This window comes from Myxine glutinosa, chromosome 1 (assembly GCF_964187855.1).
Source record: "Myxine glutinosa chromosome 1, kmMyxGlut1.1, whole genome shotgun sequence".
NCBI lineage: Eukaryota > Metazoa > Chordata > Myxini > Myxiniformes > Myxinidae > Myxine > Myxine glutinosa.
Genome location: NC_136261.1, coordinates 237,874,325 through 238,018,503, shown reverse-complemented (window position 1 = coordinate 238,018,503; position 144,179 = coordinate 237,874,325). Strand labels below are relative to the sequence as shown.

The window sequence follows — 144,179 nt, the reverse complement described above, 5'->3', positions numbered from 1 at the left end:
CCGACATCCTCACAGTGGCGGAGTGCCCATTTAACTACACACACTAACAGGCCACATGCCCAGCCATTTCCACGTCACTAATGCACCCATCCAAACACCATTCTTCCACCACGCACCACAGATGCCAATATCCAACCACAATTTACCTACTCCCTCTCCCTAACTCTTAAACTACCCTCCCCGGGTATTCGTGATGGGGCCCATCCTCCCCATACACACCTTTGCACCATCCACTCCACTCCACAGTTTCCACCATATTCATTCCACACCATCCATTCCATACTCCATATATTCCATACTCCATGTATTCCACACAACCATTCTCCATACACCTGTATTTGCACACCTGTGCCATCACACCTGGTGCTTCCTGCACCCTCCTTCCTCCCAGGCTTCTTCAATCACTCAATACAATGCACAACCACAATTGTTCCTCATGCACTGCTCCATACACTTCCACGCTCAATACAACTCACAATCACCATTACTCACTCATACATTGCTCCATACACTTTCAACACAAACACACGGCACCATTCCCGAGCATTGCCTCATTTGCTCAATACTAAGACTCACACACACATGGCATCATCTGATCTAACTACTCCCCTCTGAAACTTGCGCTTCCCAGTCGCCCCTTATACAATTGCGCTCCCTCGTCGTTATAATCCAATCTAACCTCTCTATGTCCCCGACTACCTGTCCAATGTCGCTACTTACCTCTACCATTACCTATGGTCATCTCTAGGTCCCTATACATTATCCAAACCCTCCCTCGGCGAGCTTACACTGCCATAAACCCCATAGCTAGCGCTCATGTGCCCCGTTTGTGAGGGATGGTGGATTTGCCATCCCACCACATCGGGCATCTCCTACTATTAATTTTGCCCATCAAATTCCAGCCAATCAAAAATTTGCCAATCATCTGCCAATCATTCTACCAATCATCAATTTGCCAATCATTACTGCCAATCCTATTCACTATTTTCAATTTCGCATCCAAACACTATTATCATCACAGTCCACTATATCTGAGCCTCGGTGCGTCGTTACATCATTAAAACTCGGCCTCGCAAAGCCGAGCAATGAATTCGGGTGGTTTGGTCGCCTGCAGGTTGAATCCGTCCGGCATTCGGTTCAGGGGAGGCGGTTTGGTCGGGCCGAGATTTCACGCACCATCTCGGCGCGGATTCTTGCGGTCTCCGGCCCGATGGCTCAATCTCGCCCAGTCGGAACCCCGTCCCCGCCAGGGGGCGAAGGTCCGACCTGGCCCCCCTCCCCCGGAATCGCGCCGATCGCCGCTCTGACGCAGCACCGACCATTCAGTGCGGGACCTGGCCCGAATCGCGCACGACGCTCCGAAGAGCGACGCGCTTACGGTCCCGGCCGGTCCTCGCTGCAAACAAAGCGCACCGCGCATGCTATCCGTCGCCCTAAACGCTGCCCGGTCAACGTCGATACCTTACTCGCAAGCTCACACGCATACGCTACCCTTTTCACACTCACCAAACCCGGCGTTCCAACGCTGCCCGTACAATCCACACACTCCGTCCATTCCATCACCGCACTCCCTGTTACACACCACACCGCTCGCGCAACCTCTTGCGCACACTCGTCATTCACACACTTCTCCTCCGTTACGTCCTCCGTAACACTCACCATGGGCGTGCACTCTCGCATCCACCCACCAACGCGCTTCAATGGGCTCTCCCACACCCGTGCCACAACCAACTCAGGTGTGCTTTCTCGCACACTCTCGGTTCCACACTCACGCTCCGATGGCGATGTGCCCTCTCGCACTCGCGCCACCACCAACTCACTCTCCGTGTCACACTCCGTACACTCCGACGTGCATTCTCGCTCGCACTCAGTTTCACACTCGTGCTTCGTAACACGCTCATTCCCCGATGCACACTTTTTTTTTCACAAGCGTGCCATTTCCACTCACACCACTCACAGGGGACCCTTCACCAATGCCCGGATGCTTTCTCGATCCCAAGCGCACGAAAATTCTTTCTGCGCCAAACATCCTCCTGCAAAATCTCCCCGCACAATATGCAGCACGACTCACGTGGGGGATTCTTCTCTCCACACGCACCTGCAAATCTTTATAAGGATTAGCAATTACGGCATCAGGATGTGTATTCAGACTTTGTACATTATCCATTCCCTCCTCCAACTGTTGCTCTTCTAAGTCTGTCGTCTCTACAATTTCAATTCCCACCACTACTTTTTCTTTATTCACCTCAACGACCGCTGGCTTTAATAAAATTCCCTCTACCTCAGCGGTCGCCGGCTTTTCCAAACCCCGGGTCGCGATCTCTATACCCGTCATTTTACCCGCGCTTTGCTCAGCCTCGTTCAACCAGCGCTTCTCGACCCGCTTTACCTCATCGTGCACCCCTGGGACCTGCTCGCTCAACCCATACGCCGATTTTATGGTTACCAGTACTTGCGCCAAAAAGCTCTGCAGGTCCACAACCCCTAATTGCGCAGCGGGCGCGGCCGCCGCAGCCATGTGCGAGCCGCCATTTTGTGCGCATCCCACCTCGTGTGCGAGGGCGCCATCTTGTGCACCTGAAACCTCTGCAACCACATCCTCATTGCTCTCCTCCTCCCTCTCCCCCATATACATTTCCCTGGGGTCCTGGGTCGACTCTACCACCTCTAACTCTACCACCGGCACCCGATCGCCTTGATCATCCATGGCACGATTTTAAAATTTAGAATGTTAAATAAAATTTCGACCACTCGTAATTTTGAGTGCGTTAAGCGCACTTCAGGTCCGAATCTCGCTCCTGACACCAATTGTTGCGGCCAATAGTACAATTGGTGTCCAAAATTTGGGCTAAATAAATTTAGTCCCAGGTTCGAATCCCACTCCTGACACCAATTGTTGCGGATCTCACCGTCGGCCCCTTTTCCCCTTACCAAGGGGGGATTAGTCCCCTTGTCTGCGACTGACCGACGTGAGTCCTGAAGCTGCCCAGCTCCCTCCAGAGAGGCAGGTGAGCAACCTCGTTCGAGACCGCGGACAAGATGTTATTTGCCGAGCGGATTAGCAGCCGCGGCTCGAACCATTAACAATACTACACCCGATCCTGAAACGTTGGCTAAATCGTGCCACATGTATTCAATGATGGAAAAGACAAGGATGAACGGATGTGAAGGAAAGAAGGCAGAGTAAGGAAGAACAGGATTTATTAATTATTTACACACAACCAAAGCAGAAAAGAAATGAAATGCAATTTACAGGGAAATGGAAGGATCAGAAGGACACAGAGCCATTTCTAGCTTACCTATACAGTCTTACTTATTCCCAGGGACAACACAGACAAACAGACGACAATCAGACTTACACGAGTGCGGAATGAAGGCAGGAACGAATGGCTGGAAGGGGAGGAAGGTTCAGGTGGTCCACAGAGCTGGAAGGATGCGGATCCGGTTCGTGTGATGGCGCGGCTCGAGGTGAGCAGCCGCCGTCCCTCCTCGATCGTGTTCGCACGGCGGCGTTGCTTCGCGGCCACGGTCGAAACTGCCGTCAAGGCTCAAAGCTGCGGTAGTCAAAGCTGCGGTGGTCTCTCGCTTATCTGTGGTTCATCTCCCGCATCTCCCGCATCTGACGTATCTTCCGCATCTCCCGCATCTGACGCATCTGACTCCGCAGTCCTTCCCCACCCCCTTTTATGAGGCGCGTCGCGATCAAGCCGCCGGCCTGTTGGAAACGCCCATCGGTGAGCTCGCCTCGGCCTTGATTGGTCGCGAGGGCTCACCGATCCCGCCCCTTGAGGAGGCGTTGGCACAGCCACGCCTTGTTCCTGGCGCTTTGCTGACTCGTCCCACCTTCTGCTCCAAGATGACCTCGTGTTCAATGGAGTCTTGGGGTGAAGGTGATGCCAATAACCCCACCCAAAGTTACTGGCACTTTGAAGAGGCCATGGGGGTGTTGGAGGGATCTATCTTATGTCATTTGGTGCAATGCAGAGTCAACTAGTGGGAAACAGAGCCTTAAACTACATAGAATACGAAATAACTATTTAGAAGGGTATATGGTGGCCTACGTTCTTGTACATGGACTCGCTAAGGGGACGACCTTTGACCTTTACAATTAACGGAGGTATTTACAAGGATCACTAGAGGGGCATATTTACAAACAGGATTCTCAAATCCGCAACACTGCACCCTCATCCTCCAGGCACTTCCCGGGCCTATAAAACTTTAACTTCGTGTGACACATAGGTGTAGTTCCCTCTACAATTAACCTGACCCTGAGTGCGACAGCTTTAAAACACAAATAAGTATGTCCCTCTGCTGCATTGCACCCTACCTAACAGAAGCACGACCACAGGATAACCGAATTGCGGAATTGTTCTCAAACTAAACGGGTACGGTGGGGAGCATTATTGACAAGTGACGCTGATTGTATTTACACTGCAACCCAGGACCTGTGATTTTCATTTTTGGGGAGGGGGGGGGGGGGGAAGACAGCATGCACTGCATCGACGCACCAGCACCCATAAAGAGCATAAAAACACCAAAGCACCACAAAGCACCATCACCTCAGTTCAAATAAAACAAACACCCTGTTGGTGGTCTTGCTCTTTGGCTCCCTCTGCTGGCCGATGTTATTCCAGATGTTGTCATTCTTCATGTTCTTCTTGGTTGCGGCCTATTTGGTGGATAATAAAAAAAGCCCAACCGTGTCCACTGTTTTTATTTATGGCCCACAGGGGCCGACTATGGGTGGTTCACCTTTGGGCTTGGTGCCACCTCACCGGGTCCGCAAGCAAGATCTTGGGCCATCGTGGCCGGTCCCAGCAGAGGGGCCATGCCCCAACCCATGGGGTTCATGAGTGGTGCTCAGCCACAGACATGTGGTCCATAAGTGGTGCGTGGATGCAGGCAGCTGGTTGCAAGGGTTTGGGCACACCGACGCGGCCCCCCCCGCACGCTCCCCTCAGTGCCCGGAGAGCACGATCCATGGGTCGGGGAAGGAAGACAGAGAGGACAGGTTAGCGAGGGGTAAGGGCACAAGGGTACACATCAAACAAGGCAATGCAGAATGAGGGGCGCATGGGAGCGAGCTGAGAAAGGTTCTTCCCTACGTACGCACCCCACATGTGACCTACACTGCCCCCCTTGCCCCTCCCCGTATTTACAAAAGCCTACACATTTACAAATCCGTCACTATGTCTCGTCCTCCCTATATTTCCCCTATACCAAATTCGTCACAATCCCATTGTCTAAATTTGCCATCACCAATTCATCATCAATCCTCATAAGGAGGGAGAGATGGAACATCAGCACAATGTCACACCCACGTCATGATGCGTCTCACATTCCAAACATTTGCACAAAAATAATAATAACAACAAACCATGGCACGGTGTGGAGTTTCATCACCCCAGGTGAGTGGATGTAGATGGTGCGAGGAGATTCTTTATCCTAACTATCCTCTAAATGACTTTAATACACTTTACACTACCCGGGGTCTTTCCCTGCCAATCCATTGGCCATCTTACACTCTATGCGGTTTTAAGAACCAAATTCCCATTGACCAAGCTGTGGTGCTTCATCAATTTGGGGTCTCACTCCCCCGGTTCAACTCCCTGTGCCTTCGCACAATTTCAGGACTGGGTCGTGTGGCTCTCCCAGCAGGTCTACCCACCTGCACACCTCCACCACTGCAGTTGTCTCCGAGCTTACCTGCTCCTTACCCTAACCTATCTACCTGGGGAAGGCCCTCTGGTGCTCTCCCCACTCGGAGCCCTCTCTGGCACTGGGCTACCCGGGTCCGTCCTCCGGATCCTCGGGCCCCATCCACAACAACACTGCCGGCTCCCAGAGCCCACCTGCGGCCTCACCTGGCCGACATCCTCACAGTGGCGGAGTGCCCATTTAACTACACACACTAACAGGCCACATGCCCAGCCATTTCCACGTCACTAATGCACCCATCCAAACACCATTCTTCCACCACGCACCACAGATGCCAATATCCAACCACAATTTACCTACTCCCTCTCCCTAACTCTTAAACTACCCTCCCCGGGTATTCGTGATGGGGCCCATCCTCCCCATACACACCTTTGCACCATCCACTCCACTCCACAGTTTCCACCATATTCATTCCACACCATCCATTCCATACTCCATATATTCCATACTCCATGTATTCCACACAACCATTCTCCATACACCTGTATTTGCACACCTGTGCCATCACACCTGGTGCTTCCTGCACCCTCCTTCCTCCCAGGCTTCTTCAATCACTCAATACAATGCACAACCACAATTGTTCCTCATGCACTGCTCCATACACTTCCACGCTCAATACAACTCACAATCACCATTACTCACTCATACATTGCTCCATACACTTTCAACACAAACACACGGCACCATTCCCGAGCATTGCCTCATTTGCTCAATACTAAGACTCACACACACATGGCATCATCTGATCTAACTACTCCCCTCTGAAACTTGCGCTTCCCAGTCGCCCCTTATACAATTGCGCTCCCTCGTCGTTATAATCCAATCTAACCTCTCTATGTCCCCGACTACCTGTCCAATGTCGCTACTTACCTCTACCATTACCTATGGTCATCTCTAGGTCCCTATACATTATCCAAACCCTCCCTCGGCGAGCTTACACTGCCATAAACCCCATAGCTAGCGCTCATGTGCCCCGTTTGTGAGGGATGGTGGATTTGCCATCCCACCACATCGGGCATCTCCTACTATTAATTTTGCCCATCAAATTCCAGCCAATCAAAAATTTGCCAATCATCTGCCAATCATTCTACCAATCATCAATTTGCCAATCATTACTGCCAATCCTATTCACTATTTTCAATTTCGCATCCAAACACTATTATCATCACAGTCCACTATATCTGAGCCTCGGTGCGTCGTTACATCATTAAAACTCGGCCTCGCAAAGCCGAGCAATGAATTCGGGTGGTTTGGTCGCCTGCAGGTTGAATCCGTCCGGCATTCGGTTCAGGGGAGGCGGTTTGGTCGGGCCGAGATTTCACGCACCATCTCGGCGCGGATTCTTGCGGTCTCCGGCCCGATGGCTCAATCTCGCCCAGTCGGAACCCCGTCCCCGCCAGGGGGCGAAGGTCCGACCTGGCCCCCCTCCCCCGGAATCGCGCCGATCGCCGCTCTGACGCAGCACCGACCATTCAGTGCGGGACCTGGCCCGAATCGCGCACGACGCTCCGAAGAGCGACGCGCTTACGGTCCCGGCCGGTCCTCGCTGCAAACAAAGCGCACCGCGCATGCTATCCGTCGCCCTAAACGCTGCCCGGTCAACGTCGATACCTTACTCGCAAGCTCACACGCATACGCTACCCTTTTCACACTCACCAAACCCGGCGTTCCAACGCTGCCCGTACAATCCACACACTCCGTCCATTCCATCACCGCACTCCCTGTTACACACCACACCGCTCGCGCAACCTCTTGCGCACACTCGTCATTCACACACTTCTCCTCCGTTACGTCCTCCGTAACACTCACCATGGGCGTGCACTCTCGCATCCACCCACCAACGCGCTTCAATGGGCTCTCCCACACCCGTGCCACAACCAACTCAGGTGTGCTTTCTCGCACACTCTCGGTTCCACACTCACGCTCCGATGGCGATGTGCCCTCTCGCACTCGCGCCACCACCAACTCACTCTCCGTGTCACACTCCGTACACTCCGACGTGCATTCTCGCTCGCACTCAGTTTCACACTCGTGCTTCGTAACACGCTCATTCCCCGATGCACACTTTTTTTTTCACAAGCGTGCCATTTCCACTCACACCACTCACAGGGGACCCTTCACCAATGCCCGGATGCTTTCTCGATCCCAAGCGCACGAAAATTCTTTCTGCGCCAAACATCCTCCTGCAAAATCTCCCCGCACAATATGCAGCACGACTCACGTGGGGGATTCTTCTCTCCACACGCACCTGCAAATCTTTATAAGGATTAGCAATTACGGCATCAGGATGTGTATTCAGACTTTGTACATTATCCATTCCCTCCTCCAACTGTTGCTCTTCTAAGTCTGTCGTCTCTACAATTTCAATTCCCACCACTACTTTTTCTTTATTCACCTCAACGACCGCTGGCTTTAATAAAATTCCCTCTACCTCAGCGGTCGCCGGCTTTTCCAAACCCCGGGTCGCGATCTCTATACCCGTCATTTTACCCGCGCTTTGCTCAGCCTCGTTCAACCAGCGCTTCTCGACCCGCTTTACCTCATCGTGCACCCCTGGGACCTGCTCGCTCAACCCATACGCCGATTTTATGGTTACCAGTACTTGCGCCAAAAAGCTCTGCAGGTCCACAACCCCTAATTGCGCAGCGGGCGCGGCCGCCGCAGCCATGTGCGAGCCGCCATTTTGTGCGCATCCCACCTCGTGTGCGAGGGCGCCATCTTGTGCACCTGAAACCTCTGCAACCACATCCTCATTGCTCTCCTCCTCCCTCTCCCCCATATACATTTCCCTGGGGTCCTGGGTCGACTCTACCACCTCTAACTCTACCACCGGCACCCGATCGCCTTGATCATCCATGGCACGATTTTAAAATTTAGAATGTTAAATAAAATTTCGACCACTCGTAATTTTGAGTGCGTTAAGCGCACTTCAGGTCCGAATCTCGCTCCTGACACCAATTGTTGCGGCCAATAGTACAATTGGTGTCCAAAATTTGGGCTAAATAAATTTAGTCCCAGGTTCGAATCCCACTCCTGACACCAATTGTTGCGGATCTCACCGTCGGCCCCTTTTCCCCTTACCAAGGGGGGATTAGTCCCCTTGTCTGCGACTGACCGACGTGAGTCCTGAAGCTGCCCAGCTCCCTCCAGAGAGGCAGGTGAGCAACCTCGTTCGAGACCGCGGACAAGATGTTATTTGCCGAGCGGATTAGCAGCCGCGGCTCGAACCATTAACAATACTACACCCGATCCTGAAACGTTGGCTAAATCATGCCACATGTATTCAATGATGGAAAAGACAAGGATGAACGGATGTGAAGGAAAGAAGGCAGAGTAAGGAAGAACAGGATTTATTAATTATTTACACACAACCAAAGCAGAAAAGAAATGAAATGCAATTTACAGGGAAATGGAAGGATCAGAAGGACACAGAGCAATTTCTAGCTTACCTATACAGTCTTACTTATTCCCAGGGACAACACAGACAAACAGACGACAATCAGACTTACACGAGTGCGGAATGAAGGCAGGAACGAATGGCTGGAAGGGGAGGAAGGTTCAGGTGGTCCACAGAGCTGGAAGAATGTGGGTCCGGTTCGTGTGACGGCGCGGCTCGAGGTGAGCAGCCGACAAACCCTCCTATATCGTGTTCGCACGGCGGCGTTGCTTCACGGCCACGGTCGAAACTGCCGTCAAGGCTCAAAGCTGCGGTGGTCAAAGCTGCGGTGGTCTCTCGCTTATCTGTGGTTCATCTCCCGCATCTCCCGCATCTGATGCATCTCCCGCCTCTCCCGCATCTGACGCATCTCCCGCATCTCCCGCATCTGACTCCGCAGTCCTTCCCCACCCCCTTTTATGAGGCGCGTCACGATCAAGCCGCCGGCCTGTTGGAAACGCCCATCGGTGAGCTCGCCTCGGCCTTGATTGGTCGCGAGGGCTCACCGATCCCGCCCCTTGAGGAGGTGTTGGCACAGCCACGCCTTGTTCCTGGTGCTTTGCTGACTCCTCCCACCTTCTGCTCCGAGATGACCTCGTGTTCAATGGAGTCTTGGGGTGAAGGTGATGCCAATAACCCCACCCAAAGTTACTGGCACTTTGAAGAGGCCATGGGGGTGTTGGAGGGATCTATCTTATGTCATTTGGTGCAATGCAGAGTCAACTAGTGGGAAACAGAGCCTTAAACTACATAGAATATGAAATAACTATTTAGAAGGGTATATGGTGGCCTACGTGCTTGTACATGGACTAGCTAAGGGGACGACCTTTGACCTTTACAATTAACGGAGGTATTTACAAGGATCACTAGAGGGGCATATTTACAAACAGGATTCTCAAATCCGCAACAATATATATATTGTTACGGAAACGGGGACGGTGCTCCCCTTTAGCGGGGGGGGGGGGGGGGTTAATCCCCCTTTTATTTTCACTGGCCGTCTCCGCTCCTGAAGCTACCCCGCTCCCTCCACGAGGCAGGTGGGCAACTTCGCTCGAGGCCATGGACAAGGTGTTATTTTGCCGAGCGGTTTTTAGCAGCCCGTGGCTCGAGCCATTAACAAAAACTAAACCCGGTCCTATGCGTTGACCAAATCGTGCCACAGGTATTCAATGATGGAAAAGACAAGGACGATCGGATGAGGAAGAAGAAGAAAGCAAAAGTAGGAAATAAAACGATTTATTAACCAATTATGTACAAGTCAAAGAAACCAAGGAAGAAGGAAAGAAAACGAAAGCAATTTACAGAAGAAGGAGACACAGTGCAATTCTACTTATCTATACAGGCTTACTTAAAATCCCAGACAAGACAGACAAACAGACGACAGTCAGACTTACACAAATGTGAATGAAGCAGAAATGGCAGGGGTGGATGGCTGGACGGATGAGAAGGTGGGATCACAGGGCTGGAAGGATGCGGGTCCGGTTCGTGTAAACGGCAAGGCTCGAGGTGAGCGGCTGCCGACCCTCCTCAATCTGGTTCGCACGGCGGCGTTGCTTCGTAGCAGCGGGTCAAAACTGCCGTCAAAGCTCAACTCTTCCTCAAACTCGACTCAGCTGCGGTGGACTCAGCTGCGGTGGACTCCTCATTCATCTGTCCAAGCAGTCCCTCCCAACCTCCTCTTTATGAGGCGTGTGGCGATCAAGCCGCCGGCCTTTTGGAAACGCCCATCGGTGACCTTGCCTCGGCCCTGATTGGTCGCGAGGGCTCACCGATCCCGCCCCTTGATGAGGCGTTGGCAAAGCCACGCCTTGTTCCTGGCGCTTGGCTGACTCCTCCCACCTTCTGCTCCGAGATGACCTCATGTTCAATGGAGTCTGAGGCGCTGACAATAAGCCAAAGCAGTAGTGGCGAACGCCGCCGTACTGGCGCTTTTTAGGAGGCCATGGGGGTGTCGGAGGGATCCTATCTTATTCGATTCGGTGCAATGCAGTGTCAACTAATGGGAAACAGAGCCTTATACTGACATATATATATATATATATATACAGTCATCCCTCGCTATATCGCGGTTCACTTTTCGCGGCTTCGGTACATCGCGGGTTTTTCTCGCTAGTATATGTAAAATTATATCGCGGATTTTTCGCTATATCGCGGGATTTTGCGGTATAAATGGATTTTTATATACTATTATTTTAAATATTTTTGTGGTAAAATAAGCATTTTCTAGCCTAAAAAATTAAAAAACGTAAAAAAATAAGAAAAATACAGTTATTAAAACATATTACAAGAAATAAAATACTGTACATAGTGTACAGTAGAAGGAGAAACAAAGAGTCGTGCGTATGGAAAACGCAGATGCGGCAGCTTCCACTTGCGCAAGTTACCCACATAATGGGTAACTGTAATGCTCTTTCTGGCTGTGCAGTACATTCATCATCGTCATCACCTTCATCGTCATCAGTACTGCACAGCTAATTCATCATCATCTTCATCACGCAAGTTGTAGTATTGAAGAGCCGGGGCTCTTGCTTGATACGGACGAAATGACGGGCAAGACACAAACTCTTCCGAGAAGATATTTATTCTCAAAACCAACTCGGGAACACTGAAAAGCCCATTTATCGGGCTGCATTATAAAGCACAACCAGGAACCGAAACCGAAAGCCACGCCTCTCAAGCGTGGCGTGCTTCGGTGGTCACGTGATCAACAGGTGTAGCTGATTATACCCACACGCGCGACACGCTTTGGTGGTCACGTGACCAGCCACTTGCGCCGCGGATCCCCGCCGGTGACGTCACCGGCTGGAGCAAGGAGATTCTGATGCTGGTCTTGCTTGGGGAACCCATGGGTTGCTACAGTATCTTCAATGGTGAGTACCCATTAGAATTTTATATGTTGTTAAAATTACGTATGTTTAAGAGTGTAAAAAGTGTTTAAGAGTATAAGAAGTGTTTATAAGAGTATGGGAAAGGTTAATAAGAGTGTGGGAAAGGTTAATAGGAGTGTGGGGAGGGTCATAAAGCTTAAAAATATATATAAATAATAAAATAAAAATATGGTCGCTACTTCGCGGATTTTCATCTATCGCGGGGGGTTCTGGAACGTAACCCCCGCGATAAACGAGGGATCACTGTATATATATATATATATATATATATATATATATATATATATATATATATATATATATATATATATATATATATATATATATATAGCCTTATACAATAGAATGAGTAATAACTATAGAGAGGTCTATGGTTTTCTACGTGCATGCGATGGACTAACTAAAAGGACGACCTTTGACCTTTACACACAAAACGGAGGTATTTACAAGAATTACTACTAGAGGGTCAGATTTACAAACACAGGATTCTCAATTCCGCAACAATATATATATATATATATATATATATATATATATATATATATATCTGAGGGAAATATTTGTTTGTTTGTGACACTACTTAGCTGAGTTCCCAATGTTAATTGCGACAAAATGTTGATAAAAACAAATTATTTACGACGATGTGGCTAAAAAGGGGTTTTAAACAGTCATTTTCTCACAATCATTATTTATTAACACGCAAACCACGACAAGTCGCCATCTATGATTGGTATCAAAATGCGGGAAAAAGCCCCAAAAAGTCCAATTGTTTTGGATTTCAAACCGAATACCTGTATAATTGGTGAGATGGCAAGCTCTGATCATCAAATGTGGTATCAGATGTGAAAATAACTGTTAATTAAGATGTTACCATGATCGGTAATATCAGTGAAGGAGGAGTCATGTTACCTCTCAAATAAACTAATCGCTAAATTATTCAAGAAATTAAAATCACAGAAACAAGCTATACTCTGATTTAACCCTAACTGCACTGTGTGGGGGAGGGGTGAGGCTCACTAGACTGGGGGTGAGGCAGGGGTGCCCTCGATATTTTTCGCAATTTTTTTTTGCAAACGCTGGGGATTTTGAATTCTCCTCTCATGACTTCATTTTATAGGGTTTTGCGCACATTTTGATGCCACAGCGTCCAAATCGGACTTACCGTTCAGGTGTCACGTGACAATTAGTAGTCACATACTGTATCCTTAAAAATGCAATTTTTGCATACAGTCACGTGAAAAAGTAAGTACACCCCATGTAAAGTTTTGACTTTTTCAACATATTTCAACATACAGCCATCTGATCTTCATTTCAACAATATTGATAGATAAAGGTGATATAATATAACAAATATCATTAAAACATTTACATTTTGTAGTCCATTGTATAATTTAAATAAACATAAATGCAAATTTCGCATGTGGAAAAAGTAAGTACACCCTTGGCTCTAATAGGTGGTATTGCCCCCTTTGGCAGAAACAACTTCAAGTAGGCGTTTCTTATAACTGTCTACCAGTCTCTGACATCGTTTGGGAGAAATTTTTGCCCACTCCTCCATGCAGAATTCTTTCAGCTGTGCGATGTTTGAGAGGTTTCTTGCATGCACAGCTCGTTTCAAATCCCTCCACAACATCTCGATGGGATTTAGATCCGGGCTTTGACTTGGCCATTCCAGAACCCTCCATTTCTTTCTTTTCAGCCATTCCTTGGTGGATTTACTGGTATGTTTAGAGTCATTGTCATGTTGCAAGGTCCACCGTTGGTTGAGCTTCAACTTTCCGACAGATGGCCTCACATTATCCTCAACATCCTCTGGTACAATGAGGCATTCATAGTGGATTCTATGATGGTGAGCTGCCCAGGCCCTGATGCAGCAAAGCTGCCCCAAACCATAATATTTCCACCACCATGCTTTGCAGTTGGTATCAGGTTCTTGTGGTCAAATGCTGTCTTTGGTTTACGCCAAACATGTCTTCTGGTACTGTGGCCAAATAGCTCTACCTTTGACTCATCTGTCCAGAGCACATTGTTCCAGAAGTGCTAGTTTTTGCCTAGGTGTTCATTGGCAAACTTTAGTCTTGCCCTGATGTTCTTTCTGGACAGCAAAGGTTTCCTCCTGGCACACCTCCCATGTAGATCAAATTTGTGCAGCCTCTTTCTAATGGTAGACTCGTGCACTTTGACATCAACAGTGGCAAGAGCTACCTGTCGGTCCCGTGATAACATTCTGGGGTTCTTAGAGACTTCTTTCAGCATCCTGCGGTCTGCTCTCGGGTTGAACTTGCCGGGACGGCCTGGCCTGAACAAGTTGGCAGTTGTTTGGGATCTTCTCCACTTGGAGATGATCTTCCGGACAGTCGAATGATTGATTTCATATTGTTTGGAGAGCTTTTTAAATCCCTTCCAAGACTCGTAGGCACCCATAACCTTCTTTCTGAAGGCCTCAGAGAGCTCTTTTGATCCAGGCATGGTCACACTGCACACTTCAACAACAAAGAGCAAACCAAACTCAATGTCTGAGGTTTAAATAAGACAGTTTCCTCCAAGATCCTCTCTAACGATGTTCTAATCATTTGCACCTGAGCTGGTGCACCTGATTATAATTTTAGGTATTTGAAGTAGTGATAAATGTAGGGGTGTACTTACTTTTTCCACATGCGAAATTTGCATTTATGTTTATTTAAATTATATAATGGACTACAAAATGAAAATGTTTCATGATATTTGTTATATTATATCACCTTTATCTATCAATATTGTTGAAATGAAGATCAAATAGCTGTATGTTGAAATATGTTGAAAAAGTCAAAACTTTACATGGGGTGTACTTACTTTTTCACGCGACTGTGTATGTTTTAGTTTTTAAAATGTTCTTCTCTGCATCCACTTGTCCGATCAATGCAAAACTTTAAACGTAGGAGGGACTCCTCATGGAGAATATTTTATTGCTAACTCTGACATTATAGACTATTTTGGATTAAAGGGGAAAAATTGGACAGTATTTTCTCCAAAACTGCTCAACGAAGACAATTGAAACTTGGCATATAACATCAACTCCCCATGGGATGTATATATGGTGATAATGACGACGTCATTGGTGAATTGGTATTCTAGCCATAATTGATTGAAAGGAAATCTTTATCTGAAACTTCATATATCTGATCTATGGTGAGTAAAGGATTAAATTTATGACATCATCCTCACATGGTATGACAGTCATATTGGATTAAAGGAAAACAATTGGACATAATTTTCTCCGAAACGACTCAACGAAAAAAATTGAAGCTTGGCAGATGTCATTAACTGCCAATGTAATATATATGGTGATAATGATGACATCATCAGTGAAGTGGTATTCCAGCCATAATTGGATGAATTTAATTCTTTATCCGAAAAATCTGAAACTTTATGTATCTGATCTATGACACGATGAATACATTTATGACGTTCATAATCCATGCTAAGAAATGATGTGACATAATAGGGTGCATGGATGTTACAGTTACATAGGCCATAATAGCAGTGGGCCATAATAGTAGCGTGTTCTGTTAACGATGGCATTTTTGTTCAGAATGAATGCGTGAGGCGAAACTATACGCTCTCTACAGGTGCCGTTCTAGTTATTACCTGTAAACACTGCATTATATTAGGGAAATACATAACAGGGATATGCGTCTGAACTCTCTTAATCGCTTGCTCTGCTTGCTAAGCATCTGGGTGAGAGGCTTGCAAAGCGGGTGATACGGACGGCTGGCATAGCAAGCGACAGTAAGCTGCTTGTTAACGGAACACACCCCAGATGTGCATTCATATTTGAGAATCATAACAATATGAACTAGAACGGCACTCAGTAGAGAGCAAACCTCCATCTGGTTGGAGATATCACTCAATGGTGAAGAATCACTTAAATAATTCTACTAGCTGGATCCGGATCCGGATCTTCACCAAAATGGAATCGAATCGTCCTTCTCACACACACAACATGCCCAACAGGTTTCGTCCAAATCCGTCTATAACTTTTTGAGATATCCTGATATGCATCGTGTTTGGCCCTATCTCCCAATGGTGAAGAATCACTTAAAATTTTCTACTATCCGGATCCGAATCCGGATCTTCACCAAAATCGAACCATTTCGTCCTTGTCACATAAGTTACATTTCTGCCAAATTTCGTCCGAATCCGCCCACAACTTTTCGAGATATTTTGTTCACAAACGGACAGACAGACACACAGACAGACAGACAGACAGACAGACAGGGGTGAAAACATAACCTACATCCAGCTTTGGTGGCGGATGTAATAAGTCAATTCAAGATAATAAATGCTATAATCCAGGCAAACCTACATGATGGAAAGTGATGTCACACAGAACTTGTGAAAAGTTTTGTTTTTAGAGTGCTCTTCAACTAATGTAGTTGCTTTCGTTTGTTGTTAATTTCAGTGTAGGTAAATGTATAAAATAAGTGCATTCTTTGAAAACACAATAAAAGATTATTCAGCACAAAAAGTGTTTAAAATGACACGTACATAATAAAGCAGTTTGTGACATGTAGAAAAATGCCAAAAAAACATCCGTTCAGCGAACTGACCTTCGTTTTTCCCCTGCCATTCCCTCTGATGTACAGCTTCCTGGCAATGGAAATCTGCTTATGGATGCAGCTCAAACACTTCTACGATAAGGGGTTTTGGAGATGACTTACTTACCAGCTGGCATCGTCTGTGGAAATATTAACAGCGAGAACAACCTGAAAATAACCCGACCTACCTTTCTCCAAACTGTTTATTAATAAACCAAAGGACGATTTGAACCAGGAGGCAAGGCCTTATTGATGACAGTCCAGAACCGCACCTAAAAAACAATGACTATAATTATAATGTATATTGTAGAAAGGTAAAAGGTATATAAATAAATATATGTTGTAGAAAGGTAAAGAGTATAAAAACTAGAACAGCATTCGGTAGAGCGCATACCTCCGCCAGGCTGAACGGTTTATGCTTTGTATCCACTGATAGGCCGGATCTAGATTCGGACCTGAACCAAAATCTAATCGGCTTGTTCTTGTCACCAAACCAACTCGTCCACCAAGTTTAATCATAACTCGCCCATAACTTTTTTTAATATAATGTTATATAATCACTTTTCGCCCTATTTCTCAATGGTGAAGACTCACTTAAAAATTAAATAATTCTCGTATCCGAATCCATATTCAGATCTTCACCAAAATCGAATTGATTCGTTTTGTCACACACACCCAACATGTCCAACAAGTTTCGTTCAAATCCGTCCACAACTTTTTGAGATATCGTGTTCACAGACAAACAAACAAAGAAACAGACAGGGGTGAAAACATAAACTCCATCCACCTTTGGTGGCGGAGGTATTTAAAAGTTGTGTGTTGGTAGTTGAGATGGCAAAGTGGACATCGATAAATAATGGATCCTGAAATCATATACAATGCTGTACTATTCACTCCCATAAACTTGTTTTTCAAATTGCCAAAATTAGGAAATATAATCGTGTGTCGCATGACTTTTGGCTCAGGTCCCAAAATAATTTGACATGCCACATGTCCAGATGGTATTGCAAACATGTGTAGAATATGGAAGGAATGCGTCCAGTCATGTTCGACTACATGCTCTGGACAGACGGACAGACTGATAGTCCCCAAAATATAAGCTCCCAAACAGGCTGAAGCTATGGTTGGGGGCTAAAAAGCAGATTAATTAAATAAATAAAAACCCTACAAAACTGACCATAAATGTCCGTGAACGAAAGTTAAGGGGATTTTGATCTTCATATATCTGATCCAGATATTCAGGGGGTTGAATACCTATGTAAATTAGTTATTTCTGTATTTCATTTTTAATTATTTTGAAAGAATTTATAAACAAAACTTTGACATTATGAGGTAGTTGTGTAGATTAGTGACAAAAAATATCAATTTAATAAATTTTAAATTCAAAACAACAAAATGTGAAACAAAATGTGAAACTGGCTGTAACACAACAAAATGTGAAACAAGTACAGATACATTCAAAGTACACCTCCCCCATGCCAAATAAATAAATAACATATTCACCAGCACGCGGAATTGTCTGCGCGTCTCTGGCACCCGGCGATGCCTCAGTGCAGCACATAAAGATAGTATTGGGAGGGAGAGGTGTACAATATAATTGATTAATTGCATAATTAAAATAAATAAATAATAATCGTAAAGAAATAAATTTCTCCATCAATTGGCCAATAGCATACCTAAACCACCAGTCTTTCATCCGAATCTGTAAGTTTTTGAAAATGAATTCAATAGTGAATGAATCGAAAAAAAATTACATAATTAATTGATTAATCAAAAAATAATTAATCGAATAATTGATTAATCAATAAGTCTAAAATACCCTTTACAGCTGAATCTCACTGTCGTGTCAAATATCAGCTTCTTAACTCAAAAGGTGCCTGAGATATTGCCCAGATGAGAAAGACAATAAATAAGTACTTAATAAATCGATAATAATGAAATAATTAATCAATTAATTGATGAATCAAAATATAAGAAATACCTTTTTGCCAAAGTACTTGCTCACTATTTTGCCAAAATTTCAGCTTCCTAGCTCAAAGGATGGCTGAGATATTGCCCAGACAAACAAACAAACAAGAAAACAAACAAGTACAGATACATTCAAAGTACACTGCCCCCATGCCAAATAATTAAATATCCTCCGGCGCCCGGCAATGCCGCCATGCAGCTCATAGAAACTGTATTGGGAGGGGGAGGTGCGCAACAATTGATTGATTACTTGCATAATTCAAATCAACAAATAATGATCACACAATATTTTCTTAATCAATTGGCTAATAGTGTACCTAAACCACCAGTGATAAATCCAAAGCTGCAATTTTTTGAATATTAATTAAATGTCATTAATTGAAAAAAAAATTTTTTATTGATTAATCAATAAAAAAATCCACCGATTAATTGATTAATTATTAAATCAAAAATATCCTTTATAGCCACATCACTTGGTCAATGTCGTATCCAAATATCAGCTTCCGAGCTCAAAACGTGCCTGATATTGCCCAGATGAGAAAGGAAATAAATAAGTTCTTAATTAATCGACAATAATTAAGTAATTGATCAATTGATCAAAAAACAAAAAAATAATGTTTTTGCCAAAGCACTTTTTTTTTTTTTTTTTTTGGTATACAACATCGAGGCTCGTGAAAGAGCTAATTTCAGCACATTGTGCAGAAATTTCAGCTTCCTAGCTCAAAGGATGGCTGAGATATCGCCCGGACAAACAAGAAAACAAACAAACAAGAAAAACAAGTACAGATACATTCAAAGTACACTGCCCCCATGCCAAATAAATAAATAAATATCCTTCAGTGGGGCATTGCCGGGGCGCCTTGGCGATACCACCATGCAGCTCATCGAGACTGCATTGGGAGGGAGAGGTATACAATAATTGATTGATTAATTGCAGAATTAAAATCAACAAGTAGTTATCATAAAATATTTTCTTAATCAATTGCCTAATAGCATACCGAAACCACCATCATTTCATCCCAATCTGTAACTTTTTGAAAAATTATTAAATGAGTCATTAAACGAAAAAAATTTTTATTATTGATTAACCAACAAATAATTAATCGATTAATTGATTAATAAAAAATTCAAAAATATCCTTTATATCCACATCACTTGGTCACTGTCATGTCCAGATATTAGCTTCCTTGCTCAAAAGGTGCCTGAGATATTGCCCAGATGAGAAAGAAAATAAATAAATGATTAATAATGAAAATAAATAAATAATAATTATAAAATAATTAATCAATTGGCTAATATAATAACTAAACCACCACCGTTTCATCCAAATCTGTAACTTAAAAAAAAATCAATTAAGTCTCTCCTAAATTAAATAAATCAATTAAGGAATCTCCTGCGATGAAGCTAACTCCGAGGGCCTTTCACTCACTCACCGCAGGCAGGTAGGTGGTCTTTCTGTCTTCTACCGACTCCTATCTTGCATAGCTCCCTCAGCTCTATCTGTGCTCTGTCCCCCAAATATTCCTGCAGGTCGCACAACATCTGCCAGTAACCCTCTTCTGGTGAAATTTCCAAAATGAAGACTCTCTGCTCACCTTCACTCCTTCATTCCTCTTTACTCCCGTCTCTGGAACAAACTCCCTCACTCTCTTCAATCCCACTCATCCCTCCAGGTCTTTAAAACAGCTGTTCATCAGCATCTCTTGTCTTCACCCATCCAAAACCTTGATCTCTTCTGTCCCCGTTAATTCACCCCAGATCCACTTTTTTTTTGGAAATCCCGACCTCTTTCTTTCCTTGAAATTCCAGCAGTGTCCATGTGTTTTATACCTTTCCCACCCCTCCCCTGCCTTCCCATGCCTCCTCCCCCCAAGCCCTCTCCCTTCCACGGATCTTCCGTGTCCCTGTTCTCTGCTGTTGTACTTGTGTGCTTCCCTATCTCTCCCCATCTTGTCTCCCGCTCCCTTTATTGTATGTTTTGTGTATCCGTTTGTCCTTTTTTGTGATTGATGTTCGCTCTTTAACGAGTCTCGATGTTATATACAAAAAAGTCATTAATCAATTAAGTAGATAATCAATCGATTAATTGATTAATCAATAAATCAAAATATTCTTTATAGCCAACTCACTTGGTCATTGTCATGTCCAAATATCAGCTTCCTAACTCAAAAGGTGCCTGAGATAATGCAAAGATGAGAAAGGAAATAAATACTGTAAAACCTCGACTATGACGCGCTGCTGTGCATAACGCGCACCCCCAACCTGGACTTTTGTTGCAGTGTAAAAATCTGTAGACCTATATATAATACGCAACCCCATTTCAGCACTCAAATGAAAAAACTATCGACGTAAAACATGTTATTACAATCTGTCAAAAACGGCGAAGTCCATCTCAACCACGACTGGCGCCAACAATTTCGTAATAGTTGAACAGAGCAGCGCTAATGAAAGAATATCACGGCAGGTCAAGGAACTAAATTTACGACAGTCGTAAATCGTATCAATCACGATATTCAGTTGTGATTGCACAAAGTTTAAACACAGCAGCACATCTTTATAATATTCTCCGTAGGTGATTGTCTGTGAGTCTGTGAATCTGTCTCTGTCCGGGGATGTGGCCTCCCTTGTTGAGGGAGTAGCTCCACCCATTCTGGAAGAGGCTACTAAAACAAATCACCACCATTTTGTTTCTTCGCATAACTTTGAGGCCTCTTTTGTTCGGCCCATGGTGTCTTGCTCTCTCTCTCTCTCTCTCTCTCTCTCTCTCTCTCTCTCTCACAGTTTTATTTCAACTCTAATTCGATATCTCATTTCATTTTTCACAGCAGCTAACATGGTTTTAGACTTGGTTGCAAAAAACGGGAAGAAAATTCAATGAAAGTTACCGTTTATAGAACAAAATGCATTTTCAAAGGCCTGTTACATGAAGTCCTTTGAGACTCTCTCACGGCTTTATCTCGACTCAAATTCACCATCTGATTTCATTTTTATCGATGGTTTTAGACTCGGTTTCAGCAATAATTGAAAAAATTCGCACACAGATGGGAAATTGCTGAGACATTTTATAAATTTGCGGCACGATATATCATACACCGCCAAAATAACACAGACGGGAAATTGTCGAGAGATATTTCTTTGTACTTATTTTATAAGTTATCATCATTCATCATTATTCTACGGAACTAAAAGTAACCCTGCTTCAACTTCAATTCATTCCATCGATGGGGATTGTATAGTATATGTCCCACTACTTGACATAAATTGAACATAATTTTTTGTGAGGTGTGCATGTTTGTTGGGAAATCAGGGTAACATTAGATGAGAAAAGGACCAATGTTTGTCCAACCTGCTCTTAAATCATTGAGGTGCATGTACACTTTAAATACGTTTATTTGAAATCTTTGATTCAAAAGATGTCATTTTGTATGCTGTAACGAAAAGAGTAATTTTGTTTTTCGCTGGACTATACACCACCCATAACTTTTTTCCCAGGGACTTTTCCAATTGAGCTGTCTTCTTTATATAGTCGGATTGTTTCATTCTTTAGACGTAGTCACAATGAAAAGTTGCAATTATTAGCTAGGCTGCGCATGGGGAGAAGGGCAGACCTTCGTTCTCCAAAGGCCGGTGCCGAACCTACCTGCAGATGAGGTTGAGGTGTTCATGTTGGAAAAGAGTGAATCTGGTTCGCTGCTGTACCTAGTGATCCCATGTTGTCACCTGTTGCGCACATTGTTTTGTCAGGTTCTTGTGCGAGTTGCTCTCGACATCAGAATATGCTCCATATGCGTCGCATGTATCCGAGCTGTCCTTATCTCAAAGTTGCGTAATGTGGGGCACGTGGGTGGTCATTCCTGTTTCTTTATGTCAGTGCTGTCTCAATGAGTTGCATGAGGGTCATTTGTAACTGCCATTTTCAAAATGAATAAAAGAATGAGGAAACAGAACGAGACCACCAATGAACGTCGTGATCCTCTCCCCCATGTGTGACCAACTCCCCCGAGTGTGACCCACTCCCCAGTGTGCGTCCCACTCCCCAGTGTGTGACCCACTCCCCAGTGTGTGACCCATTCCCCCGTGTACGACCCACTCCCCTGTGTGTGATCCACTCCCCTGTGTGGTGTGCGTGATGTGGGAGGGAGAATATTTGAGCTCTTGAATTCACATTTTACATGAGATGTAATCACACATTTCAAACTGTATTTCCCATGTGCACGCACATGCATTCACATGTTATCAGAAGTAAATATAGTGTAGATTACATCATTTGTGGATCTGATAAATTGCCAGTAACCATTTTGCAAAACTGAATGTGCAGCATCCAAATGAAGATGTCTAAATGTCACGCACGACGCACGTCCATGCACGTGGGATTCCCATGGGTGAACCCAATTAATATATTGTTACGGTTCGCGGTTAAGGATGTTATATTTGCCGAGCGGAGGCTCCGCGACCGAACAGTTGTTCCCCGACTAAACCCGATTCACCCAGACGTTGGCCGTATCGCGCCACAGCTACTCAATCGGGAAAAGACTAAGACGACGAATGCAAAGAGGAAGAAGAAGAAGAAGACGTACAGAAGAGTAACGGGGTTTATTATTATTTACACACATAAGCAAAAAGAGCAGTCACGTTTATTTACAGGGGACATGAGACACAGGTGACACAGTGAAAATTACTAGCTTATACAGACTTAGTTACTACCCAGGACAGCACGAACAAAACAAACTCACGTAGGCAAAATGGGGAACTTGCAGGCAGGAATGGCTGGAAAGGATGAGCAGGTGGGATTACAGGGCAGAGCAAGCAGGTCCACTCCGGGCGGGAAGCGGGGAGCCGGCAGCTCCTTGTATGCCGCTTTACAGCGCACACCGTCAGGGCTTCACGCGGCTGGTTGAAACGGGGCTGCACTCCTCTGCTGTATCTCTCATGTAGCTTGTTTCCTAAAAGCTCCTCGGCTTTCTCTTGGACCCTTGCTTTTGTCGTGTCCCTCTCCACGCAGCTCAGCTCGTATTTTTCTTCCTCTCACTTCCCTTCCAGTGCGGGTCTCTCCACCCAGCTCAGCTCAGCCTTTCTCTCACTTCTCTTTAGCAGCTGCGATCCCACCACGCAGCTCAGCTCAGCCTTTCTCTCACTTCTCTCCAGCTCATCTGCAATCTCAGCTCCCTTCTCGCATACCGTTAGCACGGGTCTGACACGCCCTCTTCGGTTTCGGTACCGCCCTCTCCCCCCCCCCCCCCCCCCCGTGCTCTGTTTCGTGACCTTGTATGGTAATCCCACGGGCTTGTCTCCTTATTTGGGCATCGCGCCGACGGCACGCCCCTCGTGGCGAGCCACGGGCTTGTTTCCTTATTTGGGCATGGGGCTGCACAACCCCGCCCTTCTTGGCGCGCCCTGGGCTTGCCTCTCCCTGGCGACCCCGCCCCTCCTGTTCAAACAGAGCACGGAGCACATTTTCACTATAGCAGCGAATTGAGAGGGCGTGCACCCCATGCTTGTGAACTGCTTTACCCACAGATGGAGAGTTTGGCTGGGAAATGGAATTATTGAAGGGGAGCTATTCTCTTTTACTCGGTGCAATGGAGTGTCATGTTAATGGACGACAAGGCCTTACCCTAAAACACATGATAAGGATATAAACTGTTGAACAAGGGTTTTTATCGGGTCCTGCAATGTGGTGTTTCATGGAATAACTACCGGGACGCCCTTTTTACTTTTACACAACACTGGAGGCAGGAGGCTCAGAATAAAGCAATAATAATAATACACACAATAAAAAAAAAAACACAATCCTCATATCCGCAACACTGCACCCTCCTCCTCTTAGGCACGGCCCGGGCCTACAACTTTTATTTAGTGTGACACGTAGGTGTAGTTCCCTCTACTTTTAACATGACCCTGAGTGCGACAGTTTTAAAACATAGATAAATATGTCCCGCTGCTCCATTGCACCCTGCCTAACAGACACGCCCACAGCTAACCGAATTGCGGAATGGTCTTCAAACTACACACTGACGGTGGGGAGCATTATTTACAATGACGCTACTTTTATTTACAAAACTAACCCAGGACCTGTGATTGTTCTTTCTGGGGGGGAGACAGTCTGCTCTGCATCGACGCACCATTAAAGCACCCAAAACGCACCAATACACCCTCAAGCACCAATCGGTGCAGTCACCACAGTTCATCAATAAAAATAAACCAACAACCCCTAACCCTGCAGGTGGTCTCTTGCTCTTCGGCTCCCTCTGCTGGTTATTATTATTTCTTCCAGTTGTTGTCTTTTTCTTTTGCTGGCGGCCTATTTGCAATAAAATGCACCTAACGTGTCCGTTTTTATTTTCTTTATTTATGGCCCACAGGGCCGACTACATGTGGTTCACCTGTGGGGCATCGGTGCCCTGTGGCCAAGGTCCGCCAGCAAGATTTCGGGCCCTCATGGCCGGTTCCAGCAGAGGGGCCATGCCCCAACCCATGGGGTCCATAAGTGGTGCTCGGCCACTGACATGTGGTCCATAATGTGGTGCATCGATGCAGACAGCTGGTTCTGGGAATTCCGGGCGCACAATGGCCGACTCACGCACGCTCCCCTCGGCGCCCAATGGTGCACAGGTCATGTGGGAGACAAAAGGGGGAAGACAAATGAGCGAGGGGTAAGGTCACAAGGGTACACATCAAACAAGGCAATGCAGGGCGAAATGCGTACGGAGAGCGAAGTGAGAAAGCTCGTCCCTACCGTACATCACCCCCCCCCCCCCCCTGTCACCTACACTACCCTTGCCCTTACCCCATATTTACAAAATCTACACATTTACACATTTGTCACTACTGTCACGTCTTCCCCATATTTCCCCTACACCAAATTCGTCTTCACAATCCCTCTATCCAAAATTTGCCATCACCCAATTCGTCATCAATCCTCATAAGGAGGAAGAGATGGAACACAAAGCACAATGTCACACCCACGTCATGATGCGTCTCACAATCCAAAACATTTGCACCAAAAATAATTACAGTGGTGGAGTGCCCAAACTCCCAGCTCTCCCAGCAGGTCTACCCACCTGCACACCTCCACCACTGCAGTTGCCACCCGAGCTTACCTAGCTCCTCACCCTAACCTAACTAACTGGGGAAGGCCCCTCCTGGCTCTGTCACCCCTTGGTGCCCTCTGGCACTGGGCTACCCGGGTCCGTCCTCCGGATCCTCGGGCCCCATCCACAACCACACTACCGGCTCCCAGAGCCCACCTGCGGCCTCACCTGGCCGACATCCTTACAGTGGTGGAGTGCCCAAACCAACTACACACACTAACAGGCTACACGCCCAGCCATTTCCACAACACTAATGCACCCATCCAATCACCATTCTTCCACCCGCACCACAGATGCCAATATCCAACCACAATTTACCTATACCCTCTACCTAACACTTACACTACCCGCCCCGGGTATTCGTGATGGGGGTCCACTCTTCCCCCATTCACACCTTCGCACCATCCACTCCACTCCACAATTTTCACCATACTCACTCCACGACCATCCATTCCAATCCTCCATATATTCCACACTCCATGTATTCCACACACCTGTTGGTGCACACCTTTGCACTCACACCTGGTGCCACCTGCACCCTCCTTCCTTCCTGGACCATTTGGTCAACACAATGCACAATCACCTTCTCTCACTCAAACACTGCTCCATACACCTGTTCAGTTGCACACCTGTGCAATCACACCTGTTCCTCACACACTTTTCACAATACACTTCCAATCCTCAAACACACGGCATCATCTCATCTAACTACTCCCCTCTGAAACTTGCGCTTCCCAGTCGTCCCTTTAAACTATTGCGCTCCCTCATCATTATCATCCACACTAATCTACCTGCGTCCCCACTACAGGTATCCTTGTCACTAACTAGCCTTAACGTCACCTAAGGTCATCTCTCTAGATCCCTACACACGATATATCCTAACCCTCCCGGGCTAGTTTTCACTGCCATCAACCCCATAAAACTAGTGCTCCTTTGCCCCCCGCTGTGAGGGATGGTGGATTGGCCATCCCATCACATGGGGCACGTTCCACTATAAATTTTGCTCGTCCAAATTCAACAAATCAAAAATTTGCCAATCACTCTACCAATCCTCTGCCAATCATCACTCTGCCAATCCTTTGCCAATCATCAAATTTTGTTTTTCTAATTTCGGGTCCAGACCACTATCCTCATCATCAGTCTTCTCACTAGTGCCTCTCGGTGCGCCAATTCACTTCTACAGCCCGGCTTCGTAAAGCCGAGCAATGAATGCGGGTTGTTTGGTGCCGGCGGCTGGATGCGTCCGACACTCGGTGCAGGGAAGGACGCTTACCCGGGCCGAGATCCCACGCACCCCCTCGGCACGGAGCCATCCAATTGCCCGATCTCGACCTGCCGGAGCGCCTCAACAAAAAGGGGTCGCCATGACGACCCTTCCTATCGGGCTGCCCGCTCTGCCTAGTGGAGCACGGACGCGGCCGTTCCAAACGCGGCCCAGCGTGGATCACGTACGGCGGTCCTTTCGGACCCGCCGTGGTTCGGATCCCCGCTGGTCCTCGCGGCACGCGAAACCCGGCACGCACCGAGGGCCCGATTCGGCTATAAGTCGCTCTAACCGCTAACCCGGTTACCGTCAATGCCTCACCTGCATGCTTACACCCCGCAGCCCGTTCCTTGCTCATACACCCAGCTGTTCCCATGCTCCTCGTCATTGCACCTTCTCTTACACACCCAGGTACACTCATTCCGCTCACAGACTTGGTCACACACCTGACCACAGAACACCTTTGCACACATTCGTCGTTCGCACACCTCACCAACACACCTCTTCGCGCCCCCTCCTCGGTCACCTCCTCTGTGACAATTACAGGTGTGCTCTCACTCGCATACCCAACCACGTGTCTCACTACCAATTCCAGCGTGCATTCCCAAACACACTCTACCATTCCAGGTGTGCTTCCTTCCATTCCAGGTGTACATCCTCTCTCACCTGTCACAACCAACTCACGCTCCGTGTCACTCTCACTACTTTCACCTCCACCCTTGACAGCACACTCACCCTTACTCTCGACAGCGCACTCTTTCCTCATGCACCTGTCCGTTACACACCTTTCTCGCGCACACTCTTGTGCACACTCTCCCATTACATCCTCTGTAACACTCACCACAGGTGTGCATTCTTTCTTACTTTTGACAGCGCACTCTTTCCTCATGCACCCGTCCGTTACACACCTTTCTCGCGCATCCTCTTGCGCACACTCTCCCGTTACTTCCTCTGTAACACTCACCACAGGTGTGCATTCTTTCTTACTTTTGACAGCGCACTCTTTCCTCATGCACCCGTCCGTTACACACCTTTCTCGCGCATCCTCTTGCGCACACTCTCCCGTTACTTCCTCTGTAACACTCACCACAGGTGTACACTCTTTCGTTACATCCTCTGTAACACTCCTCACTACGCGCTTCCATGTGCTCCCTCGCACATGCGCCACGACCGACTCACTCTCGACAGCACACTCACTCCTCGGCGCGCACTTTTTCCTCACACACCCCAGAGTCGGACATTCTCGCACACCTCCTCTTTCGCACACCGTACCTGTCGCCCACTTCACCAACGGCCTCTCACGAACACCCGGATCCAAATCAACCCCCAAGCCGACTGAAGCTCCCCTCACATCATGTACATTTCCTCGTATATCGCCACTCACCTTGGCACCTCGTCTCCGCACCTCCTTCGCCACCTGCAAACTCTTTATTTGGTTAGCGAGCACATCATTATGAGTTGAGCACCGACCTTGTACATATTCCATCACCTCCTCCTGTATTTCTCTCTTAGTTTCTGTCCGTCTCTTCTTAATTTCACTCACCTCTTCTCCCACTTCCTCTAATTTTTGCTTCACCTCTTTTATTTCCCGGTGCGTCTCCTCAAGTTCGTCCTCTAAGGCTACCTTGACGGTTTCTATGTGCGTCCTCACCTGCCGGTCCTTCGTCTCCATTACCTCTGTCACCTCGTCCAACCTCGTTGTCAGTCCCTCACGTACCATCTGACATTGCCTCTGTGTCGCTATTAAGTCATTTTTAATGTCATTTTGTGTCGCTTTTAACCCTCCTAGTACCGCAGTGTTCCTTTGTACCTGCTCCGTTGGTTCTTTTTGTCCCTCCGTCAGCTGTTCCACCTCCTCCGTCAGGTCCTCTATTCCCCCCTGTAACCTTGCCGTCCCATTTCTCACCTCTTTCTCTATACGCTTTTCACCTCGCTTTACCTTCTCGCGTACCCCCGAGACCTCCTCACTTACACCTCGTCGTATCTCCTCTTTCATCTCCTCCATCTCTTTTGTCGATGCCACCCTCATCTGTCCCAATTCATCCCTCTGAGCATCCAATTTATTTTCTACCCCGATTTTCACCTCCTCTATCTGCTCTCCCATTTGTTTAATTTCTCGGGTGGATTGCTCCCCTATCTCCCGCAATTTGTCTTCCATCCTATTTTCTAACCCCATTAACCCATTTTTCACCCCCTCTATCTGATTCTCCTGGGCAGCCATTCTATTTTCCACCCCCGTTAACCCAGTCTTTACCTCTTTTATCCCGTTGTCTAACCCCTCAAATTTCTTGTCTAATCCCTCACCGGTACCCCTCGCTTCGTCCCTCATTACCCCAATTGCTTACTCTGAGCCCTCGCTTCGTCCCTCATTACCCCCAATTGCTCACTCTGAGCATCCATCCGGTTCCCCATTTGTCCCATAAGGGCCTCCATCATTCTGTTTTCCATTTTTTCACTATCAGCCCTCCTTCTGTCTTCCATTTGTTCCATACTGTCGTTTTCTTTCTGCATTTCCACCATGAATTGGACCATGAAGGCTTGCATTTGGGCCACCGTTGGTAGTACAAAGGGTGCAGCCGCAGCCGCCCCAACCTCGTGCGCGAGAGCGCCATTTTGTGCGCCTGATACCCCCTCAACCACACCTTCTTTACTCTCCTCCACCATTTTCTCCACATACATTTCCCAGAGGTCCTGGGTCGATTCTACCCCGTCTATCTCTCCCACCGACATCCCGTCGCCTTGACCAGCCATGGCGCGATTTCAAAATTCGGGTTTTGCTTTACAACACAAATTTCCAGCAGCTTGTAATTTTGAGCGCGTTAAGCGCGCTTCGGGTCCGTATCTCACTCCCCGACACCGTTTTGTTACGGTTCGCGGTTAAGGATGTTATATTTGCCGAGCGGAGGCTCCGCGACCGAACAGTTGTTCCCCGACTAAACCCGATTCACCCAGACGTTGGCCGTATCGCGCCACAGCTACTCAATCGGGAAAAAGACTAAGACGACGAATGCAAAGAGGAAGAAGAAGAAGAAGACGTACAGAAGAGTAACGGGGTTTATTGTTATTTACACACATAAGCAAAAAGAGCAGTCACGTTTATTTACAGGGGACATGAGACGCAGGTGACACAGTGAAAATTACTAGCTTATACAGACTTAGTTACTACCCAGGACAGCACGAACAAAACAAACTCACGTAGGCAAAATGGGGAACTTGCAGGCAGGAATGGCTGGAAAGGATGAGCAGGTGGGATTACAGGGCACAGCAAGCAGGTCCACTCCGGGCAGGAAGCGGGGAGCCGGCAGCTCCTTGTATGCCGCTTTACAGCGCACACCATCAGGGCTTCACGCGGCTGGTTGAAACGGGGCTGCACTCCTCTGTTGTATCTCTCGTGTAGCTTGTTTCGTAAAAGCTCCTCGGCTTTCTCTTGGACCCTTTCTTTTGTCGTGTCCCTCTCCACGCAGCTCAGCTCGTATTTTTCTTCCTCTCACTTCCCTTCCAGCACGGGTCTCTCCACCCAGCTCAGCCTTTCTCTCACTTCTCTTTAGCAGCTGCGATCCCACCACGCAGCTCAGCTCAGCCTTTCTCTCACTTCTCTCCAGCTCATCTGCGATCTCAGCTCCCTTCTCGCATACCGTTAGCGCGGGTCTGACACGCCCTCTTCGGTTTCGGTACCGCCCTCTCCCCCCCGTGCTCTGTTTCGTGACCTTGTATGGTAATCCCACGGGCTTGTCTCCTTATTTGGGCATCGCGCCGACGGCACGCCCCTCGTGGCGAGCCACGGGCTTGTTTCCTTATTTGGGCATGGGGCTGCACAGCCCCGCCCTTCTTGGCACGCCCTGGGCTTGCCTCTCCCTGGCGACCCCGCCCCTCCTGTTCAAACAGAGCACGGAGCACATTTTCACTATAGCAGCGAATTGAGAGGGCGTGCACCCCACGCTTGTGAACTGCTTTACCCACAGATGGAGAGTTTGGCTGGGAAATGGAATTATTGAAGGGGAGCTATTCTCTTTTACTCGGTGCAATGGAGTGTCATGTTAATGGACGACAAGGCCTTACCCTAAAACACATAATAAGGATATAAACTGTTGAACAAGGGTTTTATCGGGTCCTGCAATGTGGTGTTTCATGGAATAACTACCGGGACGCCCTTTTTACTTTTACACAACACTGGAGGCAGGAGGCTCAGAATAAAGCTCGCGAGATTGAGAGATCTCGCGAGATCTCGGAGACGGTGGGAGGGATTTTCGAAGCTCCACACGGTCTCCACGTTTTTCGAAGTTAAGTCTGTTCACAATTGTATTTTGTCGAAACTGTATTTATCTTTCGGTGTGTGAAGTTATTGTGTGCAACTTTGGTTGTTTCTCGGTGTTTATCTTTCATAAATTGATCGTCTGTTTGCCGTGTCGTGTCTTGAGGCCTTGTACAGTGTGCACTGTACAACCTTGAGGCTTTGTTTTTCTCTCAGCGGTCCGTCGTTTGTGATCCAATAACTTTCGTTCTCTGTATTCCCAGGCTTTTCACCCATAGCCTACTTCCTTGTGTAAATCTCAACTCAAAAAAAAAAAAAAAAAAAAAAAAAAAAAAACATTTCCTTCTCTGTTCTCATTCGTTTATTCATTCTTATTCGTTCGTTCGTTCTTCGACCACGTGTTTCTCCCCCATTTCCCCAGATAGTTTTCACTCATTAACCTTCAATGTTTACACTTTCCCCTCAAGTTATGTATTCCGTCATATTTTATAACACCTTTTTCTTCTTCTTCTTTAAAAGGCTGCTTTCGACCTGCTCACCAAATCAATTCATCCCAAAAAAAATATCCATCTCCTATAGTGCCTTTTTTCTACATTCCCTAAACTCTCCTGCACTCCATCCTCCATCCAGCGTCCTTAAACGTATTTTTAACTCGAAGGTCACAAGAAACTCATTTTGCAATAAATGTTCGTTTCCCATAAATCGTACACTTTCAAAAATCCAATCTCACCCCTCCCCTCCAAATCTTCCCCATAACCCCTCCCCTCCAAATCTTCCCCATCACCCCTCCCCTCCAAATCTTCCCCATCACCCATCCCTTTCAAATCTCCCCCCTTGCCCCCTCCCTCCTAAACTACCCCCTCACCCCTCCCCGCCAAGACGCCCCCTCGCCCCTCCCCTCCTAGACTCCTGCCTCACCCCTCCCCTCCAATTCTCCCCCATATCCCATCCCTTTCAAATCCCTCCCCTTGTCCCTTCCCTCCCAAACTCCCCCCTCACCCCTCCCCTTCAAATCTCCCCACCCTCATTGCTTCTCAATTTCCCCCCTCTCACTCCCCCTCCTCAAAGCGTCCTCCCCGCTTCTTCCCCCTTCAAACTCTCACCTCCATCTCCCCCAACCTTCTGCCTCGCTCTTCCCCCTCCTCAAATAACACCTCATTGTGGCTCACCCAATCACCATCAAAGCTTTTGTCCGCCCCATCCTTCCCTTTCTCCGAGCTATTCTGAAATCTCTGACACACCTTCAACAGCTCTCCCTATCTCTTCCACCTCTTCCACATCTTACCCTACCCCTCCTCCCCCCTGTTCTGTATCTGATGCTCCCCCTTCCTCTTCATTAACGGTATGGACCTCAAACATCCGGGGCCTTCGTTCAAACTTAACTGATCTCTCCATACAGGTTGCTTCTGTCAAACCAGACGTGATCTGCTTAACAGAAACTTTCCTCCTTTATGATGTCTCTGATTCCATAGTATCTCTCCCGGGCTACTCCCTCCTCCGGTATGATAGACCTGAGCCTCGTCCTGGAGGCGGGGTTGCTATCTTTATCAAAAACTCTCTTCCTCACTCGCCCTGCACTGCACTCTCTCCACCTCACCCCCAGGAATACCTCTGGCTACGGCTTCCCCTTCGCTCCCACCTCTTGTTCATATGTGTGTTGTACCGTCCACCAAACAGTGATGACTCCATCTACATCTCGCTGTCTGATGATATGGACCAACTTCTATCTACTCATCCCAACTCTCTCTTCCTCATATGTGGTGATTTCAATTGTCACCATGCCAGTTGGCTGGGTGTGGGTACCTCTCTCACCAGCCATGGCTCTTCAGCAAAGGACTTCTGCGACTCACTGGGACTGACACAATCTGTCAATTTCCCGACCCGGATCTCAGTCAACGGAACATCTTCTCTTCTGGACTTGGTTATGACTAACTTCCCTGAAAATGTCTGCTGCTCTTCTTCTGCTCCGATCGGATCATCTGATCATGTCCTTGTTAAAGTGGACATCTCTCTGACCATCCTCAGGGAGCCTGCTCAGCGTCGACGAGTCTGGCATTTCACTCAGGCCAACTGGCACGGTCTTCAAGCAGCCATCAATCATCTGGACTGGTCTCCCATCTCTACCACCTCTGACATCAACTCATCCTGGGAATTCTTCCAAAGTAAATTGCTCTCTCTCATGCACAGATTTATCCCATCTCGTCTTCAGTTGTCATACCCTTCCTCCCGTCCATGGTACACGGAATCTTGTGGTGAGGCTGTTGCCCAGAAACAACTTGCCTTCGTCTCCTGGAAAGCAAATCCAACGGAAGGAAATCTCATTTCCTTTCACAAAGCCCGAAACAAGTGTGTGTCCACCCTCAGGAGAGCCAGGAAACAATATCTCTCCGTTCTCAAGACCGAACTCTCTTATCTGTCTCCCTCTTCCAAAGCCTGGTGGCGTCTGGTCAAATCCGTTTCTGGTGTTTGTTCCCCCTCCATCCCCTCCCTTACCTCAAACGGCTACACAGCTGACTCCGCACGTGAAAAAGCTGAATGCCTCAACTCTGTGTTTGCCTCTAAATCTTGTGTCCCAAACCCATCCCTCTCTGTACCCACCATACCCAGTCGTACCCTGCTGCTCCTGGACTCCGTGTCCTTTCCTCCTGACAAGGTGGAAAAGTTTCTGTCAACCCTCGACTCTGATTCTGCAACTGGACCCGACGGCATCAGCCCACGGGTCCTAAAATCCTGCTCTGCTGCTCTATCTCACCCTCTCTCTGTTCTCTTCACCCTCTCTTTTGCTCCAGGTCAACTGCCATCTGCTTGGAAATCAGCCAACATCACCGCTTTGCACAAAAAAGGTGCAAAAACAGATCCTAGCAACTACAGACCAATCAGCCTTCTCCCAATTATCAGCAAAGTCATGGAATCCGTCATTGCTTCGGATATGAAATCTTTCCTCTTCTCCAATGGCTTGATCTCTGATCATCAATTTGGTTTCAGACCAGGTCACTCTACTCTGGACATGCTGCTTCTGCTGTCTCAACAATGGATGGAGGTCCTCAATGCCAAACAGGAAATTAGAGCTGTCTCCCTCGACATATCACGTGCCTTCGACACGGTCTGGCACCCCGCTCTGCTCACCAAACTCTCCTCCTTTGGTATCCATGGAAATCTCCACGCATGGCTGGCGGACTTCCTCTCTAGTCGTCGTCAACGTGTGGCCCTGAATGGGTTTCTCTCATCTCCTCTTCCTGTTCAGGCTGGAGTTCCCCAAGGCAGTGTTCTGGGCCCCGTGCTTTTTCTGGTCTTCATCAATGATCTCTCTGACTCTCTCGAAAATCCTCTCTATCTCTTTGCTGATGACTCCACTCTCTGCCGCTCCATTCCTCTTCCCTCAGATCGGCAGTCTGCTGCCTCCTCACTCTCTGAAGACCTGGACAAAATCACAGACTGGTCAAACAAGTGGAACATGTCTTTCAATCCTGACAAATCTCACACTCTTACTATGTCTCTCCGAAAAGATCGACTGGACAACCCTCCCATCTACTTTCTCAACAATCCTCTCCAAGAAGTTCTGTCGCTCAAGATTTCGGGTCTCACTATCTGCCATGATCTTTCTTGGGAAAACCACATTTCCAAGCTGGCCTCCAAAGCCAGTCGCCGACTGGGCATCCTCTGTCATGCGAAGTCCTTCCTCGGCACACCTGAGCTCCTCACCACATACAAGGCTTTCATCCGCAGCTCAATGGAATACTGTTCTCCCCTATGGGCCGGTGCTCCTGCCTCACACCGAGCTCGGCTTCACGCTGTTGAAACCAAAGCTTTCAGAATTATTGGAATCTCCCGCGATGAAGCTATCTCTGAGGGCCTTTCACTCACTCACCGCAGGCAGGTAGGTGGTCTTTCTGTCTTCTACCGACTCCTCTCCGGCCTTGCACCCCCAGCTCTCTCTGTGCTCTGTCCCCCAAATATTCCTACAGGTCGCACAAGATCTGCCAGCAACCCTCTGATGGTTAAACTGCCGAAATCTCGGCTCGCTGCTCACCTTCACTCTTTCATTCCTCTTTTCTCCCGCCTCTGGAACAAACTCCCTCACTCCCTTCAATCCCACTCCTCCCTCCAGGTCTTTAAAACAGCTGTTCACCACCATCTCTTATCTTCCCCCATCCAAAACCTTGATCTTTTCTACCCCCGCTAATTCACCCCAGATCCACCTTGTTTGAAATTCCAACTTCTTTCCTGGAAGTCCTGGCAGTGTCCATATGTTTTATACCTCTCCCACCGCCCCCTTCCCATGCCCCCCCCCCCAAAGCCCTCGCCCTCTCTCAGATCTCTCGATGTCTCCATGTCTCTCGGTCCCTGCTCTCAAATGTTGTGTTTGTGTCGTTCCCCCTCTCTCCCCATCTTGTCTACCGCTCCCGATGTTATATGTTGTATGTGTCGGTTTGTCTTTCTGTGTGATTAATGTTCGCTCTTTCACGAGCCTCGATCTTGTATACAAAAAAAAAAAAAAAAAAAAAAAAAAAAGCAATAATAATAATACACACAATAAAAAAAAACACAATCCTCATATCCGCAACAATATATAATAAATGGCGGAAGTAGGATAGCAATCCAACGAAGCAACCCGTTGCCTATTGTCGGATGACAATCACGTGCTACTCAAGTTGCTGATAATTGTCTATATTTTATTATAAAACCCAAGTGTTCTTTAACAGCTTCATTCAGTTGTTCATAAGTTTTACCAGCGACTTATATTTGCACTAGTTTTCTTACCGTAATTAACCATGAGTTCTCGACGACGATCATACACCGCGGTTCAAAAACTAAACATTGTTCGATAAGCTGAAGATCAGGGAAACAAAGGTGCTGGGTGGGAATTCGACGGAATATCTGAGGTGAACATCAGACTATGGAGACGACAGAACGAGCTTCTGCAGTCCCTCCCATGCAGCAAAATGGCCGAACGGGGTCATGCGGCCACCCATTCCGAGCTCGAGGCCAAACTGCTTGATTGGGTCACAGATCGTCGGCAACAACGAGGTGACGTCAGCATTTCGGAGGTGCGTGTGAAAGCCGCCATTCTCGTGAAGACGCTGCCAAACAAACATGGTCACCAAACATGGTCACATTCAAGGCGTCACATGGATGGTGAGATTGTTCTATGAAGTGGCACTTATTAAACTTTTTAGCCATTCTTCTGTTCTTCTTTGAGTATTGCCACTTCCGTTTTCGAAGACGTCCTCGATGATCGTTTCAATCTGAACCTATGTATAGTACAAACCTCTAACTTTAAAAAAGTTTTTTGAGTAAAAAAAAGTGCACGTTATAGTCGAAGTTTTACGGTAAATACTTAATAAATTGATAATAATTAAATAACTACTCAATTAATTGATTAATCAAAAAACAAAAAATAACGTTTTTGCCAAAGGAAGAGGTACTTGCTCACTATTGTGCCGAAATTTCAACTTCCTACCTCAAAGGATGGCTGAGATATCCTCCAGACAGACAAACAACCAGTGAAAACTGAGTACTGTACTCCCTTTCAGAACGCATCATCACCGGGCCCCCTTCGATGCCCGGCGATGACGTCATGCAGCGCCTGGAGATGGAATTGGAAAGGAGCGGTGCACAAGAAGTCAGGGGTATGAATAATGTGAATACTTTCTGAACGAACTATACATGCGCTGCACATCTAACGATAACCGCACCCGGTAGGGAGCATACCGACACCAGGCTGAACAGTTTACGTTTTGTATCCCAGTGTTGTCATATCTGGATCCAGACTTTAACCAAAATCTAATCGACTTGTTCTTGTCACCTACCCAACTCATCCACCTAGATTTGTCATAATTTTTCCACAACCTTTTGAAATACCATGCTACATATCATTTTGGCCCCACCACTACCACTTAATGGTGAAGAATCACTTAAAATTAAAAAAAATTTGTCTGATCTGGATCCGTATTCAGATTTTCACCAAAATCTAATCAATTAATCCTTGTCACATACCAAACCTGTCTACCAAGTTTTGTCCAAATCCGTCCACAATCTCCACATATATCGTGCTATATATCGTTTTTGTCCCTTTCAATGGTGAAGAATCACTTAAAAAATTATCGGATTCAGACCCAGTGGTTCATCTGCAGCCTGTGGCTGCTTGGTTGCTTATTTTCTGGGAGTGTGGTTGTGCCGCTGACGCATTGCCACCATTACCTGTAAGCTAGTACTCATTTTGCCGACCTCGGAAGGATGACAAGCCGAGTCAACCCACTTGGTGTTATTCATTGGAATGACAGGGGCTTGAAGTCAAGACCCTAAGATCTTAAGGCAGCCACTTTAACTGTTAAGCTGAAACAATATTCAACCCTAGTATAATTCAACCCTCAATTTTTCATCCTGTGCCTTCACCCAATCTCATGGCTATGTAGTGTGCTCCCCTTCGCAGGATCTCTGCCAGCTGTCTGGTGGGGCATCCCAGAACCAATGGGGCCACCTTACGAACTGCCTTGTTGCTCTACCGGTTCATCCCACTGCCAAATTGAGAAAGGTGAATTTTTTTTTGTTAACTCCGACCTGATATGACCTTGAAAAGATATTGTTATGAATTTGGGGTAGGAGGGAATATCTAGATCCAGGTAGATCTGCATAGGTAGGTGCTCCGATGATCGTGATAGAAGAACCATCTCGATGTACAGTAAGTCAGGGACCTGCAGCCCGGATGTCGGATAAGTTGGATATTTGTCCCTGTTACGAGGGGGCAGGGCAAGCTAATTAGTTCAGGGATTATAGGTAAAATTCCCTTGTATGTCATTCCCCTGTCGCTAGCCCGTTGTCCCTTTTGTCACCGCACCATAGACGCTTAGCTAGGCCCTTAGCTGCACACATTAATTAATTTCCCTCCACCACAATATGACTGACCGGAAGAACAAACCCCAAGCGGCCGCGCAGTACGCCACCATCGCGATGCAACAACGAGCAGGCAGGCTGAGGCCACGCCCACCTCACGATTGATGGACAGCAAGGGTTTGATGGGCAGGTGATATCACTGGAAGGAAGCAGCAGAACTGATTGGCAAGCGACCGATGGCATGAGACAGAAGTGACGCGGCCATTGGTGGAGAGAGTGCTGATGTCACACCGCGAGTGACAAAACGACTCGCTCGCCAGCATTTTCTTCTTCTCGTTTTGGCCTCCTTCCTGTCCGGACCCCTTTTCCCTTTGCTGCCTCGTGATTCCGCTCCCTCAACTGCTTACCATTTTTCGCCACCTTCGCCTAGACTCTCTCTCTCTTCCCTGTTAAAAACGTTGGGTGCATCGCGGTTCCGGGCCGAGTCCAGGAAGACGTGGATGGATCCAGGCACGGCCGGAGTAGCGAGCTGACATGACCCGTTCGAGTCGCGTGGAAGGCCTGTGGTGCGCTGGCCGACGGGACCGGGGCGAACAGGAGGCTCATTGGGACCTGGCAGGGCACGAACGAGGCGGACTGATGCCTCCTTCCCGCCAAGCACGGAGCCGCATCCGGACAATGAGTTTGGGGCCTGGACGACTGCAGACAGAGATAAGACGCGCATTCACAAACACAACAATTCCTTTAATTTATTCTCTTCCCTCGTCCGTGTGCAAATCGGTGTGTAGGAGCACTAATTAAGGGATTTAGTTATCGTCGCATCCTTTGTTATCGGGTTCCGCTAATAAATATTCCTTTTGTACATTCTAAATTCCGTGTTCGTGTGAGTTTAATTGTTTGCAGGGGTGAAGACGCCTGCGGCCGTGAAGGTAAGTCGGCATTCTTCATTCCGTCTCACGTATGATCCGCCATCAATTGGAAACGCCTCCAAGTAAGCTCAAATCCATCCGTGGACGCTCTTTCTTAACTGAGAGCCGTCCACACGACAAGTGGTGTCAGGAGTGGGATACAGACCTGACGGACAAATTTTATTTGGCCGCGGCTGCGATCGACACAGCCGAACGTGCATTGCGCTCGTCATTCGGACTGAAATTTTTCGTAGTCGGAGGCACTATACATTTTTCTTTAGTCGATTGGGGTGCACGAAACGCGAAACCGCGGTTCGAAAATTTAAAAATCTCTATTTTCTCTGAGGTAAAATACGCGAGCAGGAAGTGCCTCAGCCAGCGGCATAATGGTGGACGCTGATTTGGACGCGGAGGAGGGAAATGCCAACAGGATTGGAAGTGGGCCGAATACTGGGGAAGAGCATAATGATGGAACCTCCCTCGCTACCGCGATGGTCCCGATAGCTTTCATGGTGGCAATTGATCAAATAATGATGGGAATGAAGGTAATGAAGGATGACATGAATAATAAACTAGAGGGAATGAATGACAGCATGAAAGCTCAGAGTGAGCAAATGGAAAACGAAATGGATGCTCAGAGTGAGTAGATGGGGGAAATGAAAAATGATATGGGGGGATTGAATGAAACAATGGATACCCAAAGGAATGAATGGAGGGGAGAAAGGCAGAGATTTAATGACAAATGGGATATCAGTGGTGAACAGAGGAGAGCCCAGATGAAAGAAACGGGAACCCCATGTGAACAAACGAATGAAATAAAGAAAGAACAAAATAATGATTCACATGGGGCACAGGAGAAGACAAGGGTGGCAGAATTGGAAGCAAATCCGGGGGAGTTCAAAGTGGGAATGGAAGAGAGTGCGGCCCTTGCTGATGTGCATGGGGCACAGGAGCCGGGAATGGCAATTAAATTAAAATTGGAAGTAAATGGGGAATGTAAAAATTTAGATGGTGAGTGCCTACAGGTAGATGGGGAGTGCCTACAGGTAGATGGGGACTGTCAACAGGTAGATGGGGAGTGTCAAAATTTAATGGGGGAATGTTTGATACATAAAGGCCTGGGAAGTTGTCGGGGCTGGGTGGATGTCACAACACAGCAACCGGGGGATGGATTGGAATCCTTGCTGCACAAGTGCAGTTGTGCAGAGCAAGAGGGGGTATAGGTACTGTGGGTCCGTGTGGCAGAACCGGACCGGGTGTGTGTTGATGGAGGCCTGTGGGGGCCAGAACCGATTGGGAATGTGAGTGATGATGATGTGACAGCGGTTGGGGACCTGGGACAGTCCCATGGAAGACAAGGTTGACCAGGCCCAAAGGAGTTTGGGTGTTGAGGTGAGTTAGTCCAAGGAGGTGATCGAGGTGACCCTCACCACAAACCATGATTGCGTACAAGAGGCTCCGAAATTACATACCCAGCAGGGGGAATGTGTTGGCTCCGAGCTGGATTTGGATATGGGAGAGTCGGGAGATAGAGCCTCAGAAAATTTGGTCCCCGTAGGGAATTTGGAACAGCTGCAGGGAGGGGCAGAACAACCTGTGGTAGGGGTTGTTACCTGCAGCTGTGGTTTGGCACAGGTGGTGAAAATTTTTGAAAGAAAATTACATTTCAATGGAAATGTGATTTAGAGCAGCCTTGGTGGGAGTTTTGTCCCCAGGCTGCGGGATTCAGACCAGGAGAGGTCATTGGGGATGGCCTTGGGGAAAAGTTGCCCCCTTGGAAATTTGGGTATGCCAGCCAGCTGGGGGGCTGGGCTGGAAAGATTTGGATGTGGGATCCAGCCATGGGTGTCATGGTGCGACCTGGGCCCCATGGGGGTCTGGTGGAGTGTGGCATCCCTTGTCCATCGGGGCGCTGCCTGAGCGGTTGGCTTGGGCCAGCAAGGTCACCAGATCCTGGTGGGGGTTAAGACCTCCAGGGGGTCCGAGTTGGTTTCTCAGGCCTAGAATGGCGTATATTGAGGACCACTAGGGGGAGGTGTTGTAGGTCACGCCTTGGTGGTGGCATCGCGGATGGCTACTATGGGCCTGATGTGGCGACCGCCCGGGCATACGGCCTGACGCCCTCTCCCTGCGACTCTGGGACAGCCAGCCTGTGATGACCTGCCATGCTGTGCTGGTCTATGGACGCGGGTCGAACAGCATGGACAGGGATGGATTATTGCCCACCTGACAACCATGAGAGCATCTGTGGAACATGATGGTGTAAGAATGACGTTCCACAGGTGTTCTGTTATGATTTGTCGACTCTCAGCTTGGGAAGAGAGCCATGGGATTGTTGAATTGGGAGTGTGTGTCATGCCGAGCAGATGGACCATGCTCGGCTGGCATGTGTATGGAGAAGCATCCTTCTTTGGTGAGTTTAGTAAAATGTGAAAAATGTTTGGCACAGGTAATCTGAGGGTTAGATGCAAATTTAAGGGTTGAATTTTGTGAAGAAGAATGGGGGATACTGACAGCAGTGACACCATCATTGATCCAAGTGTGTTAGACCAAAGTGTTGGAGGCTGGGATAAAAATTGATAGGGTAGCAGGACACAGCCTTCAACTGGTTGCGGGGGCGATTGTGCCAATATTTGGGACGCAGGGTTATGGAGATGTGGTTGGGTGGTCTGTGGGTCAACGTGGTGCTGTGCGTGTCCGAGGTGTGTGGACCATGTCTTCTGGAGGAGTCTCCTGGTGGAGCATGGCTGTCGACTGGACCCTGGCATGGTCAAGTGTGGGTGGGCACTGGGGGCAGCAGTTGTGTGGACTGGGGGATGAGGGTGGCATAGGTGACGTGAGGGTGGATGCCACGCACTGCGACCGTCTCCCCCAGGGCAGAGGTTGTGAGTGTGGTAGTGTTGTTGGCAGCAGGTGCTCACCACATTGGCCAGCTGGGGCTAGAGCAGCTGTGTTCCTCACGGGGGGGGGGCAGGGGGGGGGCGAAGGATGGATGGTGGGTCACACCCTTATGGACACTCATGGGCCATGCTGGCGATTCGACTGCTCAGCTTGTCCTGATGACCCTTGCACGGTAGAGGTGCAGAGCTGTCGCAGCAACATGTAGTTGTTTAGAACAGTTCACCATTGGATGCAGATCCACATACCTGCCAGTACAGTGGGGACAAAAGTGAAATTTGGTGGAATTTGCTAGGCCCAATGAGAAATTTTGGGATTTTGTGGGGTGGATGGCACTTTGGACCTGACCAACCGTAAATACCTGCACATCAAGGTCGAGGTAAGGCATTGATGGTTACTGTCCCAGGCTTCAGGACTAACTTACGGAAATTGGGGAAATGTAATTTGGAGTTGGGGGCGGGTGAGAGTGATGGCATGGCCGGTGAGGGGGATGGATGGAATGAGTCTTGTGGGTGGCGTGTGTTTATGTGTAGAGGAGATGTGTTTTTGTGTAGTCGAGTGGATGGAAAATGAAGTACGAGTTATGAGTGGTGATTACTGTGATTGAGTAATTACTTTGAAATGTAATGGTGAACTGTGAACTGGGGATTTCACATAATCGCAGGCCATGGCAAACCCTTTTGTACCATCTTTTACACCAAAAATGTGTGTTTGAAAATTGAATGGCAGCGGGGGAGGAAATGTGTTTTGGAGTTCTGTGGGTGGGAAAGGTGTGCATGTCCGCAGGTACGGATCAAGCTCTGAGGAGCGATGACTGCAACCCCCCTCCGCGGCAATTACCCCTGACAGCCAGTGGTGACTGAAAATTGGAGCCCGTCGGTGGTGGGTCTGTTGGGTGCCTTGGGGTGAAAGACTCCCGGCGACCCGTGTAGCTGCACAGAAGCAGGAGGCAATAGAGCCTGGAGTGTGGAGACCCCCACCGGTGGGGTAATGGCAGAAAGGGCTGTTTGACTGTCACTGGGCCAAGAGGTAAAGGGGGGGGGGGGGCAATGAACTTGTAAATCAAGCGACTTGTTTTTGGGACAGCGGGCACCACAGCCTGAAGTGCCCCACCATCTTACTTGTGCGGTACCTCCCCGCTGCCCAGTGGAGACATCCACACACGGAAATGACATCTATGCCATGGTCCGGCCGGGGGGTGGGGGGGGGGGGTGGAATAAGCGCTTGGTAATGATTTAGTGTTGTAATGATTTTTGGAATGTGTATGAATGGTTCTGGGTTTTGTGTTGAATGAATGAGGGCAAAATCCACCGAGCCATGTCACTCACCTGTAACACCAGGACAGGGCCCGCGGAAATTTAGGGGTGCATTACGATGGCCCCACAGGTAAGGTTGCGTCTTGTGGCATCCACCGGGGGATGCTTTCTGCAGACTGGGGTTTGTTTTTTTTTGTTTTTTTTGTATACAAGATCGAGGCTCGTGAAAGAGCGAACATTAATCACACAGAAAGACAAACAGCCACACAAAACAAATAACACCGGGAGCGGTAGACAAGATGGGGAGAGAGGGGGAAGGACACAAACACAACATTTGAGAGCAGGGACCGAGAGACATGGAGACATCGAGAGATCTGTGGGAGGGAGAGGGCTTTGGGGGGGAGGCATGTGAAGGGGGGGAGGCAGGGCCCTTAGCTGCACACATTAATTAATTTCCCTCCGCAACAACATGACTGACCGGAAGAACAAACCCCAAGCAGCCGTGCAGTACGCCACCATGGCGATGGAACATCGAGCAGGCAGGCTGAGGCCACGCCCACCTCACGATTGATTGACACCAAGGGTTTGATGGGCAGATGACATCACTGGAAGGGAGCGACCGATGGCATGAGACAGAAGTGACATGCCCATTGGTGGAGAGAGTGCTGACGTCACACCGCGAGTGACAAAACGACTCGCTCGCCGGCATTTCCTTCTCGTTTTGGCCTGCTTCCTGCCTGGACCCCTTTTCCCTTTGCTGCCTCGTGATTCCACTCCCTCGACCGCTTACCATTTTTCGCCACCTTCACCCTCGACTCTCTCTCTCTCTTCCCTGTTGAAAACGTTGGGTGCATCGCGGTTCCGGGGTGAGTCCGGGAAGACGTGGACGGATCCAGGCATGGCCGGAGGAGCGAGCTGACACGACCCGTTCAAGTCACGCGGAAGTCCTGTGGCATGCCGGTGGATGGGACCAGGGTGAATGGGTGGCTCATTGGGGCCTGGCAGTGCACGAACGAGGCGGACTGAGGCCTCCTTCCCGCCAAGCACGGAGCCGCGTCCGGACGGCGAATTTGGGACCTGGACGACTGCAGACAGAGATAAGACGCGCATTCACAAACACAACAGTTCCTTTAATTTATTCTCTTCCCTCGTCCGTGTGCAAATCTGTGTGTAGGAGCGCTCATTAGGGGATTTAGTTATGGTTGCGTCCTTTGTTATCGGGTTCTGTTAATAAATATTCCTTTTGAACATTCTAAATTCCGTGTTCGTGTGAGTTTAATTGTTTGCAGGGGTGAAGACGCCTGCGGCCGTGAAGGTAAGTCGGCATTCTTCATTCCGTCTCATGTATGATCCTCCATCAATTGGAAACGCCTCCAAGTAAGCTCAAATCCATCCGTGGACGCTCTGTCTTAACTGAGAGCTGTCCACACGACAGTATTCTAACCAATATGCAATAAAGATCTAAAAAATGCTTTGTTGAAGACATTGTGAAAGAAGATGCAAAATGTAATTGGTAACATCCCAAAGCAAGCAGAAAGAATAAGACTAATTAACTGTCAGAAGAGGCAATAAATATTGCAAAATGTGGAAGCAGTCAGTCTACATACCATTCCAAAGAAAGGGGATGCAACAGAATATTCAAATAATTGAACTATTGTCTTGATTTCACATTCTGACAGGATCTACACTATAAAAGGAGCCGTCTGTCCGTCCATATGTGAGCGAGTGCGTGCATGCGAGTTCTAGACCCCTCTATACCCCTTGGCATCCCAAATACCCCTTAATAGTTGATATACCTTAATAGTTAAGACCATTTAGAACCTTAAGACCCTCAAGGCTCTGCTATCCATAAGACCCCCTAAGACACACTCCAAAAAATTGCTTATTTGAGGTGAGGGATCTACGAATCCGTCAGAGATGGGTACCCTGCTAGTATTACTGAAGAACGGTCAACACAGAATAGAAGACTTCATAAAGCGAGAAATTACTGTTGGACAAACAGGTTTCAGAAGAGGACGGGGTACATGTACACGGAAAATGAAATCGCAAATCTGAGATGGATCATGAAAAAGGCAAAGGAATATCAAAGGAAGGTGTATCTCTGTTTTATCGGTTCGAGTGTGTAAACAGCTTGCCGTTTTGGTAGGAGCACCCCTAGAGGAGGTAAACTTATGGTAAACCACAAACACGTTTGATAACCTTTTTAAACAGTTGCTAATCCTGTTTGACACTAAACTGAAAGGGAGGAAACCCGGGGTGTGTTTAGTTACCAGCTTGCCAAGCCAGCCGTTCCTTATCAACGGTTTTTAATGGAGTGCTTACTCGAATGCTTAAGCCACTCGGCGAGCGCTCTTCAAGAAACTTGGTAAATGAACACACTCCTGATGTTCTTGAGGCCTGACCTTAGATCTACAGCAATCTATATACCCCAGAGAGAAATAGCCCTTCATTCTGCTCCCTTGGAGATGGATGTCATAGTGAACGAGGCCTTTTGCGCATGTGCTGTGTGTTTTACTGTTATGTGTTCCTCCCCGACCTCCTGGTCTCGGTATACCTCCGACCCCCGAGAGGAGCCACGGCAGAAAAATATGTTATTCCATGTCAAAATCAATATTGAAACCACACCAATGGTTATCCACAAACAAATAATGTATTAAAAATCACACAGGAATAACGATACAACAATGGTAGCAATCAACAATACAATCAACACATCTTAAGATGGTACCATCCGCTAAGGTAATCTAACTCACTGTGCTCCCAGTGCATGAAAAAGAACACTCCTCAATGTCTCTATAACTCAAAGGTGATCCCGGCGAAGAGGCGATGAGGCAAGTAATGGGGTGTAGGCAAAGCGTGGACCGTCCAGTAGTCCAAAACCACAGCAAACTGGCGGTGAAAAAGGAAATCCCAAAGGCGCGATCCAGACGTGCACGTTCACAGTTCAATCGGCGAACCGCAACGTAATCTTTTGCACACACACACACATCCCCGGCAAACCACCAGAGGGTGAGAAAAGCTGACGCGGCAAAACCTTTTCAGTGAACGGCGCGCGAGGTTCAAAATGGCCGACGGCTCTTACGTGAGTCGAAGCGACCTGGCGGGGGATTCTTCGAAACCTCAACGCCTATACCTGACAACGCAGGTTTCTCAATCCTACAGCGATAACACCGATCGCAGGAAATTCCTTTCAAGGACTCAAAGTTCACTCGCGACGTTCGCTCGACCACGCTCGCTACGGAGCTTCAAGACGCGCGTCTCGTTCCACCTTTCTCGTCACGCCCTCTTCTTCCTCCCCTCTCTCGTCATCTTCCAGTTCTCGATCCGGTTTCCCGTTTCATTTAAAATATTAACCCTTTCGCCTTTTAACAACAATAACCTTACCTTTTAACAACAATAATCGCCGTTTCCTTCAAACCCCAATAATAATAATACATAACCAGAAATGTTTCAAGTGGATGAAAACCACAACCACGGAAGTGCTGAATCCGTAACATTACCCTGACTTGGTTTTGCTGACCGAGAACTTTTAACCTGCCATCGTTAGTGCAAAATCTAAAATAAAAATAGTCTTTCAAACATAATCGCACATTCCAGGTACTTTTAGAAGTATTTTGAGCTTCTTTAAATAGCTTTGAGAGGCATTTAAGGTTAAAAAAAAAAATCCTTATCTCCCACACAAGATATACTTTACGATTCCTTGAATGTCGCCGTTTCCTGGGGCTTCCACGCAATGCGCGCCAATCATTCTGGGGAGGAATACGTCATTTTGAAAGACGCATATTAGGAAAAGGTTGTGTTACCCTATATTTTTGAAAATCTCTTCCAACCATTTAGGTTGAGGAGGATGGGGGTAAACTTAAGGCATAATCTAACTAGAACGGCACGCATCAGAGAGCATACCTCCACCTGGTTGGCCATATCACTCAATGGTGAAGAATCACTTAAAAAATTATAGTCGCCGGATCCGGATCCGGTCTTCAACAAAATTGAATCGATTCTTCCTTCTCACACAACCAACCTATCCACCAAGTTTCGTCCAAATCCGTGCATACCTTTTTGCGATATCCTGCTATGTATCGTTTTTGGCCACATCTCCCAATAGTAAAGAATCACTTAAAAAATAAATAATTATCATATCCGAATCCATATTCAGATCTTCACCAAATCGAATCGAATCGTCCTTGTCAGACACCCAACCGGTCCACCAAGTTTCGTCCAAATCCGTGCATAACTTTTTGAGATATCCTGCTATGCATCGTTTTTGGCCCCATCTCCCAATAGTAAAGAATCACTTAAAAAATAAATAATTATCATATCCGAATCCATATTCAGATCTTCACCAACATCGAATCGAATCGTCCTTGTCAGATACCCAACTGGTCCACCAAGTTTCGTCAAAATCCGTGCATAACTTTTTGAGATATCCTGCTATGCATCGTTTTTGGCCCCATCTCCCAATAGTAAAGAATCACTTAAAAAATTTAATAGTCCTCATATCCGAATCCACAATCAGATCTTCGCCAAAATCGAATCGAATCGTCCTTGTCAGACACCCAACAGGTCCACCAAGTTTCATCCAAATCCGTCCACAACTTTTTGAGATATCCTGCTATGTATCCTTTTTGGCCCTATCTCCCAATGGTGAAGAATCACTTCAAAAAATTCTACTATCCGGATCCGACTCCGGATCTTCACCAAAGTCTAATAATTTCGTCCTTGTGACATACGCTACATCTCTGCCCAATTTCGTCCGAATCCGTCCGCAACTTTTTGAGATATTTTGTTCACAAACGGACAGACAGCGGTGAAAACATAACCTCCATCCAATCCAATCAGCCTTCGTCACAGAAGAATATATAAACTCTGATTTAAGGCAGAGAACTAAAAGCAGCTGTTGAAGAATTTTTGCTTTCTTCGAACATTCAGTTTCAAAGCTCCATCAAAATCACACGTCACAAATTGAAAAACCACGAAGGAAGAAACTCACACTGAAATCTGAAGATTTAAACAAATATTTACTGTCAATTTTGACGAGGTATAAACTGAAACGTGTATAAATGTACAAAGTAGCAAACCAAACATGCATGTGACCAAACTCGAACCCATCTGTATATTCTGTACCCAGCAAAACCTATTGTTTACAACTTTCAACATCACAGCTTGCTGTAAACTCACTCACAATAAACATCAAACATTACAATGCTTTAATCGAAAAGCTTCAATGTAAAAACTTGCGGCATGCAAATAATTCATGTTAAAAAAAGGAAAATTCACCAAAAACAACAACCACAGCTGAAGTGCGTCTTACATTTGACATGCAAATCTAAAAACGAACCCTCTCATGCTCAGAATTCCACCATGGAACTGGGAGAATCCAAACTTGTACCGATTTACTCATTTGTAAAAGTTGCATTTTTCTTCTTTGGAACCTGCAGATATCATTTTTGGATATGTTCAGTCGGCTTTCTTGCTAGTTGGTCGCAAGTATTAAATGGGAGAAATTGCAAAATAAAGAGGGTTACAAGGTTATTAAAATTTTGTTATGGAATGTTACTTGGTATTTTGACTGAGCAAGCAAATAATTTTCCAGAGTGATATAATAATGTCATGAGCGTTCTGAATATTGTATGCGGACGACATGGTTGCTGTGGTGGAGAGTGGGTGGGAGATGCAGGAAGTACTGGGGGAGTGGAAGGAGGCATTTGAGAAACATGGGCTGAAAATGAATGTGGAGAAGACGGAGGTGATGTGGGTCGGGCAGCAGAGAAAATAAATGAATATCAGGTTAAAGGAGAAGGAAATCAGACAAGGAAGTAGGTTTGAGTATCTGGGTGGAACAGTGATTGGGGATGGTAAGTCAGAGGCATAGGTGTGGACGAGGATTCAGGTGGGTACAAATGCATGGGGGAGGGTGGAGGGAGTAATGGCAGACAGGAAGATATCAAGAAAATTGAAAGGAAAGGTTCTGATGTCTTGTAAAACGCCGGTCTACTTCTACGGTCTGGAGACAGTGGCACTGACAGAGAGACAACAACAGAGGCTGCAGGTTTGCGAGAACAACTGGGTCAGGATTGTGGGATTGAAGAGGGTGGATAGGAGGAGAATGGATGAACCGAGAGAGGAGATTGATGTGCAGATGAGCTTGACGGGGAGATTGGTGAATTGCCGACTGAGATGGGTTGGACATTTGATGCAGATGGGGGAAGAGAGAATTGCAAAGAAAGCTGATAGGTTGAGGGAACAAGGTAGGGGGAGAAGAGGTAGACCATGGTTGAGATGGGGGGATTGTGTGAGCAGGGATATCAGTAAGGTGGGGGTGGTTGGAGAGTGGAGAGAGTTGGCTGAGGACAGAGGGAAAGTGGCAGAGTATTGTGGCGGAGTATCGTGGCGGAGTATCGTGGCGGAGTATCGTGGCGGAGAATCGTGGCGGAGAATCGTGGCGGAGAATCGTAGCAGAGAATCGTGGCGGAGTATCGTGGCGGAGTATCGTGGCGGAGTATCGTGGCGGAGTATCGTGGAGGAGTGTCGTGGAGGAGTGTCGTGGTGGAGTGTCGTGGCGGAGTGTCGTGGCGGAGTGTCGTGGCGGAGTGTCGTGGCGGAGTGTCGTGGCGGAGTATCGTGGCGGAGTATCGTGGCGGAGTATCGTGGCGGAGTGTCGTGGCGGAGTGTCGTGGCGGAGTGTCGTGGAGGAGTGTCGGGGAGGAGTGTCGTGGCGGAGTGTCGTGGTGGAGTGTCGTGGCGGAGTGTCGTGGCGGAGTGTCGTGGCGGAGTGTCGTGGCGGAGTGTCGTGGCGGAGTATCGTGGCGGAGTATCGTGGAGGAGTATCGTGGAGGAGTATCGTGGCGGAGTATCGTGGCGGAGTATCGTGGCGGAGTATCGTGGCGGAGAATCGTGGCGGAGAATCGTGGCGGAGAATCGTAGCAGAGAATCGTGGCGGAGTATCGTGGCGGAGTATCGTGGCGGAGTATCGTGGCGGAGTATCGTGGAGGAGTGTCGTGGAGGAGTGTCGTGGTGGAGTGTCGTGGCGGAGTGTCGTGGCGGAGTGTCGTGGCGGAGTGTCGTGGCGGAGTGTCGTGGCGGAGTATCGTGGCGGAGTATCGTGGCGGAGTGTCGTGGCGGAGTGTCGTGGCGGAGTGTCGTGGCGGAGTGTCGTGGAGGAGTGTCGGGGAGGAGTGTCGTGGCGGAGTGTCGTGGTGGAGTGTCGTGGCGGAGTGTCGTGGCGGAGTGTCGTGGCGGAGTGTCGTGGCGGAGTGTCGTGGCGGAGTATCGTGGCGGAGTATCGTGGAGGAGTATCGTGGAGGAGTATCGTGGCGGAGTATCGTGGAGGAGTATTGCGGCAGAGTATTGTGGCGGAGTATTGTGGCGGAGTATTGTGGCGGAGTATTGTGGCGGAGTATTGTGGAGGAGTATTGTGGAGGAGTATTGTGGAGGAGTATTGTGGAGGAGTATTGTGGAGGAGCATTGTGGTCGACGCAGAGCACAAGCATGGTACCGTTTACCTCACCCCTTATAAAGGGAAGAGGAGGAGAACAACATATACTGCATATTATTCTGAAACTTTGAGGAGAGAATGATCGGTGAATTAAACTGCTCGTGTCAAATTAATTTATGTGACAGAACACAACCATGTAAATCCAAACGCCATGAATATTGGAAAGAAAGTTTAGCAATATCTCTTTAGCAATCATTTTATTCCACTTCCTCTTATATACTCACATGAAAAGCCTCACATGAATAAGGCTGAATAAAGAATCAGCTCATTAGCATTGCACAGCACAAGCAGCTTTGTTGAAAAGAAATAACAATATATATATATATTGAATCGAAAGAAAATCAAATCGAGTTAGGCCGAAGGGGAAAAACATACAAACAAAGATGAACGTTTGTAGATCCACTACCACTACTACTTTTTCAGGTGGCTTTCACAAATAAATATTGTTGTATCAGTTTGTCCAATAGAAAATGCTGCACTTCAGAATCCCAATGGCTCATTCCCTTGTCTATGGCAGTAACTACATGTGCTATGTGAGAGAGCAGGCACAGTATAACAGTGAGATCAGGCACAGTTGCAACACCAGGGTGTTATTATTGTTATAAGCAAAAGCCCATGGTAAAAATACCACAATATAGAAAGGAAAAAAGCAAGCCTTTCATCATTGGGCTGGTTCAAAGAGTTCAACAATGGGAGGTGAGATCTTTCTTAACAGCAAAGAAAAAAATAGTTTTGTGAGTCATCGAGGTAGCGGTTTGTTACCAGATAAACCACCAAGATCAATTTTTGTGAAATTGAAATATTTAATTTTGAATTAATTTGAAGTTTTGTATTAATCTGAAGCAACTTTTGCTTCATAATATTTTCCTCTCTGAGGGGCATTTATATGTTTCATGGGGGACAGACAGAGGCAAACAACATTATATATATATACATAAACTATAAGAGCCGTTTGGCTGCGTGTGTATGTGTGCGTGTGTGTGCGCGTGTGTGTGTGTGTGTGCGTGTGTGTGTTCGTGTTCGTGTGTGTGTGTGTGTGTGTGTGTGTGTGTGTGTGTGTGTGCGTTCGTGTGTGTGTGTGTGTGTGTGTGTGTGTGCGTGTGTGTGTGTGTCTGTGTGTGTGTGTGTGTGTGTGTGTGTGTCTGCCATTTGGTTTGATGTGGTGTTTTGCAAATCAGATTAAAATGCCTACAACGTGAACATCAATAGAATCATCATCGACTTTTGCAGACATTCAAGGCCTCTCAAATAATTTGGTGGTTATTAACAAATCAATGTCAATAAAAATTTTTTATTATACATAATCTTTAAACTCACCTGTTTAATAAAGAAAACCCATTAGATGCCAAAAATAAATCCTCACTTTGAAGGGTCAGATTGTCTAAAGTCAATGTAACATTCCGCAAAACTTTAGCAAGTGTCATCATTCATAAATAGAAACTACGGATGACATTTTCATCTCAGATTGTGAGATGGCAGATTACGCAGCTTATACCTCGTACCTGAAGAAAAGGTGCCGAAGAGCATTACCAAATGTGCATTATAAAAACTAAACCTCCAAAGAGCTTCTGCATGATCGACAAAAAGTAGTAGCTCAATATCTCATGGCTAAGAATGGCTTTGCGATAATCACGTTTTCAAACCCGACGATTTTCACATTAGAAAACACACGTGTTTTGGTGAGAGGCAGCACAGGTTATGGCAGAGTGGACAGGTGTCCCTCTGATGTAAAAGTTCCTCGTCAACGAATTTGATGAAGCAGTTGGTGCAAATTACAAATCGTGGCCTGCCGAGCAATTTCAAATCCTGATTTCATTGCAATTTCAAGCACGTGTTGAGAAAGGGAAGAGTTTTGACTCTAACAAGGCCTAATGGTTTCAATTGCGTTACTTTATACAAGACAGTACAATGAGTCAAACTTCGTTCGAGCCTGTCACTTCGCAGGTGCACGAGGAGGTTAACGGAACTTTTCACATCAGGAAGCATTTGTAACAGACCTCACCAACACCTGGTTGCAGGTGTGGCAATTTCTATTATGCAGCACTTATTTGCCTAGGCTGGCCTCAAATTGTAAACAACTCATTAGTAGCAATACGGACAATGGGAGAGACTCGACCCCAACTTGTGTTGCGTGTGTCCTTTGCTCGAACATTGGTGATCAAACATTCCAACCTGACTGCATGAACTGGTGTGTCCTGCTGAACATAACCCAGCAGCACATGAATGTGGCTTCCATCTCTCAGCAACTGTAAGGGAGGGGGACCTCTACAATGATTATTATTTAATGCTCCCAACAAATGTTTTCTTTCCAGAACACTAAAAATAAATATATCTTTGAAAAAGCAATGAGGAGCAATAAAGATATTGAAATACCAGATACCAGAATACCAGATACTCCACATACCAGAGTTGAAATCATCTAATATAGATTGCTATCAAAAATGAGTCGCAACAAAGTCATCTATCCAAGCCTGCATGGAAAAAATGAAAACCTGCTGGGACTAACAAATAAATAATAAGGAACTTTTCGATTTTGCAGAATATGGGGGAAACAGAACAAAAATATGTTCAATCACAAGCAAAAGTCATATTGCCAAGACCTACTGGGAAATAACATGATAAAACAAGTATTCTGAGTATTGCGCTGCAATACATGTCCCCTACCGGCAGTTTGTCGTCCGGAAAACTGTTGGGGAAATTACCAAAGTTCAAAGTGACATAACTTTGTCAAAAATGATCGAAACGTCGTGAAGTTCGAACTTGATCTGTAACTTATCATGAGGAAACCATGTACCAAGTTTGAAATCATTAGCATTAAGAGTTTAGAAAAAAAAGTCAGGAAAACTGTTCTTTGCGTGACGGACTGACAGACTGACTGACAGACGGACAGACGGAGGGATGGAGTGCAAACCGATAGTCCCCTCCGGTGTACACCAGTAGGGGACTAATAACACATCATCAATTCTTCAGAGCAATGGAAAACCCAACCTCTGGTAAAATCAAACTATAGGAAATGTTCACTGGTTCAGCCTCGAAGTGCCCTTTGCAATAATCATGCAAAACACAAACTAGCGGTACCCATTTTACCTTTACCTGAAAACCAAAAGCCGGCAGGAAAATTAGCATTTCCGAAGAAGGGGCAATTTTTCCTTTAAAAAATTTTTTTTTTTTCCTGCTGCCAAAAGTTTCTGAAATACAAGAAAGGAATAAAATATTGTTTTAGGTGTAAACAGTAATGAGCAGCTTTGCCATGTAAGTGGAGGCATGTGGAGCAAGATCAGCCCTGATGCGGTGCGTGATATTTGCTTCGAGCGTCAACTAGTTAATTATCCGAATGGTGAACCCACTCCACTCGAGCCTCACTACACCATAGCACAAGATCATGTAAACAACAAAATGTTTCAAAAATCCAATTATACCGAGCTGGTTACTGCATGGAAACGTGCCGAGGTGGCACATAACGAAGCAACAGAAATGCAAAAAATATGAAAACACAGGTGATGGGATAAAGTACCAAGGGAAACACAGGTGTCGTGCAATGATTGTTACAGCATTCATATTCACATAAACTGCACCTTGCAAGACACAACCTGCTAGAAAAACAAGGTAAAACATTAATTACATAAGATCAAATGGCCAAAAATATATATAAATGAAACACACCAGAACAGGTCCTGCAACAGGTTAAAGGAAAGTCATGCAACACTCTTCCTAGACATGCTTATACTTTTAAGGAAAAGTTACCAAGATGGAGGATATCAGGGAGTTGGGGCTCGATTTCAGATGGAATCACAGTACGAAAGCTAGTTGCGCGAGGACATCCAGCACACGGCATGCAGTAACAGCATAACGCATGCACATGCAAACGCCGAGAACGCACATCACCAGGTGCCAATTCTGTTCAAACGGTTATGAGGAAGTTGCGCATCGCATACAGAAGTGGAAAAAGGCCACGGCGAAGGCATGGGAGAAGAGAGAGGTGTGTGTGTGTGGGAAGGAGGATAACTATTTGTCTGGCTTGGCGATTTGGGAACAGAAGTAGAGGAAAATCGGCCAGCAAGACGATACGTTATGCTCCGCTCGCTTGGCGAGGGCTGTCCTGGTCGATTGAAAGTCAAGTCTTGGAGCGGGCAGTGAGAAGCCCAGGCTCACTCAGTGAGCAGCTGGCAGAACTGGACAGAGCGCTGTTGCAGCCCTTCTTCTCGAGTACACGGGGCTCAGACGTCCACGACCATCTTCTTGTGGAAATCCAACCCTCCAACGACCTGCATAGTGACAGATGGAAAAAGTAAAGTATGAATGAATGAATGAATGATCGTTTTAAGGCCATTATTCCCCACTAGAGTGGGGGTTAGCCTTGCGGGCCCCATGACAATCATGGTTCCCTGTTTGAGGCAATGTTTTTATGTCCGGATGCCCTTCCTGACGCCAACCCTTAGTCGCCTCTTATGATGCGCAGGGATACGGTGAACCTATTCTAAATCGGGGTACACACCGGGATCATTCATCCCAGCAAGCTGGTACTGAATTTGCCGACCTCGGAAGGATGACAGGCTGAGTCAACCCTCCTGGCGTTAATTGAGCGATCGACCGGGATTCGAACTCAGCATCCTAGGATCCCAAGCCGGCACCCGAACCGCTAAGCCAACACCAGGCTGGAAAAAGTAAAGTATGTAATCTTATATTCAGCAAACTTGTTCTTGGTAAGCAACCACTACATTACACAACTGACTGTGTAACTTATGAAAGACTAAAAGATTGTTACATCATTTTCATGAACTAACAAGAATGGCCTCATTCAGTTGAAATAAAACACCCTGCCATGCCCAATGTAACTAAGAACTAACACCAGAAACTAACACTTGATAAATTGAACATAGATCTTCACTACTACTCGTTTTATTACACAGGTAATGGCACAAATTAACGCAGTGATGAAATGGTGAGGGCATATCTTGGAGGTCAGATATCGTCAGCAAAAGTAAAAAATATTGTGGGCAGATTATAGGGGTGAACACCACTTGAAGGTGAGGAACAACACTGTTGAGCAAAGAACATTGGAGAGATACAGTGAAACAATCCCATAAACCTCTTTACTCCCACACCATTCTGCCTTCAACTGTCGTTCACCCACTGTCTGCAACAAGGGATTCAATGGAGGAAAATTTTACACATGCACGCGGCCCCTAAATTACGATCAGCACGGGCGGTATCCTGAATCTATTGCTGTGGTCAAACTTTGAAGTACAGCCTTTGGTGCTCCTTGGCCTACGATCAACCTCACCCCATCCCGGATTAACAAACAGCTAAGCTGGCCCAAAAGCCAGATTCTCCCTTGGAATTTGCCAGACCCAATTTTTTTTTCAGGTTCTCATGACAAAGTACATTTCGTCTTCATAAGTAGCGTTATCAAATATTGCTTCGTATTCTGGGCTGGTAGCCTGGTGTTGGCTTAGCGGTTAGGGTGCCGGCTTGGGATCCTGGGTTCAAATCCCGGTTGATCGCTGAATTAACGCCAGGGGGGTTGACTCAGCCTGTCATCCTTCTGAGGTCGGCAAATTGAGTACCAGTTCTCTGGTAATTTATTGTGCATCGCAAGAGGCGACGAACAGGGTTGGCGGCAGGAAGGGCATCCGGCCATAAAACATTGCTTCAAAAAAGGGACCAAGGTGCCCAAAAAGGCCAACTCCTGCTCTGTGGGGAAAATGACCTCTAAAGTTGGCTCTCATTCTGGGCTGGCATGCAGATACCTGCCACACTACCCCTCTGTAGGCAGTGTAATTTAAAGCTCTCCAAGTCAATGGCATCTGTTGGCAGGAATCTGAGACTTGGCTTGATTCTTGCTCAACGCAGTAAGGATGGAAGCATTTCTGATCTTTACACCCTCTCTTCTAGACTCATCCTTTTTCTCTCTGTCCATCCCCCGACCTTTCAAGTCAAGGCATTATTAAAGAAATCATTGTCAAAACCTTGTTATCCTCGCCAAGTTTACATTCTTTAATTCCCATATTTGACCTTCTACAGAACCTTCTTCCCGAATCTGTCTCACACTTTTTTGTCCAGTCTTTCAAGACGGTTATCACCACCTCATGGTCTCTTCTCCACATATCCCTGAGCTTTTCTACATATATTGTAGTAGATATATGTAGAAATTGTATTGTAGATATATGTCCCCACTCCACCCCCTTTTTCTGCCTGCTATTCCCCTTCACTTACGATGGTTCATCTGCATGTTCCCCTTTACCCTGTGTCAACCTGCTTATCCAAGTACCTCAGTTCCTGCATATAATTAAATAAAAACCCACTGAGACATTCCTAATTGTCTCAAACAATTACAATCCACATTTCCTCAAATTAGCAGCTTCACTTTTTCCACATTGACCTTTTCAGATAAAAATAAAAATAAATACGATGAATAATAAAAGTAATGAAAGTGGTAATAAAAAATTTCTGATCACCGATCCACCATTTGGGCATAAAGTTGGTTACGATACCACATGCCAGTGAATTCTCACCGCACAAAACTCTTCAAATGATATTCGTCCATCACCATCCTTGTCTGCATTGAGGATAGTCTTGTCCACAATCTGCTGTAGTTGTGTGTCCTTCAGGTTGTTGCCAACCATCATCTTGAGGACCTGGAAGAGCTCTCCATTGGAGATGTACCCATCTCGATCCATGTCATAAATCCGGAAAGCAACTAGAAGGGAACATGAAATAGAAAACAAAATGACTTATCATAATATTATGCCTTTGACAGAGTTTGGCATCGGGGTCTGATATCCAAGCTTCCCTCTTTCGACTTTCCTCCTTCACTCTGCTCTCTCATATCGAGCTTTCTCTCTGACCGCTCTATCTCTGTAATTGTCCATGGCTCAACATCTCCCTCCTTCCCTATCAACAGCGGTGTTCCTCAGGGTTCTGTTCTGTCTCCAACACTCTTCCTTCTTTTTATCAATGACCTTCTTTCTTCTACAAATAACCAAATGCACTCATATGCTGATGACTCAACGTTGCATTCCTCCATGTTTTTCCCACCTGCCCCATCTTCCCTCAATCGATCTGCATCTCGTTTAATTACCACCACCTCTTTAAATTCGGATTTGGACAAGATTTCCCAGTGGGGCAAATGTAACCAGGTTAAGTTTAATGCTTCTAAAACTCAATTTCTTCCCATATCTCTCTCCAAAACTCCTCTCAACTCTCCAATCTCCTTTGAAAGTTCCACAATTACACCATGTGATACAATAAACCTACTAGGTATTACCCCAACTTCAAATCTATCCTGGAATCCACATATTACACAAATAGCTAAATTTGCCTCGAAGAAACTGGGAGTCCTGTTCAGATGTCGAAGATTCTTCTCTTCTCAACAGTTGCCTCAACTATATAAAGGATTGATTCATCCTTGTATAGAGTACTGCTCTCACATCTGGGGAGGTTCTAGTTCCACATACTTACTGGACAGAATGAATGAATGAATGAATGATCGTTTTAAGGCCATTTTCCCCCACTAGAATGGGGGTTAGCCTTGCGGGCCCCATGACAATCATGGTTCCCTGTTTGAGGCAATGTTTTTTTATGGCCGGATGCCCTTCCTGAGGCCAACCCTTGGTCACCTCTTACGATGCGCAGGGATACGGTGTACCTATTCTAAATCGGGGTACACACCGTGATCATTCATCCCAGCAAAGCTGGTACTCAATTTGCCGACCTCGGAAGGATGACAGGCTGAGTCAACCCCCCTGGCGTTAATTCAGCGATCGACCGGGATTCGAACCCAGGATCCTAGGATCCCAAGCCGGCACCCTAACCGGTAAGCCAACACCAGGACAGAATTGAATTAAAAGTAATTTGACTTATCAACTCCCCCAATCTGACCTCAAAAGTCAACCCACTCAAATTACGTCGCAAAGTTGGCTCTCTTTCTCTTTTCTACAGATATTACTTCAGTTTTTGCTCCCAAGAAGTTGCTGCTTGTGTATCTCCACCATTAGCGAGACCACGGATTACTCGACAAGCCACTACATCTCATGATTATTGTGTGGCCATTGGAAACTCAAGGGTGGGCTGTTATGATGCTTGTTTCTTCCCCTCCACTGCCAAACTCTGGAACTCTTTACCTTCACATGTCTTTCCAAACACTTATGATCTTCCCCTTTTCAAAAAGCAGATTCTCTGCTTTCTCAAAAACTCTTAGACTAGTCTCTCTTTCTTTACTTTTCTATCAATGCAGCCGTTTTACTTGGCCTGGCCTCGATGAGGACGACATAGTCTGTGCCTGGAGCCTTCTACATTAAAAAAAAAATCATCAATTCCTTTACCATATATAGCTTTGTGCAATGATATTTGCCTTAGTTTACCATCCTTTCAGATCCAACATGGTATTCTATAAACAAAGCTATGCAGTGAAGGCAACTCTCCTACCTACAACCTTGTAACTACTATATGTTCAGAAGTCCCATTATTGGCATCCATAGTAACATTTCACTGTTCAGTAGGTTGGTCAAAGTTTGCATTTCATCTCTGACTTGAAAACAAAACAAGTACAGATACATTCAAAGTACACCGCCCCCATGCCAAATAATTAAATATCCTACAGCGTGGCATTGCCGGGGCGACTCCGGCGCCAGCAATACCGCCGTGCAGCTCATAAAGATTGCATTGAGAGGGAAAGGTGTACAAATAATTGATCGATTAATTGCATAATTAAAATCAATAAAAGATTATCATAAAATATTTTCTTAATCAATTGGTTAATAGCATAACTAAACCACCAGTGCTTCATCCGAAGATGTATCTTTTAGAAATTTAATTAAATAAGTCATTAATAAAAAATTAAATAATTAATTGATTAATCAATAAATAATGAATCGATTAAATGACTAATCAATGAATCAAAAATATCTATCATAGTCACATTACTCGGTCGCTGTCATGCCCAAATATTAGCTTCCTAGCTCAAAAGGTGCCTGAGATATTGCCCAGATGAGAAAGAAAATAAATAAATGATTAATAATGAAAATAAATAAATAATAATCATTAAAAAATTAAATAGTTAATAAATTGGCTAATAGAATACACAAACCACCACTATTTCATCCGAATCTGTAACTTCAAAAAAATAATTAATTAAGTCATTCATCGAAAAATTAAATAATTAATCGATTAATTAATTAATCAATGAATCAAAAATACCCTTTACAGCCAAAATATTGGTCATTGACATGTCCAAATATCAGCTCCCTAACTCAAAAGGTGCCTGAGATATTGCCCAGATGAGAAATAAAATAAAGAAATAATTAATAATGAAAATAAATAAATATTAATCATTAAAAAATGATATAATTAATCAATTCACTAATAGAACACGTAACCACCACCATTTCATCAGAATCTGTAACTAACAAAAAAAAAAAAAATTTAGTCATTAATCGAATAATTAAATAATTAATCTATTAATTGATTAATTGATTAATCAATAAATCAAAAATATCTTTTACAGCCAAATCACTGTCATTGGCATGTCCAAATATCATCTTCCTAACTCAAAAGGTGCCTGATATCATGGCCAGAAGAGAAAGGAAATGTATAAGTACTTAATTAATCGCTAATAATTAAATAACCCCTCAATTAATTGATTAATCAAAAAAACAAAAAATACGGTTTTTGACAAAGGACTTGGTCACTATTGTGCCGAAATTTCAGCTTCCTAGCTCAAAGGATGGCTGGGATATCGTCCGGACAAACAAGCAAGAAAGAAAACAAGTACAGATACATTCAAAGTACACCGCCCCATGCCAAATAATTAAATATGCTGCAGCGCGGCATTGCCGGGGCGCCTCCGGCGCCCGGCAATACCGCAGTGCAGCTCATTGAGGCTGCATTGGGAGGGAGAGGTGTCCACTAATTGATTGATTAATTGTATAATTAAAATCAATAAAAGATTATCACAAAATATTTTCATAATCAATTGGCTAATCGCATAACTAAACCACTAGTGCTTCATCCGAAGATGTATCTTTTAGAAATTTAATTAAATAAGTCATTTATAAAAAATCAAATAATTAATTGGTTACTCAATAAATAATTAATCAATAAATAATTAATAGATGAAATGATTAATCAATAAATCAAAAATATCCTTGATAGCCACATCACTTGGTCACTCATGTCCAAATATTAGCTTCCCAGCTCAAAAGGTGCCTGAGATATTGGCCAAATGAAAAAGAAAATAAATAAATGATTAATAATGAAAATAAATAAATAATAATCATAAAAAAATTAAATTATTAATCAATTTGGTCAGAGAACACATAAACTACCACTATTTCATCAGAATCTGTAACTTAAAAAAAAAAAAATTTTTTTTGTCATTAATCGAATAATTAAATAATTAATCGATTAATTGATTAATTAATAAATCAAAAATAGCTTTTGCAGCCAAATCACCTGGTCATTGGCATGTCCAAATAACAGCTTCCTAACTCAAAAGGTGCCTGAGTTAATGGTCAGAAGAGAAAGGAAATTTGATTAATTAAATAAGTACTTAATTAATCGCTAATAATTAAATAACTCCTCAATTTATTGATTATTCAAAAAACAAAAAAGATCGTTTTTGAGAAAGGACTTGCTCACTACTGTGCCGAAATTTCAGCTTCCTAGCTCAAAGGATGGCTGAGATATCATCCGGACAAACAAACAAGAAAGCAAGAAAACAACCAACAAAACAAACAACCAGAGTGAAAACTGAGTACTCTCTTTCAGCGTGCGTCACTGCCGAGCCCCCTTCGGTGCCCGGCAATGACGATTTGCAATGCCTGGAGGTGGCATAGGAAAGGAGCGGTGTACAACAAGTACACATACATTCAAAGTACACCGCCCCCATGCCAAATAATTAAATATACTACAGCGCGGCATTGCCGGGGCGCCTACGGCGCCCAGCAATACCGCAGTGCAGCTCATAGAGGCTGCATTGGGAGGGAGAGGTGTACACTAATTGATTGATTCATTGTATAATTAAAATCAATAAAAGATTAATCCAAAATATTTTCTCAATCAATTGGCTAATACCATAACAAAACCACTCGTGCTTCATCCGAAGATGTATCTTTTAGAAATTTAATCAAATAAGTCATTAATAAAAAATTAAAAAATTAATTGATTAATCAATAAGTAATTCATCGATTAATCAATAAATAATGAATCGATTAAATGATTAATCAATAAATCAAAAATATCCTTGATAGCCACATCACTTGGTCACTGTCATGTCCAAATATTAGCTTCCCAGCTCAAAAGGTGCCTGAGATATTGGCCAAATGAGAAAGAAAATAAATAAATGATTAATAATGAAAATAAATAAATAATAATCATAAAAAAATTAAATTATTAATCAATTCGGTCAGAGAACACATAAACCACCACCATTTCATCAGAATCTGTAACTGGGGGAAAAAAATAAAAAATTGTCATCAATCAAATAATTAAATAATTAATCGATTAATTGATTAATTAATAATTGATAAATCAATAAATCAAAAATATCCTTGATAGCCACATCACTTGGTCACTCATGTCCAAATATTAGCTTCTGAGCTCAAAAGGTGCCTGAGATATTGGCCAAATGAGAAAGAAGATAAATAAATGATTAATAATGAAAAGAAATAAATAATAATCATAAAAAAATTAAATTATTAATCAATTCGGTCAGAGAACAAATAAACCACCACCATTTCATCAGAATCTGTAAGTTAAAAAAAAAAAATTTTTTTGTCATTAATCAAATAATTAAATAATAAATAAATAAATAAATAATAATCATTAAAAAATTAAATTCTTAATCAATTCGGTCAGAGAACGCATAAAGCACCACCATTTCATCAGAATCTATAACTTAAAAAAAAAAATTTAGTCATTAATCAAATAATTAAATAATTAATCGATTAATTGATTGATTAATTAATAAATCAAAAATAGGCTTTGCAGCCAAATCACCTGGTCATTGGCATGTCCAAATATCAGCTTCCTAACTCAAAAGGTGCCTGAGTTAATGGTCAGAAGCGAAAGGAAATTTAATTAATTAAATAACCACTTAATTAATCGCTAATAATTAAATAACTCCTCAATTAATTGATTAATCAAAAAACAAAAAATAACTTTTTTGACAAAGGCCTTGCTCACTACTGTGCCGAAATTTCAGCTTCCTAGCTCAAAGGATGGCTGAGATATCATCCGGACAAACAAACAAACAAGAAAGAAAACAAGTACACATACATTCAAAGTACACCGCCCCCATGCCAAATAATTAAATATCCTACAGAGCGGCATTGCCGGGGCGTCTCTGGCGCCCGGCAATACCGCAGTGCAGCTCATTGAGGCTGCATTGGGAGGGAGAGGTGTACACTAATTGATTGATTAATTGTATAATTAAAATCAATAAAAGATTATCACAAAATATTTTCATAATCAATTGGCTAATAGCATAACTAAACCACTAGTGCTTCATCCGAAGATGTATCTTTCAGAAATTTAATTAAATAAGTCATTAATAAAAAATCAAATAATTAATTGATTACTCAATAAATAATTAATCGATTAATCAATAAATAATTAATCGATTAAATGATTAATCAATAAATCAAAAATATCCTTGATAGCCACATCACTTGGTCACTCATGTCCAAATATTAGCTTCCCAGCTCAAAAGGTGCCTGAGATATTGGCCAAATGAGAAAGAAAATAAATAAATGATTAATAATGAAAATAAATAAATAATAATCATAAAAAAATTAAATTATTAATCAATTTGGTCAGAGAACACATAAACTACCACTATTTCATCAGAATCTGTAACTTTAAAAAAAAAAAAAAAATTCTCATTAATCAAATAATTAAATAATTAATCGATTAATTGATTAATTAAAAAATCAAAAATATCCTTTGCAGCCAAATCACCTGGTCATTGGCATGTCCAAATGTCAGCTTCCTAACTCAAAAGGTGCCTGAGTTAATGGTCAGAAGAGAAAGGAAATTTGATTAATTAAATAAGTACTTAATTAATCGCTAATAATTAAATAACTCCTCAATTTATTGATTAATCAAAAAAAAAAAATACCGTTTTTTAAAAATAGACTTGCTCACTATTGTGCCGAAATTTCAGCTTCCGAGCTCAAAGGATGGCTGAGATATCGCCCGGACAACAAGAAAGAAAGAAAACAAGAAAGAAAACAAACAAGAAAGAAAGAAACCAGAGTGAAAACCGAGTACTCTCTTTCAGCGTGCGTCACTGCCGAGCCCCCTTTGGTGCCCGGCAATGACGATTTGCAATGCCTGGAGATGGCATAGGAAAGGAGCGGTGTACAACAAGAAAGAAAACAAGAAAACAACCAGAGTGAAAACTGGGTACTCTCTTTCAGCGTGCGTCACTGCCGAGCCCCCTTCGGTGCCCAGCAATGACGATTTGCAATGCCTGGAGATGGCATAGGAAAGGAGCGGTGTACAACAAACAACCAGAGTGAAAACTGAGTACTCTCTTTCAGCGTGCGTCACTGCCGAGCCCCCTTCGGTGCCCAGCAATGACGATTTGCAATGCCTGGAGATGGCACAGGAGAGGAGCGGTGTACAACAAGAAAACAAGAAAACAACCAGACTGAAAACGGAGTACTCCCTTTCAGCGTGCGTCACTGCCGAGCCCCCTTCGGTGCCCAGCAATGACGATTTGCAATGCCTGGAGATGGCATAGGAAAGGGGCGGTGTACAACAAGAAAACAAACAACCAGAGTGAAAACTGAGTTCGCCCTTTCAGCGTGCGTCACTGCCGAGCCCCCTTCGGTGCCCAGCAATGACGATTTGCAATGCCTGGAGATGGCATAGGAAAGGTGCGGTGTACAACAAGAAAACAAACAACCAGAGTGAAAACTGAGTACTCCATTTCAGCGTGCGTCACTGCCGTGCCCCCTTCAGTGCCCGGCAATGACGATTTGCAATGCCTGGAGATGCATAGGAAAGGTGCGGTGTACAACAAGAAAACAAACAACCAGAGTGAAAACTGAGTACTCCGTTTCAGCGTGCGTCACTGCCGAGCCCCCTTCGGTGCCCAGCAATGACGATTTGCAATGCCTGGAAATGGCAGAGGAAAGGTGCGGTGTACAACAAGAAAACAAACAACCAGAGTGAAAACTGAGTACTCTCTTTCAGCGTGCGTCACTGCCGAGCCCCCTTCGGTGCCCAGCAATGACGATTTGCAATGCCTGGAGCTGGCACAGGAGAGGAGCGGTGTACAACAAGAAAACAAGAAAACAACCAGAGTGAAAACGGAGTACTCCCTTTCAGCGTGCGTCACTGCCGAGCCCCCTTCGGTGCCCAGCAATGACGATTTGCAATGCCTGGAGATGGCAGAGGAAAGGTGCAGTGTACAACAAACAACCAGAGTGAAAACTGAGTACTCCCTTTCAGCGTGCGTCACTGCCGAACCCCCTTTGGTGCCCAGCAATGACGATTTGCAATGCCTGGAGATGGCATAGGAGAGGAGCGGTGTACAACAAGAAAACAAGAAAACAACCAGAGTGAAAACTGAGTACTCCCTTTCAGCGTGCGTCACTGCCGAGCCCCCTTCGGTGCCCAGCAATGACGATTTGCAATGCCTGGAGATGGCATAGGAAAGGTGCGGTGTACAACAAGAAAACAAACAACCAGAGTGAAAACTGAGTACTCCCTTTCAGCGTGCGTCACTGCCGAGCCCCCTTCGGTGCCCAGCAATGACGATTTGCAATGCCTGGAGATGGCATAGGAAATGTGCGGTGTACAACAAGAAAACAAAACCAGAGTGAAAACTGAGTACTCCCTTTCAGCGTGCGTCACTGCCGAGCCCCCTTCGGTGCCCAGCAATGACGATTTGCAATGCCTGGTGATGGCATAGGAAAGGTGCGGCGTACAACAAGAAAACAAACAACCAGAGTGAAAACTGAGTACTCCATTTCAGCGTGCGTCACTGCCGTGCCCCCTTCAGTGCCCGGCAATGACGATTTGCAATGCCTGGAGATGGCATAGGAAAGGTGCGGTGTACAACAAGAAAACAAACAACCAGAGTGAAAACTGAGTACTCCCTTTCAGCGTGCGTCACTGCCGTGCCCCCTTCAGTGCCCGGCAATGACGATTTGCAATGCCTGGAGATGGCATAGGAAAGGTGCGGTGTACAACAAGAAAACAAACAACCAGAGTGAAAACTGAGTACTCCCTTTCAGCGTGCGTCACTGATGAACCCCCTTCGGTGCCCAGCAATGACGATTTGCAATGCCTGGAGATGGCAGAGGAAAATTGCAGTGTACAACAAACAACCAGAGTGAAAACTGAGTACTCCCTTTCAGCGTGCGTCACTGCCGAACCCCCTTCGGTGCCCAGTATTGACGTTTTGCAGCGCCTGGAGAGGGCATAGGAAAGGTGCGGTGTACAACAAACCCTGATCCTAAGAATCTGCCTGCACAGGTACAACAGTGGGCTAAGCAGAAAGGCATCAATGTCAGAAAGGCATCAATGTCAATGCCATCCCTCGAATGGACATTAAGCTGGGCGCCCCATTTGGTGGTATTGGTGGATGTCTTTCATGATCCGGCCCACAATGTCCTTTCATGAAGAGTAGGCAAGCTATCGCCGGCACCATGGCCAAATTGCAAATTCCTACTGTAACCTGCAGGGGGCCATCAAGTCACTTGCACATCCGTGCCACGAAGCCAATGATGCTACCCGCAGCCATGTGCATATGAGAGAAGTAGTGGGCCAAGCAGTGATAAATCACCCTGAAATGGAAATTCTGCAGTCACCATTACCTGTATAATTGTTGGTTTACATCAACCATACTTGAAATCTGGGTGAAAATGGTGCAAGAATCAAATGGCCTTTTCCTGTGTTCAAAACTCCATGCACACAAGTTGTTATCAAATATGTTTTCAACCAAGGTGTTACTGTATAAATACTTACATCTTAGTTTCTGGTCCTTGTCTCCTTTCACACTGAACTGTGAAACACCTTCTATGAACTCTAAAGAAAACAGACAAGGAAAGGTTTAACACATGAGGGTTTCACTGAAAGTAATGCCTAATGTGGTGTTTCTCATTAACTTTTAATTATTTCTAAACAAATCAAATAATTTGTATACAGATGCAATTAGGGTGGTCCACAGATATATGTGATATTTAATACTATAAAAAATCCATGCTCCACAAGACTGCCCTTATTCCTATGTTTATGAAGATCATATGAATCAAATATGAGGTCAATTGGAACTTATTTAGAGGTTGCTCAAAAAATAAGATTTTTAATTTATCCTGTTTTTTTCAGATGGCAGAAACTCGCAGCTCTTCCACAGTTTGGTTGCTGGGCAAGTCTGAAAAGGAAATAATATGTGGGGCACTACCAACCAAAGGACACACATTGCAGAAAATGGTGTACCATCACATACAAGAACACCATACAGTTCGTGAAAGTGCCAAACTTAGTGTACAAGTTGTGTGTGCATACTGGGAGAAAGCACGAATTCCAGTGCAGAGAGTAGATTCCTGTGAGCGCCAACTTTTGAAGTTGTATGATCCCTACAAACTGGTAAAGAAAAATAGAACCAGCAGCTGCACTCGAAGAACAACACCCACATGATGACTATGAAGAACTTCTGAGACTATGCCATACATTTCTGGGTGGATGTGAGGCCAGAGAGGTGAAATTCCGTGCCCCAGGAGCTATGCACATTGCCTGCTGGATGATGAAAACCATATATGCTCTCAAGATGGTTCTCTTCAAAGCCCAAATAAAGCTAACATCACGTGAATTGAAGGGAATCACACAGATTGCTCTTTTTGTTGCACTTGTGTATGCGAGATTCTGGCATGAGGCGCCGCTACCCACAAAGGCACCTCTCAATGATTTGCTTCTTCTTTCAACCCTTGATTCTTACCCAGATATGGTTGTCCGTGAAACTGCTGTCAAAGCATTCACTAGACACCTCTGGTATTTGTCAGAACACCTTGCTGCATTAGCTCTTTTTGATAGCCGGGTGGATGATGAGACAAAGGCAAAGATGGTGAAGAACTTCAAGCGGGCTCCAAAGCCAAACAATCTTCATAGGATAGATGCTAAAGCCTTCAGGCTTTCTGACTCGGTGGACACCTACATCACAAGTCGATCTCTTGAATTATTTGGTGTTGTCATCTCAGAGTCTGACAAAGAAGTCTCACAGAGTTTTCTGGAAAAGGAGCCACACCTCTGGAACACAGACAACTCATACCAAGAGCTTGAGAAGAAGATACGCAGCATGAAGGTTATCAATGACTGTGCTGAGCGAGGTGTTGCTCTCATCCAAACTTTCCATGACACTCTGACCAAGAATGAAGAGCAGAAGCAATTTGTGTTGAGAGTTGTGAAACTTCATCGTGAAAACTTTCCAGTGTCAACCAAAGCCATCTTGTCAAAGAAGTAGGCAATGTTTTGAAACACAAGTTTCTGAAAACAATGTCATGTAAAATCATTCAAATTATGTGTATTCTGATGTTTACTTTGTTTTAATTGTTCTGATAGATTTGTTGTATCGTCTCTGATCGATATTTTATATTTTCTGATGGATGATTTATTTTTTCCGATAAATGATTTATTGTCAAATTAATACATGAATGTTTTATCTACTGTTTTGTTTTTAATCTTAATTTGACTATATGAATGAACATTGAACAATGAACAATTTTTATTTTTTTTTTAATATATTTTTTTGTATACAAGATCGAGGCTCGTGAAAGTGCTAACATTAATCACACAAAAAGACAAACCGACACACAAAACACAAAAAACAAGGGGAACGGCAGACAAGATGGGGAGAGAGGGGGAAGGACACAAAAGAGAGGGGGAAGAGGGGGAAGGACACAAACACAACATTTGAGAGCAGGGACATCGGGAGGACTTGGGGGGAGGTGGGAGAGGAATAAAACATATGAATACTGCAAGGACTCTGGGGTGAATTACCGGGGGTAGAAAAGATCAAGGTTTTCGATGGGGGAAGATAAGAGATGGTGGTGAACAGCTGTTTTAAAGACCTGGAGGGAGGAGTGGGATTGAAGGGAGTGGGGGAGTTTGTTCCAGAGGCGGGAGAAAAGGGGAATGAAAGAGTGAAGGTGAGCAGAGAGCCTAGACTTTGGCAGTTTAACCATAAGAGGGTTGCAGGCAGATCTTGTGCGACCTGAAGGAATATTGGGGGGACAGAGCACAGAGAGAGCTGGGGGAGCAAGGCCGGAGAGGAGTCGGTAGAAGACAGAAAGACCACCAACCTGCCTGCGGTGAGTGAGTGAAAGGCCCTCGGTGTTGACTACATCGCAGGAGATTCCAATGATTCTGAAAGCTTTGGCCTCAACAGCGTGAAGCCGAGCAAGGTGTGAGGCAGGAGCACCAGCCCAGAGGGGGGAACAGTATTCCATTGAGCTGTGGATGAAAGCCTTATATGTGGTGAGGAGCTCAGGTGTGCCAAGGAAGGACTTCGCACGACGGAGGATGCCCAGTCGGCGACTGGCTTTGGAGGCCAGCTTGGAAATGTGGTTTTCCCAAGAAAGATCATGGCAGATAGTGAGACCCAAAAGCTTGAGCGACAGAACTTCTTGGAGAGGATTGTTGAGAAAGTAGATGGGAGGGTTGTCCAGTCGGTCCTTTCGGAGAGACATTGTAAGAGTGTGAGATTTGTCAGGATTGAAAGACATGTTCCACTTGTTTGACCAGTCTGTGATTTTGTCCAGGTCTGCAGAGAGTGAGGAGGCTGCAGACTGCCGATCTGAGGGATGAGGAATGGAGCGACAGAGAGTCGAGTCGTCAGCAAAGAGATAGAGAGGATTTTCAAGAGAGTCAAAGAGATCATTGATGAAGACCAGAAAAAGCACAGGGCCCAGAACACTACCTTGGGGAACTCCAGCCTGAACAGGAAGAGGAGATGAGAGAAACCCATTCAGGGCCACACGTTGACTACGACCAGAGAGGAAGTCCGCCAGCCTTGCGTGGAGATTTCCATGGATACCAAAGGAGGAGAGTTTGGTGAGCAGAGCAGGGTGCCAGACCGTATCGAAGGCACGTGAAATGTCAAGGGAGACAGCTCTAATTTCCTGTTTGGCGTTGAGGACCTCCATCCATTGTTGAGAAAGCAGAAGCAGCATGTCCAGAGTAGAGTGACCAGGTCTGAAACCAAATTGATGATCAGAGATCAAGCCATTGGAGAAGAGGAAAGATTTAATATCTGAAGCAATGATGGATTCCATGACTTTGCTGATAATTGGGAGAAGGCTGATTGGTCTGTAGTTGCTGGGATCTGTTTTTGCACCTTTTTTGTGCAAAGCGGTGATGTTGGCTGATTTCCAAGCAGATGGCAGATGACCTTGAGCAAAAGAGAGGATGAAGAGAACAGAAAGAGGGAGTGAAAGAGCAGAAGAACATGATTTTAGGACCCGTGGGCTGATGCCGTCAGGACCAGTTGCAGAATCAGAGTCGAGGGTTGACAGAAACTTTTCCACCTTGTCAGGAGGAAAGGACACAGAGTCCAGGAGCAGCTGGGTACGATTGAACATACATGTACATTGCACAATGGTACATTGTACATAATTATTTATTAGTTTACAAACAAACAACAACAATAACAATAATAAATAATTTGAGTAATTGAAAATAGATAATTATCTATGAATTGATGTATGATGCTAAAAATTCTGTATCTTATTATTCATTAAAATTTGTCAACATTTTGAGCAACCTCTAAATATTGTCCAATCAAGCTCAAATTTTCACCACAAACTACCTTCTTCAATAGGAATAGCGACGGGCTTGTGGAGAAATGAAAATCCAATCTTCAAATTTTTGGACCACCCGAAGATGCATAGATGTTGTACAGAGTGCCTTGAAAGTCGTACCCCCTCTCCCCAGTAAAGCATTCGTTCTTAAGCTCTTATTATACAGGTTATTGTGCGGTACTTACAAATAATTAATCAGTCATTGTATCTGTATGTGCTCCATCATTCTCCCGAGTCAGTGTTGCCACATACCATGGAAGGGGAGAGCAGAGGGAAAGGGAGGGAGGGAGGTGGGAGGGAGTGAGGTGCAAGAGATGTAGCAGGGGTAAAGCGAATTTCGGGCCACCCTGTAGAACATGTACTCATCTTTAAATACAGGGGAATTGCCAAGTTCCAAGGGGGAGAGCAGAGGGAAAGGGAGGGAGTGAGGTGCAAGAGATGTAGTAGGGGTAAAGCGAATTTCGGGCCACCCTGCAGAACATGTATTCATCTTTAAATACAGGGGAATTGCCAAGTTCTTCAAAGTTTACATAACCTAAACTTTTATACCACTCCATTAACAAAAATGGCTGATTACTTTTGGGGTAATGGACAAAATGATCATTCGAAAATATGCAATTTGGTGTCTGCCTGTCTGACTGTGATACATCCAGTAGTTACTTATGCAATCTCAATCAAACATGACAGGAGGACTAAGGATCACACGATGGAGGTTGTAGCAACTTCATTGGGCCCCATCCCCAAAGGGGTTTTCCGCCACGGGCAAAATCCGTGTTAAGGTGTTTAACCGTATTAAGATAGCTATAATCGTGCCATTTTTCTAAGGCCGCTTCGAACAACAAAAATAATAACAACACTAATGATAATGGCATAATATTCATGCCATTACAAAACAACATTAATACTAATAATATCACCCCTCGCCAAGGATTGGTTGCCTGGCATTTTTTTTTTTTTTTTTTTTTTTTTTTTTTTGATACAGAATCGAGGCTCGTGAAAGAGCTAACATTTATTTCACAAACAAATCAAACAGACAAACAAAATATATAAAAAGAGGGAGCGGAGAACAAGATGGGGAGAGAAGGGGAAGCACACAAACACAACATTTGAGAGCAGGGAGATGTGTGGGAGGGAGAGGGCTTGGGGGGAGGAGGCGTGGGAATGGGGAGGGGTGTGGGAGAAGTATAAAACACAAGGACACCAAGGACTTCCAGGACAGCAGTTGGTATTTCAAAAAAGTGGATTTGGGGTGAAATTAGCAGGGGTAGAAAAGATCAAGGTTTTGGATGGGGGAAGATAAGAGATGGTGGTGAACAGCTGTTTTAAAGACCTGGAGGGTGGAGTGGGATTGAAGACAGTGAGGGAGTTTGTTCCAGAGGTGGGAGAAAAGAGGAATGAAGGAGTGAAGGTGAGCAGAGAGTCTTGATTTTGGCAGTTTAACCATAAGAGGGTTGCAGGCAGATCTTGTGCGACCTGTAGGAATATTTGGGGGACAGAGCCCAGAGAGAGCTGGGGGAGCAAGGCCGGAGAGGAGTCGGTAGACGACGAAAAGATCACCAACCTGCCTGCGGTGAGTGAGTGAAAGGCCCTTGGAGTTAGCTTCATCGCGGGAGATTCCAATGATTCTGAACGCTTTGGTTTCAACAGCGTGAAGACAAGCTAGGTGTGAGGCAGGAGCACCAGCCCAGAGGGGAGAGCAGTATTCCATTGAGCTGCGGATGAAAGCCTTGTATGTGGTGAGGAGCTCAGGTGTGCCAAGGAAGGACTTCGCACGACGGAGGATGCCCAGTCGGCAGCTGGCTTTGGAGGCCAGATTTGAAATGTGGTTATCCCAGGAAAGATCATGGCAGATAGTGAGACCCAAAAGCTTGAGTGACAGAACTTCTTGGAGAGGATTATTCAGAAAGTGGATGGGAGGGATGTCCAGTCGGTCTTTTCGGAGAGACATAGTAAGAGTGTGAGATTTGTCAGGATTGAAAGGCATGTTCCACTTGTTTGCCCAGTCTGTGATTTTGTCCAGGTCTGCAGAGAGTGAGGAGGCTGCAGACTGCCGATCTGAGGGATGATGAATGGAGCGACAGAGAGTAGAGTCATCAGCAAAGAGATAGAGAGGATTTTCAAGAGAGTCAGAGAGATCATTGATGTAGACCAGAAAAAGCACAGGGCCCAGAACACTGCCTTGGGGAACTCCAGCCTGAACAGGAAGAGGAGATGAGAGAAACCCATTCAGGGCCACACGTTGACTACGACTAGAGAGGAAGTCCGCCAGCCATGCGTGGAGATTTCCATGGATACCAAAGGAGGAGAGTTTGGTGAGCAGAGCGAGGTGCCAGACCGTATCGAAGGCACGTGATATGTCAAGGGAGACTGCTCTAATTTCCTGTTTGGGATTGAGGACCTCCATCCATTGTTGAGAAACAATGGATTGCAACAGTTCCTAAGGATTTCCTTAACTTTAAGGAAATCCTTATCCTTAAGGGTTGTTTATGGAACAGCACTTAAGGAAATCCTTAGCCAAGGAATTACAGTGTTAAGGGAGTTTTATGCAATCAGACCAAGGTGATGAAATTAGTATTCACTCCACCTTGGTAGGGTGGGGCTTCATGACTATGTGTGAAGTCACTTGTCAATCAAATAGTAGAGCAGTCTGGCATCCCATAAGCCTGTGTTTATACCCATCAACCTCCTCCTCCTTCATATGATTACAACACCCTTCCATCCAAAACTAACTATCCGCAGCTTGCACAGCCATGGAAGATGAAATTTCCAGTGTTCCAGGACAAAAAGGTTGTTTTCCAGGACTTTTATGTTCAAGTGACATTGCATTTTCCAATATCACTTGAACATAAATTTTAACAATAATAATAAAAAAATCATCCAATCTGCAGCGTTATTTGATAGAACGAATCAATATAGATGAATGTTTGGATTAGATTTGGGAAGACAATCAATCATTATAAACGAATTACAACTGGAGTATAAATACCTGTGTTGCAGCAAAAAAAATCCCTAATGCAGGAGATGGACCGGTCATTTGCAATCACATGTGATACAATGCTTGGGTGCTTGGCACCTCTCACGTGACCCCTAAGTGTGCCATGCCCTACATCCCCAATATCGAATGTCTTCTCATAGATCCTGCATCTATCTGGCTTTGTGAACGAACTCCTTCACAAGCAATCCTGATCGTCGACATGACTCAGCCACGAGGAATCAAAATAGCAAAGCTTTGACATTCTTCAAATTATCTTCCTTTCCCTTTACAATCGGCAGTGCACATGCCAATTAGCTACTTCCTGCTTAAACAGAACTTCCTGTAAACACTTGCATAATTCATGCATGAAATGCGAGAAAACATTTCGGCTGGCTTTCATAAATCCCTGGGGGGACTTAAAATTAGTAACGTTCTCTTTCATGGAATTAACAATTCTGACCAGAACCCCTGGCAGAATATTTTTTTTATCTGAGCAAATTCCTCAACTTCCCAGGAGTTTCCAGGACTTTCAACGACTGTACGAACAATGCTATCGAACTCCAACATTCTAATGAGCCTGATTCCATGAGTGTGAAACTGGTGGGGACCAGTGGGGAATGGCACTTGGACATGGTGTAGGGTGGGTGAGCTGGACTCCTTCCTGTGGACAGGATGCACGAAGGAAGCTGCAGTGCAGTGACATGTTAGAAAGAGATTTATGACAGTTAAATTGGAAGTAGCCGATGACATTAATCTGGAGGGGAGAATGGTTGGGACATTACAGAGTACAGAGAGAACATTACATCATTACCTGACGGTGAGATTAGATCTGGTAGTTTGATCAGCAGTTATAATGAACAGTGTTGGAGAACAGAGGAGAGAGGAAGTCACTTTTATCATCAAATGAGTATGACTACATATAGTGCATTCAGAAAGTATTCAGACCCCTTCACTTTTTTCACATTTTGTTATGTTGCAGCCTCATGCTGAAATCGTTTAAATTCACTTTTTCCCTCATCAATCTGCACTCAATACCCCATAATGACAAAGAGAAAACAGGATTTTAGAAAGTTTTGCAAATTTATTAAAAATAAAAAACTGAAATATCACATTGACATAAGTATTCAGACCCTTTGCTATGACATTTGAAATTTATCTCAGGTTCCTCCCATTTCTCTTGATCATCTTTGAGATGTTTCTACACCTTGATTGGAGTCCACTTGTGGTAAATTCAATTATTGATTGGACATGATTTGGAAAGGCACACACCTGTCTATATAAGGTCTCACAGCTGATGATGCATATCAGAGCAAAAACCAAGCCATGAGGTCGAAGGAACTGCCTGCAGAGCTCAGAGACAGGATTGTGTCGAGGCGCAGATTTGGGGAAGCCTACAAAAAATCTCTGCTGCATTGAAGGTTCCCAAGAGCACAATGGCCTCCATAATTCTTAAATGGAAGAATATTGGAACAACCAGGACTCTTCCTAGAGCTGGCCGCCCGGCCAAACTGAGCAATCGGTGGAGAAGGACCTTGGTAAGAGAGTTGACCAAGAACCCGACGGTCACTCTGGCTGAGCTCCAGAGATCCTGTGTGGAGATGGGAGAAACTTCCAGAAGGACAACCATCACTGCAACACCCCACCGATCTGGGCTTTATGGCAGAGTGGCCAGACGGAAGCCGCTCCTCGGTGAAAGACACATGAAAGCCCGCTTGGAGTTTGCGAAAAAGCACCTAAAGGACTCTCAGACTGTGAGAAACAAGATTTTGTGGGCTTTCATGTAGGCCAAACATAGGCCAAAGGTCAACCACTCTTTTTCAAATTTCTAAAATCCTCAATGTTCATCCGATTGACTTGAAAACTGAATCAACTTTGCCATACCTGGTGTTGGCCTAATGGTTAGGGAGGCGGGCTTGGGATCCTAAGGTCCTGAGTTCGAATCCCACTGAATTAATTCCGGGTGGGGTTGACTCAGCCTGTCATCCTTCCAAGGTCGGAAAAATGAATATCAGATAACTGGTTATAGAGGTTATACTGCTTACACTGGTTATTGTACTACTGGTTATACTGGTTATAGTTATGGCATTGCATTAGCGGCAGACACGCCCACAGAAATGATGCAACAAGAAGCCGGGTGGCTGCACACGAGCCACCAACTTTGCCAAATTTCTAAAATCCTCAATTTTCATCTGATTGACTAAAATTTTAAGAGGATTTGCATACCAGGTGACTGAATTCAACCACCAATTATTTTTGAGGTCATCATAGGCCAACAACTTGTTTTAGGGATTTCGCAAGTATCGTGCTGTGCATGACATAGTTCTTGTTTATTTACTTATTTATTTATATTTACATAAATAAAGGCTCAAAGAGTGGAACTCTGTCCTTGCATCTTAGTTGTTATTTAAGTAAACATAAACTATTTTGCCTAGGTCGGTGTGGGTGTAGAAACATTTTGGGGGCAAGGGAGACACCGACCCCCTAACTTCATCTCAGCCTCATCAAAAATAAAACATTTACATTATACTTCACGTCGACGAAATAAAAGCAATTTCAACGTTGCCTGCTCACAAAACCGCAGCACCCTCTTCCGAAGGCAGATTCGAATTGCAAACAAACTTTTTCCGTTTGGAATACAATGTGAAGTCGCCGACTGAGTGCAGTACTAGGTGGTGTGCTTGACAGCTGCACATCTTGAACTTGAACTTTATTATTATCCACATCAAAATCAACAACACTTTGTCTACAATGTCGTTTTTAAAAATAGTAAAAAATGATTGGAGAATAGGAACCAGAAAATAGTACAAGATGCTAATCAGGTCTGACACGTTTAACAATTAAACATTTTAATCTGTGTGATTTATTAACACACAGTTAATCTCATATTAAATACTCTAAGAGTTTTACGGAAGCAGTGTCACGAGGTTTTTTCTCATATCTAATGGTAATTCATTCCATAAATTACCACCTCCGTATGATATAGAAAATTTCCCAAGAGATGTGCGACATTTTGGTACATACAGTTTTCCACTTTCCTTTTGTCTGGTACGATACTCATGTTGTGTTAAAGAACAATATTGAACAATTGAGTCTGGAAGGTTGTTATTTATCAAAAACAGACAAACAGACAACAAAACAAACAGAAACATTTGCAAACAGACAATCGAAACAATATTGAAAAACATTCAACAAATGCAATTCTTTAAACAAAGGCTTTGACGGTGACATAACTGTACTAAATGTAATAGTGCGCAAAGCCATATTCTGAGTTAACATTATACATTTCAAATTAGTTTCAGAGATGCTACCTCACACTTATATTCCACATGCAATATGTGTAAATGCCTTATATTCCACATGCAATATGTGTAAATGCCCTATATTCCACATGCAATATGTGTAAATGCCTTATATTCCACATGCAATATGTGTAAATGCCCTATATTCCACATGCAATATGTGTAAATGCCCTATATTCCACATGCAATATGTGTAAATGCCTTATATTCCACATGCAATATGCGTAAATGCCCTATATTCCACATGCAATATGTGTAAATGCCTTATATTCCACATGCAATATGTGTAAATGCCCTATATTCCACATGCAATATGTGTAAATGCCTTATATTCCACATGCAATATGTGTAAATGCCTTATATTCCACATGCAATATGTGTAAATGCCCTATATTCCACATGCAATATGTGTAAATGCCTTATATTCCACATGCAATATGTGTAAATGCCCTATATGCCACATGCAATATGTGTAAATGCCTTATATTCCACATGCAATATGTGTAAATGCCTTATATTCCACATGCAATATGTGTCAATGCCTTATATTCCACATGCAATATGTGTAAATGCCTTATATTCCACATGCAATATGTGTAAATGCCTTATATTCCACATGCAATGTGTGTAAATGCCTTATATTCCACATGCAATATGTGTAAATGCCTTATATTCCACATGCAATATGTGTAAATGCCTTATATTCCACATGCAATATGTGTAAATGCCTTATATTCCACATGCAATGTGTGTAAATGCCTTATATTCCACAAGCAATATGTGTAAATGCCTTATATTCCACATGCAATATGTGTAAATGCCTTATATTCCACATGCAATATGTGTAAATGCCTTATATTCCACATGCAATATGTGTAAATGCCTTATATTCCACATGCAATATGTGTAAATGCCTTATATTCCACATGCAATATGTGTAAATGCCTTATATTCCACATGCAATATGTGTAAATGCCTTATATTCCACATGCAATATGTGTAAATGCCTTATATTCCACATGCAATATGTGTAAATGCCTTATATTCCACATGCAATATGTGTAAATGCCTTATATTCCACATGCAATATGTGTAAATGCCTTATATTCCACATGCAATATGTGTAAATGCCTTATAAATTAAAATCAAAATGCGTTTTGGGACTAAGTTTCACAATCCATATAAAATACCAACCTTTTACCGTATACATTTATCAACCTTCTCAATGTGATTTTTCCAAGTGAGGCGCTTATCTATAATCAACCCAACAAATGATGGATGATCAACATCACTTATTGTGGTTTCTGTAATTTTGAGGATTCCATGTACTGCAATAATTTTCCGTCACCCTCTCATAAGCAGATAATTTGTCTTAGATAAATTAATTTAAAGTTTATTTAATTCACCATGAACATCTGTGAGGTTACCATGAGAGGAAATTGATGGGATATCCATGACCATAAGTGCCATCAACAGATAAATGTACTCATCTTGATTTTGATTTTACCCGATAGAATCGAACCGCTAGGCCTTATATAATGTATTACACAATGGGCCAATAAAAGGATTTATTGGTTCACAAGTTATCAAGTGACCACTATATTCGTCATGTGTGTGCGTCTGTCTGTGTGTCTGTCTGTCTGTGTGTCTGTCTGTCCGCAGCATAACTACCTGATGATATCATCCGATCTTGATGAAACTTGGGTGGGAGGTTGATATCATGATCTAGTTGTGTCCTGCCTAGAGTGGGCGTATTGCGCCCATTGTGGGAGGAGCCACGCCCGAAAAAGATGTATTTTTAGGGGGTAATCAATTTCAAGCTACATCTTCTCCGAGGGAGTTGGTGGAATCTGACAGGGGTTTCGATATTTGGTTAGGCGAATGTCACGTGTCTAGCCCCACAGAGCTCGATTTTTCATTTTTTTTTCTTCATTTTATTTATTTTCTTTTATTTAATTATTTTTTCCCCCATTTCATTTTTCACCGAATTTTCGGTATTGTGTAGCTAACTAACCTCATAACTGATTATACATTATTTTCTATCTCATTTTAAAGTCAGTAACCTTCGTTTTGACATTTCCGGGCCTGGCCTGTCCGGGCCTGTTTCGGTTATAGTCCGTCCTTTGTCATTGAATACCGCTCGCTCGTGAACCATCGTCGTCTCCTGACTTGTCGTCATTTAAAAGCTTAAGAACCGAGATAATATATTTTATCTTGGATAATTAATCTATTTGGCACGATATTTTCTATTCTTTGACAAATATGCCAAGAAAGCACACAAAATATATTATTATATCTGCAGCAACTAGGCACCGGACTGGTTCTTGAGGGGTATATCAATGAGCTAGTTTGTACTCAATTTATGAGAGATTATTATCAATCAGGAAAGTGTTGCTGCTTAAATATTCTTCTTCGTTCATATGTAGCACAAGGCTGCGGGGTAGCATCATTGGCTGAGGGTGCGGCTGTGCCGCTGATGCCCTCTGCTGGTCAGAGAAGGAATTTGTTCATGGTGCAGGGATATTATAGCTGGGTCGGGATTCAAACCCAGGCTAGATAGCTTAGAGTTGAGTGTGTGTACTTCTAGGTCATTCTGTCAGCCCGCTTTGCTGAAATATCACATCAACATAGACAGACACAAAAGAAACACAAGGAAGACTTTCTAAAATAGCTGTACTCCTCTTAGATACCTTGCTAAGCAAGGTTTAGTCATCTGTTGAAAATATGCAGATGAAAGAAATTTATTTGCGTTCATGAAGTTGCGTTCTGAAAACATTCCATAATTTAGGCAGGTGTTGCACTCGAAACATTATATGTCTCCGCCTATCATCATTGAACTAATCATGCTACCCCGCCAGCAAGTTTTGTATCAACTGATGAAAGGCTTTGCATATGGCTTGTGTTACCTGCAGATGAAATGCGAGACATCACCAACAAGGAACAACTGGTTCTATGGGAAGGTTATGTTTGCAATGAAGAGTCAGTTGAGATTATGTGAGTAACCAAAGCCGATTCAAACACTCTCACTGCTGCAACCAAAGATAAGTTATTTTGCCTGTGCCTTCATCTCAGCAATTGCTGTGGCTCATGGGATATGATGGTGGTGTTGACATTCAAGGAAAGAGAAATGAAGTGGATACTCAAGTCAAAAAGGAAGAACCAGATGCTCTTTCAGTGCACTCAATTGATTTACAATACAGGATGCTTCTTGCAAATTAAAAGTTATGGGAGATGCAGTACGTCATGGCATTATTGATGTCGTACAGTTCTTTAAATTCTCATGTAAAAAGAGGCACAATTTGGATATATCAGGCATGAGTTTTCCACCTTGCATCCCCAACCTCTTCTCCTCTAACTGTGTCACCATAAACATCCCACATCCATCATCCTTCTTCCCTTTCTAAACTCTTGCTCTTCACCTATCTCCTTCTACGCCCATTCGTTTGGCCTCCCATGCAGAATCCTCTCTAGGAACTTCATGACATGATTTAGATGTGTGATGCCTCTGTACCTCCCCAGATATTGTATGTATTCCTTCCCCTTCCTTCAATATTGGAACAATTAGACTGGTCCACCACTCCTTCGGAATCGTACCTATCCTCATACATTAATTCAACCTCTTCATCTAACTGACTCCAACTCCTTTTCCCACAATTGGCATCTCAGCACATATCCTTACTATGACATGGAACGGTGTTTCATGGACCGGTGTTTGTTTGTTTGTGTGTTTATTTGTCGCACTACTCCTCCTACAGTTCTGGCCCGATTATATCCAGATTTGCTACATAGGATCAGCATGACCACAAATTGTGTATAGGGGTGTTTTATCTTTGCCGGCCATCTTGGGGGGAGGCAGAGGGACGCGGAGGGATGCAAATTCTCAAAGTAAATGTGTGTTGTGCAGCACCACCTCCAGGTGGGAGAGGGTATTACAAGTCCCCATCCTTTACAGTACAGTATTCCTGTCCTCATGTTTTCCAGTGCAGTGGGGCGTTTTGAACTATAAGCAGTCGGCATGTTTTTGCTTCATGTACGTAACCCGTGTTTTTTTATTTATGATTGAGGGAGCTGTAATTGCCTATACACCACCCAAAAAGGTAGGTGTCTGAAGGTGTTGCATACTTAGAACTAGATTGCCCGTAGGGCAGGTACTCTGTTCGTTTCACCAATACCTGGCGCTCTCCCCTTCTTCGTATTTAATGCTGTCTGTACCTCCCCCTCTGTAATCTTCACAACTTCCACATTCCCATCTGCATAACTCATTAGCTCCAGTTCACTGTTGCTTCTTCTCTGGTTCAACAGCTCCTTGGAATATCCTTCCCATACCCTCATTACTGGTACTCTTTCCGCCACCAACTTCCCTTATAGATCCTTGATCTTCCACATCCATCACCATCCTCATCACCATCTCGGGCCAATTTATACATCATCTTTTCCCACCATCTTCATATTATTTGCTGTACACATCCATTTCCATATCATTCCTCGCCTTATTCACAGCTCTTTGCTGCTTTCTTATTATTATCATTCTCCTACAAGTGCTGTAACTATGCATGCATCTGGTTGTCCTCCTACATCCTTGATCTTCTCGATCCTCTTATAAACCTACTCCTTCTCACAGACTGCCTTCGCTACTTCCTCCTTCAACCACACTTGGTATATATATCCCTTGACATTGTACCCTTTTCTGATGTTCAGCCACAGATTTTTCTGCAGTTCCTCGAAATGTCTCTCCATACTTCGTCCACTCCTCCACAAAGTATTTGGCTTCCTGACCAAGTTCCTCATACTTTGACTTCACCCTCTCCTTGTACCTTGCAGTAAAATCTTTGCTCTTCCACCACTTGATAGTCTTCCAGCCCACTTTCTCAACTTATTTCTTCTTCTGCATGCACAAAACAAACAACACAGGCTTGTGCTAGGTTGTGGCATGCTTTCCCGCCACTGCCTTACAGTCCTTGATACTCCACAGTTGTTGTTTCCGAACTACCAACACATCCAATTCCGTTTTGTGCTGTCTACTCCAGTACGTGATCATGTAGCTCACCTGCTTCTGGACGAATGAACTAGCTATGGCTAAACAATTTTCTCACCATCAGATCTACCAGATCTCTACCCTCGCTATTCCTCATTTGCCATTTGAATCAACCAACACATTCCTATTAACACAGCTCCATTAGTCCCACATGGGCAATGAAGTCTCCTGCAGCGGATAGCATCACCTCCGATTCCATAGCATATCATCACATCATAGTTCAACAATTCCAATCATCATCTCGAGTGCATCCCTGAACCTCTCCTTCTCTACCTCAGGCCTTCCCATCTGTGGCCCACATGAAGACATAACACACCGTTTTTTTCGAGATCACCAACCATGCCATAACTACACAATCCTCCCATCTCTCTTATTCTCATCACCTCCTTGCTGATCTCTTCCAAAACTGATTTAACTCCATAACTTCTTCCATCTCCTCCTACATCACATTGTATCCTCCTACCAACTTCGCCGCTCCTTCCCCTTTCCATTTGATCTCCTGAACACACAGCATCTCTGACCTCCTTCTCAGCATGATGTATACCACCTAAACTCCTCTCCCTTGAATTGATTCCATATTCAGATTATCAAGTCTGACCTCGCATGTGTACTGCTACCGTTCTGGCTCGCACCATCATGGATAGTTTGGGATGTTACGATGGTCACTCAGCAGTGCTGTACTGAAAAGCTGCTATACCTGCAATCATAGCCTGCTGTTACCATCTCACCTGTGCTTGTGCACACTGACACACACCAAACAGTCCTTCTCTGCTCAGTCCCTCCCCTTCCCCATTAGTTTATTTTCCCTTCCCAACTAACTCCTCCCACCCCCGACCTCAACTGCTCCAATCTCCCCCACTACACCCCTCTCCCTCCTTATCCCCCACTCACTTAATCCCTACTCCCTCCCTACATAGCTTGTGTCAAATGCTGAATCTCACCTGCACACCTCCAGGCCAATCTACAAAAAGGAGATGAAGATGTATGGGTGATGGATGTTGCAGATGGAATGCTGATACTGAGCTGGTGGATTGCACAGATGGAATGCTAATGCTGATGGTCTATGCCGCAGATGGATTGGTGCCAAATCCACCAATGGATTTCACAAATGTAACTCTCAATTCCTCTTGTGATAGACATTTCTCGTTCCACCATGGCTTTGGCACTGATGCCGCCGATGTATGGCACAGATTGACCAGCCCAGAGCCACTGATGGATTGTGTATATGGATCAGTGCCGAAGCCTCTGATAAATTGCGCAAATGCAATGCTGAAGCCGCCGATCACCTCCTTCTCTGTCTGTCTGTCTGTCTGTCTGTCTGTCTGTTGGACTGCGATACATTCGGTCGTTACTTATCCAATCTCAACCAAACTTAACAGTAGGAATAAGGGTCACACGATGGAGGTTGTAGCGACTTCATTTGCCACCATCCCTTGGTTAAGCTTGGTGTTGGCTTAATAGTTAAGGTGGCTTGCCTGAGATCTCAGGGGCTGACTTCAAGCCCCTGTCATGGCGTGAATTAACAATAGGTGGTGATGACTCAGCCCATCATCCTTCCGAGGTCGGCAAAATGAGTACCAGCTTACTGGGACAAATGATCCATTTGAGTATCCTGCATCGGAGTGGTGACCTGTCCAGGAATGTGTCCAGTAGTGTCAGAAACTGCTTCGGCAGCCCTGTACATCTAAATATGCAAAAGGAGTCGTCTTCTTCTTCCAAGGGGGTTTTCCACCTTGGGCAAAATCTGTGTTAAGGTGCATATTCGTGTTAAGATAGCTATAATCGTAGCATTTTTCCCAAGGCCGCTTCTAATAACAAAAGTAGTAACAAAACTAATGATACTCATAACAGCATAATATTAATATCGTTACAAAACATTTTTAATACAAATAATATTCCCCCATCCCCAAGGAGTTTTCCTCAGTGAACAAACTCCGTGGTAACATGTATAAATAGCCTATCATGGCGTTTCATGGGATACGAGAAGTAAAAAATATTATAAACCACAAACACGTATGATTACCTTTTAAAACAGTCGCTCATGCTGTTTAACACTAAACTGAAAGGGAACAAACCCAGGGTGTGTTCAGTTACTAAGCAGCAAGCTAGCGCTTGACAAGCCAGCCATTCCTTAACAGTTTTGAATTGAGTGTTTGGTTGTAAGCAACTTGGCGAGGCTCTCCAAGAAACGTAGGAACTGAACACATCACTGACATTCTTGATGCCCGAGCCTAGATCTACTGTAATCGATATATACCTAGAGAGGATAATAACATGACCCTTCCTGCCACTCTCATACGGAGTTGGTGTACTAGGTCCTTAAAAGAGAATTAATTTGGTACAGGGCAAATGGTATAACACTTCCCAAAAATACAAAAAAAATCCTAGTTGTGTCAGAGATCAGTGAAAGGTTATCATAAATATCATTAAACATGTCATGATTCCTCCAAGATATATTTTTGACATGCCTAAGGAGGTTAGTCTATGTTCCATCAGGATGCTTTTGCATTTTTGCACGAAGGTTTCATGTTTCAGAGCCATACAAAAGTATACGTTCAACGGTAGCCCTGAAGAGGTCAAATTTTAACTCGCATGTCAAGTTTGATCTCCAAATTTGGTCTAATTTGTTACAGGCTGTCCAGGCTATCCCTTTCCTGATCTGGAAGCCTTTTCCTCAAGTCCATGATGCATGACCCCAGGTACTTAAAGTCATTGACAGATCTGATAGTTGGTGACTGAGAGTGTGTTGACAGAGATAAATTCATTTTTCTTTTTGTTACCGAAAGGCCTACCAGACTGGCAGCTGTTACTAAGGAGATAAGGAGGTCTTGGGAACTTTTTAGACTATCGGAAACAAGTGCGATGTGATCAGCGTCGTCTATATCATCAATGAACTTTGCGGGATGCATTCGACTAGTTCTCAGGCTAATCATTATCGTTCTATCTTTGCACAAATCAAAAGAAAGGCGTAATATATAATCTACAGCTATAATGAATAGATAAGAGTGTGAGGGTGTCACCCTGAAAGACCCTCCACTAGGATGTCAAATAATTCCATCTTCCCATCTGCTGTAAGACCTCATGCTTGGGTATTGGTATCAACAATTTGATGGCATTGGTGATTTGAGTCGGAATACAATATAATCCTAATACTTGGAACATTTTAGATCTGTCAAAAGAATAAAAAGCCTTTTGGAAGTTAATCTTACTATAATTCACCAAATGTCCGTCCGTCCGTTCGAAGGTACCGCAAAAACAGCTCAACCGATCGCAACGATAGTTTGGGTGGGTATACTTGGGACCACTGGGAGTAAAATAGGCTATATTGTTTATCCAATTGTTCCAAGTTTTCTAATTTTCCAGTTTTTCCAAACACGATGGAATAATATTTACCGATATGAACAGTGATGTGGCTTTTGTTGAAATTCTACAAATACTGTTTATTCTACGTACCAGGAGAGAGTAGATCGACTCCTGACGAACTCTTCCTCTATAAACGTGCGGCTCCGAAGGAACACGGCAGCGTGTGCAAAGCGACTGAGAAAGACGTGTAGCGGCCGCTTCCGTTTTGCAGAATTCAATCTTTTTTGAAAATGGGCGCCATGTACTGTTTAGATTTTAATGATTTGTGTGTGATATGATTCAACGGATGTTTATATGAATCGTTTAAAATAAAAAAAGCCTTCAATTTCTGATATTTTGCCTTCTCATTTGGGCCTCCCAATTGAAGCCCTGCCCATAGGGCGGGTACCGTTGCTAGTGAATATAATTGTAGCTTTCCTGTTTGAATCTTTAATCTCCTCAACAATTCTTCATAGGGGCAGAATTTGGGAAAGTGTGGATCGACCTTTCCTGAAACAATTTTGGTTTGGATGAAGTGTGACTTTAGATGATCAAATAGAAGCTGGTTGTATATCTTGGCTGCAATTGGTACAAGTGATATTACTCTGCAATTACGAAGCATTGTTAAATCACTTTTCTTTGGAATAGGAACAGTTTGTGATTTGGTCCAACAGGATGGTGATTCGTTGTCAGTAAAGTTGATTTGTACAACAGGAGCAAAGGTTAGTGGAAGGAATCAGTTCCAGATTGTGGCAGTGGCAGGTGTTTCATCAATACCAGTTGGCTTTTGGCATTTGACCGACTCAGCAACAAACCTCAATTCTTTCAAGGTAAAAGGACAAGTTGAGATATTTAAAGTCCAGAAACAGTAAGTTCTGTTCGATCACTCTCCGTAGAGGGCTCAAACCGTTTTCCGAGAAGGCCTTTGAAATGCTCAAGCCAACTTGACATACGCTTTACTTGAAATGTGCCTTTTACCATTGCAGAGGGATTTTTCACAGAAATATTTTAACAGTTTACCCACACAGAAAGCAGCAAACAGTTTAAATAGTAAAAACTTTATTATATAAGCATTTGAATCACATGTGGTTATATTGCACCTGTAGTCAGTATACTGTGACAAATTTCGATAAACGTATCAAAATTTTCCCAAGAGCTTTGAAAATGACTTCATTGACCAACAACATCAAACAATAGCAACAACAACAGTGATCTTAGGAAGTGAGGCAGGCAAATCACACGATTTACTGTGGTTTTCATCTAAAACTAGAACGGCACTCGGTGGAGCACATACCTCCACCAGGCGGAACAGTTTACCTTTCGTATCGCATTGATAGGCCGGATCAGCATCCGGACCTGAACCAAAATCTAATTGGCTTGTTATTATCACATAGCCAACCTGTCCACGAAGTTTCGTCCGAACCTTTTCATAACTTTTTGAGATATCATGCTATATATCATTTTTGGCCCGATCTCTCAATGGTGAGGAATTCCTTAAAAAATTATAGGATCCGGTTCCGGGTCTTCACCAAAATCTAATCAATTTGTCCTCATCACACACCCGACCTGTCTACCAAATTTCGTCTGAATCCATCCACAACTTTTAATGATATCGTACAGACAGACAGACAGACACAGACAAACAGGGGTGCAAACATAACCCCGGTCCACCTTTGTAACGATCTACACTTTATTGTCGAGCCAGATTTGTGAAGTAAAAGACATGTAGATTTATACACTTACATATGATCATAAATGTAATTGCAAAACAGAGGGAGACTTGGAAAAATGTGGGATGTGGGAAAGAATGAGAGCAAGGGGAGGACACGGGGTTAACAAGATGGACACAGCTGCAAGCTCTCAATTACACAAGTGAAAGGAAAAACTAGAAACTCGGAAGGAGATAGGCCTGAGAAGGGTTAATGGGGGTTAGAACCTCTGTCTACATTCGGCAATACCCAATAAGTTCCAACCTCCCCACCCTCCCCCCAACTACATCTCGAAGCATGTTCCATCAACCCAAGTATATTGTGAAATGGCCTTCTGTGCCTGATACCTAATTCATAAGAGCCATGGAAGGCGACAAAGGGAAATCAAAATGGAATGCTGGGAAAGGTATATAAAACAAGGCGTGTGCACAGCACAGCATGCAAATGAAGGATCTCCGTGATGTGCATGCTTGCTTCATACACAGGACTTCACTCTCAAAATGAATGTTCCACCAAGCGCCTCGTCTTTCATCTCCATGGTCATGAAAAGGTACTTCATGAGTTTGCACAACACTCAGTAAGCACAATATGTGCATCATGGTCTCTCTCCATTACAGGCACATGGTGCCCACATGTAAAGGTTTTGGCGAATTTCCAGCGCAAACGTTTGAATTAAAATAGATATTGCATTTATTATGCCACGGTGAGAAACACAAGACCAACAATGGTGGATTTCATGCACATTCATTCTTCCATATAGGTTCCAAAGCTCATGGAAAGCAGAATAACAACGGGGCAAATGGTCAACAGAAAGGCAGTGGCAAAATATGGGAAATAGATGGACAAGAATGCATGGATGCACATGCACAGTCAGGAGAAGAGCAGTTGGAGGTGAAAATAGGACAGAGTCTCATTTGGGTGCAGAAAATCCCAGAGGTAATAATGTGAGAGACGATGATGTGGCAGTGGACAGCAGACTTGTGGATCAGGAGGGAAAGGCCGGAGACAACAGACTGGGGAAGATGATTGAATGAATTGCGGTTCAAGAGGGAAATGAATGAATGGTGGTGAATGAGGGATGAATGCAAGATGAATTCATATTCAAGAGGGGGGTGGGGTGAATGAATGGTGGCGAGTGTTCAGCTAAAGACAATGTGAACGTTTCTGGAAAACAAACATGCAATTTGGGGAGCTGGGGTTTGGTGGAAGGAAAAGATGGCGGATGAAGCAAGAGCAGAATAGGGCCAGTCTCGTCTCGGCTTTGTCCCAAACGATGGAATTTTACTGGAAGAGTGCTGTGGTGATGCATGCCAGAAGGGGGCAGTACATCTTAGATTATACCATTCTTCATATGGAGACATAAATCACAATGTCCTTTCAGCATTTAGGTCGTCAACGTTAGAGATCACTGGAAAAAAAAGTAAGTCATTGTGTCCCCAAGCATCGGTTCAATTTCTTGCTAATAAAAATAAAATATTAAAGTTTCCTTTGAAAAAAGGGACGTGGATATCAAATTAACATAATGGTAACAATGAGGTAAGTACAGATAAGTACATTTACAGGATGTTTCAAAAAAAAAAGTGGACTATTTCAGCCGCCTTGTATTCTGTTGTTTCTAATGCTATACCCATCTCTCTTGCAGGTTATGGTGGTGGTTGTGGTGGTCTGCCATTTCTAACAAGTAGTCAGTAGGACCCTACGTCAACGATGGTGTTCACAGTGGAACAAAAAGTGAAAATCGTGACTGTGGTTTGAGACAAAATCCTACGTGCAGGTGCGCCAATGATAGTCAGTATTACAATGTTCACACCTGTAATGGACCTTCCAATGGGAGCATTCAGCGGTTTGTGGAGCTCTTCCAAGCACATGGAAGCATGAAAAATCAAAATAAAGGCAACAATGGCCCACCCACCAATTGTTACCAAGGGCCAAGGGAACATTGATCTTGGGAGAGATTCTGCTGTCGAAAGTCCGAAGAAATCCCACCGTCGGCGTTCTCAAGCACCGACGATCTCAACCTCATTTGTGTGACGCATTCTCACTTCTGAACTCAAGCTCCAGCCATACATCATATCTGTAAGGCATAAACTAACTCTGAATAACATGACAAGACGAATGTGTGATTGGTTCAGTGACCGAATGGAAAGGTGCCCAAATTGGATCAACTCCTTGTGGTTCAGTGATGAAGCACACCTCCATTTGAATGGGGCTATCAACAATCACAATAGCATCTTCTGGGGTGCTGAGCGTCCTGAGGAGGTGTCTGAGATGTCTCTCAAGAGCCCCAAGTCCACTTGCTTCTGTGCATTCAATGTCAGATGGGGTTTGCTGGGACCGTATTGGTTTGAGGACGCCAATGGTAAGACGGCGACAGTCAACGGCGAGCGGTACCGCGAGGTCTTACGCCGATTCCACGCTGAGCTTGCTCAACTAGTCTCCAAACCACCGCACACTACAGATTAAACCATCGACGTGCTCCACCAGCTGTTTGGAAATCGTGTCATCAGACTAGGCACAGCGCATGAGTGGGTGCCCCACAGCCCGGATTTGAATCCATTGGATCTTTTATTTTGGGGCGCTGCCAAAGGTCAAGTTTACGCCACCAAACCTCGAACCCTGGCTGTCCTGAAGCAGGAGGTGGAGGTCTACCTTCAGGCTACCACTCTAGCCAATTACAGCAGAGCTGTGGATAATTTCGGGGTCAGGATCAAAGCTTGTTTGAACAAAGGTGGAGCACACATTGAAAATGTCAATTACAAACAGCATAATGAGTGATTTGAAAATGGCATGGTGTATGGTCTCCATCAATGTATAACTGAACTTGCTACCTTTTGTAATTTCTCTCCAATAAAACATTCAAATAGTCCACTTTTTTCGAAAAACCCTGTATACGAGGGCTATTCAAGGTTGACAGGATTTATTTACTTTTATTGCAGAACATTTTGAGGAGGCTGGGTCTGCTCTTTCTGTTTGTTACAAAATCGGTGGAGTAGTATTTGACAATTTATTGTCGACCTGAATCAAGACAGGTTGCCTCTCCTTAGCAGGAGATTTTCCGCTGAGTAGCCATCGGAGTCAATCTCACATCGGTGAGGGTAATGCATCAAGGCTTGACCCACTCCATTGCCGAGCCGCAAAAGAGACCAAAGCAACGTTTGATGAGACTCGTCAAAAATTCTGCCACTTAAAAAGAGTATTTATCAGATGGCTCCTCATGGCTCGTTTCCTTCGTCATCCTCATTGGAGTTTCACATTAAGTGTTTAACATCATATTTTGAAAGGCTTTTACTCATTCTACACACATTTATAAACCCAACTTACATTCCTTTAGTTGTTACTCTTGAGAAGAAATTCAATTACGTCCATCCAAAACAAAAAGCCACTTGCTTACCAGGTATCACACACCCCATTTGGATGACGTAATAGTTTCAATATTTTAACTGCGAGCCATTTGCTCCACACACTTGTTTCTTTGCTCATCTTTATAAAGATGTACTATTGGCTACGTACATCAAATGGCCCAACAAAATCTAGATGAATCAGCAACTTTGTACCGACAAGTCTCTGGGGTTGACTACATTTGATATATCAGTTGGATAAATACACAAAGGCAGCACATCATTAATCTGGAGGCAAAAAATTTCAAACAGCCGGTAAAAAGCTGCATTTCAGACCAATTGATGATATTGCACTTTTATCTCACATCAATGGTAGCATTGTCAATATAAGTTACATTTGCAAGAGATTGTTAGTCTGTATCTTTGAACATGAAACAACATCACAGACACCAGACAAAAGCTCCTCGAAACATCAAATGTCTAACAGACTGACATAGCAACACATCATAACTGACGTATAAATAAAACACACCTTTGAAATCGACCTCGCCATTTCCATCCGTGTCAAAGATGTCAATGACTCTCTGTACCAGGGGGTTCTGCTGTAGCTCGGGCAAGGACATGAACTCGTCGACGCTGAGGGAACCCGAGTTGTCCAGGTCCAACTTACGAAAGCGCTTTCCGAGCCTTCTTATCTCATCAGCATCAACTGGCACAGAAAGCAGTCAGCAGAGATAAAATAAATTGGAGCATGCAAACAAATATTATCAACGTCTGGAATCTATGGACATCACAAAATGCCAATTTCTCTCAGTACACAAAAACTACATCCCAGAGATGAGAGAAATCCATTTACCATACTGGCAAAGATCCAGCTCATATTTATCTATCATGTAATATGGATGTATATACAGTGGCTTCAGAAAGTATTCACACCCCATGACCTTTTCACATTTTGTTGTGTTACAGCCTGATTTCAAAATGGATTAAATTGAGATGTTTTTGTCACTGATTTACACAAAATGGCCCATAATGTCAAATTGGAATTTTATTTTTTTAAATGTTTATAAGATAATTAAAAATTAAATGAAGAAATATCTAATTTACATAAGTATTCAACCCCCCTGATTAAATACTTCGTAGAAGCGCCTTTGGCAGCGATTACAGCTTCGAGTCTTCTTCGGTATATGTGTCAACTTTGCACATCTGGATGTGGGGAGTTTCTCCCATTCTTCCTTGCACATTTGGTCAAGCTCCATCAAGTTGGTTGGGGAGGGTCGATGAACAAGAATCTTCAAGTCTTTCCACAAATTCTCAATGGGATTCAAGCCAAAGTAAAAATAAAAACAAGAATTAAATGACATAAAATGTCATAGCCCCCGCCGTGGTTTTAGAAATTTGCTGTACGGAGTTAAACGCTGTCAGTCGGCCATCTTTGGTCTGATGACAAAGCAAATTCTTCTGCATATGTATACTCATGTATTGTCTTTGTGCCAAGTTTGAACAAAATCGGTCCATGAATGTCTGCGAAATAGATGGGGACACGTTTAAGTAACAAAATGGTCTCCAGTCGGCCATCCTGGATCTGATCTTGAAAAAAAAAAATGACGTGCATATGTATCCCATCATTCATTGTCTGTGTGCCAAATTTGAACAAGATCGGTAAATGCATGTCCGAAAAATGGTTGAGGACGTGGTCAATATCGAGTTCTTTACAACTAAAATGGCTGCCAGTCTACCAGTCGGCCATCTTTGTGATCAGATCGCAAAATAAAGTGAGGTGCACGTGTATGCCATCATGTATTGTGCTTGTGCCAAGTTTGAACAAAATCAGACCATGCATGTCCAATAAATTGTTGGAGACATGTTTAAGTAACAAAATGGCCACCAGTCAGCCATCTTGGATCTGATTTCGAAAAAAAATGACAAGCATATGAAAACCCATCATTCATTTCTGTGTGGCAAGTTTGACCATTGGCAAATGCATGTTCGAGAAATGGTTGAGGACATGTTCAACATTGGGTATTTTACAACTAAATTGGCGGACAGTCGGCCATCTTTGATCGCATCACGAAACAAAATGATGTGCTTATGTATACCATCATGTATTGTCTTTGAGCCAAGTGTGAACAAAATCGGTCCATACATCTCCAAGATATGGTTGCGGACGGATGGACGAGACCAAATCCATAAGCCCCCATTTCGGACTAAGTCCAACGGGGGCTAATAATAAGGACAATGACCCGAGACTAATGGTTCTCAATTGGTGGTCCATGGTGACCTTTTTCGGTGGTCCACAGGAACATTGTCCAAAGTTACACGGCCTGAGAAATAAATTTCAAACCAAAATGTTTGTTGTCAACTCTTTTTATCATGTCTCAAAAAGGAGGTCGTCTACAAAAATGTTTTATACATGGCCTGGTCGTCCGTGGACTGAAACGAGTTGAGAACCACTGCCCAAGGTTCACCTAGTAGAACCAGGGAAGCACTAGTAAGCGTGGTTGACCCACAAAATGTATAAATTAGCTGATGGTTTGAGCGAACTCTTGTGAAAGCACCATGCAGAGATGATTCCTACCAAGTTACATGTAAATCGGGTGAATCGTCAAAAGTAGCGATCCCAGAATTGCAATGACCTTTGACTTTTAAATTTACCAACTTAATATGCGATTTTCTGATGGAATTTGCAAAGCATCAGGGGGCCTTATTTCTCAGTAGTTCAACAAAGTTTGGTTTTAGCATCACTGGTGATTAAGGTTTTGCTCAAGTTTCATTGAAATGATGTATGTAGATTCAGAGAAGAAATAAAATACCTATTTTGGGTGGTCAAACCTGGACCCCCTTTGAGCCCCCATAGACCACCATACATCCTGATTTTTCTTAATGCCGTGAACAAACGTTGGTACATCATGGGTGATAAAGGTTGAGGTCAAGTTTCATCGAAATTGTTTGTGTAGTTTTGGAGAAGCAAGCAAATACCTATTTTGGGGTGGTGGGGGTCAAATCCCCCGATAGATCCTCTTAAATCTTGATTTTTTTTTAATGCCATGACCAAAAATTGGTACATCAAGGATGATGAAGATTGTGGTCAAGTTTCATCGAAATTGTTTGTGTAGTTTCAGAGAAGAAGATCCGAGTGGTTACATACTGACTGACTAACTAACGGACCCGTGTGATGCTAATACCTCACCTGAACAATTTTTTTCCAGGTGAGCTATAAAATGAGTGAATGATCTGAGTCAATCTCATTATTATGTACAAGCAACCGTAGCCACCCTATGGGTGGGGGCTTCAATTGGGAAGCCCAAATGAAAAGGAAAAATATCAGAAATTGAAGGCTTTTTTTATTTTAATCGATTTATATAAACATCAGTTGAATCATATCACACGCAAATCATCAAAATCTAAACAGTACATGGCGCCAATTTTGAAAAAAGATTGAATTCTGCAAAACGGAAGCGGCCGCGACACGTCTTTCTCAGTCGCACGTTTATGTGTGAAGAGTGCGCGCCGAATCTGTAACATGGAAGCGGCCGCTACACCTGTTTCTCAGTCGCTTTGCACACGCTGCCATGTTACTTCGGAGCCGCACGTTTATATCGGAAGAGTTCGTCAGGAGTCGATCTACTCTCTCCTGGTACATATAATTTCAACAAAAGCCACATCACTGTTCATATCGGTGAATATAATTCCATCGTGTTTGGAAAAACTAGAAAACTGGAAAACTTGGAAAATTGGGGAAAATTTTGAAAAACAATATAGCCTATTTTACTCCAAGGGGTCCCAGGAATACAGACCCAAAATATCGTTGCAATCGGTTCAGCCGTTTTTGCGGTACCTTCGAACGGACAGACGGACATTTGGTGAATTATAGTAAGATGATGTATATATGTTGTCATCTTGGTGTTTTATTTCTCAGGTATTGCAGGACCTCAATGATCAACGTGTGCCCTGTCAATCGGATGGATGCTAAACTGGGCGTCATGTCTGGTAACTTATAATTGGAGGTTAAATATTCCACAGCTTGTCCTTCACAAAGAGAAAACGAGTTATTGCCAGCAGCATGTACAAATTACAAACTCCTGCATTAATCTACAGGAGCCACTGCATCAGCGGCACAGCCGCACCTCAGTAGATGCAACCTGCGAAGCAAATCCAGAATTGAATCCCATCCAATATGCATTCACTAACAACAACAACATGTGCAGAAGAACATCTTAATAGCACATTGTAATACAATTTGGGCAATTATTGAGCCTTGTGGGTCGGTTACTGGAAAAACACATACATACTGGAGTTGCTGTGGAGGTTTGGAGGACTGACACAGTAGAGGGAGCAATATTAGAGAAGCGGCGGTTGAAAACGGAGACCACCAACCTACTTGCAACAGACCTGGTGCTTCGGCCTCGTCGTGGGAGATTCCAACAACGTCGGGAGGTTTAGATTCCACAGAATTTAGGAGAGAGATGTGATACTGGGGTGCTAGGCCTAGCCCAGAGAGAAGAGTGTTGCTCCGAGGAACTCTGCACAAAAGGCCGTGGAGGCTGTGAATTACGCAATAATTTACTGTCTGAAATGAGGGTGGTTGTTCCTCAGTGGGTCTTTTCACATTTAAAAAAAAAAAAAAAAAAATTCGGCTGTTTGATCATTATTTTTACCTGCGACATGTCACGGGTTTACAAGAGCTTTGCATTGCTGCTGTTGCTGTTGTTGTTGTTGTTGTTTTTCTTCTTCTTCTTGTTGGGGGTCGATTTTTGAAATGTGCACCCATTGGTCAGCCAGCTGCTGGACCACACTCACATCCGTCGCTCGACTCCACCCACCATAATCACTGTGATAAAATGATATGGCCGCTATCTTGGTTTTCTGGTGGGTGTAACACATTAGGCCTGGAGGACTCTGCTGATTATACTTCCACTATAGATTTGCATTGGCTTTGTTTGGGTCGGGTGTTATTGAAGATGAGGGACCTCCAAAATCGAATCATATGTCGAATAATAGTAAGGTTTAATCAAGCCTGTCAGGATATGGCAATCAAGCATTACGTTCCGCAAATTATTTCATAGTGCATTAAATGTGTGTTTCCCAATCGTGCTGCTCGTCTTTTAAAAGTGCTTTAAATGTACGTTTCCCAATCGGCCCGTTACCGGATTTTGTCACAGGTTGTGGCAACAGTGCGGTCAATCTTGTTATAGTATATTAATAGGGGTACCCAGCGTTCCCTGGTGCTGTTCGCATCCCATTGGCATCTTGAAGAAATTAAATTTAAAATTCTATTTTTTTGTGGATGCCTAAAACACTTCTCTACACTAAGTAATGGGGTCGAGGATCATTTAATATGGTCTTTCACATAGCTACCAAGGTTTAGGCGCTATGGAGCGATTTAAAAAGAAAATCCAATTCTCAAAATGTTCAAAAACATGGTTTGGCTAGAACACTCACAAGTGAACCTCTGAAAGTTTGCCATAGATCCGTTCAGCCATCTCTGAGAAGAATGGTGACAGACAGAAAAACATCTCTTATAACTATAGATTTTAATTTTTTTTTGTATACAGAGTCGAGGCTCGTGAAAGAGCTAACATTTATCAAACAAACAAATCAAACAAACAAGTAAACAAAGTATATAAAAATGGGAGCGGTCGACAAGATGGGGAGAGAAGGGGAGGAAGCACACAAACACAACATTTGAGGGCAGGGACATCGGGAGATGTGTGGGAGGCAGAGGGCCTGGGGGGAGGCAGGATAGGTATAAAACGCAAGGACACCAAGGACTTCCAGGAAAGAAGACAAAAGTCACCTCAAAAAAGTGGATTTGGGGTGAAATTAGCGGGGGTAGAAAAGATCAAGGTTTTGGATTGGGGAAGATAAGAGATGGTGGTGAACAGCCGTTTTAAAGACCTGGAGGGAGGAGTGGGATTGAAGAGAGTGAGGGAGTTTGTTCCAGAGGTGGGAGAAAAGAGGAATGAAGGAGTGAAGGTGAGCAGAGAGTCTTGATTTTGGCAGTTTAACCATAAGAGGGTTGCAGGCAGATCTTGTGCGACCTGCAGGAATATTTGGGGGACAGAGCCCAGAGAGAGCTGGGGGAGCAAGGCCGGAGAGGAGTCGGTAGAAGACGGAAAGACCACCAACCTGCCTGCGGTGAGTAAGTGAAAGGCCCTCGGAGATAGCGTCATCGCAGGAGATTCCAATGATTCTGAAAGCTTTGGTTTCAACAGCGTGAAGACGAGCTAGGTGTGAGGCAGGAGCACCAGCCCAGAGGGGAGAGCAGTATTCCATTGAGCTACGGATGAAAGCCTTGTATGTGGTGAGGAGCTCAGGTGTGCCAAGGAAGGACTTCGCACGACGGAGGATGCCCAGTCGGCGACTGGCTTTGGAGGCCAGCTTGGAAATGTGGTTTTCCCAGGAAAGATCATGGCAGATAGTGAGACCCAAAAGCTTGAGTGACAATTACAATTGACAACCTTGTAATTACAATTATATTGTAATTATATTGCAATATAATTGTAATACACGAAGAGGTCGACATTGTACACCAATACCCACCAGCGTACTGCTGTCTACAGTCCCACTGCTTTCCCCGACTTGATGTTGGTGGGTTTTTAAGACATAATCTGACCGTATGACCTGGCGAATGCCACGATCTTGGTGCTGCAAATCAATAGTTTTGTCGTCGTGGTTCCACCTGTATAGTTGTTGTCCTTCCGCATACATCTGGAAAGCCAATGCCTCAATTTTTCGTTTATATTTTGTATCTGTCTTTCAGCCAATCATGCAATAACCGCTTGGCGTACACAGATGATCCATTCCGCATTGGAAAGGTCTTGGATCGGGGAATGACAGGGGGATATATTTGAAGAGTCTTGGATAAGGGAGTGACATGAGAATATATTCGAGGTTTTTAATTTCATGAGTTTTGGCTACGAACACAAATAATGATCCAGTCCGCCTTGCGTAAACTTACGAGACAAAATGATATCCATTTTTTGCACTTATGGTTTATAGTAGGTCAAATGGAGGTCAAACGGTTTATAGAAATGCTAAGATTATTTAGCAGATCTGCTCTGCTAAATAATCTTGACCACTGAACCATCTCAAGGGAAGGATGCAATGACAGTTGACAACATGATTATTTTGCTTTGACAAATCGAAGATTATTCATCATCCTTAAGAGGACACGGGTTTAATGGACAAATCAAGTAATAAGGTGGGAATGGATTGGGCACAAGATGGGCAAATTAATACTGTCATTGGATTATTTTGAAGCACGTTTATAACTTAATATATCAGTATGACAATGGCAGCTTCAAGCTATTTAAAATCGCTGCCCTTTCTAAGAGTGCACCAGAGGCCTTTATACACAGAGTTTGGCCAACTCGGTTTCAGTTTTAGCGATCAAGTGACAACAGGCGCCATGTTAAAGCCCGACGCACAAGCTACAAAATCTAAATAAACAGGTCTACTGACTACTGCTGTATATTTATCGTGATCGCTTGTAAATGTACAACTTTCACCTTAAAACTGAGGGAAATGCCGTGCTGTTCTGCATGGGGAAACTCCAATCGAAGGGAAAAGGGAGCAAAGATGCATTATTTCCCTCGAGATGCATTATTTCCCTCCATTTACATTTCGCTGTCGGACAACATGGACCAACTTCTATCAACTCATCCAAAACTCTCTCTTCCTCATATGTGGCGACTTCAACTGTCATCATGCCAGCTGGTTGGGTGTGGGTTCCTCTCTCACCAGCCATGGCACCTCAGCAAAGGACTTCTGCGACTCTTTGGGACTGACACAATCTGTCAATTTCCCGACCCGGATCTCAGTCAATGGAGCATCTTCTCTTCTCGACTTGGTAATGACAAACATCCCTGAAAATGTCTGCTGCTCTTCTTCTGCTCCAATCGGCTCATCTGATCATGTGCTTGTCAAAGTGGACATCTCTCTGGCCATTCTCAGAGAGCCTCCTCAGTGCCGATGAGTCTGACATTTCACTCAGGCTGACTGGCATGGTCTGCAAGCAACCATCAATCATCTGGACTAGTCTCCCATCTCTACTGCCTCTGACATCAATTCTTCCTGGGATTTCTTCCAAAGCAAACTGCTCTCTCTCATGCACAGATTTATCCCATCTCGTCTTCAGTTGTCTTACCCTTCCTCCCCGTCCATGGTACACTGAATCTTGTGGTGAGGCAGTTGCCCTGAAACAACTTGCCTTTGCCTCTTGGAAGGCAAATCCAACTGAAGGCAATCTCAGTTCCTTCCACCAAGCTCGGAACAAGTGTGTGTCTACCCTCAGGAGAGCCAGGAAGCGCTATCTCTCCACACTTAAGATTGAACTCTCAAACCTGTCTCCTTCCTCCAAATCCTGGTGGCATCTGGTCAAATCCATTTCTGGTGTTTGTTCCCCCTCCATCCCCTCGCTCACTTCAAATGGCTACGCAGTTGACACAGCACGCGACAAAGCCGAATGCCTCAACTCTGTGTTTGCCTCAAAATCTTGTGTCCCAGACCCATCTCTCTCTGTTCCCACCTTTCCCAATCGAACCCAACTGCTCCTGAACTCTGTGTCCTTCTCTCCTGACAAGGTGGAGAAGTTTTTTCAAACCTCGGCTCTGATTCTGCAACTGGACCAGACAGCATCAGCCTACGGGTCCTAAAATCCTGCTCTGCCGCTCTATCTCACCGTCTCTCTGTTCTTTTCACCCTCTTTTGCTCAAGGTAATCTGCCAGCATCCTGGAATCAGCAAACATTACCGCTTTACACAAAAAGGTGCAAAAACAGATCCTTGCAACTACAGACCAATCAGCCTGCTCCCAATTATCAGCAAAGTCATGGAATCCATCATTGCTTCGGATATCAAATCCTTCCTCTTCTCCAATGGCTTGATCTCTGATCATCAATTTGGATTCAGACCAGGTCATTCTACTCTGGACATGTTGCTTCTGCTGTCTCAACAATGGATGGAGGACCTCAATGCCAAACAGGAAATCAGAGCTGTCTCCCTTGACATATCACGTGCTTTCGATACGGTGTTACGGATTCGTCACTTCCGTTGTGGTTGTTTTCATCCACTGTAAACATTTCTGATTCCATGTATTTATTATTGTTGTCATTTAAAGGGAATAGATATTTCTATTTTCAAAAGTTAAAAGTTAATGTTTTAAATGAAACAGGAACCGGATGGCAACGAAGAGGAAGAGGAGGAAAAAGAGGGCGGAGCGAGTGAGTCGGACAAGAAAGCCGAGGTGTTCCGTGTTCTGAAGCGAACGTTGTCGAACGGGAGTCACTAGCGAACTTTCGAGTTTCCCGGGAAAGGGGTCCCTGCGACAGAGTTGTCATCGCTGTGACCGATCAACCTGCGTGTCAGGTTTTTGGCGGTGGATTCCGAGGAGAATTATCGTCGGGCCGTGCCGTCTCAAGAACGGGTCGTCGGCCATTTTGACTCGTGCGCTTCGCGCGTCGAGCAAGGTTTCTTTGCTTCGTCAGCCGTTTTCACTGCTTTCAGACGTATCTGGTGTGTGTGTGTGCACCGTGGCTTCTGAAGATTAATTTGCGGTTCGCCGACTGTGAGCCGTGAAAGTCCATACCCGAGGGTGTGATTTCCCAGTCGCCTTGAGGGCACCTTTGTGCAGCTTTGGGCTGTGTGACTGTACTTGCCATCCGCACGGGATTCTGGTCTCGATTGGACATCGTTTTGGCGATCGCTGGGGCGAATCAACTTTGGGCTTGAAGCCGGGAATAAGAGACATTGGGGATGTTCTTGTTTCACTCACTTGGAGCACAGTGAGTTACATATCACAAAACTGATGGTACCATCATAGGACATATTGATTGTACTTTTGATTACTATTATTGTTGTACTGTTATTCTTGTGTGATCTTAATACAATATTTGTTTGTGAGTAACAATTGGGGTGGCTTCTCCATTGATCTTTGACATACAGAATAACACATTTTTCTGCCGTGACTCCTCTCAGGGCTCGGAGGTACACCGTGACCAGGGGGTCTGGGAGGAGCACGTAACAATGGTCTGGCACCCAGCTCTGCTCACCAAACTCTCCTCCTATGGTATCCATGGAAATCTCCACTCATAGCTTGCGGACTTCCTCTCTGGTCGTAGGCAACATGTGGCCCTGAATGGATTTCTGTCATCTACCCTTCCTGTTCTGGCTGGAGTTCCCCAAGGTAGTGTTCTGGGCCTTGTGCCATCTCTGGTCTTCATCAATGATCTCTCCGACTCTCTGGAAAATCCTCTCTATCTCTTTGCTAATGACCACTATCTGCCGCTCCATTCCTCATCCCTCAGATCGGCAGTCTGCAGCCTCCTCACTCTCTGCAGACCTGGACAAAATCACAGACTGGTCAAACAAGTGGAACATGTCTTTCAATCCTGACAAATCTCACACTCTTACTATGTCTCTCCGAAAAGACCGACTGGAAAACCCTCCCATCTACTTTCTCAACAATCCTCTTCAAGAAGTTCTGTCGCTCAAGCTTTTGGGTCTCACTATCTGCCATGATCTTTCTTGGGAAAACTACATTTCCAAGCTGGCCTCCAAAGCCAGTCGCCGACTAGGCATTCTCCGTCATGCGAAGTCCATCCTTGGCACACCTGAGCTCCTCACCACATACAAGGCTTTCATCTGCAGCTCAATGGAATACTGTTCCCCCCCCTCCCCCCCCCCCCCCCCCCCTCTGGGCTGGTGCTCCTGCCTCACACCTAGCTCGGCTTCACGCTGTTGAAACCAAAGCTTTCAGAATCATTGGAATCTCCTGCGATGAAGCTAATTCCGAGGGCCTTTCACTCACTCACCGCAGGCAGGTTGGTGGTCTTTCTGTCTTCTACTGACTCCTCTCCGGCCTTTCTCCCCCAGCTCTCTCTGTGCTCTGTCCCCCCCAATATTCCTTCAGGTCGCACAAGATCTGCCAGCAACCCTCTTATGGTTAAACTGCCAAAATCTAGGCTCTCTGCTCACCTTCACTCTTTCATTCCCCTTTTCTCCCACCTCTGGAACAAACTCCCCCACTCCCTTCAATCCCACTCCTCCCTCCAGGTCTTTAAAACAGCTGTTCACCACCATCTCTTATCTTCCCCCATCCAAAACCTTGATCTTTTCTACCCCTGTTAATTCACCCCAGATCCACTTTTTGAAATACCGTCCATGTATGTTTATACCTCTCCCAACCCCCCCCCCCCTCCCCCACCTTCCCATGCCTCCTCCCCCCAAGCCCTCTCCCTCCCACAGATCTCCCGATGTCCCTGTTCTCTGCTGTTGTACTTGTGTAGTTCCCTCTCTCTCCCTATCTTGTCTCCCGCTCCCTTTATTGTATGTTTTGTGTGTCCCTTTTTTTTTTTTTGCTATTACTGCTCGCTCTTACACGAGCCTTGATCTTGTATACCAAAAAAAAAAAAAAAAAAATTGGCTTCTCAATTGTGACGACCTCGACAACTTGATGAAGTTTCATGATGATCGGTTTGGAATTGTGACCTGTAGGCAAGTGACAAACAAACAAACAAACAGACAGAATAACAAAAGCAACCGACCAATATACTTGAACAATCTTCGATTTTGCAAGTAACAAGCAATCAGACATGTGTGAAAACATAACCTTCATCCACCTTCAGCGGTGAGGCGGATGTAATGATCGATGTGGAATGCCATTTTGCTCTCGTGAGCAGGAAGTGGGGAGGACACAGTGGTGGGGTTGGGGGAGGGGAGCAAAGATGTGACAGAGTTGGAAGGGTGAGGTTGAGGCTTTGTTGGGAGGAGTGGGAAGGAAGGGAGGTGTTTGAGGAGTTGTGGAGTTGTGGGGAGAAGGGCATTGAGGAGTTTTGGTAGGGGGGATGGGGTGGGGAGGGGCTTTGGAGGTTTGAGGTGGGTGAGGGATTGAAGCCTCAGGATTGGAAGGGGAAGGGTTGAGGACTTGGGGTTAGGAGGCAGAAGATGAGGGCTTTTGATGACTTGGTCTTTGTGAGGAGTAGAGGGGGAGGTTAAGGACCTGAAGTTATATTTTACATTGTGTGGATGTTTGTGGGTCCCTGCTGATATATACAGGGTGTTCAAAAAAGACCTGAACAACTTTGCTTGTTAATATACTTGGTACCACAAATGATACAACAATACCCTTTGTTTTATATGACAAGAAACTCAAAAGTTTTTATTTTCAGGTCTGATGGTTTAAAATAAAAGAAAATGGCGACTCCACAGGATAAAGCTCAGTGCATCAAATGGTTCATTCAGATGAGATCCGACACGCAAGTTCAGCATAACTTCCGTACAAGGTATGGAAGGAATCCGCCACCACGGACTATTATCAGAGAGTGGTACAAGAGGTTTAAGAAGACTGGAAGTTGCCAGATACTGAAAAGTACCGGTTTACCAAGCACAAGTGCAGCAGATGTTGAACAGTATATGAATCATTTCAGAAAAGTGCCAGGAAATCAATCCGGCACGCATCCAGAGAACTGGGTTTACCAACCACCACTGTATACAGGATTTTGCATAAAAGACTGATGCTTTGTACCCATAAAATGCAGATTTTGCAGGAACTCAAACCAAATGACGGACCCAAATGCAAGGCATTTGCCTTGGAAACACTGTTATATAAAGGATGTTGAAGATTACCTGAAAAAGGTCATGTTCACAGACAAATATTGCTTTCATGTATCGGGGAAGGACAACCAGCACAATGTGAGGTTCTGGGGCTCTGAAAACCCCCCACATGGTCATTGAATACACACACGACAGTCCAAGGGTCAATGCGTGGGTGGGTCCGTTTTTCTTTTCGGAGGACACAGTAACCTCAACAGTCAACAATTTACATGAACATGTTGGAAGGGTTTGCCTTCCCACAGATTGAAGACCTGCAACAACCCGAATACCTGCAAATCATTTTTCAACAGGACGGCGCTCCCCCTCATTGGGGCTTTAGTGGTTCAAGTCATCCTGAATGGAAAATTTCCAGGTCGCTGGATTGGCTGAGATGGACCAATCGTCTGACCCCACGATCAACAGACATAACGCTGCTTGATTTTTAGCTGTGACGAGCAGCTCTATGAGAGGACCGCGTTGTTGTTGTTGTTGGGGTGCCTTTTTGAACAGCGCATGCGCATACACTCGGATGTGCGTTGGTATGAGGTAAGAACATTGCGGACTAAAATCGCGATTTGTTTGAAGAAACCAGAATAAATTTAGCAACAAAGACAACATGAAAGTTTTCATATCAATCTCGTTTCACAGAACTTGACACAAATTAGGTGTAATTAACATATATATACATACATGAAAACAATTTGCACAGGGGCCGAGCCTCGGGGATGCTTAGTCCACCAGCAGAATCCCAGCGTATGCAGGTACCAGGTACACAATACAAATAGACATACAGCGGAGTGAGAAATACCAAAGAAGCGACCACAGTGTGAGACTTGGAATATGGTCACACTTAACCGGTGAAATACGGTTGCATGGACATTTACCTCAGACCAAAACAGAACAGAAATAACATTCACGTCCATACATTACATGTAATCAGTTGATGAAGCATGTTGCGTCGCAAAACAAAGGACAAGACCAGAACTGAAAGACAAAAAGACGCCAGTGCATGCGTATAATTTAATGACTGGTCGAATTTGGTAGCGCATATTGCAACGGATATCCTCATGATTCTACACGTCCAGCTGGTGACCACAATGTGGTCATTTTTCTCGTTAGCCGCGTCGCAAGACGCTGGTCATAGAGTGCCCTCTGCTGTTGTTCTTGTTCTTCTTGTTCTTCTTCTTCTTGTTCTTGTTGTTCTTGTTGTTCTTGCAGAGAAGACAAAACCTCAAAGCTCCACCCATTCTGGGAACCATAGCTCCACCCATTGTGGGAGAGGCTTCATATAAACAAATATCCACCATTTTATTAACTCGCATAGCTTTGAGGCCAGTTTTGTAGGCCCGTGGTGTCTTGCTCTCTCACACAGTTTTCTTTCAAATCAAATTCGATATATCATTTCATTTTTCACAGTCGCTAACATAGTTTTAGACTCGGTTGAAAAAAACGGGAAGAAAATCCGATGAAAGTTGCCCTTTATAGAACGAAATGAATTCTCAAAGGCCTGTAACTTCAAGTCCATTGAGATATATTTTGTTTAAATCGCGGCATGGTCAGTCATACACCGCCCGAAATAACAGACAGGAAAATGCCGAGATATATATATTTTGTTTAAATCGCGGCATGGTCAGTCATACACCGCCCGAAATAACAGATGGGAAAATGCCGAGATATATTAAAAATTCGTCCATTTGATGACAATCGTCACGATGAAATATTTAATTTATACGTCGTCACAATAATGTGGAGAGAGGAGCATAGCTTCGTTCACGTGTCGCCACACACGGGAAATTGCCGAGATATATATTTTTTAAATCGCGGCATTGTCAGTCATACACCGCCTGAAATAACAGACGGGAAAATGCCGAGATATATTAAAAATTCGTCCATTTCATGACAATCGTCACGATGAAATATTTAATTTATACGTCGTCACAATAATGTGGAGAGAGGAGCATAGCTTCGTTCACGCGTCGCCACACACGGGAAATTGCCGAGATATATATTTTTTAAATCGCGCATGGTCAGTCATACACCGCCTGAAATAACAGACGGGAAAATGCCGAGATATATTAAAAATTCGTCGCCACACACGGGAAATTGCCGAGATATATTTTCACTTTGCACAAAAATAACATCAAGTAATCGAATCAATAGGAATGTTCTGTGCCTATAACATCGACGTTATAGGCACAGCTGCATCTAGGCATTGTGTAACATCGACGCGGCTTTTGTTTAAATTAAAACTTTTTGTACTTGTTTTTTTTTTCGGTTGGGGTTCGTCAAATGCGTTGTCTACAATACCAAGTTGACAAACCTGAAGGATCTTCGTTCTCCGATCACAGCTGCGTGCACACTGGTTGACGCAAACATTCTGAGCCGAACATGGCAATAATTCATGTACCGCCTTGATGTCCTGTGCACGACCAACAGAGCTCACGTTGAAGTGTGTCGATGGTGTGCACAAAGCTTTACGAGTTTCTGTCTCATATAAACCAAAGGGTTGTATCATTTGTGGATCTTCGAAATATATTAACAACCAAAGTTGGCCAGGTGTTTTTGGAACACACTGAATATGAATAATCATGAGAACATCATTTGCACAAAAAGGCCAAGATGTATCGTATTTGTACTTCATTTTAACACCAAGATAGCCTGGCCTGAGACCCCAGGGGTATGCATAGTCCCCTCAGATCTGTCTAACCTGGGTTCAAATCTCAAACCAGCTATAAACTGCCATCCTGGTGTTTCTCAGGCAATGCGAGGCATCAATGTGTGTGCCGTCCCTTGGATGGACGTTAGACTGTGAATAATATCTGGTAGCATATAGTTGGAGGTTAAAGTGTCCACAGCTTGCTTTTCATAAAAAGCAAGCGAGTTATTACCAGCACCATTAACAAATTACAAAATCCTGCATTAATCAACATGGGTCACCACATCAGCATTGATGCAACTAGTTATATGTAATCAGAATTTAATGATTATGTAATCAGAATTTATTGATATTTGATATGATATTTGAATTGATATTTGAATTTATTGATTATTGATATGTAATCAGAATTTAATGATTCTGATTATATGTAATCAGAATGCCCAATCCAGAATTTAATGCCTTAACAACAAAATGCTTCGCCAGTTTTTCCTCTTATTCTTTTACTCTATAGCCCTACACTACCAGCCCCAAACAAGGCGGAGAACCTTTACTGCCTCTCGACCTTGATAAGGGCGAATTTCAATATTAAAAAGAAGATTTTAAAATAAAAAACACAACATGTGCTGAAGGACATCTTTTTGGCCAATTTGGCCAAATTTGGCCAATTATTGAGCCTTGTAGGAAAAAGTTTTGTTTTTTTGCGCATGCATTTGTTCACACAATTGAACAGACGAACAGACACAGGCCTACTCACAGTGTGTACACATATCCAATGGGTAGCTCATCTCGTTCCCCTGGAGACACAGAAGAGCGGGGCAACAGAAATTGAGAGTTGTATATCATGGAAAACAAGAAAAGCCACTGAGAATGTTGTTGTTGTTTTTTTTCCCCAAAAACGAATTTCCAATAAGCAAATCGGAGAGCACTTCTTAAACTCCATGATTAAAACATGTTTAGTGACATCTAAAAACCAAACAAAATATTCCCATAAAATATGAAGTCTGTGCATTCAAAAGTTGAAACTATCAAGAGGAACATAGCACTGAATCTTTGCATTTCCCAGGAAAGGGGTCACGCTCATCAAGAAAAATAGTTGCGGGAGATATGTTGCAGCAGGGAAGGCAGCTGGAAATTAAACCCCCAAGCATTGCCTTGCGATGATGGAGCGATTAATGCCACGTGTGACAGCAGGCTAACATTGGGGCGGGGAGGCGATGCCAACGTCTGACGGTGAACAAGAGTGCCATTCGACAACAGCAAAGGAGATATTTCAATCTTGGAACCCCAGTGTACGTGCAATAAGATAAAAACAGTATGCTGCGTGCTTCCAGAATGGGAATCATATTGGAGAGGAAAAACCAGCAACCTATATTTTACAATTTCAGGGAAACATCCTCAGTAACCACTGTAAACGGAAATTACACTGTCTTCCCATTCCTCCAACCTCGGTAGCAAACATCCAGTGTCCCATGTGTGTCTCCACAACATGGTGTGGTTGTACCATTCACATTCTGCGTACTATTCATAGTCCGACAGGATGGTGCTGGAGGTGCGCAATTGCATTCGAGCTGTTTTAGTTTATGGCCCAACCATCAACTGTCAGATTGGTGCTGATTGGACACGGTGCTACGTCACAAAGTGTCACGTCTCTTAATAGGGCAGATAGAGCGGAGGTGATTTGCTAAGCTGAGTGTCCTGTTGGCTAGCATTAGTTGGTCGACGTTGAAGATACCATGATGTATTTTGCGAAGAGTACAGTGCATTCAGAAAGTATTCAGACCCCGTCACTTTTTTCACATTTTGTTATGTTGCAGCCTTATGCTGAAATCGTTTAAATTCATTTTTTCCCTCATCAATCTACACTCAATACCCCATAATGACCAAGAGAAAACAGGATTTTAGAAAGTTTTGCAAATTTATTAAAAAGAAAAAACTGAAATATCACATTGACATAAGTATTCATACCCTTTCCTATGACACTTGAAATTTAGCTCAGGTGCCTCCCATTTCTCTTGATCATCTTTGAGATGTTTCTACACCTTGATTGGAGTCCACCTGTGGTAAATTCAATTGATTGGACATGATTTGGAAAGGTACACACCTGTCTATATAAGGTCTCACAGCTGACGATGCATATCAGAGCAAAAACCAAGCCATGAGGTCGAAGGAACTGCCTGCAGAGCTCAGAGACAGCATTTTGTCGAGGCACAGATCTGGGGAAGCCTACAAAAAAAATTCTGCTGCATTGAAGGTTCCCAAGAGCATCGTGGCCTCCATAATTCTTAAATGGAAGAAGTTTGAAACAACCAGGACTCTTCCTAGAGCTGGCCGCCCGGCCAAACTGAGCAATCGTGGGAGAAGGGCCTTGGTAAGAGAGGTGACCAAGAACCCGATGGTCACTCTGGCTGAGCTCCAGAGATCCTGTGTGGAGATGGGAGAAACTTCCAGAAGGACAACCATTACTGCAACACTCCACCGATCTGGGCTTCATGGCAGAGTGGCCAGACGGAAGCCTCTCCTCAGTGAAAGACACATGAAAGCCCACAGAATCTTGTTTCTCAGTCTGAGAGTCCTTTAGGTGCTTTTTTGCAAACTCCAAGCGAGCTTTCATGCTCGTCGATTTCATGTTCATATAAAAGGACGTTTGACGCATCAAGCCCGTGCCGTATTGTGTCACAAGTTGTGGTTCCGTATTGTTCCACAAGTAGTGGTTCCGTATTGTGCCACAAGTAGTGGTTCCGTATTGTTCCACAAGTAGTGGTTCCGTATTGTTCCACAAGTTGTGGTTCCGTATTGTTCCACAAGTTGTGGTTCCGCATTGTTCCACAAGTAGTAGTTCCGTATTGTGCCACAAGTAGTGGTTCCGTATTGTGCCACAAGCAGTGGTTCCATATTGTGCCACAAGTAGTGGTTCCGTATTGTGCCACAAGTAGTGGTTCCGTATTGTTCCACAAGTAGTGGTTCCATATTGCCACAAGTTGTGGTTCCGTATTGTGTCACAAGTTGTGGTTCCGTATTGTCCCACAAGTAGTGGTTCCATATTGTGCCACAAGTAGTGGTTCCGTATTGTGCCACAAGTAGTGGTTCTGTATTGTGCCACGAGAAGTGGTTCCGTATTGTGCCGCAAGCAGTGGTTCCGTATTGTGCCACAAGTAGTAGTTCTGTATTGTGCCACAAGTACTAGTTCCGTATTGTGCCACAAGTAGTGGTTCCGTATCATGCCACAAGTAGTGGTTCCGTATCGTGCCACAAGTAGTGGTTCCGTATCGTGCCACAAGTAGTGGTTCCGTATCGTGCCACAAGTAGTGGTTCTGTATCGTGCCACAAGTAGTGGTTCCGTATTGTGCCACAAGTAGTGGTTCCGTATTGTTCCACAAGTAGTGGTTCCGTATTGTGCCACAAGTAGTGGTTCCGTATTGTTCCACAAGTAGTGGTTCCGTATTGTTCCACAAGTAGTGGTTCCGTATTGTTCCACAAGTAGTGGTTCCGTATTGTGCCACAAGTAGTGGTTCCGTATTGTGCCACAAGTAGTGGTTCCGTATTGTGCCACAAGTAGTGGTTCCGTATTGTGCCACAAGTAGTGGTTCCGTATTGTTCCACAAGTAGTGGTTCCGTATTACGCCACCAGTATAGTGGTTGCCACATTGTGCCAAAAGTAATGGTTGGGGTATTGCTCCACAAGTATTGGTTCCCGTATATTGTTCCACATGTAGTGGTTCCCGTGTATTGTTCCACAAGTATTGGTTCCCGTGTATTGTTCCACAAGTTGTGGTTCCCGTATATTGTTCCACAAGTTGTGGTTCCCGTATATTGTTCCACAAGTATAGTGGTTCCCATATATTGTTCCACAAATATCGTGGTTCCCATATATTGTTCCACAAGTAGTGGTTCCCGCATATTGTTCCACGAGTATAGTGGTTCCCATATATTGTTCCACAAATATCGTGGTTCCCATATATTGTTCCACAAATATCGTGGTTCCCATATATTGTTCCACAAGTAGTGGTTCCCGTATATATTGTTCCACTAATACAGTGGTTCCCACATATTGTTCCACCAGTATCGTGGTTCCGGTATATTGTTCCACTCGTATCGTGGTTCCCGTATATTGTTCCACTTGTATCGTGGTTCCCGTATATTGTTCCACTCGTAAAGTGGCTCCCATATATTGTTCCACTAGTATCGTGGTTCCCATATATTGTTCCACTCGTATTGTGGTTCCCATATATTGTTCCACTCGTATCGTGGTTCCCGTATATTGTTCCACTGGTATCGTGGTTCCCATATATTGTTCCACTAGTATCGTGGTTCCGGTATATTGTTCCACTAGTATCGTGGTTCCGGTATATTGTTCCACTAGTATTGTGGTTCCGGTATATTGTTCCACTAGTATCGTGTTTGCCGTATATAGTTCCACTCGTATCATGGTTCCCATATATTGTTCCACTAATATTGTGGTTCCCATATATTGTTCCACTCGTATCGTGGTTTCCATATATTGTTCCACTAATATCGTGGTTCCCGTATACATTGTTCCACTAGTATCGTGGTTCCCCTATATTGTTCCACTGGTATCGTGGTTCCCGTAAATTGTTCCATTCGTATCGCGGTTCCGGTATTATGTGCCACGAGAATCGTGGTTCCCATATATTATTCCACTAGTATCGTGGTTCCCATATATTGTTCAACTAGTATCGTGGTTCACATATATAGTTCCACTCGTATCATGGTTCCCATATATAGTTCCACTCGTATTGTGGTTCCCATATATTGTTCCACTCGTATCGTGGTTCCCATATATTGTTCCACTGGTATCGTGGTTGCTGTATATTGTTGCACTGGTATCGTGGTTCCCATATATTGTTCCACTAGTATCGTGGTTCCCATATATTGTTCCACTAGTATCGTGGTTCCCATATATTGTTCCACTCGTATCGGGGTTCCCGTATATATTGTTCGACTGGTATCATGGTTCCCATATGTTGTTCCACTAGGATCGTGGTTCCCATATATTCTTCCACTCGTATCGTGGTTCCCATATATTCTTCCACTCGTATCGTGGTTTCCATATTTTGTTCCACTCGTATCGTGGTTGCCATATATTGTTCCACTCGTATCGTGATTCCCATATATTGTTCCACCAGTATCGTGGTTCCCATATATTGTTCCACTCGTATCGTGGTTCCCATATATTGTTCCACTCGTATCGTGGTTCTCATATATTGTTCTACTAGTATCGTGGTTCCCATATATTGTTCCACTCGTATCGTGGTTCTCATATATTGTTCCACTAGTATCGTGGTTCCCGTATATTGTTCCCATATATTGTTCCACTAGTATCGTGGTTGCCGTATATTGTTCCCATATATTGTTCCACGAGTATCGTGGTTGCCGTATATGTATATTTTTCCCATATATTGTTGCACTCGTATCGTGGTTGCCGTATATTGTTCCACTAGTATCGTGGTTGCCGTATATGTATATTTTTCCCATATATTGTTGCACTAGTATCGTGGTTGCCGTATATTGTTCCACTCGTATCGTGGTTCTCATATATTGTTCCACTAGTATCGTGGTTCCCGTATATTGTTCCCATATATTGTTCCACTAGTATCGTGGTTGCCGTATATGTATATTTTTCCCATATATTGTTCCACGAGTATCGTGGTTGCCGTATATGTATATTTTTCCCATATATTGTTGCACTAGTATCGTGGTTCCCATATATTGTTCCACTTCCAAAAGCGTGAGTTTCGTGCTGAATGAGCATCTACTAGAAGCCTCCACATTCATCGATTCACCGATCATTGACTCACTGTATAAGCAAAGGAGGAGGTGCAGGATCCCAGGGCAGCGACACATCAATGACGTGAAAATAATAATGATATGACGTAGTAAGTCAATAACAGCACGAAGCACAATATTATATACAACACCGTATAATGATACTGTAAACCTGAAACTGCATGCAGGTGGTCGCCCAATTAAAGCGAATTATTGTACTTTCATCAGACAAACTATATGCTATTGTTATAGTTCATTAAATTATAATTACAACTGGTCGGTGTATTTTGAAAGGCGACAATAATTAATAAACATATTGTGCTGTTTGCGTCTGTTTCAACAGCTGCGATGAATATAATTAATTAAACGATAAATATAATTTCCATGTTTTCTTCACAATCGAGACGAGACGGAACGGTTGGAATATTGACTAATGTGATATATTAAATAAAATCGGTTCGAGGTGCACGGACATTGTACGCGCATTATCATCATATTCACAATGTTCCACAAAAGGCACAGGGCGGTTTGCAGGTTCGACTCACCATGGTGACGCCGGTTGTGGTATCCTTGAGGCGGCCGGTTGCAGTAGTGGTTGCAATGCCGTGGTGCACCGTAAGATCAGGAGCCTCTTGTGTGGTCGACGCGGCTCCTCCCAATCCGGGACGTTTCTGCGACAACGAGCTGGTGTTTGAGGCGGGGGAAACACGAGGAAGAGGAAGACGCGAAATCCGTCGAGGAGGAGGAAGAAGAAGAAGAAGAAGTCGGGAGGTACATTGATCGGGTGAAAGGCGTGCTGGTGGCGGGAGGAATTTGCGTTAATGAGGAAGAAGAGCGAAAATAAAGGTGAATAAATAGGTTTAAGAGAGAGGAAAATAAGGTTTCGGGTTGGAGGCTGAAGCAGTGGTTCATTAAATACATTTTGAGGTGCATGAAAAGGAACAGGTAAGTGGAGGGACATATTAGGAGGAGGAGGAGGAAAGTACAGGAGGAGGAAGAGTAGGTACAAATAAAAAAAATATGGAAATAAACAGGTGCAGGATGAGAAGATGGTGTCATTTATTATTTATTATTTTCAACAGGGGCGAGGCTCATTGAAAAGGAAGGTAGACCTGGTAGCTGGACAAAGGCAGGAGAGGGAGGAGACACTGAAACTAGCAGGTAATAGGTGGATGGGTTAGGAAAGGTTACTGGGGATAATAAAGATCATGGGTCAAAATTGTGGGTGACAAGAGATGGCGGCCGGGGCACTGGTTGTTTGAACAGACTGAGATAAACCACAACACTCTGCTATATTCGACCTCTTCATTCAGCTTTTCTTTCACTGGTCTAAACAAAGGACAAACTAGAACGCCACTCAGTAGAGCGCAAACTCCCGCCGTGGGTCAAGTTGGAATAGTACGATTTCACAAAAGTTTGAGTGAGTAGTTCAGTGACAACACAAGACAAGACAACACAAGACAGACACTGCACAGATATATATATATATTTAGAATATATAGAAGATAATGTTAAAAAAAAAACAAGGCAATTTCACTTACATATGCAGCGTTCAATTCCATATAGGCGAGTGTATTTTGAGGCATGTGTGACTTCAAATAAAATTGTAAGCCAGGAAAAGCGTTCCTTTCATTCCTTAGGGATACAACATGTAAAACCGGCCCAAACGTCAAAACAAAACTCGCTCATTTTAAGTCGTACAAGCAAATGCGACCACTCATTTTTCTGGGAAGAATCCCGTGCACATGCTTGTCACACTTATAACTCACCTAAGTCTTTATAAGTTCATCAAATACTGACACCGCGATTGACATTCGCTGAGGTAAATGTTGATATCTCTTCTCTTCTGAGGGTTAAGAACAAACAAAAAAAAAAACCCCAGTTTTAAAGCATTATACGTATCAAACGATACATTTTATGAAACGGGGAAACCTAATACACACTTCGATGGTTTTAAAATGAGAGAATATGTCTTTATTAGAAAGAAAAAAAATGAACATTGAAGACGACGCTGCTAAAAAAAATACACCGCTCTAACGCATAACCACGAGTTTAAACTACATTTACAACAAATATGAAAACTATTTTCATATCACAATGTTAAATATAGAATATATAGAAGATAATGTTAAAAAAAATGGTTACAAGGCAGCGACCCAGATAATCAGCAATGATGTTCGCGTTCAAATTTATGAAATTTTATTATACGTAGACAACTCTTGTATGGTGCTGTTCTCTATTGCGTTCTCATCTTGTGTAATACTGCGCATTGTTATTTGCATATTCTGTATCTATTATCTTATTCTAATATCTACCATCGCTTTCTTTGTCTTGCAGATTGATTGTTCATCGTTGTTGCTAATAAACCTGCATTCAATTGATACATTCTTGTTTATGAACAATCAATCTCTCTTCGTTATCAGACATTTTATAACAATGTTGGTATTATTACTACAACCCTCCAACTTCACGACAACACTTAATTCGGGTAAAAAAACGTTGTTGCTAATAAACCTGCATTCAATTGATACATTCTTGTTTATGAACAATCAACTCATCTGAAGATGCCTGCTGCAGTCTGCCCCTTCCCGAGCTGTGTCTACGTTACTGACAGCACTGACAATGCCGTTGCTGCTATCCAGCTCTCCATCCACGCCATGACCCACACGTCCATTGCACCAGCCAAACCGGACAAAGTCAGCCGTCCTCGTATCCAAACCGGCGGTACCAGCGAAGATTGGCAATATTTCACCAGAAGATGGGATGGTTACAAGGCAGCGACCCAGATAATCAGCAATGATGTTCGCGTTCAACTCCTTGAATGTTGTGATGATAACCTACGACGTGACCTCCACCGCAGCAACCCACGCATTGAAATCAAGGACGAGGCAGCTATACTACAAGCCATTCGGTCCCTTGCTGTCCGAGAGGAGAATACCATGGTGTCCCGCGTAAACCTCCACAACATGCGACAGGACCGAGAAGAACCAATTCGTACCTACACAGCCCGTCTGGCTGGTCAAGCCGAGATCTGCAAGTTTTCTGTTGTATGCTCATGCAATCCCCCTACTGATGTCAACTACACCAAGGACATGGTTCGCGATGTCCTATGTCGGGGACTCGCCGATCAAGATATACAACAGGACATTCTCGGCGATCAAAATCAGAACATGAGCTTGGAGGAAGTTCTCATTTTCGTCGAGGCCAAGGAAGCAGGGAAACGTTCCCAGAATGCCTTGCTCGATAGTGAAGGCGCTCATGGCGCAAGCCAATACAAAAACTGGAAGAACAAAAGAGCCCTGATCACTACCGACAAGCAGGCGGCCATTTGTAGTTATTGCGGCAAAACTGGTCATGGCAAACAGCCGAACATCGACCAAAGGCGTCAATTCTGCAATGCCTACGGGAAAACATGCAGTAAATGCGCCACTCGCGGCCATTTTGCACATGTCTGCCGGGGAGGCACGAAAAAGGCGGACAACAAACCTACGGACAAATCAATGGATGCTCATGATGTGGATGAAAGCAGCCAGGTCCACGATCTCCTCTGCTCTGTCACGGAACGAGAAACGGCCATTTGGAAGCCGCAAATTAAAAGGGCCATGGCCACCTTGTCAACTCCACTACACCTCAACCACCATATATTTGACCACCTCTCTGGCTGGACCAAGAAGAAGTCTCAACCACAGCCGTACATAAAACTCATAGCACGGATCGATAAGGAATCTTATGACCATTTCGGCCAGCCACTGTCATCCCGACCAAAATCGGCCAGGCTCCAGGCCATGGCCGACACTGGCTGTCAAAGCTGCCTCACAGGACTTAATATTTTCCACAAACTCGGGCTGCGTAATGAAGACCTGTTACCTGTCAACCTGAAGATGAATGCTGTTAACAGTGGAAGGGTCCGGATTATCGGCGCCATGCTCCTACACCTGTCTGGTCGCACAGCCAATGGCGACATTATTGAAACCTGACAAATCTGCTACATCTCACCTGACACACGGAACATGTATCTCAGTCGTGAAGCATGCGTCGATCTAGGCCTCGTGTCTAGTAGCTTCCCAACCATTGGCGAATCCAACACAGTTGGTGCTGCAGTGGCAGCAGTTATCGATGCAAATTGTAACTGCCCGGTAAGATCGCTTCCCCCTACACTGCCTACATCTATCCCATTTCCGGCCACTGACGAGAACCGAGAGAGGCTGGAGAAATGGCTACTGGAGTACTACAAAAGCAGCACATTCAATGTCTGCGAACACCAGCCACTACCCCACATGGAAGGTCCGCCGCTCACACTGATGGTTGACCCCGAGGCAACACCAAAAGCGGTGCACACCCCAGTGCCTGTCCCCTTACACTGGCAGGCAGAAGTCAAGGCTGGTATCGATCGTGACATCAGGTTAGGGGTTCTGGAACCGGTGCCAATTGGTGAACCAGTGACATGGTGCAGCAGAATGGTCGTCTGTCCAAAGAAGGATGGGACCCCACGGAGGACAGTTGATCTGCAACCACTGAATGCGCACTGCACACGTGAGACCCACCACACCCAGTCACCCTTCCATCAAGCAATGGCGGTGCCACATAACACCAAAAAGACGGTAACAGATGCCTGGAATGGCTATCACAGCGTTCCAATCAGAGAATGTGACCGCCATCTGACAACGTTCATCACACCATGGGGCCGATACCGTTACTGCACCACTCCCCAAGGTTACATCGCTTCAGGTGATGGATACTCCAGACGATTTGACGAAATCGTATCGGACTTCAAAAACAAGTCCAAATGTATTGATGATACCATCATGTGGAGCGACACATTGGAAGAGAGCTTTTTTCAGACATGCAACTGGCTCGACCTGTGCGGCCGTAATGGGATTACGCAAAATCCGACGAAATTCCATTTTGGTCAGGACACGGTCGAATTCGCTGGATTCGAGATCACCATGGACAGTGTACGACCATGCCAAAGGTATCTCCAAGCGATACAGGACTTCCCCACACCAAAAACAATTACTGACATTCGCTCCTGGTTTGGGCTAGTCAATCAGGTAACATACTGCTTCAGCATGACCGAGAGGATGCGACCTTTTCGGGACCTCCTAAAACCATGCACCCCCTTCTACTGGGATGCAACACTACAATCCCTATTCGAAGAATCAAAACGACTCATCATATCTGAAGTCGCAAATGGGGTCCGGATCTTTGACAAGGAACGGACAACATGTCTCGCAACTGACTGGTCGAAGGATGGGATTGGCTTCTGGCTCCTCCAAAAACACTGCAGATGCCCTGGTGAAACCCCACAGTGCTGCCCCGATGGCTGGAAAATCACCCTTGCTGGAGGCCGCTTCACCCATGCAGCGGAGTCGCGCTATGCTCCGATAGAGGGTGAAGCTCTAGCAGTGGCGGACAGCCTGGAAAAAGTAAAGTATTTTGTGTTGGGATGCAAGAACCTGATTATTGCCGTCGATCACAAGCCCTTAATCAAGCTTCTTGGTGACAGACGATTAGAGGACATCCATAACACGCGGCTTGCCAACTTGAAAGAAAGGACCCTAGCATATCGTTTCCGAATTATCCACATCCCGGGAAAACGACACTGCGTACCAGATGCGATTTCACGACATCCGTCGGGTGCCAGACCATCGGAACGACTGCCACTGGTGGATGACATTTCCTCCATTATGGATGTGGCCACATCGACTACACTAAGACAGCACACCTTGACTGGGCTGTGGACCACAGATGACGACTCTGGCATGGAAATGGCTATTTCTATGGCAGCCATCAAGACACTCGATTCTGTGCGGTCCGTCACTTGGGACGATGTTCGGGACGAAACAGCAAGTGACACTCAGATGCTGCAGTTACTCAATTCTATTGAGCAGGGTCTACCTGCCAGTCGGGACGATTTCCCTGTGTCCATTTTGGAATACTTTCCCTTCCGTGAACACCTCTACACTATTGATGGCATAGTGGTCTACAAGGGGAGGATTATCATCCCACCGAAGCTACGGAAGCTTGTCCTTGAGAATCTTCATGCTGCTCACCAAGGAGTCACGGCTATGACCACCCGGGCCAGCAGCTCGATCTTTTGGCCTGGAATCACTCCCCAGATTCATGAGATGCGCAATCGCTGCTCACACTGCAATCGGATGGCCCCATCGCACCCAAGTGCTCCACCTACAGCCTCAGCTGAACCTGCCTACCCTTTCCAGTACGTTTGTTCAGATTACTTTCATCACAAGGGTCGGAGTTATTTGGTCACCGTTGATCGTTACTCTAATTGGCCAATCATTCAGCTAACTACTGGCGGGGCACAAGGCCTAGTGAAATGTCTGCGGTCGAACTTCGCCACTTATGGTATCCCCGACGAATTGGCATCTGACTGTGGGCCAGAATTCACGGCACATGACACCCAAGACTTCTTGCGTCGGTGGGGCGTTAACCATCGGTTGTCATCCACTGCCTTCCCACACAGCAACTGTCGTGCCGAGATCGCAGTCAAAACATCGAAAAGAATGATCACCGATAACACTGGTTCCAATGGTGAACTAGACACTGATCGGTTCCAACGTGCAATACTCCAGTACCGGAATGCACCGGATCAGGACACTAGGTTGTCTCCAGCCATGATCATCTTCAAGAGGCCAGTCAAGGACTTCATACCCATCATCCCAGGCAGATACTTGCCATCGGACACCTGGCGGGAAACACGCAACAATCGTGAGGAAGCTTTGCGCATTCGGCATGCCAGGGAGATCGAAAGACTCTCTGAACACACGACAAAACTACCTCCACTGGCCGTCGGGGACCATGTCCGGATCCAGAACCAGACCGGCCTGGAACCACGAAAATGGGACCGGACCGGAACCGTGATTGAGGTAAAACAATTCGATCAATACGTTGTCAAGGTGGATGGCTCCGGAAGAATCACTCTCCGGAATCGTAAGTTCCTGCGACGTTTTACGCCTTTCAGCATGACAACTCCCACTACGACTGGCAAAAGTGGCATGCTGCCAACCGTTATGCCAAGTGTTATGCCAATCGTACCGAAATACTTAATGTCTGGTACCCAACCCATCGCCGCTCCAAGAGTCTGTCTCAATCCTGTTACCACTCCCCAGAAGGGTGAACCCCAACATGTCATTGCGCCGGGCTTACCATCACAGACACTCCGCTCCACCACCGCGATGACACCACCCGCGAGAGTCGCTAACCAACCACATGTGCAGACCACCGCCACACCTCCACGGTCACTGCCTATTTCTGCCCCCTTGACGGTTCGGGTGATGATGGACCAGCTGGAGGGGACTCCGGCGTCGGACAGGGCGATAGTAAACCACCCACCGGAGACTCCCACAATGGACCAGGAAATTACGAACTGCCCTCAGAGGACTCCGACGATTGATCGGGTGGTGACGGGCCGCCCGAAGCGAATTATCAAACCACCAGCCCGATTCAATTCAGTAGATTATAAATTATAAACTCATGTGATCCTTTTTCTCGGTCTCCAGTTTCGTTCTATTCTGTGTCACAATTGAACGTTTTTGGGAAAGGGAGATAGACAACTCTTGTATGGTGCTGTTCTCTATTGCGTTCTCATCTTGTGTAATACTGCGCATTGTTATTTGCATATTCTGTATCTATTATCTTATTCTAATATCTACCATCGCTTTCTTTGTCTTGCAGATTGATTGTTCATCGTTGTTGCTAATAAACCTGCATTCAATTGATACATTCTTGTTTAGATATCTCTTCTGAGGGTTAAGAACAAACAAAAAAAAAAACCCCAGTTTTAAAGCATTATACGTATCAAACGATACATTTTATGAAACGGGGAAACCTAATACACACTTCGATGGTTTTAAAATGAGAGAATATGTCTTTATTAGAAAGAAAAAAAATGAACATTGAAGACGACGCTGCTAAAAAAAATACACCGCTCTAACGCATAACCACGAGTTTAAACTACATTTACAACAAATATGAAAACTATTTTCATATCACAATGTTAAATATAGAATATATAGAAGATAATGTTAAAAAAAAAATGAGCCCTATCTTCCAATGGTAAAAAAATCCTTCAAAAAATTTGTGGATCCGGATTAATATCCTGAGCTTCACCAAAAACTAATCAATTCTTCCTTATCCCAAGGGCAATCATCCCACCAACTTTCATCCAAATCCGTTCAGAACTTTTCCAGATATCTTGTTCACAAACACACGAACACACACACACACACAAACACACACAAACACACGAACACACACAAACACACGGACACGATCGAATGCATTACTCCCTGGCGGGAGTAATAAGGAGTTTTACGGTTCTCTTTGAAGGCCGTCGGTTAAACGTCGTAAATCTCAGGGTCACTGGGCACTGCTGGCGACAAAATGAACCTGTTTCCAATGTTGTACTCTGGACACCTAAACATGGAAGGCCGAAGCGGGGCAGACCAGCTCTCAACTACATCAACATGTTCAAGGATACAGGCCTGGAGACAGAACTGCACAGAGAAATGCTTAATCGAGAGGACTGGAACCTGAGGATTAATGTCATCTGAGTTCACCCTGAGAACAAACTTAAGAAGAGGAAGAAGAAGCAGAATTATGTAGTAATGAAATCATATCAGTTCAGTCTGGTCCCATCCAGCATTATCATTGTCACTCAGCCATTTGGGCTTGCAGTTTTTACTCAGCTTGCAAAAGGAGGAGTGGTATTTGGAATATAGCCCATCATCCCACGCTCAATATGCGTCATATCAAATGGTCATGTAACATGTGGTAAAGTTTCAATTTCATCTGTTGAACGGTTTTCGATGTATGCTCAATATGCGTGATATCAAATGGTCATGTAACATGTGGTAAAGTTTAAATTTCATCTGTTGAACGGTTTTCGATGTATGCTCAATATGCACGATATCAAATTGTCATGTAATATGTGGTAAAGTTTCAATTTCATCTGTTGAACGGTTTTCGATGTATGCTCAATATGCGTCATATCAAATGGTCATGTAACATGTGGTAAAGTTTTAATTTCATCTGTTGAACGGTTTTCGATGTATGCTCAATATGCACGATATCAAATTGTCATGTAATATGTGGTAAAGTTTCAATTTCATCTGTTGCACGGTTTTTAATGTACACTTAATATGCGTGATATCAAATGGTCATGTAACATGTGGTAAAGTTTAAATTTCATCTGTTGAACAGTTTTCGATGCACGCTCAATATGCGCAATATCAAATAGTTATGTACAAAAGTTTGGAATATAGCCTAACCTGCAATCACAGAATGACATTGCATTTGCTTTTGTCTATTGGGTTAATCCACAGTCCTCAATCACTGTGCACAATATATCTGGCCACCATCAAAATCAAATACAAACAGAAGGGTTGGTTTAATATATGAACCGGGTTGACTCCCTGTCCCCTCATCCCCCCTCTCCCTCCCCACTCCACAGCCCCTGTCTCACCCACCCATCAAGGACAGTGACTGTGTCTTCCAAGAGAGTAGGGAGTCTGTCTGTCTATGTATGTTTTCTATCTCCCCACTTTGTCCATCACAAAATTCGAAGGTATAACTAAGTCTTACAAATCTGCTTGTGGTATCCACATTCACTTCCACCTCCTCCATTTATTCTGTTGAGCTCATAGTGGGGGGGCCAATGTAGCAGATTGAAATGCCCGGTGAAATTGCTTGTTAATTTTTGGACACTGGTTGGGCTGTCTTTAGGGATGATATAAGTTCTAGAAAAAACATGTCTCCAATTGTTTCAAGTTCTTTATGGCGGCCATTTTGGATTTTCAAAATGGCGGATGTCGAAAACGTAAAATTCCATTATCTTGGCTTCTAAATGACCTAGAGTTTCGATTCTGGTGTCCAGTTGTACATTTTTGGGGATAGAGAATTGAATGAAACCTTCTTTAATAACCTACAAGGGATAAAAATAGGTTTTTATTGCACAGCCGAACCAGTGTCCAAAATCTAACTTAATGCACATCTATCTTAATTGTTATTTGTTATTTGTATGTTCCAGATTCGTGACCCTGAGCTATGATGGAGCCAAAAAGCAAGAAAACCAAGAAAGAAACTGATTTCACACTTTGCATTCAGTGCCAGGATCCCCAAGGTGCACTAGTGACTGAGCCAGCACTGGGCTCATATGCAAAGTTTCTCCAGTTCATCCAGGAGAGGGCACGATATGGTGATGCCGACTTCAAACAGATCAGCGAACGATTAAGCTGTTTCACTGCCACTGACTTGAGGAACAATAAAGCAAAGTGGCACCGGGCATGTTATGGATCTACATGCAACACTGCTCACCTGGAGCGTGCTAGAGTTCGTCACCAGAAAGCCTGCGAACATGGCGACACCCAGCATCTTCATAAGAGGTGTGGACGTCCTTCTTCTGCACCTGCCGCTGCAAGTACCTCAGGTTCTACGCAAGACGAGACTCTTCGCTTCACACGTTCATCATCAACTCCATTCAACAGAGACCTTTGTTTCTTCTGTCAAGAGGTCACTAAGGAAAGTGTACATGTTGTATGCACGTTCAACGCAGGTAAACAGCTGAAGAAAGCTGTTGAAGAAGGCAGCAACCACAAGTGGAAAGTTCAGCTGAGTGCTGCCATCAGTGCATATGATGCTCATGCGATCGACGTCAAGTATCATCTCCCATGCTGGGTGCAGAATGTCCAACGTGCTCCCAAGAGTGGGACATCAAGTGATGACAAAGAACACATACTGCAAGAAACTAATGTTATCAAAATAGCCGCAGACATTGAGTTTGTCAGCCTTGTTCGCTCTCTACTCCAAGCTGGTGAAATTCTCAACATGTCTGACCTGAAGTCGGTTTACTCCAGGATTCTTGACAATAATGGTGTGCACAATGTCCCATCACCTACTACCCAAGGCATGAAGGAGAAAATCAACTCTCACATTGATGACGTTCACTTCATGAAACCAAAACGTCGAAACGAGTCAGACTGTGTATTCTCCACTGCCGTGCGTGATGCAGCTGTCGAAGATGCAATGACGAAGACAAATGAAAAAAACATCGAACAACTGTTTGAGAGTGCCTCTGTTCTCCGCAGTGCCATTGCTTGTCAGAACAAGCACCCATGGCAATTTGAAGGAGAAATGAACACTGATGATGCTGAAAAGCATGTACCCAAAGTACTCTATGCTTTCCTCCGCTGGCTACTGGAAGGACCAGCCACGAGCATTGAGCCAGAGACTATGCGCTCAGCCACTATTCATCGAGATGTTATAACCATCAGTCAGAACATCATGTACGGCTACAAGTCAAAACGCCAAGTCACGTACAAGCCCAAAGAGCCAGATGCACCATTCCGCCATCGCTTAGAATGTCCACAGAAGTGTCCACAGAGTGTCCACAGAAGGAGAAGGAGAAAATGATGTTCCTTGCCAAGCACCAAACAAACAATCTGCCACAGGTACCACGTATAGCTTCAAGACACGGTCAAACCCAGATGTCACCAAGCCGTACTCTGCGACGGACACAGTGTGGCTACTTTCACGCACAATCATGCGAACAGCTGAAGCTGAGGACGTACAAGACGACATCATCCCACCAGATGACCAGCTGCAAGCTGCAGAACCCCAGCATGCTGACCCTGTTGGGTCACTCGTCCACGATCCAAAACAACCACCTGGCAGTAGGATCAAGCATCACGATATCCCAACTTGGACAGCCTACAACTCACTGCTCTCCTTACCACGTTCAAGACAGCACCCCGATTGGGAAACTGACAGCAAAACAGTTCCTGTCGCACACCAACACCAAAGATGAGCTAACTGTCTATCTGGCAAAGAAAGCTCTGTGTCACTTTGAGGGGACTACCAAGGTCTTCATCGTCACTTCAAGGCAGGATGTCTTCTCCAACTGCATGGATATACAGCATCTCCGTAGCTCCCAGGAGGAGGCTGATACGAGGATCTTTCTTCACAGTCTAGATGCCGTCCGAAGAGGTGCAACACAGCTGTACATTCAGTCACCTGATACTGATGTATTCATCCTAGCACTCCACCGGTACCATGAACTATGCAAAGACACATACTTCATCACGGGTGTGGGGAACAAGAAGAGTCAAATCTCACTGGAACCAATAGTACATGAACTTGGTGTCAGGAAGGCTGCAGCCCTACCAGGATTCCATGCATTCACGGGAGCAGACCAGACTGGTCGGTTTGCCGGCAAGGGAAAGCTCACATGTTGGCAAGCCCTCAATAGGTGCTCTGTTGAGGTGGTATCTGCGTTTCATGACCTTGGGGCCTCTGAGGAGCTGAGAGCTGACACAGAAAGTGACATTGAGGCATTTGTATGCCAGCTGTATGAGCCTCGTACTACAGTTGTGGATGTGGGCAAGCTGAGGTGGAGACTGTTTACCAAGAAACAGCTAGAGGCACAGAAGCTGCCACCAACACGGGGAGCTTTACATGAAGCCATTGCTCGTGCACATTTCCAGGCCATGGTGTGGCATCAGGCTGATGTACCGGACCCCCAGCTTCCACAACCAACAGAACATGGATTAGCCCAGCGGCATAGTAAAAAATACGAAACCAATTGTTCAAATTGTTCTAAAAGCACCAAAATTGGCACACATGTAGATTAATACATTCTGAACAATTTTGGATATGGAGGCATTCAAGATTCCAACTTCCAATTTTTGGATTTTTTTTCATGACTTTTTCATGACCACTTTTTCATGACCACTTTTTGACCATGACCACTTTTCATGTGACCATGACCACATGACCACATGATCATGTGATTGATCATGAGTGTAGAGGTCATGATCATGACCACATGACCACGTGATCATGACCATGACCACATGACCACTTTTCATGACCACATGACATGACCACATGACCACTTTTTCATGACCACCCCCCCCCCCCCCCCTCCAAGAATTCCAATTCCAATTTTTGGATATGGAGGCATTCAAGATTCCAACAGACAATCCAACTGCACTGAGGCGCTGGATGGTTGCCGGACCAGAGGTTGACTGGGACTGGGCTTTTGGTCGACTATATAACTACAATCTGACCATACTGTAAACTCCCCGTACTCTGTGTATTATTTTGACTACCATTCCATTGCAATTTTGCCAGCAATTTGAGGGCCATTTTTGAGAAGATTCATCTAAATATCTGTTAAACACTTATTGATGTTAATTCTGATGTAAAAAAAAGGAATTTTGGCCCATCTAGCACCATACTAACGACACATAATGAAGTCTATGTAATGACGCTAATGGTAAATGGCGGCCATTTTGAACAATGGCCGCCATATCTTCCACAGGGCTAATCTTGAATGCCTCCATATCCAAAAATGTTTAGAATATATTAATCTACATGTGTGCCAATTTTGGTGCTTTTAGAACAATTTGAACAATTGGTCTGCTATGCCGCAGGACTAGATGGAGAGCAGAAGGAGATCAGCTGGTGCCCATCACAACCAAGGACCCTCCAGCCCCAGCTGCCATCACACATCTAATCAAATGTAACTGCAAGAAGACCCAATGCATGTCTCACTGCTCATGCAGGTCTCAGCATCTCAACTGTTCTGAGATGTGTATGTGTGGGGCAGATGAAGAGGTGTGTGGTAACACGGGTCAGGAGCGCCCCATGGGAATCGATAACACTGATGATGAGGAGGATGGAGATCCTTCAATGTAACAATGAACACTGCCAACTAAAAATATTGCACAAAGACATTATAAGTGTACATTTGAACACTAAAGTCCAGCCTTTATGTGATTTAGAAAAGTGAAAATGATGGAAAAAAAATATATATATGTGTTGGCATAAGTGCGTGAAAATCCAAGATGGCTGCCATAAGAACCCTTTTGATCATATGTAGGTGTATAAATGTGTGTTTATTGGATTAAGTATCCGCAAATATGTACATTTGGACACCAAAATTAACACTCTAGGTCATTTAGAAGCCAAGATAATGACAATTTCGGTTTTCAACAAACGCCATTTTGATAATCCAAAATGGCCGCTATAAAGAACTTGAAAAAAATGGAGACATATTTTTTCTACAACTTCTATCATCCCTAAAGACAACCCAACCAGTGTCCACAAATTAACATTTGAATTCAACGGGAAAACATTGGCCCCCCCACTATCAGTCAAAATTCTTAAAGCATTCACCATGCTGGATGACGTCACATCAATACTATATTCAGTGAATGTGTGGTGATGTTGGTTCTGGCAAGGAGTGTGAATTAACCGGATGTGTGATTGGGGTAGTAACAGCTGGACTTTTACCTGTGCTCCCAAAGTGAAAAGTGGGGTCAAGCAATCGGGCGTGCACGTACGACGTACGTGTCTGCATTTTGTTAAGAGCGTACATTGAAAGCATTCAACATAGAAAATTGAAACTTTACCACATGTTACATGACCATTTGATATTGTGCATATTGAGCGTACATCAAAAACCGCTCAACGGAGGAAATTGAAACTTTACCACATGTTACATGACCATTTCATAAAGCGCATATTGAGCGTACATCGAAAACGGTGCAAAATTAGAATCGTTGTAATCGCTTCAGCCGTTATTGGTCTCGGCTGGTTAAAAAAGCAAAGAAGATGTACAATTTGGCATTTTAAGGATCTCCCGATTTATACCTTCGCGATCTATTCTGGCATCTTTATCAGCCTTGGTAGTTATGAAAACAGTATTCTATGAATACCATCTGGTTCTTTAGGAAATCGAAGGAATTTCAATGGAGGAGTAGGCCATTAGGCCCCACAAGCCTATGCAATTATGTCAATATCTCAGTAGCTACTGCCCCATCTCTACGACTTCCAGATACCTATCAAACTCGATTTTAAACAATCCACTCACTTTACTACCACCACCCTTGCAGGAAGACCATTCCATGCATTCATCACTCTCTGATTGAAAAACCCATGCCTTACTACCATCCTAACTTCCCTCCTCTTTACTGTTATATCGTGACCCCTTGTTCTGTCAGTATACGTTCTGCTGAAAAGGTATTCTGCTCTTATTTTGTCTAAACCCATCATTACGCTAAACATCTCCATCATATCCATCACAATCGTCTCCTTTCTAATGTAAAAGGTCCTGTCTCTGAGCTGCACATCACAGCTTACCTGAGATCAATGTAGTTGCTGTATGGCATAGGCGTAGTTTGACTTCTCTATTTGGGGGGGGGGGGGGGGGGGGGGAGCAGGGGGGCTTAATATTAATAATGGGTAGTTAGGTCTGACTTCCAAAATCACCGTTTGTTAGTGTAGTTACAGGGTACGTGAAATCACAAATACAGTTTACGTTCATTATTTAATCACCCTTGTCTTTTGTTTTAGCCTAATTATTTGACATGTTTACCAGCTACCACCAATATCTTACTATAATTCACCAAATGTCCTTCCGTCCGTTCAAAGGTACCACAAAAATGGCTCAACCGATCGCAACGATATTTTGGGTGGGTATTCCTGGGACCCCTGGGAGTAAAATAGGCCATTGTTTCCAATTTTTCCAAGTTTTCTAATTTTCCAATTTTTCCAAACGCGATGGAATAATATTTACCGATATGAACAGTGATGTGGCTTTTATTGAAATTCTACAACCACTGTTTAGATTTTGATGACAATTATGAACCTGCCGCGAATGCGGAAGTGGACAGGTGACGGCAATGCGCGGGTTTGATAATATCCAAATAGAACCGTCATTCAATCGTAATGTTAAATCGTAAAACGTTAATCGTGTTAATCGTTTTGTTAAAGTATCAATTGATGATTGGAATTGAGTGAATACAATTACGATTTTGAATTCGTAATTGTGTTCACCCAACCGCACGGAACTTCACATCAGGATTTAAATATTTGTTTATGTCATGAATGTTGTTAAAAGTTTATTTTTTATAGTAATGTTATTTCATTTGTGATTGGAGTTATGCTGTTTGGAATGAAAAAAAGATATCGAGTTCAAGTGAATGATGGAATGCCGTGAGGGTTTCTACTTTCTAAACATGAATTCGTGGATCACCATATGCAGATTCGCCATTGACTGGGTATGGAACAAACGTACCCGTTTGTTTGCCAACGGGTACGTTTTTCATGGAATTCCTTCACGAACTTGCCGTCCATGTCTGACGTGCGATTGAAGGTGCTACATGAATGTGGAATTTATTGGTTTCATGCTTTAGCATTCGCCGTTTCTGCATTGTCTGTTTGCTTCTGGCCTCCCACCCGTGCGTAGCACGGGTACCTCACTAGTTAACATAATAACAACAAATTATTGAAAAAATAAAAAATTGAGCACTTTATGAATCAAGTCTCCCCGATGTTACACATACATAAACATTATCTTCTACTATAAATGGATGAGTTGTGTGTGTGTGCGCACACGTGTGTGTGAGGCATTCTTTTTGTGTCCATTAATTATGTACAATTGAAATGTACCTTTTAACTGTTTAGACTGCTGAGACCTGAGACCACTTCGACCATTAAAGACCCTTCAAGACACCGAAGACCCTTCAAGACACCGAAGATCCTTATATTAAGACCTCAAAGACCCAAAAGACCCCCTCTACCCCTCCCCTCCCCCCCCCCCGCCCCCACCCACTGCCGAGTCCGGAAGGCAGGTTTGCTCCAATGGACCAACCCCAGCAACATAAATACTGTTCTTACCACAATGACTAAAGTAGGTGCAATCGTCTTTCCCTGCGGTTAGCGTAAACGTCCTCAATGCCCTCTGGAACCAGCTTCGTAGTTAAATTGCCTTCTATGTGAAGAAAATCTTTTCTCCCCCATGGTTGACCACAAACAGTTTCTAATCCGTCTCATTGCAGAAAAGCTTCTTTCCAAAGTGTTCGTCCCGACTGGCAATGTGAATGAGTTTGTAATCGTTTTGGTACATTCTCTGAGCCAATTAGTTTTGAATTCTCTGAAGGGTAATTCTAACATTCCAACGGATTCCGGACCTGGTAAAAAGGTCAATTTCTGCAGCTGCAACCTGAGGATTTATGTTGAGTAGGTCTGGATATTTCTGCAAGAGTGGAGGTGGATGAATGACATTTTTGTGACATCTTAACACAAGAGTGGATGTGGATGAATGACATTTTTGTGACATCTTAACACAAGAGTGGATGTATGACATTTTTGTGACATAATAACACAAGAGTGGATGTGGATGAATGACATTTTTGTGATATCTTAACACAAGAGTGGAGGTGGATGAATGACATTTTTGTGATATCTTAACACAAGAGTGGATGTGGATTAATGACATTTTTGTGACATATTAACACAAGAGTGGAGGTGAATGAATGACATTTTTGTGACATATTAACACAAGAGTGGAGGTGGATGAATGACAATTTTGTGACATATTAACACAAGAGTGGATGTTGATGAATGACATTTTTGTGACATCTTAACACAAGAATGGATGTGGATGAATGACATTTTTGTGACATCTTAACACAAGAGTGGATGTGGATGAATAACATTTTTGTGACATATTAACACAAGAGTGGATGTGGATGAATGACATTTTTGTGACATCGTAACACAAGAGTGGATGTGGATGAAAAACATTTTTGTGATATCTTAACACAAGAGTGGATGTGGATGAATGACATTTTTGTGACATATTAACACAAGAGTGGATGTGGATGAATGACATTTTTGTGACATCTTAACACAAGAGTGGATGTGGATGAATAACATTTTTGTGACATATTAACAGAAGAGTGGATGTGGATGAATGACATTTTTGTGACATATTAACACAAGAGTGGATGTGGATGAATGACATTTTTGTGACATCTTAACACAAGAGTGGATGTTGATGAATGACATTTTTGTGATATCTTAACACAAGAGTGGATGTGGATGAATGAAATTTTTGTGACATTTTAACACGAGTGGATGTTGATGAATGACTTTTTTGTGACATATTAACACAAGAGTGGATGTGGATGAATGACATTTTTGTGACATATTAACACAAGAGTGGATGTGGATGAATGATATTTTTGTGACATTTTAACACAAGAGTGGATGTGGATGAATGACTTTTTTGTGACATATTAACACAAGAGTGGATGTGGATGAATGACATTTTTGTGACATTTTAACACAAGAGTGGATGTGGATGAATGACGTTTTTGTGACATTTTAACACAAGAGTGGATGTGGATGAATGACATTTTTGCGACATTTAAACACAAGAGTGGATGTGGATGAATGACATTTTTGTGACATATTAACACAAGAGTGGATGTTGATGAATGACATTTTTGTGACATCTTAACACAAGAATGGATGTGGATGAATGACATTTTTGTGACATCGTAACACAAGAGTGGATGTGGATGAATAACATTTTTGTGATATCTTAACACAAGAGTGGATGTGGATGAATGACATTTTTGTGACATATTAACACAAGAGTGGATGTGGATGAATGACATTTTTGTGACATCTTAACACAAGAGTGGATGTGGATGAATAACATTTTTGTGACATATTAACAGAAGAGTGGATGTGGATGAATGACATTTTTGTGACATATTAACACAAGAGTGGATGTGGATGAATGACATTTTTGTGACATCTTAACACAAGAGTGGATGTTGATGAATGACATTTTTGTGATATCTTAACACAAGAGTGGATGTGGATGAATGACATTTTTGTGACATTTTAACACGAGTGGATGTTGATGAATGACTTTTTTGTGACATATTAACACAAGAGTGGATGTGGATGAATGACATTTTTGTGACATATTAACACAAGAGTGGATGTGGATGAATGACATTTTTGTGACATTTTAACACAAGAGTGGATGTGGATGAATGACTTTTTTGTGACATATTAACACAAGAGTGGATGTTGATGAATGACATTTTTGTGACATTTTAACACAAGACTGGATGTGGATGAATGACATTTTTGTGACATCGTAACACAAGAGTGGATGTGGATGAATGACATTTTTGCGACATTTTAACACAAGAGTGGATGTGGATGAATGACATTTTTGTGACATATTAACACAAGAGTGGATGTGGATGAATGACATTTTTGTGACATCGTAACACAGAGTGGATGTTGATGAATGACATTTTTGCGACATTTTAACACAAGAGTGGATGTGGATGAATGACATTTTTGTGACATATTAACACAAGAGTGGATGTGGATGAATGACATTTTTGTGACATTTTAACACAAGAGTGGATGTGGATGAATGACGTTTTTGTGACATTTTAACACAAGAGTGGATGTGGAAGAATGACATTTTTGCGACATTTTAACACAAGAGTGGATGTGGATGAATGACATTTTTGTGACATATTAACACAAGAGTGGATGTTGATGAATGACATTTTTGTGACATTTTAACACAAGACTGGATGTGGATGAATGACATTTTTGTGACATCGTAACACAAGAGTGGATGTGGATGAATGACATTTTTGCGACATTTTAACACAAGAGTGGATGTGGATGAATGACATTTTTGTGACATATTAACACAAGAGTGGATGTGGATGAATGACATTTTTGTGACATCGTAACACAAGAGTGGATGTTGATGAATGACATTTTTGCGACATTTTAACACAAGAGTGGATGTGGATGAATGACATTTTTGTGACATATTAACACAAGAGTGGATGTTGATGAATGACATTTTTGTGACATTTTAACACAAGACTGGATGTGGATGAATGACATTTTTGTGACATCGTAACACAAGAGTGGATGTGGATGAATGACATTTTTGCGACATTTTAACACAAGAGTGGATGTGGATGAATGACATTTTTGTGACATATTAACACAAGAGTGGATGTGGATGAATGACATTTTTGTGACATCGTAACACAAGAGTGGATGTTGATGAATGACATTTTTGCGACATTTTAACACAAGAGTGGATGTGGATGAATGACATTTTTGTGACATATTAACACAAGAGTGGATGTGGATGAATGACATTTTTGTGACATATTAACACAAGAGTGGATGTGGATGAATGACATTTTTATGACATCTTAACACAAGAGTGGATGTGGATGAATGACATTTATGTGACATCGTAACACAAGAGTGGATGTGGATGAATGACATTTTTGTGACATTTTAACACAAGAGTGGATGTGGATGAATGACATTTTTGTGACATATTAACACAAGAGTGGATGTGGATGAATGACATTGATGTGACATATTAACACAAGAGTGGAGGTGGATGAATGACATTTTTATGACATCTTAACACAAGAGTGGATGTGGATGAATGACATTTTTATGACATCTTAATAGAAGAGTGGATGTGGATGAATGACATTTTTATGACATCTTAACACAAGAGTGGATGTGGATGATTGAAATTTTTATGACATCTTAACAGAAGAGTGGATGTGGATGAATGACATTTTTATGACATCTTAACACAAGAGTGGATGTGGATGAATGACATTTTTGTGACATCTTAACACAAGAGTGGATGTGGATGAATGACATTTTTATGACATCTTAACACAAGAGTGGATGTGGATGAATGACATTTTTGTGACATATTAACACAAGAGTGGATGTTGATGAATGACATTTTTGTGACATCGTAACACAAGAGTGGATGTGGATGAATGACATTTTTGCGACATTTTAACACAAGAGTGGATGTGGATGAATGACATTTTTGTGACATATTAACACAAGAGTGGATGTGGATGAATGACATTTTTGTGACATCGTAACACAGAGTGGATGTTGATGAATGACATTTTTGCGACATTTTAACACAAGAGTGGATGTGGATGAATGACATTTTTGTGACATATTAACACAAGAGTGGATGTGGATGAATGACATTTTTGTGACATATTAACACAAGAGTGGATGTGGATGAATGACATTTTTATGACATCTTAACACAAGAGTGGATGTGGATGAATGACATTTATGTGACATCGTAACACAAGAGTGGAAGTGGATGAATGACATTTTTGTGACATTTTAACACAAGAGTGGATGTGGATGAATGACATTTTTGTGACATATTAACACAAGAGTGGATGTGGATGAATGACATTGATGTGACATATTAACACAAGAGTGGAGGTGGATGAATGACATTTTTATGACATCTTAACACAAGAGTGGATGTGGATGAATGACATTTTTATGACATCTTAATAGAAGAGTGGATGTGGATGAATGACATTTTTATGACATCTTAACACAAGAGTGGATGTGGATGATTGAAATTTTTATGACATCTTAACAGAAGAGTGGATGTGGATGAATGACATTTTTATGACATCTTAACACAAGAGTGGATGTGGATGAATGACATTTTTGTGACATCTTAACACAAGAGTGGATGTGGATGAATGAAATTTTTATGACATCTTAACAGAAGAGTGGATGTGGATGAATGACATTTTTATGACATCTTAACAGAAGAGTGGAGGTGGATGAATGACATTTTTATGACATCTTAACACAAGAGTGGATGTGGATGAATGACATTTTTATGACATCTTAACAGAAGAGTGGATGTGGATGAATGACATTTTTGTGACATCTTAACACAAGAGTGGATGTGGATGAATGACATTTTTGTGACATCTTAACACAAGAGTGGTTGTGGATGAATGACATTTTTGTGACATCTTAACACAAGAGTGGAGGTGGATGAATGACATTTTTATGACATCTTAACACAAGAGTGGATGTGGATGAATGACATTTTTATGACATCTTAACAGAAGAGTGGATGTGGATGAATGACATTTTTATGACATCTTAACAGAAGAGTGGATGTGGATGAATGATATTTTTATGACATCTTAACAGAAGAGTGGATGTGGATGAATGACATTTTTATGACATCTTAACAGAAGAGTGGATGTGGATGAATGATATTTTTGTGACATCTTAACACAAGAGTGGATGTGGATGAATGACATTTTTATGACATCTTAACAGAAGAGTGGATGTGGATGAATGACATTTTTATGACATCTTAACACAAGAGTGGATGTGGATGATTGAAATTTTTATGACATCTTAACAGAAGAGTGGATGTGGATGAATGACATTTTTGTGACATCTTACCACAAGAGTGGATGTGGATGAATGACATTTTTGTGACATCTTAACACAAGAGTGGTTGTGGATGAATGACATTTTTGTGACATCTTAACACAAGAGTGGAGGTGGATGAATGACATTTTTATGACATCTTAACACAAGAGTGGATGTGGATGAATGACATTTTTATGACATCTTAACAGAAGAGTGGATGTGGATGAATGACATTTTTGTGACATTTTAACACAAGACTGGATGTGGATGAATGACATTTTTGTGACATCGTAACACAAGAGTGGATGTGGATGAATGACATTTTTGCGACATTTTAACACAAGAGTGGATGTGGATGAATGACATTTTTGTGACATATTAACACAAGAGTGGATGTGGATGAATGACATTTTTGTGACATATTAACACAAGAGTGGATGTTGATGAATGACATTTTTGTGACATTTTAACACAAGACTGGATGTGGATGAATGACATTTTTGTGACATCGTAACACAAGAGTGGATGTGGATGAATGACATTTTTGCGACATTTTAACACAAGAGTGGATGTGGATGAATGACATTTTTGTGACATATTAACACAAGAGTGGATGTGGATGAATGACATTTTTGTGACATCGTAACACAAGAGTGGATGTTGATGAATGACATTTTTGCGACATTTTAACACAAGAGTGGATGTGGATGAATGACATTTTTGTGACATATTAACACAAGAGTGGATGTTGATGAATGACATTTTTGTGACATTTTAACACAAGACTGGATGTGGATGAATGACATTTTTGTGACATCGTAACACAAGAGTGGATGTGGATGAATGACATTTTTGCGACATTTTAACACAAGAGTGGATGTGGATGAATGACATTTTTGTGACATATTAACACAAGAGTGGATGTGGATGAATGACATTTTTGTGACATCGTAACACAAGAGTGGATGTTGATGAATGACATTTTTGCGACATTTTAACACAAGAGTGGATGTGGATGAATGACATTTTTGTGACATATTAACACAAGAGTGGATGTGGATGAATGACATTTTTGTGACATATTAACACAAGAGTGGATGTGGATGAATGACATTTTTATGACATCTTAACACAAGAGTGGATGTGGATGAATGACATTTATGTGACATCGTAACACAAGAGTGGATGTGGATGAATGACATTTTTGTGACATTTTAACACAAGAGTGGATGTGGATGAATGACATTTTTGTGACATATTAACACAAGAGTGGATGTGGATGAATGACATTGATGTGACATATTAACACAAGAGTGGAGGTGGATGAATGACATTTTTATGACATCTTAACACAAGAGTGGATGTGGATGAATGACATTTTTATGACATCTTAATAGAAGAGTGGATGTGGATGAATGACATTTTTATGACATCTTAACACAAGAGTGGATGTGGATGATTGAAATTTTTATGACATCTTAACAGAAGAGTGGATGTGGATGAATGACATTTTTATGACATCTTAACACAAGAGTGGATGTGGATGAATGACATTTTTGTGACATCTTAACACAAGAGTGGATGTGGATGAATGACATTTTTATGACATCTTAACACAAGAGTGGATGTGGATGAATGACATTTTTGTGACATATTAACACAAGAGTGGATGTTGATGAATGACATTTTTGTGACATCGTAACACAAGAGTGGATGTGGATGAATGACATTTTTGCGACATTTTAACACAAGAGTGGATGTGGATGAATGACATTTTTGTGACATATTAACACAAGAGTGGATGTGGATGAATGACATTTTTGTGACATCGTAACACAGAGTGGATGTTGATGAATGACATTTTTGCGACATTTTAACACAAGAGTGGATGTGGATGAATGACATTTTTGTGACATATTAACACAAGAGTGGATGTGGATGAATGACATTTTTGTGACATATTAACACAAGAGTGGATGTGGATGAATGACATTTTTATGACATCTTAACACAAGAGTGGATGTGGATGAATGACATTTATGTGACATCGTAACACAAGAGTGGAAGTGGATGAATGACATTTTTGTGACATTTTAACACAAGAGTGGATGTGGATGAATGACATTTTTGTGACATATTAACACAAGAGTGGATGTGGATGAATGACATTGATGTGACATATTAACACAAGAGTGGAGGTGGATGAATGACATTTTTATGACATCTTAACACAAGAGTGGATGTGGATGAATGACATTTTTATGACATCTTAATAGAAGAGTGGATGTGGATGAATGACATTTTTATGACATCTTAACACAAGAGTGGATGTGGATGATTGAAATTTTTATGACATCTTAACAGAAGAGTGGATGTGGATGAATGACATTTTTATGACATCTTAACACAAGAGTGGATGTGGATGAATGACATTTTTGTGACATCTTAACACAAGAGTGGATGTGGATGAATGAAATTTTTATGACATCTTAACAGAAGAGTGGATGTGGATGAATGACATTTTTATGACATCTTAACAGAAGAGTGGAGGTGGATGAATGACATTTTTATGACATCTTAACACAAGAGTGGATGTGGATGAATGACATTTTTATGACATCTTAACAGAAGAGTGGATGTGGATGAATGACATTTTTGTGACATCTTAACACAAGAGTGGATGTGGATGAATGACATTTTTGTGACATCTTAACACAAGAGTGGTTGTGGATGAATGACATTTTTGTGACATCTTAACACAAGAGTGGAGGTGGATGAATGACATTTTTATGACATCTTAACACAAGAGTGGATGTGGATGAATGACATTTTTATGACATCTTAACAGAAGAGTGGATGTGGATGAATGACATTTTTATGACATCTTAACAGAAGAGTGGATGTGGATGAATGATATTTTTATGACATCTTAACAGAAGAGTGGATGTGGATGAATGACATTTTTATGACATCTTAACAGAAGAGTGGATGTGGATGAATGATATTTTTGTGACATCTTAACACAAGAGTGGATGTGGATGAATGACATTTTTATGACATCTTAACAGAAGAGTGGATGTGGATGAATGACATTTTTATGACATCTTAACACAAGAGTGGATGTGGATGATTGAAATTTTTATGACATCTTAACAGAAGAGTGGATGTGGATGAATGACATTTTTGTGACATCTTACCACAAGAGTGGATGTGGATGAATGACATTTTTGTGACATCTTAACACAAGAGTGGTTGTGGATGAATGACATTTTTGTGACATCTTAACACAAGAGTGGAGGTGGATGAATGACATTTTTATGACATCTTAACACAAGAGTGGATGTGGATGAATGACATTTTTATGACATCTTAACAGAAGAGTGGATGTGGATGAATGACATTTTTATGACATCTTAACAGAAGAGTGGATGTGGATGAATGACATTTTTATGACATCTTAACAAAAGAGTGGATGTGGATGAATGACATTTTTATGACATCTTAACACAAGAGTGGATGTGGATGAATGACATTTTTATGACATCTTAACAGAAGAGTGGATGTGGATGAATGACATTTTTATGACATCTTAACACAAGAGTGGATGTGGATGAATGACATTTTTATGACATCTTAACACAAGAGTGGATGTGGATGAATGACATTTTTATGACATCTCAACAGAAGAGTGGATGTGGATGAATGACATTTTTATGACATCTTCACAGAAGAGTGGATGTGGATGAATGACATTTTTATGACATCTTAACACAAGAGTGGATGTGGATGAATGACATTTTTATGACATCTTAACACAAGAGTGGATGTGGATGAATGATATTTTTATGACATCTTAACAGAAGAGTGGATGTGGATGAATGACATTTTTATGACATCTTAACAGAAGAGTGGATGTGGATGAATGACATTTTTATGACATCTTAACACAAGAGTGGATGTGGATGAATGACATTTTTATGACATCTTAACAGAAGAGTGGATGTGGATGAATGACATTTTTATGACATCTTAACAGAAGAGTGGATGTGGATGAATGACATTTTTATGACATCTTAACACAAGAGTGGATGTGGATGAATGACATTTTTATGACATCTTAACACAAGAGTGGATATGGATGAATGATATTTTTATGACATCTTAACAGAAGAGTGGATGTGGATGAATGACATTTTTATGACATCTTAACACAAGAGTGGAGGTGGATGAATGACATTTTTATGACATCTTAACACAAGAGTGGATGTGGATGAATGACATTTTTATGACATCTTAACAGAAGAGTGGATGTGGATGAATGACATTTTTATGACATCTTAACAGAAGAGTGGATGTGGATGAATGATATTTTTATGACATCTTAACAGAAGAGTGGATGTGGATGAATGACATTTTTATGACATCTTAACAGAAGAGTGGATGTGGATGAATGATATTTTTGTGACATCTTAACACAAGAGTGGATGTGGATGAATGACATTTTTATGACATCTTAACAGAAGAGTGGATGTGGATGAATGACATTTTTATGACATCTTAACACAAGAGTGGATGTGGATGATTGAAATTTTTATGACATCTTAACAGAAGAGTGGATGTGGATGAATGACATTTTTGTGACATCTTACCACAAGAGTGGATGTGGATGATTGAAATTTTTATGACATCTTAACAGAAGAGTGGATGTGGATGAATGACATTTTTATGACATCTTAACACAAGAGTGGATGTGGATGAATGACATTTTTGTGACATCTTAACACAAGAGTGGATGTGGATGAATGACATTTTTATGACATCTTAACAGAAGAGTGGATGTGGATGAATGACATTTTTATGACATCTTAACACAAGAGTGGATGTGGATGATTGAAATTTTTATGACATCTTAACAGAAGAGTGGATGTGGATGAATGACATTTTTATGACATCTTAACACAAGAGTGGATGTGGATGAATGACATTTTTGTGACATCTTAACACAAGAGTGGATGTGGATGAATGACATTTTTATGACATCTTAACACAAGAGTGGATGTGGATGAATGACATTTTTGTGACATATTAACACAAGAGTGGATGTTGATGAATGACATTTTTGTGACATTTTAACACAAGACTGGATGTGGATGAATGACATTTTTGTGACATCGTAACACAAGAGTGGATGTGGATGAATGACATTTTTGCGACATTTTAACACAAGAGTGGATGTGGATGAATGACATTTTTGTGACATATTAACACAAGAGTGGATGTGGATGAATGACATTTTTGTGACATCGTAACACAGAGTGGATGTTGATGAATGACATTTTTGCGACATTTTAACACAAGAGTGGATGTGGATGAATGACATTTTTGTGACATATTAACACAAGAGTGGATGTGGATGAATGACATTTTTGTGACATATTAACACAAGAGTGGATGTGGATGAATGACATTTTTATGACATCTTAACACAAGAGTGGATGTGGATGAATGACATTTATGTGACATCGTATCACAAGAGTGGAATTTTGATGAATGACATTTTTGTGACATTTTAACACAAGAGTGGATGTGGATGAATGACATTTTTGTGACATATTAACACAAGAGTGGATGTGGATGAATGACATTGATGTGACATATTAACACAAGAGTGGAGGTGGATGAATGACATTTTTATGACATCTTAACACAAGAGTGGATGTGGATGAATGACATTTTTATGACATCTTAATAGAAGAGTGGATGTGGATGAATGACATTTTTATGACATCTTAACACAAGAGTGGATGTGGATGATTGAAATCTTTATGACATCTTAACAGAAGAGTGGATGTGGATGAATGACATTTTTATGACATCTTAATAGAAGAGTGGATGTGGATGAATGACATTTTTATGACATCTTAACACAAGAGTGGATGTGGATGATTGAAATTTTTATGACATCTTAACAGAAGAGTGGATGTGGATGAATGACATTTTTATGACATCTTAACACAAGAGTGGATGTGGATGAATGACATTTTTGTGACATCTTAACACAAGAGTGGATGTGGATGAATGAAATTTTTATGACATCTTAACAGAAGAGTGGATGTGGATGAATGACATTTTTATGACATCTTAACAGAAGAGTGGAGGTGGATGAATGACATTTTTATGACATCTTAACACAAGAGTGGATGTGGATGAATGACATTTTTATGACATCTTAACAGAAGAGTGGATGTGGATGAATGACATTTTTGTGACATCTTAACACAAGAGTGGATGTGGATGAATGACATTTTTGTGACATCTTAACACAAGAGTGGTTGTGGATGAATGACATTTTTGTGACATCTTAACACAAGAGTGGAGGTGGATGAATGACATTTTTATGACATCTTAACACAAGAGTGGATGTGGATGAATGACATTTTTATGACATCTTAACAGAAGAGTGGATGTGGATGAATGACATTTTTATGACATCTTAACAGAAGAGTGGATGTGGATGAATGATATTTTTATGACATCTTAACAGAAGAGTGGATGTGGATGAATGATATTTTTGTGACATCTTAACACAAGAGTGGATGTGGATGAATGACATTTTTATGACATCTTAACAGAAGAGTGGATGTGGATGAATGACATTTTTATGACATCTTAACAGAAGAGTGGATGTGGATGAATGACATTTTTATGACATCTTAACACAAGAGTGGATGTGGATGAATGACATTTTTATGACATCTTAACACAAGAGTGGATATGGATGAATGATATTTTTATGACATCTTAACAGAAGAGTGGATGTGGATGAATGACATTTTTATGACATCTTAACACAAGAGTGGAGGTGGATGAATGACATTTTTATGACATCTTAACACAAGAGTGGATGTGGATGAATGACATTTTTATGACATCTTAACAGAAGAGTGGATGTGGATGAATGACATTTTTATGACATCTTAACAGAAGAGTGGATGTGGATGAATGATATTTTTATGACATCTTAACAGAAGAGTGGATGTGGATGAATGACATTTTTATGACATCTTAACAGAAGAGTGGATGTGGATGAATGATATTTTTGTGACATCTTAACACAAGAGTGGATGTGGATGAATGACATTTTTATGACATCTTAACAGAAGAGTGGATGTGGATGAATGACATTTTTATGACATCTTAACACAAGAGTGGATGTGGATGATTGAAATTTTTATGACATCTTAACAGAAGAGTGGATGTGGATGAATGACATTTTTGTGACATCTTACCACAAGAGTGGATGTGGATGAATGACATTTTTGTGACATCTTAACACAAGAGTGGTTGTGGATGAATGACATTTTTGTGACATCTTAACACAAGAGTGGAGGTGGATGAATGACATTTTTATGACATCTTAACACAAGAGTGGATGTGGATGAATGACATTTTTATGACATCTTAACAGAAGAGTGGATGTGGATGAATGACATTTTTATGACATCTTAACAGAAGAGTGGATGTGGATGAATGACATTTTTATGACATCTTAACACAAGAGTGGATGTGGATGAATGACATTTTTATGACATCTTAACACAAGAGTGGATGTGGATGAATGGCATTTTTATGACATCTTAACACAAGAGTGGATGTGGATGAATGATATTTTTATGACATCTTAACAGAAGAGTGGATGTGGATGAATGACATTTTTATGACATCTTAACACAAGAGTGGATGTGGATGAATGGCATTTTTATGACATCTTAACACAAGAGTGGATGTGGATGAATGATATTTTTGTGACATTAACACAAGAGTGGATGTGGATGAATGATATTTTTGTGACATCTTAACACTCAGTCACAGGCTTCAGCAATTTCCATTGATTATTTTGAGAATCGTTTCTCTAACTCTTCAGTTACCTCGTCCAAGACGGGAATGCACACCTGCTGATGATACTTGTTTTGTTGAGATCAGGTTACAGTCGCAGGTATTTTATGTGTATTCGTTGCCTCTTCCACGTGCTCTTTGACGCAAAGTTGTTCATCTCATTTGAAAAATGATGCAGCCAATCACATCACTCTATGCAAATACCGCGATATCTGCCGTGGCAGGGGGAAGAAATCCACGCACTTGGGTTCCATTTCGCTTTGTTCCTCACGCTTAAATACTGGATGTTTTAAAAAAAAATTTAATTGTAAACGACTAAAAAACAAATATAGGAGGGGGCATTGCCCCACCACACCCCACCTAAAATGCCGGTGCTGTACATTGTCCCATCTCCATGGCAGCTGCGTCCTTCCTCAGATGTGCTAACCAAAACTGTACACAATATTGCAGTTGATGTCTCATTAAATTATTGTACAGAGTTAACACTTTCCCTTATGATTTCTAATTTATCCCCCTATGAATAAAATGTAAAACCCTATTAGCCTTACCTATGGCAGTCTGGCACAGTGCTGTCTGCTTAACCCCACCTCTATCACCATCCCCAAATCCTCATCCTGCATCTCACATGCTCAAAGACTGTCTCTTGCATCATGTACTCCCTATATTCATTATTCTTACCCATCCCCGACACCTGACATTTCCTTGTGTTAAACTCCACTTCCGGTCAAAAGTTTCAGAACACCTCAATTTTTCCAGTTTTTATTGAAATTTACGCAGTTTAATGTCTCAATTTACTCTGAAATTAAGCATAGAACAAATAAACAATTGGAGATAACAAAGAAATCATAGAATCATTTTATTTAACAAAATTTAATTTACATTTTTGACTTGGCAAAGTAGCCACCTTTTGAAAATATAACCGCTGAACACACTCGTGGCATTCTTTCTACAATGGAAATCAAATGTTGTTCGGGAAGTTCTTCCCAACACTGTTGCAGAAGTTCCCACAAATGTGTTGCACTTGTAGGTTGCTTTGCTTTCACCCTTCTGTCCAGTTCATCCCAAACCAGCTCGATGGGGTTTAAGTCTGGAGACTTGCTGGCCATTCCATGATTTGAAGCCCACCGTCTTGTTCTTTTCCTCGAAGGTAGTTTTGACATAGCCTGGAGGTGTGTTTAGGGTCATTATCTTGCTGTCGGATGAACCCCTGACCAATTGGGCGTATACCAGAGGGTATTGCATGGCACTGCAAAATACAGTGGTAGCCCTTTTGGTTCAGGGTGCCTGTCACTCTGTGCAAGTCGCCGACTCTGGATCCAGCAAAAGAGCCCCAGACCATCACACTTCCTTCTCCATGTTTGACAGTTCGTGTCACACACTGAGGAACCACCCTTTCGCCTACTCGACGGCGTACAAAAACCCTGCGTGATGAACCAAAGATTTCAAATTTTGATTCATTGGTCCATAAGACCTTCTTCGTCTTCAGTAATCCACTGGCGGTGCTTCAGGGCCCAGGCAAGCCTCTTTTTCGTATTTTGCCATCTTAGCAATGGCTTTCTTACTGCCAATCTACCTGTCAAACCCGCAGCTCGAAGTCTTCTCCTCACAGTTGAAACTGAGACTTGCTTACTGTTACGAATTCGTCACTTCCGTCTTTGTGGTTTTCATCCACTGGAAGCATTTTTTGTTTCATGTACTATTATTGTTATAGTTTGAGTGAAATGGAGATAACTGTCTTCAAAAGTAAAAATTTGTGTTTTAAAAGAAAAACGAAATGGATCGGGGGAACCGGAAGAAGAAGAAGAGGAGGCGGAAGCGGAGCAAGTGAGGTCGAGAGAGAAAGGCCGATCTGCTTGGAGGTATCGAGCGGACGCTGACGAACGTTGGTCACGAGCGAATATTGGTTTCCCCGGGGAAGGGATTCCTGTGACAGAGTCGTTATCGCTGTGACAGATAAACCAGCGTGACGGGTTTTGTGGTTCTGAAGTGAATCGTTGTTGGAGAGCAGGTACGTCTCCATTAAGGGCCCATCCGCCATATGGCCTCGCACGAGCCATTTCACCTCGAGCCAGCCGTTAGCCTGGTTCGCGTGTGTGTCGTGGATTTTGATTGGGAATTCGCTGTTTTCCGCTTGGGAGCCGCTGCTCGTTCATATCAGCGTCATTGTCTGGTGAACTGAAGGTGTGAATTCCCAGTCACCTTTTGGATGTACTTTTGCCTGACCGACGTCGGCCCGAGACCCACCAAACGGCTCTTCGGCAGCGTCAACTGTCAGCAGTCCTGGAGTCCTGGTTTCTGGTCTCAATACGACCTTTTTCTTGTGATCACAGGAGCGTGGATCGACTTTGGCCTGGTGCCGGGACAGTGACTTTGGGGGTGTTACATTTCGCTCATGTGGAGCACCGTGAGTTATTGAGTTAAGAAACTGGTGGTACCATCATAGGAATTGTATGGTATTTGTTGTGCAATTGAGATTATATTGTACTTATGCAAGTTGTTATTATTGTGTGATCTTAATACAATACCTGGTTTTTGGTATCAACTGATTGGTGTGGTTTCACCATTGGTCATTGGCACACATAATAGCACATCTTTCTGCTGTGACTCCTTTCGGGGCTCGGAGGTACACCATGACCAGGGTTTGGGGAGGAGCACGAAACACTTACTTCGACCAGTGTGAAGCTGTGCTTGAAGCTGGTGTCCTGTGAGCTGCCTATCACACAAGCTGTTGACTCCTAGAAACTTGTCTTCTGATTCTGTTGTGGCTTTGGGTCTGCCAGACCTCTTCCTGTCAAAGTTTCCTCCAATTTCCAAGTGCCTTTTGATGGTGAAGGAAACTGTACTCACTGAAACCTTGGCTTTCTTTGCAATTTCTCAAAAGGAAAGACCTACACTTTTGAGGGTTATAATGGTCTGTCTGTCTTCCTTTGTTAACTGCCTTTTTCTCGCCATTATGATAGCAATACACTACTTCCTGCAGTGCAATATTGTCCAAATAATGCTTTAGAGGGTGTAATAACAATCTGTTCCAATACTGC

The 144,179-nt window shown here is 43.6% G+C and overlaps 1 protein-coding gene across 1 annotated transcript; it reads right to left on the bottom strand.

Moving 5' to 3' along the window:
* Positions 1-50,765: 50,765 nt before the first annotated feature.
* LOC137435294 (calcineurin subunit B type 1) lies at positions 50,766-111,723 on the bottom strand. The gene is made up of 6 exons (XM_068128950.2): positions 111,669-111,723; positions 106,094-106,133; positions 90,620-90,796; positions 66,564-66,623; positions 57,101-57,285; positions 50,766-54,850 (listed from the first exon to the last, which is right to left on the bottom strand). The coding sequence occupies exons 1-6, from the start codon at positions 111,669-111,671 to the stop codon at positions 54,803-54,805; spliced, it is 513 nt and encodes a 170-aa protein (XP_067985051.1). The 5' UTR covers positions 111,672-111,723; the 3' UTR covers positions 50,766-54,802.
* Between the last annotated feature and the right edge of the window lie 32,456 nt (positions 111,724-144,179).

What these genes read in the sequence shown, in the direction of transcription:
- LOC137435294 (XM_068128950.2), bottom strand. An exon ending in CAAGGACCAGAAACTAAGAT is followed by an intron (nt 57,286 to 66,563) that starts GTAAGTATTTAT and finishes GTTCCCTTCTAG; the next exon opens with TTGCTTTCCGGATTTATGAC. An exon ending in CATTTGAAGAGTTTTGTGCG is followed by an intron (nt 54,851 to 57,100) that starts GTGAGAATTCAC and finishes GTCACTATGCAG; the next exon opens with GTCGTTGGAGGGTTGGATTT.